This window comes from Juglans regia, chromosome 12 (assembly GCF_001411555.2).
Source record: "Juglans regia cultivar Chandler chromosome 12, Walnut 2.0, whole genome shotgun sequence".
Lineage (NCBI taxonomy): Eukaryota > Viridiplantae > Streptophyta > Magnoliopsida > Fagales > Juglandaceae > Juglans > Juglans regia.
Genome location: NC_049912.1, coordinates 20,806,688 through 20,940,642, shown reverse-complemented (window position 1 = coordinate 20,940,642; position 133,955 = coordinate 20,806,688). Strand labels below are relative to the sequence as shown.

The 133,955-nt window shown below is 35.3% G+C and overlaps 9 protein-coding genes and 1 non-coding gene across 17 annotated transcripts; 6 read left to right on the top strand and 4 right to left on the bottom strand.

Annotated features, from left to right (window-relative positions):
• Positions 1-12,300: 12,300 nt before the first annotated feature.
• LOC109005966 lies at positions 12,301-23,220 on the top strand. 3 transcript variants are annotated; one of them, XM_035683407.1, is made up of 13 exons: positions 12,301-12,787; positions 14,110-14,182; positions 14,279-14,406; positions 14,531-14,911; positions 15,016-16,376; positions 16,545-16,987; positions 17,074-18,959; positions 19,132-19,289; positions 20,287-20,447; positions 21,008-21,165; positions 21,919-22,656; positions 22,751-22,811; positions 22,931-23,220. In XM_035683407.1, exons 1-11 carry the CDS (start codon positions 12,683-12,685, stop codon positions 22,135-22,137), a joined length of 5,073 nt encoding a protein of 1,690 aa, XP_035539300.1. In that variant the 5' UTR covers positions 12,301-12,682; the 3' UTR covers positions 22,138-22,656; positions 22,751-22,811; positions 22,931-23,220. The 3 variants fall into 3 exon arrangements, with proteins under 3 accessions (XP_035539300.1, XP_018840635.1, XP_035539299.1); XM_018985090.2 differs by having other exon boundaries at positions 21,035-21,165; positions 21,919-22,811; XM_035683406.1 differs by having other exon boundaries at positions 21,919-22,811.
• A 2,910-nt stretch (positions 23,221-26,130) lies between these two features.
• Positions 26,131-28,136, bottom strand: LOC109005967 (pentatricopeptide repeat-containing protein At4g15720). Its single transcript, XM_035683416.1, has one exon. The coding sequence runs from the start codon at positions 28,101-28,103 to the stop codon at positions 26,319-26,321; it is 1,785 nt and encodes a 594-aa protein (XP_035539309.1). The 5' UTR covers positions 28,104-28,136; the 3' UTR covers positions 26,131-26,318.
• A 727-nt stretch (positions 28,137-28,863) lies between these two features.
• On the bottom strand, positions 28,864-37,334 carry LOC109005968 (cullin-1-like). The gene is made up of 20 exons (XM_018985095.2): positions 37,109-37,334; positions 36,383-36,559; positions 36,164-36,263; positions 34,217-34,402; positions 33,971-34,018; positions 33,685-33,888; positions 33,524-33,601; positions 33,230-33,319; positions 33,046-33,126; positions 32,853-32,915; positions 31,608-31,643; positions 31,447-31,533; positions 31,213-31,362; positions 31,015-31,070; positions 30,704-30,824; positions 30,403-30,564; positions 30,168-30,311; positions 29,846-30,064; positions 29,533-29,700; positions 28,864-29,439 (listed from the first exon to the last, which is right to left on the bottom strand). The coding sequence occupies exons 2-20, from the start codon at positions 36,520-36,522 to the stop codon at positions 29,338-29,340; spliced, it is 2,235 nt and encodes a 744-aa protein (XP_018840640.1). The 5' UTR covers positions 36,523-36,559; positions 37,109-37,334; the 3' UTR covers positions 28,864-29,337.
• Positions 37,335-62,656: 25,322 nt separating this feature from the next.
• On the top strand, positions 62,657-63,040 carry LOC109005805 (nuclear transcription factor Y subunit B-5-like). Its single transcript, XM_018984846.2, has one exon. The coding sequence runs from the start codon at positions 62,657-62,659 to the stop codon at positions 63,038-63,040; it is 384 nt and encodes a 127-aa protein (XP_018840391.1).
• Positions 63,041-65,944: 2,904 nt separating this feature from the next.
• On the top strand, positions 65,945-79,827 carry LOC108994694. Its single transcript, XM_035683782.1, has 3 exons — positions 65,945-66,151; positions 76,641-77,510; positions 78,058-79,827. The coding sequence occupies exons 1-3, from the start codon at positions 65,945-65,947 to the stop codon at positions 79,825-79,827; spliced, it is 2,847 nt and encodes a 948-aa protein (XP_035539675.1).
• Positions 79,828-83,068: 3,241 nt separating this feature from the next.
• LOC108994714 lies at positions 83,069-85,956 on the top strand. Its single transcript, XM_018970040.2, has 3 exons — positions 83,069-83,408; positions 84,085-84,209; positions 85,279-85,956. Exons 1-3 carry the CDS (start codon positions 83,231-83,233, stop codon positions 85,561-85,563), a joined length of 588 nt encoding a protein of 195 aa, XP_018825585.1. The 5' UTR covers positions 83,069-83,230; the 3' UTR covers positions 85,564-85,956.
• A 918-nt stretch (positions 85,957-86,874) lies between these two features.
• On the bottom strand, positions 86,875-93,833 carry LOC108994845 (mitochondrial thiamine diphosphate carrier 2-like). 6 transcript variants are annotated; one of them, XM_018970237.2, is made up of 8 exons: positions 93,673-93,833; positions 93,372-93,527; positions 92,648-92,764; positions 91,811-91,922; positions 90,208-90,335; positions 88,541-88,693; positions 87,792-87,941; positions 86,875-87,284 (listed from the first exon to the last, which is right to left on the bottom strand). In XM_018970237.2, the coding sequence occupies exons 2-8, from the start codon at positions 93,486-93,488 to the stop codon at positions 87,066-87,068; spliced, it is 996 nt and encodes a 331-aa protein (XP_018825782.1). In that variant the 5' UTR covers positions 93,489-93,527; positions 93,673-93,833; the 3' UTR covers positions 86,875-87,065. The 6 variants fall into 6 exon arrangements, with proteins under 6 accessions (XP_018825782.1, XP_018825780.1, XP_018825779.1 ...); XM_018970235.2 differs by having other exon boundaries at positions 93,372-93,520; XM_018970234.2 differs by having other exon boundaries at positions 93,714-93,832.
• Positions 93,834-108,543: 14,710 nt separating this feature from the next.
• On the top strand, positions 108,544-109,899 carry LOC108994840 (protein SRC2). Its single transcript, XM_018970228.2, has one exon. It carries the CDS (start codon positions 108,563-108,565, stop codon positions 109,541-109,543), a length of 981 nt encoding a protein of 326 aa, XP_018825773.1. The 5' UTR covers positions 108,544-108,562; the 3' UTR covers positions 109,544-109,899.
• A 12,545-nt stretch (positions 109,900-122,444) lies between these two features.
• Positions 122,445-123,320, top strand: LOC108994695 (60S ribosome subunit biogenesis protein NIP7 homolog). Its single transcript, XM_018970008.2, has one exon. It carries the CDS (start codon positions 122,556-122,558, stop codon positions 123,117-123,119), a length of 564 nt encoding a protein of 187 aa, XP_018825553.1. The 5' UTR covers positions 122,445-122,555; the 3' UTR covers positions 123,120-123,320.
• Positions 123,321-127,607: 4,287 nt separating this feature from the next.
• TRNAG-CCC lies at positions 127,608-127,678 on the bottom strand. Its single transcript has one exon. It is a non-coding gene; the product is annotated as a tRNA-Gly (tRNA).
• Between the last annotated feature and the right edge of the window lie 6,277 nt (positions 127,679-133,955).

The following is a 133,955-nucleotide window of genomic DNA, read 5'->3' as shown; positions in this document are numbered from 1 at the left end:
GTAGATCCTAGTAAAGTAGAAGCTGTTTTGTCATGGCCTCGCCCTTCAACAGTTCGTGAGATACGAAGTTTCTTGGGACTTGCCGGTTACTATCGAAGATTTGTGGAAGGTTTTTCTTGACTATCAGGACCTCTCACTGCTTTGACTAGGAAGAATACGGAGTTTGTATGGTCTGACAAATGTGAGAGAAGTTTTCAAGAGTTGAAGAGAAGATTGACAATGGCACCTATTTTGGCACTTCCAGAGCCACACAAGCCATTTGTGATTTTTAGTGATGCATCCAAATTCGGGTTGGGATGCGTTCTTATGCAAGAGGGACGGGTTGTTGCTTATGCATCTCGTCAGTTGAAAATTCATGAAAGGAATTATCCTACACATGATTTGGAGTTGGCGGCAATAGTTTTTGCTCTTAAGATTTGGCGGCATTATCTGTATGGAGAAGCCTGTGAAGTTTATACTGATCACAAGAGCTTGAAGCATCTGTTTACTCAGAAGAATCTCAATATGAGACAGAGACGGTGGTTAGAGTTGATTAGCGACTACCAGTGTGAGATCAAGTATCATCCCGGAAAGGCGAATCTAGTCGCTGATGCTTTGAGTAGAAAATCTCAACAAGTGGATGAAGCAGAGTCATCGGATTTGGACTCTCTCCTTTGTGGAATGAGGAGACTTCTTATCGAGAGTTCACAGCAAGAGGAATTGTTATCGTCAGTCTTGGATGTCCGAGTAGTGGATTTTGAAGAATTGAAGACTCTTCAAAGAATGGATCCTACATTGTTAGCTATCAGGAAAAGAGTCAGGAAGTCTAGAGGACCCTTGCATTACAGCTTGGATAAGGATGGTATTCTTCGGTTTCGGGATCGTAGAGTGATTCCCCGAGATTCTGAATTTAAAGAGCGGATTTTGGCAGAAGCCCATGCGGCTCCTTATTCAGTTCATCCAGGAAGCACGAAAATGTATCGAGATTTAAAGAGGAATTTCTGGTGGGGAGGAATGAAGTTGGACATCGCTTTGTTTATTGAGAAATGTGACACGTGTCGTCGAGTAAAGGCTGAGCATCAAAGACCTGCTGGTAGACTTCAACCTCTCCCTATTCCTGAGTGGAAGTGGGATGATATTTCTATGGATTTTGTTGTGGGTTTGCCGAGGACTCCTAGTGGAAAGAACTCAATTTGGGTGATTGTTGATCGGTTGACCAAGAGTGCCCATTTCTTGCCTGTTAATAATACTGACTCTTTGGGTAAGTTGACTCGATTATATGTCAAGGAGATAGTGCGTTTGCATGGAGTACCCAAGAGTATCGTGTCAGATCGGGACTCGCGGTTTACGTCCCATTTTTGGAAGAGCTTGCAGGCGGCTTTAGGCACTAAGTTGAAGTTTAGTAGTGCATATCACCCTCAAACAGACGGTCAATCAGAGCGTACTATTCAGACTCTGGAGGATATGTTGCGGTCTTGTGTCATGGAATTTCAAGGAAGTTGGGAGAATCATTTGCCGCTTATCGAGTTCTCTTATAATAACAGTTTTCATTCCTCCATTCAGATGGCCCCGTATGAAGCTTTGTATGGAAGGAAGTGTAGATCGCCTTTGTGTTGGGATGAAGTCGGCGAGAGTAAAGTAATTGGGCCTGAGATAATTCAAGAAATGAAGGATCAAGTTCAGTTTATAAGGACTAAAATGGCAGAAGCGCAAAGTCGCCAGAAGAGTTACGCAGATACAAGAAGAAGAGACTTATCCTTTGAAGAAGGTGATTGGGTTTATCTTAAAGTCTCTCCTATGAAAGGCGTTAAGCGCTTTGGTAAGAAAGGAAAGCTTAGTCCAAGATATGTTGGCCCTTTTCAGATCGTAGAGAAAGTTGGGCTTGTTGCTTATAGAGTTGCCTTGCCAGATTATTTTGGGGATGTTCATGATGTGTTTCATGTGTCTTCGTTGAAGAAGAGTTTTGGACAGCAAGAGCCACGTTTTGTTGACCCTGAACGCATTCAACTTCAGCCTAACCTTACTTATGAAGTTGCCCCGACGCAGATTGTAGATTGGAAAGAGCAAAGATTAAGGTCCAAGACAATACCTATGGTGAAAGTGTCATGGGGTGATCCGTTGGCTCAAGATTACTCTTGGGAAAGAGAAGCCGACATGAGGGAGCATTATCCTTACTTGTTTGTTTGATTTTGACGGTATGTTCTAAGTATGCTCTCGGTTGAATCTTGTTCCTGTCTTAGTTTAATGTTTGACCTTGCTAATTTCGAGGACGAAATTTTTTTTAAGGGGGGGGAGGATGTAACACCCCGTATTTTAATGTATTTTTATTGAATGATTATTTTTATGTTATTCAAAAAATTATTCTTTTGTTTTAAAATTACTGGATTTTAATTGGGTTATTTTTAGGATTTTTAATTTGATGAAAATTATTATTTATGTGCTTTTAATATTTATTTATTGTTATGCATTTAAATTGCTTTTAATATTTAAATTAATTACTGTGAGATTTAATTATTTCAATTTGACTTTACCATTACGTTTAAATTATTTTATTTAATTTGTGGTTTTAAAATCATTTCCGTTGGATCATTTTCGTGACCCAAGTTATGAGGATTGGACCTCATTTCTTTTCCCTCTTTTTCTTTCCTCTCCTTTTCTTTTCCTTCCTTTTTTCTTTTCTCCTTATTTTCCTTCGGTTTCTTTCTCTCCCGCGCGAGCCCGACCCTCTCTCTCTCCCCGTGCGACTTCGGCCTCCACCCCAGCCCGCCGCCGTCGAGCCGTGTGATCGACACCGCCCCCTCCTTGGTTCCCCTGCCGCCGGCGACCTACCCCACCAACCTCACTTCCATCCAAGCCGCCGTTAGCCCCCACGAGACCCACGAAGCCGCGGCACTCTTTCCGCCGTTGCGCCGCCGTCGCACCACCATTGGCCACCATCTTCCTACCACTTCATCCCCGACCTCTTGGCAACCCTTTGGACCCAACCCCGGCTCCGATCCGTCACCGGTGAAGCCCCACCAAGTCCATCTCCGATTTCGGCATTTTTGGCCTTAAACCACCATTTGCGCCGTCATCCACGGCAAACCACCACCACCATTGACTTCACCGACCTCTCTAGGCCCTACCCTATCATTTTGGGGTCTTCGTTTGTCTTCGTTGAAAAGTGGGTATTTGTGACCCACGGCCACAGTGTATTTTACACTGTGGTGTTGCTCAGACGTCGCCTTTTTCAGCTTCGTGATCCTTCGGAAATTGCTTTATTGCACTGTAAGTATTTCTCCAAAGAGTTCTCATGAATTTTATGTATTTTTGCACTAACGCATTTCACTGTATTTTTTTGGCATGCCGGACTGAGTCCGAGGAGTACGGGGGTCGGATGGATTTATGATTGGAGTTGTTTGGGTTGGTTTGATTGGATTGGTTATTGGTTATTGAGGAATGTGGATTTGTGTTGGTACATGTGCATATCATTATTTCATGCATGATCATGTTTGTAAAGGAAAACTGGGTTTTCGTGTATTGCATTCATGTTCATGTGTTTATGAAAACTGGGTTTTCATGTGAGAATGGAATTTGGGTGCGTGCGTATCACGACCCCAAGCCGAGATGGGGCATTATCTCGGTGGAGCTCCTCTGGTTACTCGGGAGCGGAATAAACTGAGTAACGTCCCCTGGATTGTCGCTGGGCGACAATGGGATCGGACGAGAGATTCGTGCCGACTCCGTGGTCCTTCTGCTGGCGGGGACTAGAGGATGTCTGGCCATGTACGCGCTGGGCGCGGAACTGGGCATCGCTACGAAGCCAGGACGTGCGGATGGTCCCTAGGGGAGGCCATGGTGCATAGGGTATTGACGGATTAAATGGACTATTTTCTGGGAAAATAGTGTGAGTTGGATTTTGTGTAAATCATTTTCTGGGAAAATGTTTTACGGATTATTTTTGGGCCAAATGGGATTTTGGCGTGTGTTGATAAATTAATCATTTTCGGGGAAAATGATATTTTGAGGAAAATGCATATTTCTTCATATGCATGCATGTTGGTTGTATTTAATGCATTTTATTCCTGAGATTATTTTTGGGTTATACTTACCTGCGGTACCATTTTGTGGTAACGCAGATTTTGATGCAGATGAGGAGGAGGAGGGCGAGCCTGAGGAGACGGCTCCGCCCGAGGAGTGATCTGGGATCACTGGTTATTGTTACCTTATTTTGCCCTTTGTATTTTTGGGACATGTGTTAACTTTATTTTGGATGACTGTATAATTTTGTAAACCCTTTTACTGATGTTTACTTGTATTTAAATTCTGGTACTTAGTTGACTAATCCGCTGCGTTGTTGTACACCGTTGCATGTACACACACTTGGCACTTACGTTGGGATGTGTGACCGTGTTGTCATTATCCCGGCGTCTCGATTCCCGTGTTTTCCTTACATGGGGGTCGGGGGCGCCACATGTAGAGTTGCAAAAACAGGGGCTGCTGAGTGATAAAAACTTAAGCAATTTGCCCTTCTGTGAAGATTGCATTTATGGGAAGGCAAAAAGGGTCAGTTTTAGGTCAGCCACTCATAACACAAAACAAACCCTGGACTATGTCCATTCTGACCTGTGGGGACCTGCAAGAGTAAGTTCTCATAATGGAGGGAGCTATTTCCTATCCATTGTAGATGATTACTCGAGAAAGGTCTGGATTTATATCTTAAAGAATAAATCTGACACCTTTGAAAGATTCAAAGAGTGGAAATCCCTGGTAGAGAACCAAGTAGGCAGAAAACTCAAGGTTTTGAGAACTGATAATGGCTTAGAATTCTTGTCAAATGAGTTTAACATGTACTGTAAGCAAGAGGGAATTCTTAGGCATAAAACAGTGAGGGAAACCCCTCAGCAGAATGGATTAGCTAAAAGAATGAATAGGACTATCTTAGAGAGGGTTAGGTGCATGTTGTCTAATGCAGGGCTGCCCAAAACCTTTTGGGCAGAAGCTGCCACTACTGTTGTATACCTTATAAATAAGTGTCCTTCTTCTGCAATAGGGTTTAAAACTCCTCAAGAATTATGGTCTGGAAAACCCCCCTCTTATGAGCACCTTAGAGTTTTTGGGTGTATTGCATATGCACATTCAAAAACTGATAAATTGGAACCTAGGGCACTTAAGTGCATTTTTATTGGTTATCCTGAAGGTGTTAAGGGATACAAACTTTGGGTATAAGGACCTGGTAGGTACAAATGCATTATAAGCAGAGATGTTATCTTTAATGAGTCTCATATGGCTCGGGTACAGGATGGTACCTCTAATCCTGATACTGACAGCTCTTTAAATGGTTTACAAGTTGAGGTGGAGCAGGTTAATGCTCAACCTGAACCTGAACCTGTTGTAGACAATGATCATGAGGATGATGTCTCTGGAATTGAGGATCAAGGTGGACCCAGCTCTTATAACCTAGTTAGAGATAGACAAAAGAGAGTTATTAAACCACCTATTAGGTACGGTCAAGCTGAACTCACCATGTTTGCTCTAACTGTTGCAAATGAGGTTATTAATGAAGAACCTAGGTCCTATAAAGAAGCTATGAAAAGCAAAGACTCATCTAAATGGATCTTAGCCATGCATGAGGAGATGGAATCTCTTAATAAGAATAAAACTTGGGTTCTTGTAACTAAACCTCAAGGAGTGAAACTAATTGGGTCTAAATGGATCTATAAGAAAAAGGAATGCATACCAGGGATAGAAGGGACAAGGTATAAAGCTAGGCTAGTAGCTAAGGGTTTTACACAAAGAGAAGGAATTGACTTTAATGAAATCTTCTCTCCTGTGGTTAAACACAGCTCTATTAGACTACTGCTTGATTACACAGCTTTTGAAAACCTGCATCTTGAACAATTGGATGTCAAAACTGTTTTTTTGCATGGAGAACTTGAGGAGAATATTTACATGCAACCCCCCTGAAGGCTTTACTCATGATATTGGTAATAATCAAGTGTGTTTTCTTAAAAAATCTTTATATGGCCTTAAACAATCACCTAGGCAGTGGTACAAAAGGTTTGATACACACATGATTAGTAACAATTTTAAAAGAAGTTGCTTTGATAGCTGTGTTTATTACAAAGAAGAAAAAGGAATCTACATTTATCTTCTTTTGTATGTTGATGACATGCTGGTTGCTTGTAAGGACACTGCTTTAATCCATCAAGTTAAATGCATGCTTAAGTCAGAGTTTGAAATGAAGGAGCTGGGCCCTGCTAAGAGAATTTTAGGAATGGAAATTGAAAGAGACAGGGATGCTAAAGTGCTACACCTGTCTCAGAAAAATTATATCTCTAAAATTCTTAAGAGATTTGGTATGGAACATGTAAAATCTGTTAACACCCCTTTAGGACAACACTTTAAATTGTCCTTAGATCAGGCCCCTACATCAGAACCTGACATTAGCTTTATGCAACAAATTCCTTATGCTAGCATGGTGGGAAGCATAATGTATGCAATGGTCTGTACTAGACCTGATTTGACTTATGCTGTGAGTGTTGTCAGTAGGTTTATGGGAAACCCTGGAAAACCTCATTGCCAGGCCATTAAATGGGTACTTAGGTACTTGGCAGGCTCCTCGGGTTTAGGTCTCAGTTTTGGGAAAAATGTTGAAAAGGGTTATGAACTAACTGGTTTTGTAGACTCTGATTTTGCAGGGAATGTAGACACAAGGAAGTCCTTAACGGGATATGTGTTTACTGCCTTTGGAGGAGCCATCAGCTGGAAGTCTCACCTTCAATCTGTGGTAGCCTTGTCTACCACAGAAGCTGAATATATAGCCTTGACTGAAGCAGTAAAAGAGGCCATATGGTTAAAAGGTATTGCTTGTGAATTAAACATTTACTGTGATGATATCACAGTACACTGTGATAATCAAAGTGCTTTACACTTAGCAAAAAATCAAGTTTTTCATGAAAGGTCTAAGCATATTGATATAAGGCTTCATTTTATTAGGGATGTCATAGATTCAAAAATGGTTTGTGTGGAGAAAGTCTCAACTGAGGACAACCCCTCAGATATGATGACAAAAGCTCTCCCTTGTTCTAAGTTCAGACACTGTCTGAACTTAGTGAGTATGGAAGTCTAGGAACTGTCCCCTGTAGAAGGGGGGGACAATGCAGGAATGACCAATGATGAGAATGTGTTTAAACCTGGCAATAAATGTTTTGCCAAGGTGGATATTTGTAAATGCTATGTCAATTCATTTATTTGTTATCTGACGGTTTATTCTCTAATCCTCTTCTCTGTGCCTCTGAATGGTTGACAAGTGGCTAAGTCTGAAAGCCTCTCGGTTTATTACTCTGAGCTGGTGTCTCACGTGGTCTGCACATGACTTGCTTTATGCTCCAGAGCCGTTTCACTCACCTGCCGCAGGATCTTGACACGTGTTGACATCTGTTTTGTATTATATATTCATAGCTATCCTTCTGGAACCCTTAAGGGGGCGTTGTCATTTTCTTCTGAGTTTGAGAGAGGCTTCGAGAGAGAGAGCAGAGAGGGTTATACTGTTTTTCATGTCTTAGGGTTTCACTGGTGAAAGAAATCTGTGCGATTTCTTGGGGTGAGATGAAGGTTGTGTGAATATGTATGGTTACTGAGACTTCTCTGTGGTGGACTGATTATTAATAAAGCTCTGAGGCCATTCCTGCCGTGGACGTAGACCATTAGGGTCGAACCACGTAAATCTCTTGTGTTGATTCTTTACTCTCTTATTTCTTGCTAATATTGTTCTTTATATTTTCTGTATTTCAATTGTTATTTTTGATTCTGTTCTGAGTTGGTTATTCTTGAATCCTGTTGGTTTATTTTTCGTTTGCTGTAATATCAAATCTTGGCCTGTTGTTGAGTTCTGTTCAAGGGAACTCTTGTTGTTAATTCATAACATATTTGTGTCACGAATACATCCACAATCATTAAACTTATTTTTGATAGTATTATGAATGGAGTGAATAGAGTGTATGTTTTTTTATTGCGGTAAGTAATCTAGTTTTTAGTTTAAATATATAATTTTAGAGGTTAAGAAATAAGCTCTATTATTAAAAAATTATTTACTGTTTGATAATTATAAGTCTAAATCACTCTCAAACATGTTATATTTGTTTGAAAACAATATAAAAAGTACTTTTTGAGTTAGAAATGACATAAAATGTTATTTAAAGTTATATTGTTGTGCCTGTGATAAGACCAGAGGGTAAAACTTTAATTATTGGAAAATTATATGTATATTTTCGTCCATTGATAGTTTTGTTTTAAATTGGAACTACGTTCTACATTATTCAAAAAAACATATTTGATGAATGATAGTTTTTTTCAAACGTACTTTTTATCTTATTTGAGATTAAAGTATTTTAATATGTAAAATCAAAATAACCTAATTTTATCATTAAAGAGTTTTTAAAATTACGAGTAATACTAAATAAAATCACAAATTATCAATAATTTTTTAATAATATCTTTTTTTAACCGTTACTTTCTTCCACTTTAATTGCCTGCATTCAAGTACCTTATATTGATGATAGTGAGGAGCTACGAGCAAGGCATGTATGCCCTTGCACATGAAATCCTGATATACAAAGAAAGAAATAAAAAAAAAAAAAGAAAAAAAAGAATAGTAAATAGTTTTGAAGATTATTAAAAGAATAGTAAATAGTAAATATCACTACCTTTTGGCTTTTAAGATTTCATCCAAAATTTACCTAATCCAAACTTTATTTCTCCTCTCTCTTTTTTTTCCTTTTTCTCCTTCGACACTGACCCTTACCATTTTCTCCAACATCCAAAATTTACCTAATCCAAACTTTATTTCTCCTCTCTCTTTTTTTTCCTTTTTCTCCTTCGACACTGACCCTTACCATTTTCTCCAACATCCCTCCCTCCCTCCCTCCCTCTATCTAGGTCTCCCTCTCCTTACCAAAAACTTGAAGACCAAAATTATTCTGAGCTCTTCCACTGTATCACTCGGTTCTTAACGAAGAACAATCGAAAGCCTGCAGAAAATCAAAGGAAACAGCCTCTGATTTCAACATAAACGATGAAAATGGCAGTCATTGCGTCTGGGTCTAAGGATGTCTTAGATCTACACATATTACCGATGGTTTTTCAATTTAATTTGTTTTGATGTACATCGGTATGTCAATGTAAATGGATATGATATATGTAGTGAGTTTATACAAATTTGAAGGAATATTTTTTGGATCTACATTGTTTCTTTGAGATCTAAACATATCTATGTCTATAGTTCTCAAAACGAATTTTTTTCTAATTTCCTTTCATCTCTCCCTCTCTCTGTGTCGGTTTCTTTGTCAAAAATTTTATTTATAAATCCTTAGAAATTTGAAGAGATTTGTTTGATACAAATCTGAGTGGTATTTTTTGTAATGATGTGAGAAAAATAGGACTGGTATTTTTTGTAATGGTTTTGTTGTACAAATCCGACTGGGTATGATGTTTACCCACCACGCACGGAAATTTGAGGAATATCTTATTTTATTGTTTAGATCTATACATATTACCGATAGTTTTTTAATTTGGTTTTTTTCGTGTACATTGGTATAATTTTTTTATTCAATTTGTATAAATTTCAACATCTCACAAATTGTGTTTGGGTTTGGTTTGTGTTTGAATTTTTTTTACTCATACCCAGCCTTTGTTGGTTGCCGTTAGATCATGTATATGTGTATGATTTTTTGTGAATCTTTAGAAATTTCAACATATTTTGTTTAGCTTTTGTTTTGTATAAATCTGTGATTTTGTGATTGGCAATGACGGCTGCGATTTTGTGATGATTTATGGTGAGGTTGTGTTATGTTTAGGTTGTTGTGACGAAGATAATTGTTGTGAGGTTGTACAGAGAATATAAGTGGAAGAAGAAGTGTCAAACAAAACTATTGGGCTTCGGTGTTGGTATTTGGTGGTTTCTCGATAGGGCGTGCCTACAAAGGCGAAATAAAGAGTGAAGGAGGACAGCAGATGAAAGAGAATAGAGACAAAAGAGAAAAGATTGAGAGGGAAAAAATGACAAAACTAGGCTCGATTCTCATCTTCTTGTAGTAACAACTGATGCTTCCACATTCTATCAAGACATTGCTTTGGGTTTGGGTATTAAGATAGCTTATTTAAGTTATAGACATTGGCATTAAAGGGTTGTTAACGTTGGCTCCTTTATTCTTTTTCTCGTTATGTCCACTACGTCTAGAGTCATTTTTTGTCTGATTTATATATATTTGTTTAGTCTTTCGGTACGGGGGTGACATATACTTGAAAAAAAGTAAGATAAGAAAAATAAGTTTAGTGAGTATATATTTTTTAGAGTATTTCCAGATAAAAGAAATGTGTTCTTTTAGTGAAATTTTGAACTCAACCATTTGTGTAAAGTTGGTTTTGGCTATACGAAAATCAGATGGACTGTTATATCCTTGAGGAGTCAAGTCAAGAGGAGTTATGCTGTACCAGTTAATTTGAGACTTTATACACCGCACAAGGCTTGAATCTCCTTAAAGAGAGCGATATTTTCGTACCTCAGTCCAAATTGATTTCGTTTGAATGTTAATTTTATTGTAATTTTTATTCTATTATTGTGTATTTCACTAACATGAGCTGTGCAAAATGTTATGCATTTATTTTGAAAAAGAGTAAGATCGACTATTAAAAAATTAATTTTTTCTTGTGAATCTCATATTTACTCATTTTTTTCAAAAAAAATGTGTGGCGTTTGTGCATTCTACGACTGCAAATATCATTTCTATAAAATTATTTAAGTACTTTTTAAGATCCCTAATGCAGTCCAAATAATTCCTGATATTTTAATCATTTTCATGTTATATTTACGAGGGAAAAATAAAAATAACTTATATATTGTATTTAATATATACTATCTATTTTACATTAAATAACTCATATTCTACGTTAAATTGATCCTATTACGAGAGAATACTACCCTTATGAAGGCAATTTAGGCAACAGTGCCGTTTTGTTAACTTTGGAAGCACACAAATACTCACCTTCTACCGACGGAAGTATGTAAGAAGAAGGAACAAACTTGGAAACAAATACATACGTGTTTATACATACCTAATTATAATAAACAAATTTTTAACAAAATTGTAATAATAAATAAGACTAATATTACTCATCATCTCAATTCTCACATTTTTATCATCATTTTATGATATGACATTAGATGATTAAAGATTATTTATTATATTTCACTTGTAAATCTATCATATAATGTCATATCATAAGATGATGAGAAAATAGACGATGAATAGATTTTTTTAATAAATATATATATAAACATTTTTTACGATCTCTCGCTCCTGGGGAGTTTCTACTTTCCTTCCTCATTGATAGCTTTTACCATCTCCATGCCCTAAGCCCAATACCCATCTAAAAAAAAAAAAATCAGCCCCAAACTTCACCTCTCTTAGTACAAGCAGAACTTAATAAGACCAAAGTAGTTATGCATTATTGTGGAGTTACCTTTTGTTACTGAGCAAATGGGCGGCGAAACAGAGTTAGGAGTCACGGGTGCTGGGCAGCGATGGGTAGAGGGAGGCCAATGAGTCTTAGGTGCTGGGTGAAGAGTTGAGAGGGTACGTCACGGGATGACGCTAGTGGAGGGAGGGCGACGTAGGTGCTGGGCAACAAGGGGTTTCTGTGAATGCAAACCTCTTGTTCAAAATGGTATGTGGGGAAAACAAGCTGGGTGGCGATGAGTAGAGGCAGGCAGATGAGTCGCGAGTGCTGGGCGACAAGAGGGACAATGACGCTCGAGGGTGCCACCGTGCTGGACGACAAGAGGGAGGGGGACGATGGATGGGAACACGATATGGGTTCAAATCGAAATGGGGTTGATGGGTATTTGAAATGTTGTTTTGCTGGCCATATTCGAATTGAGGAAGAAAACACTACCGACCAACAAAACGCACGTTTTGCATTAAAAAAACAAAGTCAGCCACGTAGACTGTATAATATGTGAACCGCTACAATGGCTCTCCTACAAGAACTCGTGATATTATTCTGAAGAGTAATGCTACATACAGTCGTGGAATGCGCAAACGCCGTGCAGTCGCTTTGAAAAAGAGTGGGGTTTACTATTAAAAAATTAATTTCTTTTCAGGTGGGTCCCTTATTTATTCACTTTTTTCAAAACGACTGCACGGCGACTGCACGCTCACAATTGCAAGTATCATTTCTCTATTCTGAAAGCACCAAAATTAAAAGAAATTAAATACAAAGGAATAATAATAATAATAATAATAATAATAATAAACGACCAAAGACCGACGACGACGTCCCCAGTTTTTTTTTTCTGCTCTTGGGACATCAAACGAAAACCAGGACAACAAAGTGGGAGAATTCTGAATCCGGTTTCCAACGACCGGCTCGATCGCATACCCGCCGTCCGGTATCGTTTCTTGATCGTGGATTTCAATGGAGAGTTAACTGTTATTCAATTCGGTAATTGTTGATTTATTTGTCGAAATCTCAATGAGGGTCTGTGTTTCCGAGGAGGGATCAGGTTCGGCTTTGGGAGCTTTTATTTTATTTTTTTATTTTTACAATCTTGTTTTGGTGTGCGCTGGGTTTGGGATTCTGTGATGTTAGACTTTAGGGAAGGAGAGTGTGCTAGGGGGTGTTAGGGTTTTGGGGTTTGGGCAAGGATTAGGGTTTGGGTGGGATGGTGGATATGGAAGGGATTACCGAGCTCGAGGAAGGCGAGGCTCTCTATTTCAAGGATGACGACGATAAGAAAATTGATCCTGACATCGCTCTCTCTTACATTGTAAGGGCTTCTTCTGTGTTCCGTTGGATAATTGCTTAATTATTTTCCTTTGCAGTTAATCTTGGTTTGGAAGAAATTCGATTTCTTTTATCTATCTGTTGGTTCGAGGTTCAAGTTCTGCTGTGGCGTTTGTGTGTTGAATGGTATAATGGAAAGTAACAGTTTTTTTGGTCCACGGAAATTGTATGATCAGGAGGTTGAATATTTGACTCTTTAGCTTTTGCTCGATGTGGTACAAAAAAAGAGGAATTGTCACTTGGTACATTTTGTCATTGACCTTGTGGAGCAAAATGGAACTGGAAACTGCCTATAAACGTTTAAATTTTATTCTTCAAGCTGTAGAAACTTTGTAGGTTCTTTTTTCACAGATATAAAGATTGCATATTTATGCCCAATACGTATTTGAGTATGCAGTAAATTGTTAAGCAACTGTGGAGAAGCTCTTGATTTTAGGTTTTATTCTAAGAATTTTGTTTGAACAGGGCAAATCCTTCTGCAGATTGTTAACCCGTTCTTATTTGGAGAAACATCTGAGGGAACTTGGACCTTTTTTTTTTATAAAAAACTTAAATCCCACAGTAAGGTTTCAAGACTTATTTTAGTTGATTAGATGATCTCTCGTGCTGAAAGGATGAGTAATAGAAAGTTTTATAATATTATTTTTGTTTGAAGATTTGAAAAAGTTAGAATTGTTTTTTATTTTTTATTTGAAAGTTTGAAAAAGTTGTTGTAATGATTAGTTTGAAAATTTGGTATTTGAATTAAGTTTGGGAATAAGATGGGATGAGATGGAATGAGATCAGAAGAGAATTTTGTGTCTCATCTAAGGCCCCAAACCTGCCCAGTTAAAGTTTGGCCAGAGAATTCAAAATATATTAGATATCAAATTAGTTAAATAAACAGTAATTTTATGGTTGGGTATTTGAACTGATAAAATATGACTAGTAAATACAGCTGTCAATTATTTTTTACTATTATTTTATTATTGATGTTTTTGATGTGATAGCCTTTTTCTTGCACTCTCCCTCTTTTTTCTAGCTTTGAATTTTGGCGTCCCTTCCTTTAAATGTGTGAAAGCATTTTGGAAACTCTTTATTGCATGCAATGAAAATGTTTGTTAAAGTTTGCGCAACTATAGGACATAACTACTTTGTTTAATTAATATATGGGAACTGTATGCTGAAATCGTGACATTGAAAAAGGTTACCTTAAATGCCAACAACTTGGTCTTTTTGATCATTCTGGACATGTTATAGATAAACTTATATATCTTAGTTTCTATATAAATGTCATTTGTAAGAGTTTAGTTCTCTTTCATAAAGGATGAGAAGATTCAACATGTTCTCGGCCATTTTCTAAAAGATTTTGAAGGCGGGGTTTCTGCTGAGAATTTGGGTAAGTGACCTGTTATGAGATTTGTATCTCATAGAGAGAAGTGCATTCTTTGTGCATTTGAAAATAATAATATGGGAATTTTGATAAATTTGGCAGGGGCAAAATTTGGTGACTATGGCTCATTCTTACCAACCTATGAACGCTCTCCTTCTAAGTGGTCTCGTCTAAAAAGTCCACAAAGAAACTACAATGCACCTAGATCTTCAAACGATCTACCCATCAAGGTATATCAATTTTTTACTTTTAACTTTTGGATCATTTGGTAGGAAAGAGATGTATATGGCTGACATCTAGCCAGCTGGGGGAATTCTATTTTACTTGAGCACTGTGGGTTATGTTACCTTACAGGGTGTCTCTCAGAATTTGAAAGCTCCCTCGAATATAGCCCCATATTTGAGGCTTGGGACTGCTTCCCGTAGTGCCCATCAATTGCATAATTCAAGGGTTCCTTCTGCAGATGTTTCCATCAAACAAAGTCAAGTTGCCGAGAAGAGTCCCTCAAAAGATGAAACATTCAATGGACCAGGCAACCCAACCGATCAAAGAATACTTAAAGTTCGAATAAAAGTGGGTTCTGATAACTCTGGACAGAAGAATGCAGCAATTTATAGTGGTCTTGGACTTGATTACTCTCCATCTTCATCAATGGGGAACAGCCTGGAGGATAGTGGAGGAACGTCACCCATATCTCAAGAGACTGTTGATAAGTCTCCGACTAGCATCATCTGGGTAATGGTTTGTTTATTATTTTATGGATATTATGTAACTTTGCCACTAGATAGAACTCAAATGATCTGCTTATGTTTGATGCTATTTATTTATTTGCTAAACAGGAAATGACGTCCCTCCCCATTCTTGGGGGTGTACTCATATCACCTCTTCATGACAGTCTGCTTTGCTTGATGAGAAATGAAAAAGTGTGTTGTGTAAGTAAACCCATGCCACCCCTCAAAGGTCATCAAGAACACTCTGCTTTGTTATTAGATGGGTCGGTTTCAATGAGAGGAAATAACAAAGTGTTAAAGGAAAAAGGAACAAAATCAGTGGGGAAAAGTGAAAGACTGGTAGAATTGAAGCGTCGTAATGATACAGATTTTGAGGATGACACGACATTAGAAATGAAGAAAATATCAGTAGATGAAACCATGGAAGCAAAGGAGCTTTTCTCCGGTAACTTGAAATGCACACAGGTTTCCAAGTCAGCATTTGATGTTTGTGAGTCTATCAAACCAGCTGGTGGGGCTTCTGAAGTTTCATGGGAGAGTAACGAGGATGGTGGGAAAAATAAAATACTTTACTCTGAATTAGTGAAAGAGGAATCTTTAGAGTCGATATCTGGCCAGGAACGTGGCAAGAGTGAGAAGCGAAATCCTAGGAGTGGTTTAGTGGAGAAATTTCAAGGAAATAATGTGGTAAGTTCTCACAGGGATGTTTTAATTGACTGTAAGGATGATGGCAATGGTCTGATAATTTCTGCCTCCGTAAAAGGTTACTCCGATGAGGCCAAATGTATGGAAGATCTAAATCCTCGAAAGGAGAAGGTTGGCTTCAAAGCTAAATTGCATGAAGATGATGACGTTAATGTTCCTTTTAAGACTGAAAGGTTGTCATTTGAAGGCAACAATAAGTCAAAAGGGGCGCAAAGTAACGGCAAGCCAGCGGCTGTTTCAACAAAGGAAAGCTTGAGTCTTCTTACAAGCGTAGAACCACATGATAAAAAAAGTACTAGTTATGGTGTTATTGACTGTAATAGTAAAGTTCGAAGGAAAAAGTCACAGAAGGATAATAAGGGCAAAGATGGTCATGGAGATTCAATATCGCCTATGAATTTGAAAGAGATAGATAATCAAATGGATCCAGTGGGGAGGCCGTGGGGTGATAGACCTAAAGATGCTAAACTTGGTGATTTTGAAATGCAACAAAATGTGTTCTTGGATAAAAGAAAGGGAAGATCAAGTAGTAAGAAAGTTGATAAGCAGTCAGTATCTGGGGCATCTAACAAAAATGCTTCAACAGTATGTCCTATTGCAAAAAATGGTCTCACTTCTGAGATGGCACCAACAATGGCGGTTCCTGTTGTTATAGAAGAACATTGGGTACAGTGTGACAGTTGTCAGAAGTGGAGGCTTCTTCCTTATGGTACAAAGCCAGAGCAACTACCTGATAAATGGTTGTGTGGCATGCTAAATTGGCTGTAAGTTTCTTCCTCCTTTTAGAGTTAACATAGCTGGGTAAACCAACATGTTGACTGTAACCAATGTTCCAAGTGCAATGCTCTTTCTCTTTGTGAATGTGTTGTGTGTGTGCGTAACAAGTATGCATGTTGGTAACTTCTCATCGTGCTCTTGAATTGTTTTAACAGGCATGGTATGAACCGATGTGACATTAGTGAGGAGGAGACAACAAAAGCCCTCAATGCATTGTATCATCTACCAGTTTCTGAGATTCAGAACAACTTGCCAAATCATGTCACTGGAACTGCACTGGGACCATCCTTTGGTGATGTTCAACATCTTGAGAGTCACCAGAATTTGAGTTCCCATGCCATCTCTAATCAAGTAAAGAAAAAACATGGTTTCAAGGAAAGAGCAAATGCAGTAACCATTGGTGGCCACTACAGGATCTCGAACTCAGCAAAGAATAAGGTACAAGATACAGTGAAAAGCAGAAGCTTAAATGGCACAAACCAGCATCATGTAGAACCAAATCCAATGAAGAGATCTAGTTCTCAAGCTTTGAGCACATTGCCCGACTTGGTTGTGGAAAAAGACATACTGAATCAGAGAGAAAAGCCAATTAATGGAGGTAAGTGTTTCAGTTTAATAATTATATGCGGTTGTCTGACTATTTGGGAAAAGTAGGTAACTCTGTGTGTTTGGGGCCCCAAACAGCTGCAGGTGATGTGAGAAAAATAAAAATGAAAAGCAAGAGGGAGACTGATGAATATGGATGTGGAACCTCTAAGAAGTCCAGGACAGATGATATGCATGCCGATAAACATCTGACATCCAAAATGGACCTTGGGAGGGTGCACATCAATTCAAGTACTGCAATGCCAACTATGAGAAGTGGAAAGGATATCCATAAATATGATGAATTGTTATCTGAAGACATAAAATGTGATGTCAATGACAAGGTGCTAGAGTCTCTTAAGAAACTGGGATACAAAGCACAGGTCTCATCTGATGGTGGGTCCTTGGGAATGCAAGTGTCTAGCAAAAAAGATGCGTCTGTGAAGAAAAGGAAAATGAAGAATCAGGAGTATAATGAAAATGAGATAGATACATTTCAAAATTCTATACCTGATGGCAGGGTATATGAGAAAGAAGTAAGTAGTGAAAGTGGATTCAGGAAGGACAAGAAGTTCAGATTCTCGAAGACTCAGGTGAAGGAGTCTAGCACCAGTGATGCAGATGATAAGTCAAACAAAAAAGGTAAGATGCCAGAAGTTATCTTGTCAGACATTAGCGATCATCCGGTTGGTTTGCAAGAATCTAGGAGAAATGATAAGGACCAGCAGCTCCGGAAACATAAAAAGAAGATTGCATTGGAACAGACTCAGAAAGTTGTGGATTCGTTGAGGAGGGATTTGGGATCTGGACAGGTTTCAGCCGCAGCCAATTCAAGCTCTTCAAAGGTTTCAGGATCCTATAGGACTAGAGCCAATGTTGAAGACATGAAAGGCTCTCCTGCGGAGTCGGTTTCATCTTCTCCTTTGAGGTCCTCTAATTTAGCAAGAGGGGACTTTACAGACAATACTGGGAAAAACGATGCAATGAAAACTGGTCTCCCTGGCATGGGTGATTTCAGAAGATGCTCAGATGGGGACAGTAATGCTGTGATCAATCTTTCTGGGACTGTGATTCATTCTGAATCCCATAAATTTTCTGCACTAGAGTATAGGAATACAGATGCTAGTCACCAATTCAGTGGTAAAGCCAAGCCTTTTTCTGACATTGGGAATAGCCATTTGCTTAATGGCACTGTTGATATTGTCGAGCAAAATGTCCAGTTCCTCAATGATGTGCATGCTGCAGAACATAGCTATGATGTGGTTCAAGTGAAGAAGAACCACCGTGACAATGCAGTTCTTCAGAAATCTGGAAAGGATACCCCCTCACGATCTAGGGGCAAGAGCAGCAGTTCCATTTCTGAGTTTGATAGAGATAAGATAAATGTTTTTGAGACAACAGCTGATGTTAAAGACAGTTCTCCTAAAGACCCTAGCATTAAGTTTCCCAAGGACGAGAAGAATCATGTTAGTCGGAGGAATTCCTTAGGACAATGGTCAGGTGAGAGTCGAATTGACACCAAGTTAAAAGAAAAAGAGCATGATGGTTCAGATATGAAAATGGATGCTCCATGTAGGAAAAATGGGAAGCTTGGCCCTGAACCGAGCCTGATTCAGGATTTTGAGGGTGAAAGTAAAGCTGACTTGACAAAAAGAGCACTAAAAAATGGGAAATCTAAGTTTTTGCTTTCTTACGGTGAGGGTAAACTAGAAAAAATATCCCTGGGTTGTGGACCTGTACCAGGACCCCCGAAATTGGATGTATGTCCTGTTCGTGCACCTGGTGATGTGTCAAAGGCATTAAAAGATTCTGGGAATGTTGATAACAATGGAGTTGAACACAGTTTGGGACATCATCTGCCTGATAGCCAAGGGGTTAGAGATATCAATGCCTCAAGTCCTGTGAGAATGATATCCTCCAGCCAGGCTGCTACAAACACCCTGACAGAAGCCAAAGTTCTTAGAGACACTGCAGATCGTCTTAAGGTTCCTGTCGTACCCATATTATCTTCTTTTTGTTAAGTAGCTTAATCTTATTGTCTGTTTACCTTTTGTTTTCCTATGTTTGATATTTTGTGTTACCTTTTGTTTTCCTATGTTTGATATTTTGTGTTTCCTATTATTCTTACTCTTGAAATGGATTCAATATCTTTCACAGAGCTCTTGCTTTGGTTTTGAAAGTAATGAGGCTTACTTCCAAGCTGCCTTAAAGTTTCTTCAAGGAGCTTCACTTCTAGAAACTTGCAATGGTGAGAGTGGCAGAAAAGGGGAGATGAACCCAATCCAAGCGTATGGCACTGCAGCTAAACTTTGCGAGTAAGTGGCACTTGAAAGTTTTGACAAAACACACTTTCCTCCTGAGTTTGCTTTTATTGTTTTATAGTAAATTACTTTTTCTACCTATGAACTGCCACCCATTTTGCAATGTACATCCCAAATTGCGAAATGTTGCAATATGCTCCCTAAACTACCAACGGTATTGTCGCGCACTATCTATTAAGATCTGACCTTTAAGATGAACGTGACGTAATCTTAATGGGCAGATCTTAATGAGTATGCGCATTGAAACCTATTGGTAGTTTATGGTGCACATTGCAAAAGGGGTAGCAATTCAGGGATGCAAAGGGCAATTAATCTCTTTTTTTTTTCCCATGTATTAAGGAGGAAATTGTGTTTAGAACGTATTAGAATATTGGGATTAAACAAATCTTTCTCATATGAACTAGCCTGTGGACTTAAAGCATGACTTTTAGAATATTAAATTTTTCAATACAAGCTGTATCATGTTTTAATAGTTTGTTTGTAGTGTACACACTGGAAGACGAACTGAACGACTTAGACTGGCTTAAGCTTATTAATTGTTCAAACCAAGCCTGAGGAGATGGCATTTAACAGGCTTATTTGTAGTCTAAACATCGGAAGAGGAACCCAGCTGCTTAAGCTTGGCTTCATTTGTGGGATACTCAAGTTAAGCTCAATACTCTTTCTGAGCTGGGACCCAGCAGCTGGATATTTGGCTTGTCTTATCTTAGCCACATATTAGACCATGTCTGTTATGGTTCCAATTTTTTACTCTTGGTGATTAGTTTTTGGTTATTCTGATTAGTGATCTTAGCGATAGCTCAATTATGTCATTAACTTTAGAGCTGGACGTTGTTAGTATTTTTTTCCCAGAGTGAGAAAGTTATTGCAAATCAATACAGTTGCAGCACAATAACAAGTGTGATTCTCACAGCACTATACCATTTTAAAGACCTAATTTCTGTTCCACCTGCCTGTCTGGGGTTATATGCTGAACCTTGTGTTTCTTCAGACTCTGTGCTCTTCAATATGAAACACGCCAAGAGATGGCTGCTGCTGCTTTGGCCTACAAATGCTTGGGGGTGGCATACATGAGGGTGGTTTATTGTAAACATTCTAGTATAAGCAGAGATCGGCATGAGTTGCAAGCAACTTTACAAGTGGTTCCGCAAGGTAATAAATTAAGGGCATGTAACAGCTATATTTTCAGGCTTGTTTGGGCTCTTATATCATACAATAAATTGCCAACTTTGGGTGTAGTGTACACTTCTTTGTTTAAGATGCCGTTTGGATAGTGAGTTGAGATGAAAGTTGAATAAAATATTGTTGCAATATTATTTTTTAATATTATTATTGTTTTGAGAATTGAAAAAGTTGAATTATTTATTATATTTTGTGTGGGAATTTGGGAAAGTTGTGATGATGAGATGAGATGAGATGAAACACTTTCACCATCCAAATGGGGCCTAAATGATGTCTACGCATTCTTTTGCCAAACTGCTGTTGATATCTATTTTCCCAAAGAATGTCGATTATCTTTGTGTAAATATTGAAAAATATTATAGTGTAATAAAACATAGTATGAGGCTAATTTATCTGACTATAACCACTTATAAAAAATACTAATAAAAAAATTTATTTTCGTGTAACCAAGTAAAAGGAAGGATGCACACATGCTTCTAAAAGTGACGTAAATAAATTATGTAACTGTCTTTGTTTACCCATTCATTTAGGTGAATCTCCATCATCTTCTGCTTCAGATGTTGATAACTTAAACAATCAGACGACTGTGGATAAGGGTAGTTTATCTAAAGGTACTGCTTCTCATGTTGCTGGAAACCAAATCATTGCTGCTCGAAACCGCCCAAATTTTGTTCGGCTGCTTGACTTTGTAAGTTGATTAATCTTTTGTAAAATAACTGCTTTATTTCATATAAATTGTCCATTGTTTTGTCAGGAGCTTTCAATGGATATATTCGTCATTTATACTTGGGCTCTTGCCTATTGTCCCTTGGCTATGCCTATTCTCATCAATAAAGTTTATTTTTAACTGATCAAAAAAAACTTGGGCTCTTGCCTATTCTCGATCAATAAAATTCTGTTTACCGATAAAAAATGGATATGTTCACCATTTGTTCTGGAGTCTTGATTTTTAGTACCATATTATGATGCTGGGTTGAAGTGTTGGAAATACAAATGAGAATGGTCCAGCGCTTGCATTGTAGTACATATTCTCCTTGGAACAAAGGATTGCGTTGATGGAGATATAGAGTTAAAATAACCATTTTTTTTTGCCTGAAAGGTTTTGATGTAGGCTGTTTATGTTTTTAAAAATTCATGAATTTTTTACTTATAAAAAAAAAATAAAAATTAATGAATGATTTTTTTATATCATCCAAATTCTCTAAATTTGGTTTCCCATAATTCTTGATAGTCCAATGTAATGCAGTCTAATATTCCATCCTTTGTAGATTTATATTAAGATTAAATTAGTTTTCATTAAAGATTATGGATGGGTAGATTATACGGTGGTTGGATGTATCATACGGAACAATGGATGCCATCTCTTCTGGGCTTTTTGTTCATATCTTGTGAAGACTATGTTTGGCACGTGAGATAAATTTACCGTTTGATTGTTCTGCAGACACAGGATGCAGAGTCTGCTATGGAGGCCTTTAGAAAATCCCATAATGCAATTGCAGCCACTAATGTAAGCTTGGAAGAGGAACAAATAAGGGATTGTGTTACTTCCGTTAAGAGGGTCCTTGATTTCAGCTTCCAAGATGTAGAGGAACTAGTACGTTTGGTTCGGATTGCAATGGAGGCCATAAGTCGTTCAAGTTTTGGTGGCACAAGAGAATAAGTGAACCCTATATATATTTTTTTCCAGTTTGTTTCCAATAGTGAGTGGGCATCAGGAGAAATAAGGGGAAAAAGATGCATACATAGACCTGCCATTGGAAACCTGTAAAGAGACAGGTCGTAGAATGTTCACTACCCCTCTGTACATGTGTACAAAGTGAGATTAGCAAATTTTGTAATGTATTTTTGAATGTTCACCTAGTTCTTGACATGGACAAGGGCACCTCAAGGCTCAAGTTTCATGGGCTGGGAAAAGAGGCATGGAATTCTTACTTGTTCGTTAACACAAATTGGAGGTTATGTATTAGCCGGTTCTATATATTCTTTTGGCCCATTGATTGCAGCTCGAGGGGAAAAAAATATTTACAGAGATATGAAATTGTATAGGCAACCATTTTGAGGAGGTTGAATCCTCTGATATAGTGATGGTCAGTCAATTTTCTGTGAAGTACTTCATTTTTTATATCATTTGTCGAAATTTAAGGGAATGGAAATCCAAAGAGATAATAAGAATCTGCGGGTATGTAATCTTTCATTTCATCAAAATGGCATTTTCTGAGGAGCTTCTGTTTCTATTCTTTTCTTTTTGGTGAATAATGTATACTTATATACAGGTGTTACTTAACTTCCCGTTGTTTCTAGTGGTTCAGATGTCAATTAATTTCCGCTGCTAAGGTTAAGAAAGTTCTAATATTTTATTGCAAGGTTAATTTGATTTCTTATTGAGAAAAAAATTGATTTCCTATTGCAATTTTTTTCACTTTACGTATATTTATGTGCTTTATACATCACAGGATGGTATTGGTTTCTTTTGACAACAATTGAGTAAATAGATGCTTGGATGAGGACACAAATATTCCAGTTCTTGCTAGCAGTAGTCCTGCATAGATATGTAAGAGCTCAAGCCATATTGTCTTTCTTTCTTGCAATAAATGTGGCATTTAGGGATTGGAACGATGTAGGTTCCTCCGAGAAACAGATTGGAGGTATTTTTACCTTTATTATTTTGTCCTTTTCAGTTGAGATAGAGTTTGCGATTTGTGTTCAAATTTTTTCTCATTAATGTTATGCTTACCTTTTTTTACTGATCTTCGTACAAGGAAATATAATCTTACTTCTGTCGAGTGCTTCTCCTTCCCTAATATTCAGTTTTAATTGAACCTGATATTATGCTGTGGCAATTCCTCCCCCCTCGCCCCGCAATCAAGTTTCACCATGATTAGATAGCCCAGGCCAGTTAAGTGCCAGTGGCTTGAGAAAATAATGTCTGTCAACTTGAGTTATGTTTTTGCCACTATTATTAGCAAGTTTAGAGAATTATGTATCGGGGATGCATGCCAACTATTGATGAATGGATATTTTACCTACCTATATCTGTAGTGGCCACAATCAAGTTTACTCGATAGAAAAAAGATATATCTGTAAGGACCACAACCAAGTCTTTGGTGTTATATGCGGATAACAAAAATGTACTGATATAACTGCTACAAAGGACTATTAATTGGTGGGTATCTTTTGATTGCAAGTTCTATGATTAAGGAGATAGGTAATAGAAAACTGATCTTGGAAATTCACAGAGGTGACAGGATGAGAGTGGGTTACATATTTTATGCTTAGATTATTCTTCCATGTTAACCCTGTTTCTGCTCTTCCATCGCTAAGGACTTCTAATTCTAATTTCACACAATGATGTTCTGTGTGTGTGCGCGCGTGTGTTTTGTGAAGCACAACTGCTCCATGTAGTTGTACAGAAGTAGCAACTCCTGGGAACTTAGTGGTGGTGTTTGGTATTTGCTTGTCCTAGTTGCCTTTTTCTATTAGTGAAATGATACTTGCAGTTGTGAGTGTGCAAGTGCCGTGCAGTCACTTTGAAAAAAGTGAATAAATATGGGACCTATATAAAAAGAAATTAATTTTTTAATAGTAGACTCCACTCTTTTTCAAAGCGACTGCATGGCGTTTGCGCATTCCACGACTGTATATAGCATTGTTCTTTCTATTATTCAGACTAGCAAGTATTTGGAATATGTTGGACGTGGTTCAAAGTCTTGATTATATTGCTGTTATTAGTGTAGACAGAGTGTTGCACACTCAGAATCTTGCAAAGTGATGGAAACATTGACGAAGGTTTTGATTGTATGTTTGTCATAGAATTGAATTTCTTGAATTGTGGTGAGGGGGAACATCATTGCTTCTCTAGCAGTTGGTTGTTCAGTAGCTGGTAGTTAAGCAGAATCTATGCAACAAATATGATTGTTAAGCTGGCAGAATGTTGGTTTTAGGTTAATGAATGGGGTGCATTGACTTGATGACAAGCAGCAGCGAGTACTGATGAACAGATTTCATCTCCCTGTTTCTATCTAAATTTCCACTCCTATTTATGTATCATTCGTTTCAGTATAGAATCTGTAGATTGTAATAAAAGCACAGCTCGATGTGCATTTCTGTTCTGAGAACGCTGTGCTCAAAAACAGTTGATGTTATAGTTTACATGATAAAAGAATCAAAGTTTTTGCTTTTTCCTTCCCTTATTTTTTATGTCATGGTTTTATAGTGACCCCAGGTATTATTTGTTCAAAACAAGTGAAACTTGTGTACCTTGTATTCTGATTGTGAAATTTGTATTTAGATCGAACCCTTGGGATTGGCTATTTATGGATTACGTTCAATATAGCAAGGATTGGTTAATTTGATGGTCGTGGGTGTCTCAGAGATATAATAAACAACAAAGTGTCTTATGAACTCTAGCCTCAAACATGTTGAGAAGTTTGTTTATATACAGTGGAGCATGTCATGGATGATGGATATCAATAGTTTGATTTGTTCATGGGTTTTGCATGGGATTTGTATTTTCATCATGCATCAAAACAAAGCGTATCCAAGCTGATTTAGAATGGCTGGAATAATAATGAAATGGTTGGAACTAAGATGTTTTATTGGGTTTTGGAAAATGAGAGAACAAATTGAATAATAATATTATAAAGTTAAAAAATTATTTTAATATAATTTATATATATTTTGAAATTTGTAAAAATTGTATTCAGTTTTGTGTTTTTGTTTTCAAATTTGTAAATATTGTATTGGTTTTTGTGTTTGAATAATAATTAAATGAAAAAGTTGGAAGTTTAAAATTAAAAAATAATTTTTATTTGAGTGGTGTTTGGAAATGAAATAATGAGAAGTTTTGAAAATTTTGAGAATTCTTTGCCTGTCCAAACATGCCTTTAAGTGAAAAATTCCAAAGTTAACCAGAATTGTTGAATGATTTCCAAGGTAGTAGTGAGCTCAGATTTAGATAAAATAAAAGAAGGTTAAAATTGAGGAAAAAAGAAGAAAGAAAACAAGAAAAGATCCAGAATTTGGTCTTTGCTGCTTTGTATGATCAAATTCCCTCGACATGGCAACCTTCGTTTGATCTGTCACCTGGCATGCAGTTGATGTTCCCAGAAGAGTGAAATAAAGAAAAGAAAAAGAAACTGCGCACACATTGTTACAGATCATGAACACAAGCAAATTACCGGTCTCGCACATATAGAGAAGAAAAAAACATTGACAGACTAATTCCCAATCCCAATCTCTCAGAACTGATATTATTTGTGATAATGCATAACCACACAATTAATTGTGAAATCCATTAAAATTTATACAAAAAATGGAAGTCAAAACTCATAATTTTGTAAGTTAGCTGATGTGGCAGAATTTGACATCTATAATATATATGTTAATAAGTGAACTTGTAAATAAAAATTCTATCATTTGGACATCTTTTGCTTGGATGCAATTAAGTTTGTTTTCGCAGATGAATTGAGATTAAAGTTAAAAGTTGAATAAAATATTATTAGAATATATTTTTTAAATATTATTTTTGTTTTGGGATTTAAAAAAGTTGAATTGTTTATTTTATTTTGTGTTAAAATTTGAAAAAATTATAATGATTAGATGACATGAGTTGTCAAAACAAACGAGACCAAGATTTCACGAGCGTCGTCCAGTTGGTTCCATATCATTGCCAGTTCCATGTCTAGTACAAGTGGTTATCATCTGACCATGGATTTGGACTATTGTCATACTTTTTGGGTGGCTTTTCTCGAGATTTCGATTGTGTTAAAAGAGTAGATATTAAGAGTATACAAGCACATATAGATTCAATAGTAATCTAAACTTTGTGATATTGGTTGATCATTACCAGAAATCTCTGCAAGTGCATGACCCTTTTTCAAAATGATGAAATCTGTTCACATCTCTCACCATAAAATCCCTCTCAACGATATCGCTAATAAGCTTGAAAGCCTCGTGACAGTCTCTACACATTCTCAAGTTCTTCATCACTCTGATTGTCACTCCTTTAGGGATGTTTATCAATCCAAAAGCCAAGGCCAATCTTTCACTGTGCAGACCCACAATTTCTTCTTTGGCCTCCTCTTCCACATCGACAAAAACCAACCCTATACTCCCTCCCACATAGCCTCTTTCCTTCATTCTCTCCTCCAACTCTCTCAACAAACCCACAAGTTTATTGCCCTGTGGACATGAAACTACATCTCCAGCATAGAACACATAACTTGAATCCTTAATCTCAACCCAACTACAACCAGGTTCCTTGTAAACTCCAGTACGCTTCATTTCAGACCGTAGGCTGTGAACATTCTCCCACTGCCCAGCCAATGCATAAGCATTTGATAATGTAACATATGCACCAGACACTTGTTGATTGGATTCTATTAGCCGCTTACTGGCTTCAACTGCAATATCAACCCTTCCATGAAGCCTGCTAGCTGAAAGAAGTGTACCCCACAACAAAGCTCCTTCATCAGATTCTACCTGGATAGATTTTGCTAATTGGTAGGCTTCCTCAAGACGACCAGTTCGACCGAGCATATCAACAACACATGTATAGTGCTTGGCATCGGGCATGATCCCGTGTTTTACATGCATGGATTTCAAGTGTTCAAGGCCTTCATCAACGAGCCCTGAGTGGCTACAAGCATGTAAGATCCCAACAAAGGTGATGTCGTTGGGTTTTATTCTTCTATCAATCATTTCTTCGAAGAGATCGAGGGAGGTGTTACCAAGTCCGTACTTTGCAGCACCTACAATCATCGAAGTATATGAAATCACAGAAGGATTTGGAATCCTCCTGAATACCTTTTCTGAATAACTAACAGATCCACATTTGGCATACATGTCCACAAGTGCACTTGCAACCACGTCATTTGAATCATGGCTACGACGAATCACCGTTCCATGTGCGACTTTCCCAGAAACTAGTCTACCCAAGCTTGCGCAAGCATTGATTACACTGGCCAACATAAAGTGATTTGGACGGTCCAACATCAATCCACTGAATTCTCTAAAAATTTGGAGCGCATGATGGCCTTGTGCATTCTGGGCATATGCGGTGATCATTGAAGTCCAAGAAACAACATTCCTACAACTCATCAAGTCAAAAACCCGTCGAGCTTCATCAACGTCATTGCATTTCCCATACATATCAACAAGTGAAGAACAAACAACAAGGTTAGAGCGAAAACCAAATATTTCGACATGCGCATGGACTGTTTTACCTACTTGTAGATCAGCAAGAATCGAACAAGCATTAATCATAGTCGCAAAAGTAAAATCATTAGGCACGACCGAACTTCGGTACATTTCTCGAAAGAGAGTGAGAGCCATTTGAGGTTGACCCGCATCAACATAGCCCGCCATAAGCGACGTCCACGATACAACGTTGGGTGCGGGCATTTCATCGAACAATTTACGTGCATCGTTGATTTTTTGGAGTCTCACGTAGCAATTAATCAGATGGTTGCTGGTGAAGGTGTCGCTTAAGAAACCGGACTTGAAAACTTTGGAATGTGCCGAGGTTGCGGATATGATATCGTTGCAATTTCGAAGTTGCCGCTGAATGCAATAAAAAAAATTCCGTATGAAAATTTGACAGTTCATTTCGAAGGGTAAAAACGACATTTTGGTTCAACGCCTTCTTCATCAGTCACAGGGACGGACATACTCTTTTGATTAAACTCCTGACAATTTAACGGTGAAAAGTTTACTTTTTCAACGAAAATAAATACAAATATAATTGCACTGCTTAAAACAATGTCTTTGTGACACGTGGACACACATTGGAAAGAAACTAATTTGGATATACAAAATCATCTCATCTTATTTCATCATTATAATTTTTTCAAACTCCTATATAAAATATAATAAATAATTAAATTTTTTCAAAATTTAAAATAAAAATAATATTAAAAAATAATATTTTATTTAACTTCTAATAAAATATCTCATCTCATTTTACCACACCTAAACTGCTTAACAAACGGACTAAAATCTAAAATTGAAGGGTCTTGACTCTTTGATAAGAAAGCGTAGGAGCAGGTAAGGGAGGACAACGGGAGGACAAAGGCAAAATGACAAAACAACACAAGATCTGGTCTGCCTAAACCGAGACATCCAATTAATCTGTCCCCACTACTGCTACAACTTCATCACTCGCCTAAGAATCACATGTTACTTTCCTAGACGTGATCGCTTCACATACATTTAACAGGAATTGGATCTAAATAGAAATGACATTTAAATGAATAAATCTGAAATCATTTTTTTCATTACTCTATTAGTTAGATAAGGCTTTAGCTTTTTGAGCTCAGTTATTGTTGGAACTTGAACCACTGAATGTGGGATTGGTGTTCTATAACAAGATAACAAGACACGACGTAGGTGCCAATAATCTTTGGGAGCGAATGGCTTCAAACAAAGAATGAAAATGCAATTCGGAGTGAAACTAAAGATTTTTACTTTTCCCTTTCAGTAGGGGGGAGGCGCAGAGAAAGAAAATAAGAAACAATTAACAAACAAACATAAACTAAAGTGGAGGGGGGGGAGGTGACTGCAATAAATTACAGGATGGGATCCGATCAGTCCAGGAGCACTTCCAACCAATTTATGCAATCAAAATACAATTTTCTCCAGCATGGATGCACAATCTTACGGGTAGTTGTCCATGCCTCGTTTTGAAGGCAAAATGTACAAGCATTCTCTGCTACTGCTTCTAAGCAAATCGCCAAAAGCTGCACCTCACATACCGGCATTTACATATGCTTTTTTGTTTTCACCATGAACCGGCCCTCTTTCTTCGCTATATTTGCAGCGGTAAATAGCATCAATTCATTGTGTGACAGTCAACACGGTGACATCAGGCCAAGTACCTGAACATATTAGGGTTGTCTTTGTCTCTTTCAAGATAGTCTCGGGTGATCAAATCCTCGATACGCTTCTTTATTGCCTTGAAATCGGGCTGCAGAATCGCATTTCAAGGAACAACGGCAAGTTAAAACTGATATAACGAAACAGGATATAAATCCTATAGACAACAATGTGGCATCAGTACCTTGAACATGCGACCCAACTGCTCAACACACTCCATGACCAACTGCTGATGACATAAAACTTTACGACTCTTCATGATGCGCACAATTGAGGCATCGATAGCATACCGTCTATCCTTGTCAACATCTTCTATTACTTTCTTCTTTTCATCGACAGGAGGAAGAGGAATCTGCAGGTCAAACAAAGCAATAAAGAACTCATTCTCTTTTGGCCTTTGCAAACAGTGAGTTTGGCTGAATAGCTATATCATCCCTGGAAATCAATCAGAAAATAGGGAACCAAAACTACAAGATATTCCGTAAATATCTCAGTACCTTGATTCTCCTCATTTTATCAGTGAACTTAGAGTTGAACTCAAAGAAATCAGTAGGAGATACTGTTTTCGTGTTTGGCTCTTTGTTCAGAATCTTGTATTTGGCACATGACAATGAGTGGAGCAATCTAACAACATCATCGTCGGTCAAATTTAATTCAGTCATGATGTCTGAATAACTCAGCCTGTCGGAGGAATTGAATAGCAACAGGGCTGAAGCCTGTCCCAGAAGAAACTATATATTAGCATAAAAGATTTCCACACCAGAAACACCCACGAAAAAGCATTCACATAATCAAGACAATATTTTTTGAACATATCACCTGATAAGTGGTCACGATCAGTTCCATAGTTTTGGGTTCAAATTTCCCACTGATGTTACAAGTACCCAATGAGTATATCCACGTAAGCTTTCTGTGCTTCGTTTTTGTTTGATAGAACTCCCGGAAAACTTCAACACACTTTACCTATACAGTAGAAAAGAAAAGAGAAAGGATGTTAGTGATTTCTATGATACAATCAATATTTCATCATACCAACAAAAGATCTCTATATTACCATCTCTGGTGGAAGGTTGAGGTCGAAAGACTTGTAGCTTGGCCAGAAGCCAGTAGTGAGAACAGTTACAGTCAAGTCAATCCCCGGACTTGCATGTGGATTATTGCTCAGATACTCTTCAAAGCTAGTCTGGTTTTCCCTAGCCAATGTTAAATCCGTGACCTACAAAGAATAACAATATAAAATGAAACGCTCTATAGGATATCGGAATTCTGATGAAAAATTGGGTTCATCAATATAAAAGACGTACTTCGTTAACATTTTTAAAATTTCATTAATGCAAGATTATAAGGCAACTCACCATTCCCTCCATCTTTGAGGTGAACTGGCCACCACATTGCTGCTTAAGCTTAGTCAAAATACTCCTCTCATGGTCATCATTAGCACTCTTGTCGAAGAGAAGCCGTCGAGCAAGCTTCTTCCTGGCATCAATCATGCAACATAATTTATCATCTAGCAAAACTAATCATCTGAAAAAATAAGAGTATATATCAACAGAATCGCGTAAACAAGTTTCTGTTGCTGATATAAATAACACAATCATCAATGTCTTTTCAAATTGTAAAATGATCAATCAAAGGTGACCAGTCATCTGAAAATAGGAGTGTATACCTATAGAATTCAGCAAACAGGTCTTTGTCGCTGATATAAGCAAGCAACTTTACTACCTGCAGGCAACAAGAAAATTATAAAGTTACTTATTTTTTTTTTATAAGTAGAAAATTATAAAGTTATTTAAAAAAAAAATTATAAAGTGCAAAAATGTCTATGAGAAGTTGAATGAAATAGCTCATCAAAAGCAGGGTAGACCTTTTCAAGAGTTTCTTCAATGGCTTCATCACTCAGTTTCTCGCTCCCGCCTTTCTTAAGAATGTTATCACAAAAAGTGGCAAGTAGCTCGGCACTCGAGCTCCCAGCAACACCCTTATTGCAAAAGACTTCAAAAGCCTCCTTGAGTGCCTGCAATGAAACACAGAACATTGGATGCAAAGCAACATATGGCTGTGATCCATTACAACCTTGAAGCCATCTTCTTATACAAACCTTGTGAAAGAGAGTATGGTTTTGGAAACAGTCATTCACATATGCAAGGTATTTGTCATGCAGCTCAATCACTTTTCTAACGAAGACCTGTAGAGCAGAACCTAGATCAGTTTTAGATCATTAAAAGCCCACACAAATAAGTATAAGCTTCATACAATTACCTGTTCCTGCAAACCAACGACATCCTTTTTCTCTGCCTGTGAAAATAAATAAATGAAAATAATAGTGAGAATTATAGCAAAGAAATGTTCAAAATATGGCATGCATGACACAATCAGTAAAGAAAAGAAAAGAAAAGAAAAGAAAAGCGCTATGCAATGGTCATAGAAACAATGGTCCATAATAAGTTACAGGTCTAAATATGCAAAATTGCTAATGATCATTTTCCTAAATCAATCTACACTGAGTTAAAGTCAACTTGTGAAATATTGCCTGTTACTAATTATGAGGTGGTATGTAATGTGAGTGGCGTTTAATGTGAGGCTCAAAATGTAACGAAGTCTGATTTAAGGTAGGGAAAAAGGGATGAAGATTCAGTAATAACTAGCCCTAGCACCTTTAAATCACTTGATCAAATCAGATTGCTTATATCACTCTTCATTGTTTTTGTATGATTAAAATCATTCATTACAACTAGTAGCTGTGGAATCTGTGAATAATATAGATTGTCAAAGATTGCACCCATCAACTAATTCACCAAGTAAGCTAAGGTGAACATACACAATATGGACTGAGTATTGATAATATCTCTTAATTAAAACAAATCTCTTTGAATGTACATAAAGTCTTATTCAAACTTTTCTGTCTCGAACCTTTATTTTTTGAGTCTACGCTGTTGTAACAAGTGATCACCAGAAACCTTAATTGATACTTCTTGTACTTACATTTCCACATATTTATATCATGTCTCCAAAACTTTCAAATTTAGCCAAATAGAACTAACTCTCAAAATCAATCTTGAAATCAAGGAGCAAACTATTACGTAGCTTAAGGCCTCTCTAATGACTAACTTGCCTTCCACATACCCACTAAGTATATAAGGCATTCTAAATATTTACCAAATAACGAATGGCAAGAAAATGACTCACAATCAAGTGCCACATAAGTTATGCAAGGCCACCACAAAAATTCAAGCAAACCAAAAATATCAAGTCATAAATGTTGTAGTAAAGTACAAGCCTGTAATTGGGCTAAGCCTTTGCACTCTTCAATAAGAATTTTAATAACTAATCAATAAAAATGTTATAAAAGGAAAGCCGCATGTGGCTGAAATATTTCATATGAAGTGTTGCATGCTGTCCCCAAGATAAATCTGAAAACTTATAATCATCTATGAGAAGAAAATGAACCTTCTTCAAAATCTATTGCAAAAAAGAATAAGGAGGACAAAGATTCAATGCATGGACCTTCTTGTTGCTTGCTGCATCTTCTGCCAGTTTGACCAAGGCTGTTCCTTCAGCAGTAACATGCTGCATTACAGAACAGCAGAGAAAACCTTAAAAACTTAATGAGAGAAAGAAGGAAGGAAGGTGTTCACACATAAGTGGCCCCATTTAACTTGAAGAAAAAGGGATTAAACCCAAGTTGGAGGCTACTAACCTGCTTAAATATGCTGGAAACAGGATCTAAACCTTTAGGTATTTTAGAAAAAAGCCTGAACATTCTTGACAAATCTTCCACCTTAGACATACCCAAAAAAAGTGATGAAAACGCAGAAATAATCGCCTAATTCTCAAATACCCTGAACAAAAATATTCGAATGATAAAAATGATCACCAAGTACCTTGTCGTCTCTAAGCAATGCATGGCATCCAGAATAATCTTTTTCAAGCAGTTGGGTCGCATATACAGACAACAGTTCATGTTGAACTTTCTGCAAGGAAGAAAAAAGCACTCATAACAATAACATAGCAGCCACATTTACATATTTTGTGATAAGAACAAAAAGAGGGTGTAAGAATAAATTAATACTGTTAAGAAACTTTCTACAAATATAATAAGGCATCGCTAATAGGTAATACACCAATAAGCTGGATATACATAAACAAATAAATAAAAATAAAAAAACAGTTCAAACCTCCAATAGCTTTGGCTCACTACTAGAATGCAAGTAGTGAGCCACCCTATCTTTCTCCCGTTTCAAGCACTCCTCAGCCTAGAATTACCAATAGAGATTAGAATCATCCAGCATATAGAGAAATTACTCATTACCATATAACACAATCATATAAAATTTACTTTCAGCATATAATCTGGACAAGAATCTTCTAGAATCCAGACAGAAGCTTTCCGCGAATAATAAGCAGCAGTGTCTTTAAGCATTGCAGCTTCAAAGTCATTTTCATACTGTTCCATTTGCCCCATTCCAATCTCCACAAATATGTCTAAAACATTCTTCAATAGAGCTCGATCAATCTGCTCTCCCTCGCGTTCTTGATCAATCTGATGTCGAAGGAATTTTTTAAGTGAACTAGTTCCAGAACTATACAAGCGTAGTGTATATATAGGCAAGAAAAGAACATACCAGAGAAATTACAGCATCCCTTACTTTTCCATTTAACTCCTGGTAGACCTGAAATCAAAATGAATCCACTCTGTATCACTATATGATTTATCTCATGAAGAAAATGAAACTGATTTGGATGAAAGACAGGAAGATGTTTCATTGAAAACATGAGGTAATCCATTATCAAGAGGCAGTGAAAAGAAGACTGATCTATACAACACGAAATAAGATGTAACATCACATAAGAGTTCAGTCATGACATACCAGATCACGGAAGCAAGTAAGTCCAACTTCATTAAGGGCAGGAAGTGACCTCCGAGCGATAAAATATCGGTCAAGATAATGGAAGAAACGGGAAAGCCATCTAACCATAACTTTGTGGTTACCCCACCTTTTCACAAGCTCTCTCAACATAAATTCATCATGCTTCTCTCTTATAGATGGCAATACCTGTAAAGAAAAAGAAGCCATCACAGTCAAGAACAAGAGAAGTGCAGGAGAATTATATATACATACATTTATCTTGATGTATAAAATATAAAACAATTCTTCACCTATTAATGAGGAAATGACCAAACAAATGTCCATACATCTGCTAATTTGGCCTTTCCCCACAGTTTTCCTCATGCCTAATAAATAGCTAAAAAACACCTATTTATGTTTTCGATAAGATTTGTTTTTTTTCTGCAAACAAAACTTTATTGAAAATAAGAATAGGAAAGAGCCCAAGTACATGGGACATATTCAAGGGTGTTACCTATGCATATGATGGTCTAGTAATACAAGAAATCCATGAAAGTTCATGCCATGGATAAGTAATTGAAGACTACGTAAAGACGCGGCCCAAGTACACCATAAGTATACAAAAAACACTGGCATATAATATTACTCTCACAAGCCAACCACTTAATAATGCGGTTAATATTTTTTCAAATAACAGTAAAGCTTTCTTTTTCTGTTGAGATAACAGTAGCAATCAAGTACCTAAAAGACAGAATTGGTCCAAGAGAGCTATAACGAGCAGTGATAAGATTAAATTGCAGTGAAACGTGTTTTTATTTATAAAAAATGGTGCAAGACTTGAGGAAAAGAAAGAAAAAGAAGACCACTAACATTATCACCTACGCTTGTAATATTACCTTATCAATACTCCCTGATTCCATTTTTGCAGGAAAAAAGGAACCAAAGTATGAAGCTAAGCTTTAGTTGACATGTGACAGAGGGCACAACAAGAGTGACGAGAAAATTCAAACCAATTGAAAAATAACAAACATATCTCCTGTCTAGGAATGATCTCACTCGGAAATGAAACAGTAACTCCAAAGATGATAAGAACTGCCACGTTTTATTCATAAAAAGGTCATTCTCGATCCATTTTATGAATACATTGATACGTTGTTCAATTAAATTATTATTATTTTATTGGCACCGGCTGTCTGGGAACAGTGTCCTAACCAATCCCGGGGGTGAGCAGGCCCTCGGCAAGGAGTTTTCCGCAAGTCCACCTTGGGTAATTCAAATCTATATAGAACATGTTTATCTCAACAAAGGGTTTCTGTATTATCATACAAAAAAGCTTCCTGTATTATGATAAAAATTTCTTCAAGCACAATAAATAGCTACCAACTCTGCTGAATGCTATGTAATGAATGAACATTAATGAAGGTTGAGCTGGATGAAATTATCTGCTCTTATGAAACATGGGTCCTAATCCTTTTCAACTCCTCAATCCTCATGTTAAAGTTATTTTTTGATAAATTGGTCCTCATAGTTAAAATAATTAAAGGCACCATGCTAAACACCTCATGCCAAAGGAGGACCACCAACACCTCACTATTGCAATAACCTTCCCTCTATGCCAGCAAGATGTAAATTAGGAAAATAAGCAGAACACCAATTATCAAACGTTCCATAGAATAAGAATCAACTGAAATATATGTTGTCTCACAAAGAATAAAAAGGAAGCATGAAGTCTTCCCTCATTCTACACAAAGAATCAACTGAAATATTAGTAATCATTACATCTAATCCCATAACTGCTCATAAAAAACACTCAATCCTCTGATTCTCAGCATGATACTCTAGGTAGCAGTTATTGCCATAGAAACATTCATTTCATATTCCTTGCTAAGCCAAAAAAGCCAAGCTAATTCAAAAAAATGAGCAAGAATACATGAAACTAGATGTATGTACACACAAACTGTGCCTCACCGTTGAAGTTATGTACTCTTCAAATGATTCCCGGTACTTATCATACAACTGTTGGGAGTAATCATGAGGAGGCTTCTGAGTACACATGTTATATATGGTTCTGTACATAAAATGAAGGAAAATAACAATATTGTGACCATCTCCATCAAACTTCAGAGCATACTACAATAAATTACGAGAATAAACATATGAACAAGAAAACAGCATAGGAATGGATACGTGTAAAGCATCATGTAGTCCTCAGAGCTGAACTGAGTCTCAGGCAGTCCTTCTAGAATGTTCTTCAGCTTCGTGATCCCCTTCTGCATGAAGTCCCATCCTTGTTCTAGGTCAATGGTCTTCCGCTCGCTCATAGTCATAATGCAGCACCGTAATTCCTTCGCCCAAAACCAAAATCTGCAAAATAAAACGCCGAATTGTCAATATATTTAATCACATCATAGCAGCAATTCATGACTTCACAAACATCTACTCCAAGAAAACAATACAGCCACTCCAGCACGCAAGCCTAGTAATAACTTCAGATGCATAATCAAAACCTGCCCTAAACCCTAAGTCGAAAATCTATGAAAATTTCCCTTTCGTTAGTCCACAAACCCTAATGCTACGTTTCTCAGATGAGGAAACACGGTACTACTATGGAAACCTCCATTTACAACTTGCCAAGCTCGAAGGAGCCGTTCTATGATTCCAAATTTATAACTCGTTCACTTCCCCCCAACCAAACAAAGCTCAAAGATCACAAACGCAACCAAATCCGACTTCAATAAGATAACAGAAAACATAGAAAAACAAATAAGCCCTTCCAATCGGAAACCTAAAATCAATCTAATAATCATCCAATGAAAACATATAGTATCAGAATGCATAGATCGAGATTTGAATAATGGCAGATACTAAAATTAAAAATAAATAAATAAATCTGAGCGAGAAAGATATTTGGACCAGATTGGAAATGGCGAAGAAACCCTATCGAAGCGAGACCATAAAAAAAGCTACAAGGGTGAGGACGAAGAAGAAGAAGAAGACGACGACGACGACGACGAACTTGGACAGAGCGTTGATGAGAAAAGTGAAACCGCAGAAAAAGGAGTTGTTGAGGTGTGACCGTGTGAGGCACAGAGCGAATACAGAGAGAGAGAGAGAAGAGAGAGAGAGAGGTGGGGTTTTGTAAACGGAGTTTATATTTGTTTTTTAATTTCTTTCTCTTTTCTCTCATGTATTTTAAAAATAATAAATAATCTCTATAAACCAGAAATAGGTAGAGCTTGAGGTCTCCGTCTAAGATATTTCTGTTAGTTAAAATCGTAGTGGTAAATAATAATATTTTATGAGATTTATTAAAGTATGGTTAATTTTTTTAAGTTGAGATGTATTTAATTTTTTATATTAAAATATATAAAATAAGTTAAGATGAATTTAATTTTTTTATGAGAAATTAAAAAAATAATAACTCTTATTAATAATTAGTTTTGAGATTAATTGAATTTGATTCAACAAACAAAATTACCATGTTTTATGGGACATTTTACGACTTGTAGGATTTATATAAAAATTTTAGCAACGATTAAATAAAAAATAAAGAATAATTTTAGTTATATAATTTTAGGACTTATAGAAGAGAGTACTTTTAGTGCGTGTTTAGAGTTTTATTAGCGTCGTAAAAAATGCTTAAATAATACTTTTAGGATCTGTTTGAAAGTCAAGTGCTTTAGGTGTATGTTTACTAACAATGAACAACTTTTTATATTATAATTTTTTAACAAAATCTTATGACTAAAAGTTTTGTTATTTACAATAATTCCAAATGGACACTAAACTTGACATGTAACATAATTAAAAAATTAGTAATAAACAAAAATGAATTATAATTAGAGATACTACAAGTGATATTTTGACTGTTTGTGTTCATGTATAAAATATGCAATGAAACTTATTATAGTAGAGGCACTGGTCTTGAGAAAATCTATGAATTTTTGTATTGAGATGAGATTGTCGAAGGTGATATTAGAAGGAGATTTTCAGATAGTTGTGAAGGATACAAACAACATAGAATGATGAAAGATATTTATAAAAATTATGAAAATGTGATTGTTGACACTCGAAGCATGCTCATTGAAAACCAAGTTGGAGTGTTTGCTTTATGTATCGGGAGGCCAATAGTGTGGTGCTAAATTGACAAAGTTAGTTCTTTCATGTTTAGAAGAGAAAATGTCCACAAAGGAAGGTCCTGTTCATATTTTGAATTCAGTTTTGAGTGAAAAATTATTGGCATGTTTGGAGTTGCGGTAGAAGTCTTAAAAAATGTTTAGATAACCTTAAAAACTCTTTAATGGAAAAATTAGGTTGTTTGGATATTATTATTAAAGAACTTTTAATCTTAAATAAGCTAAAAAATACATTCGAGAAAAAATATATGATATTTTTCAAACGTGTTTTTTCGGATAATGCGGAATGTAATTCGAATTTTAAAAAGACTGTCAAGGGACGAAAATATCTATAAAACTTTAAGATAATTACAACTTTCAAACTTTCAAGGATATTGTCATATAAAAATTCAAATAATCTTCATTTCTATTTCAGAAAACACTTTTTTAATTTGTTTCCAAACAAATCTAACATGTAACGTACTTTTCTGGATAATGCGGAATGTAATTCAAATTTTAAAAAGACTGTCAATGGACAAAAATAGCCATACAACTTTAAGATAATTATAATTTTCAAAATTTCAAATATATGGCCATAATCTTTAAAATCCAAGTAATTGTCATTTCTACCTCAGAAAACACTTTTTTAATTTGTTTCAAAATAAATGTAACATATTTGAAAATTCTTTAAACATATGGTTACCAAACAGTAAATACTTTTTTAATAGTAGAATTTATTACTTAAATTATAAGCTATCCTAAAACTATAAGTTATATTTCCTATCTTCCAAACATACACTAAGAGCTTGTTTGGGATTGAGTTTAAAAGCTTAAAAAGTGCTTTTAATCGTTTAAAAGCTTTTTTAAAGAAAAAAAATTATATGTTTGGTAAATTTATAAAAAATCTTTTAATAATCTAAAAAAGCTGAAAATCTACTTTTTTTTAAAAGTACCAAATTGAAGCTTTTATCGAAAAGCTCATACAGATAACTGTATATTTTAAAAAAATTAATGTAACTAACTTTAAAAGTGCTTTAGATACATGTTTATCGAATAGTAAACAACTTTTGAAGTATAGAGCTTATTATTTAAGTTATAAGTTATAAGTCCTAAAGCTATAAGCTATATTTCCCACCACAATCCTAAATATGCACTAAGCTATATTTCCCACCGCAATCCCAAATATGCATTATGTAATGACTGGTTTAATTTGCATAATTTTTTAATTTGTTTTTAAACAAATATAATATATTTGAAAGTGTTTTAGACATATAGTTATCAAATAGTAAATAACTTTTTAATAATAATGCTTATTACGTTAAGCTCTACAACTATAAGCCTTAGGGCCTGTTTGGGGTTGCAGTAGGAATTTTAAAAAGCGTTTATAAAACCTTTAAAGCTCTTTAATGGAAAAATTAGGTTGTTTAAGTGTTACATATTAAAATACTTTTAAATTCAAATAAGGTAAAAAATATTTTTCCTCAAATGTACTTTTCTGGATAATGCGAAATGTAATTCGATTTTAAAAATGCTGTTAATGGACAAAAATACCTATATAACTTTAAGATAAATACAACAAATGAGATTGCGGTGATAAATATAACTTATAGATTTAGGGCTTATAACTTATAACTTAAGTAATAAGTTATATTATTAAAAAGTTAATTATGTTTGGTAACTATATATTTAAAACACTTTAAAATATGTTACATTTATTTCGAAACAAATTAAAAAAAAATGATTTCTGAGGTAGAAATGACGAATTATCTGAATTTTAAAATATTATGACCATATCCTTGAAAGTTTAAAAGTTGTAATTATCTTAAAGTTGTATAGATATTTTTGTCTATGAGTCTTTTTAAAATTTGAATTACGTTTCGCATTATCCGAAAAAACACGTTTGAGAAATGATGATTTCTTCAAACGTACTTTTTAGCTTATTTGAGATTAAAAATACTTTAAAATGTAACATCCAAACAACATAATTTTTCCATTAAAAAACTTTTAAAGCTATTTAAACACTTTTTAAAGTTCCTCCCACAACCCCAAACATGCACTTAAACTAAAAATTATATTACCCACCACAAACTCAAACATACACTTACCCGTTTGAAATTCTTTAATCTCCGACGATAGGTGGTGAACTCTCATTTATTTTTTCACCCTGGGGAATTATACTATGTGGATTGAAGATGGATCATAAGTGTTATTGATCGTCTCTTAAATATATATACATCATAATTCATTAATATATAAATAGTAATATAGAAAGGAACATGTTACATTACCCCTCAATTTGCCCTTCGAGTTGCCTTTATTGTATTTTGATTTTTTTTAATGTTAAAAAACACACGCACAAATTTATATGAAAAAATTATTTTTTTAATAATAGATTCTATTATTTTTTTCAAGTGATTACACGACGCTTACACACTCTACAACTGTATATAGTATTACTCTATTTAAAATTATTCCAAATTTATAATAGACTTTCACAAAATCCAATAAATATCTCGCAAGCATATTAACCAAAAGTACCTTTTTACCCGAGGGTTATAAATGTGAAGTGCTAAAAGTTTTTTTTTTTTTAGTTTGAAATGTGTAACGGTCATGAGCATTTAAAAAGGGGAAATCGCAAATTTTGATCTCCACAGACAAACATGTGCATGTATCTTTTTTTTTCCCCAAAATATATGTCATTCATTTCTCTCTAACCATTGCTTTATATTTCCTTTGCACACGCTCTTTAACTCTTCACAGCTCCAACGGTAAGAAGCTACCACGGGAAAAGCATGTTGAAACTGATTCTTTCAATCTTGAAGAACTATAAATTCAGCCATGGATTTCCTCAGGTAATGCACTCTTCGATCTGATCTCTTACGTTTCCTCCATATTATTACGCAAAATTGTTAGTACTCCTCAAATTTGTGTTTATGGAGTAATCCTACGTTGAAGTTCTTAGATTGTGATCATTGAAGAACGTCTTTAAATTCAGCCATGGATTTCCTCAGGTAATGTACTCTTCGATCTCTCATACGTTTCCTCCATATTATTACGCAAAATTGTTGTTCCTCAAATTTTTGTTCATGGAGTAGTCGTACGTTGAAGTTCTTAGATTGTGATTGAAGAACTTTAATCCCAGTCTAAGGTGTTTCCTGAGAAAAACACCGACGGATATGATCTCTAATTTTTGCCTTTTCTTGACAGTTCAGTATCTATTCCTCGAGTTTTATGTATTATTAATGGTTTTGACTAAGTAACCGGCCATGGGAATTAGGCAATGGAGTTTCATCACTTAGTTAATTTAGGACAAGCTTAAGGAGTGAGATGAGATGAAAATTTTGTGAATAGTAGTGAAATAATTTGTAGTTCATGTTTTATGAGATTTTAGGAAAGGAAAAAGAAAAGTTGAATAAAAAATATTATAAAATTAAAATATTGTTATAATATAATTTTTTTAGAATTTGAAAAAATTGAATTATTTTTTATTTTTTGTTGTAAAATTTAAGAAAGTTGTAATGATTAGTTTGAAAATATTTGTGTATGAATGATCATGTCTAGGAAGGGATGAGAATTTTGGGACATAAATTAGAAACTTCCTTAGTCCCTATATCTGTTTGGATGATAAACATAACTTTGAGCAATTATCTTACAGAAAGACAAGGCTGTACAACAAACAAAAATTAAACTGCACCTATTGCCACCGGTCATTCGCTTGCACGCCTCATGTGAATGAATATTAGGGTGTTGTCAACACGTCCTTCGACTGTTTTGTGATTGGGAATTTCTATCCGGGAATAAAATAAACTGTCATTAAATAACTTATAATAGTAATATTTTATGAATGTATATAACAAATATTATTATATATGGGAGGAACTTTTCCTTTGTATTCTCTCAGATGCCACTATGCAGCCAAGATCAGCTTAACATCCATCCAGATAGCTGAAGACATATATGTCTCCAAATTATATCAATCAGATGTGCCAAACCAACGGCTCAAGAGGGCATCCGTTGTCAAGTCTATGCTTTACAATAACCAAACAATAAAATACTTCGTCTCGTTTATCACCATGCTTCGCTCCTCCATGGTGCTTAATTGGAGATTGGATCCTCAAATCAAGCATATCAGGTACACTAAGGCTTCAATATCCCTAACTTCTCATTTCTTTTTAGTTGGTTTGTCAATAAGATTATGAATTTATAGAAAGTATAGTAAAAGCGTCCCCTAGCCTATAGAATTGCTCCTTAAACACTATCTTTAAAAGTAGGGTGTCAGAATTTCGGTCCAAATTGAAAAAACCAACCGAATCAATCGGTTCCGATCAGTCAGGACTAGACTGATTAAAGATTAAGAATCGGACGGTCTTGATCCAAGAAAGTAGAAAAATTCTCTTTTCGGTCCAGTCTCGGGGTGAGGCTTTTTCACCCCGGATCGGACCGACAGAATTTGTTATATAAAATTTTAAATTATATTTTATAAGATATTAAGTTATAATTTTTAAAGTAGTTGTATAAATTGAAAATAAGTAATATGTAATTTTCTTCTAACTAAAAGCAATTATGTAATTTTTTAACTTAATTATTTATGCTTAGATTATACAAAATATTAAAGGTTAAGAATTTTAAGATAGGTTTTAACTATTAATTAATGATAGATTAACATTATTAATTTATTTTGCTTAATTAGAACACTTATGACTTAAGTGTATACTTGTTAGACAACTTAGATTAGGCGTGGTTTGGATGTTGAAAACCTCTCATCTTATTTCAATATCCAAACACCATAAATACAGACATTTTAATTTTAAAATAAAAATTATATTAAAAAATTATATTCTAATAATATTTTAACTTTATTATATTTTTATTCAACTTTTTCTCTCACTTTTTTCAAAACTCGAAAATATTAAAACTCAAACCATTTTACTATTATTCACAAGTCATTTTATTACTATCCACAAATAATCTCATCTCATCTCACTATCCAAATCAGACCTAAATGATTCATTTAATTATTTTTTTTAATTTTATATAAATTTGTTGTCAAGAACTTGAAAAAAAAAGGATCCGGACCGAAATGCCCCAATAAAGACTGACTAGACTAAGCCAAAACGGTTTGGTTCAGTTCAAAGTCCTTATCGGTCAAACTTTTGGTGGACCAAAAAATTAAGTCCGGTCTAAAGTTCTCCTCCAAGACCGACCATACCAGACCGATTACACCCCTATTTACGAGATCCTAGTGACCAACATTAATATTATGTGTTAACGTCGTATTTCGTATGCCTTCGAGGCAGGTTCAAGCAATTTAGGTCTTCAGATAGAGGGTGGCATTGGGGCCGGGGAGTCTCTGCTGCCAAAGTTAGTACTGTATTTTGAAAGTTTGTAAATAATGAAAGAGTCTAGGGATCAGAGAGAGTTTCTTATACCTGGAAGTTGCTATTTATATCGGGAGTCTGGGGGGATAGATCATATCTGCCCCCATGGAGACCATGTCCTTTTATTGTTCCTTTTGTCAGAATCCTCTAATGCGGCGTGTCTCTGCGACGGCGTCATTGATGTGGTATGTAGCTCGGGTAGTGGTGCCATTAATGTGGCGTGGTTCCTCGATTTGCCTTATCATTCTTGTGTCCTTGGTGGTCTTTCGATGTCTCTTTGTCAAATGATCGATGATACTCCTTACTTCCCGCCTGTTACGTGGACAGGTACTCAAGGGCTGGACGCTATTTAAAGGGTCTCCAGGACGACGAGTCTCATCCCCATGCAGTACGCTCCCTCATGGAGGTTGCGTCCAGGGGGGTCTACTCGTGGGATGGGCTGAAGAGTCTACTTGTTCTGGGCTAGGCCTTCATTTTTTATTTCCTTAGTTGTCCTTCTTAGACCCGCTAATACAAAGGGGGGGAAAAATCCCTTACAGTTAGCCCGCTAATTATCTTCGAACTAGTACGGTGGAAATTCTTTTTAATCTTAAACGCGCCTTGATGTCGTGGCCAGGGTCCCTTTATTGACATGTGCACGGCTTCGAAGTCTGAGGTGGTTCATTGTCACTTGGAAACCCTGGTACTGTTTCCCTTTTCGCCTTTGTTGGCACGTCTCCTGATAACTACGCTGGTATTTGATGACGTCTTTTTAGTTGTGTCAGTACTGAGAGCATCAGTCGGCTCTTTGCCTTCACGTTGCTTCGCGATGAGTATTGTCTGGGATTCGAAGCATCTAATACCTCTTCCTTCTGCCACGTGGCGTGGGAGATTAACCGCTGCCTCCCTCCTTTGTAAATGTGATTGGATTATGGTCTTGTCTCCTTTCTTCGCACTGTAATCCTATTGCCTTCATTTTCTCCTAACTTCCCTCCTTTTTCCTTGTACTTCTCTCTCCTCTCTATGCTGCATTCTTTTTCTGCATCAATGGCCCCTGAGAAATCCACCCAACCCATGGCTTCCAGTGGGGGAGACGCACCAAAGACTGGTGACGCCGGGCCGTCTTTCTTTGGTAGCACTTGGCGCTCAAATGTCCAAACGGCGGCACTGACATCTCTGGCCCTTACCTACCAGGTCCCAGAATCAGTGATCTTTGAGGTCCTAGTCCACACGAGGGTGTCATCAATGCCGAGGGTCACTCTTCCAGAGTTGCTTTCTTTCCTTCCATGTTTACATGTGGCTTGAGGCTTTCTTTCCCTTGCCTCGTTCGTGATTTGTTGGATCGCCTCGGATTGGTCCCGTCCCAACTTCACCCGAATGCTTGGAGGCTTTTGATTTGTTGCAGCATCATCTGGTGGCGTGCCTTGCTTATGTCACCAATGTTCAAGCTTTACACTTTGTTTTTATATGTCTAAATTCCATACTCATTACGACAATCCCTCCAGATGATTAGTTTTTCTTTCAACGAGTAGAGTCTCATGAGTTGAACATTTTTCAATGTGTGCTCCGGTATGGATGCAAGGACGTAAGAACATTGGGAGTCTTTAAATGATATATTGATGACTCAATTCAAGGCTCCATATGAGAGGATATGTTGATCACGTCTGGTCTGACTCATAGTACTCATAGCTTGGTTCATGAATCCAATGATAAACAAATGATAACAGAAATGAAAGAAAAGTAAAATGAAAGGGATACTAGATGAGGCACTAAAAGTTGAGGATATAGTTTTCTAATGGATGAAAATCGGGTGATTGGTTCAAAGGAATAAGGTTTTATAAAGAAATTAGTTATAAACAAAGCCTGTAATGAATTTAAAAGATGTGTGCAGCAGCCTGATGAAGTTTTCATGATTACTCGCATGCAACTTCTCAAGGTGGGGATGACTTACGAGATCTAGAGATTTTGACCAATTTATCAACAAGGTAGTTGCAAAGATGGATTGTTGCAATTTGTTTTGAATGATTAGCTCATAATCAACCGTTTCATCTTGTTTCTACTTTTAAAATTGTAAAGATAATTACCTTTCAATTACCTCGTGAGAGAAATGATAATAATATCTTGAAATCAAAGACATCTCCACCTCGAGAAGTTACCTGCAAGGAATCATGAAACTTCATCCGCTTGCCTCACACATGTTTTGACCCACTATAGGTGTGGTTTATAGCTAATTTCCTTAGAAAATCAGATTCACTGCAAGAAATTACCTCATTTTCACCCACTAAATAAACAATATCCTTAGCTTTTTGTGCTTCATCCATTATCCCATCTCTTTTCACTATTTCTTCCATCTCACTTGCCACTTCGTTATCATTTGATTCATAAGCCAAGTTACGAGCACTAATAGACTAGATATGATCAACGCATCATTCTCGTATGAAGCCTTTAATTGACTCATCAACATCTCCTTAAAAGACTCCCAATGTTCTTGCATCCTTGAATCTATATTGGACGACACATCGAGATATTTCTTTCTCACAAAGTTTACTCGTTAAAACAAAAACAAATTCTCTGGAGTGATTGTTTTAAAGAGTAGGAATTTGGTTGAGACAAATTTAAGAAATGAGTACAAAGCTCGAACATTGATGACATAATGTGTTAAAATCGAAAAAATGCCTTGGACAAGCTCGGTGTACAAAAGTGCATGACTTTTGACATGATGGATGCTAGTATCAGAGACTATCTCAATCAATTTCCCGGGAGAAACTTTATTGTTCAACTTGTAAATGCAATAAGAATTTACCATCGTCCTATAGATACATGACAATTATGAGAATCCTTGCCAATGACACAAGAAGATACCCTCCAGGCTCCATTAGCCAATTTGTAAAGTATAGTGCTTGGAAATAGGTGTCCCAAGAGCTAGATAGTTAGGGTATATATAAAGGGAGACCTGCCAGCCATCTACTCGATTAAACTTTGACCTTTTAATTGATGTTATTGAGCATGAAGCCTAAGACTAGAATTTGCTCCTTGACTAGATCGAGTTGCTCGACATCCTTGATTACGCCCCCTCAGGATTACCTGGTGTATCCCTTTTTCGTCTACCTCTATCACTTTGATGGAATCACTAGAGGCTAGAGATGAAGAGGTAGATGAAGAGAACCTCTAAAATAATGAATCAAGAAAGGAGTCAAGGAGCGAGTTAGTAATAGAGTCAAGAAAGCTTAGCTCCGAGAGCAAATCCAAGTCTTAGGTGCCAAATAACATCAATTGTGCGGACAACATTTAGCGGAGGAGGTGGCTGGTAGGCCACCCTACCTTCATCTATGCCCTAAATATCTAGCTCTTGGAACTCATATTTCTTAGTACTATACTCTACAAATTGGCTGATTGAGCTTGAAGGGTACACACCATGATTATTGTGAAAGTCATGTATCAATGGGAATATAACAAAGTTTCTCCTAGGAAATTGATTGAGATAGCCTCTGATACTAGCATCCATCAAGTCCAAAGTCATTCACATTTCTACATCGAGCTTGTCCAAGACATTCTCCTGATTTTCATACATTGTCATCAATGTTTTAGTTGTGCACTCATTTTTTATATTTGTCTCAATCAAATCCCCACTCATTAAAAGAGACACTCCAGAGATTTTTTTTTATTTTTTATTTTTTACGAGTAAAGCTTAGCGACCAATATAGATATAGGGATGCAAGAATATTAGGAGGCTTTTCAGGAGATGTTGATGAATCAATTGTAGGCTTCATATGAGAAAGTAGTGATAATCATTTCTTGTAACTTCACTTATGAATTAAATGATAATGGAGTGGCAAGTGAAATGGAAGAAATAGTGAAAAGAGTGAGGATAATGATGGAGCACAGAAAGTTGGAGATATCATTTATCTAATTGGTAAAAATGAGGTGATTGCTTCCAAGGAATCTGATTTTTGAAGAAATTAGCTATAAACCACACATATTGTGGGTTAAAAGGATGTGTAAGGAAGGTGGATAAAGTTTTATGATTCATTCCATGTGACTTCTCGATCATGAAAGGTAATTGAAAGGTAAGATCTTTGCAATTTTGGAAGTAGAAAGTGGATGAAGTGGTCGATTATGAGCTGATCATCCAAGACAAATTACAACGATCATTCTTTTCAACTACCATATTAACGAATTGATCAAAATCCCTATATCTCGTAAGTCATCCCTACCTTGAGAAGTCACAAGCAAGGAATCATGAAAACTTCATCAACTTGCCGCACACATATTTTTAAATCCATTACATACATGGTTTATATACAGCTAATTTCTTTAAAAAAAACCAAATTCCTTAAACGCAATAATATGACTTTCATCAATTAGATAAATTATATAATCGACTTTTAGTGCCACATCGACTATCCCTTTCATTTTACTATTTCTTTAATTTCTTTTATCACCTATTTCTTATAGGATTCATAAGCCAAACAATGAATATTAAGAGTCAAACCATACATGATCAACACATCCTCTCTATGGAGCCTTTAATTGACTCATCAATATATCCTTAAAAGACTCACAATGTTCTTGCACCCAAACCGGAGAACACATAAAAAATGTTCAGCTCACAAGCTCTACTCGTCAAAAGAAAAAATGATCATCTGGAGGGATTGTCCTAATGAGTAGGAAATTGAAACAAATATAAAAACAAAGTGTAAAAGGTCAAACATTAGTGACATAATGTGTAGAAATCGGGGAACTGCCTTGAACAAGCTCATTATAGAATTATATAAAAGCTCCAGACCCTCAATACCACTGCCCAACGAGATTTCTTTTCATCGGTGTTGCAATCTCTCCCGCCGGAACGATTGGAGGAACGAGTGGCTCGACATCCTTCGTTGCGCCCCCTCAGGATTACCTGGTGTGTCCCCTTCCTCGTCTACCTCTTTCACCTCGACAAAATCACTGGAAACCTGAGATGAAGAGGCAGATGTAGAGAACCTCTAAAACAATGACTCAAGAAGGGAGTCAAAAAGTGAGTCAGTAATAGAGTTGAGGAAACTTGGCTACGAGAGTGAATCCATGTCTTAGGTGCCATGCTCAATAACATCCATTATGCGGTCAATGTTTAACAGATGAGGTGGCTGGCAGGCGTCCCTTCTACCTAGGGGCGGACCTACGTTGGTGGTTGGGGGGGCGATCAAATTTTTTCAAAAATATGGTTTAGTATATGGTTTTTTCAAAGATATTCTAATATAAAGATAATTTGCCCCCTCAAAACATTTTCAAAAATCTCATTTAGTACTTAGTTGTCTAGGTTTCTTTTAGTTTTTATTTACACTTTTCTTTTTAAGTCTTCCACTAGCTAGCTTGTTTGGATTAGTTTTGTTAATAAGTACATATATTATATATATAACTACTATCGAGTTAACAATTAGGAGTGAATGCAACAAATCTCACATAGCTATTTCTATCTATATTATAGAGACTTTACAATATTTAATCTTAGATTCAACAAAAAAGTTTATCTTTGTTTACTTAATTTTTATCATTTGTTTCAAAAAATCTTACATGACTATTTCTATCTTAATTTTTATCTTTCACTACTCAAGTGAGAGGTTTAGATGGAGGTGGCTTTAATAATTTAGTTTGTCCCTAGATAACAACCTTATATGGTTAATGTTAAATGTCGGTGACACACTTTGCTACCTTAAATATTGGTTACTGTTCACCATATATACGACACTCTTTACTAATCCTAATTCCGCCTCAGCTTCTACCTTCATCTATGCCCTAACTATCTAACTATTGGAACTCCTATTTCTTATCACTATACTCCACAAATTGGCAGATGGAGCCTCAAGGGTATCTTCCAGTTCATTCTCATGTCTGTCATGTATCTATGAGATGATTTTAAATGCTTCTTTCATTTACGAGTTGGACAACAAAGTTTCTCCCAGGAAATTGATTGAGCTAGCCCCTGATACTAGCATCCATCAAGTCCATAGTTGTGCACTTTTGTACATCGAGCTTGTCCAAAACATTTATTCGGAAAAATGAAAGCATCTATGATCGTTCGTTCTCCAGAGAGTAGGGAGGACTTGGTTCATTCGAGTTTCTTCCCTTTTTTTTTAGTGTTGTTGACATGGGGCTCGACTCTCATTGATCGTCAGAGCTTTCAATATCATGAGGGGGGAACCGGGCCATGCGACGAATGCAAGCTAGACTTTGAAGCATAAAATCTCAAAATCATCTTTTTGTATGGTGGATATATAACAGATTGTTCGACTCAATATCATTGAAAAGGAAATCCTCATCAATAAAAAATAATTTATAATCTAGCTTGGAAGATTAATTATATCCTTGACTTTCAGTGCCACATCCAATATCCATTTCATTTTACTATTTCTTTCATTTCTTTTATAACCTGTTTCTCAGTGGATTCATATATAAGCCAAGCTACGGGTACTATGAGTCAGACCAGACATGATCAGTATATACGTCCTCTCTCCTATGGAGCCTTCAACTGATCAGTACATTCTTAAAAGACTCCCATTAATGTTCTTGTGTCCTTGCATCTAATTGGAAAACACATCGAAAAATGTTCAGCTCACGAGCACTACGAGTCGGGCCAAACATGATCAGAACATTTCTCTCCAATGGAGCCGGTCAACTGATCAGTCACCAATATATCCGTAAAAGACTCAATTTTTGGCATTCTTGTATCTATGCCGAACAACAAATCGAAAAATATTCAGCTCACAAGATTCTACTCATTGAAACAAAAAGTATCAATCCTCTAGCTAGAGGGGTCGTCCGGTCCTAATGAATACGAAACTGATACAAATATAAAAAACGAAGTGTAAAGGTGGTGGCATAATGTGTGAAAATCAAGGAAATGCCTTGAACAAGCTCAATATAGAAAAGTACTGCAAGAGCTGGGACTTGATGGATACATGAAAGTTACGTGAATAATGATCTCAAATGACCCAAGAGACAAAATGGTTAGATGATGATCAAGTATATATCTTTCTTGATCCATATAATGAATATGACAAGAACAAGAAATGCATGATGTGTGATGGTAAATAGAAATGCCACTGCAATTCCTGTCGAAAGAATGCAAAAGTGAACATTATTGACTAATTCAACACAAAAGTAATTAACAATATATATGTCAACTCAATAAATAAGTCTACAAAAAATTAATTAACAATATATATATGTCACACAGAAAAGCACATGATCATCATCACATCTATGAGTTTTATTAACTACGTACGTACGTACTATTTTCCTTATTTTAGGGCAATCTCTTGCCTTAGATCGAGAGGATATTGACTAAAAATAAATCTATATCAAGTTTTAAGCATTAATCACCTCATTTCACCTAGAATGAAATTAACTTATTATAGAACTTGTAGCTTGATGAACGTGTTAGCTAGGTAAATTACTTTGAAAGCGGTATATATATTTTGACTTGTAAAAAAACTATAATATATATAATGATCTCTTTTGATCCAATTAAAGGAAGCAATTATGTATGTCTTAGGCTACAATATTACTTAATATTACGTAAGGTGGAAAAATCATACGTATATCATGGTACGTTCGCAGTATTTCTTCTTCTTCTTCTTCTTTTTTGTGTGGATCGAAAACTCAATCAAGATAATATATATATATATATCAGGATTGGCAGAAAAGATTACAGAACTTTAAGATACGTACGCTTATAGATTTCTTTCTGTTTATGTAGTAATTTAGTTACCACAACCTATAATTTTAGCAAACTAATCATATCCAGTCGAAATTCACCACCAGCTAGCTGGCTAGCTAGCACGCACACTTGGGCGCGCAACATGGTAGACATATCAGTACTTTTTCACTTTTGTGGAACTCACTTCCACGATATGTTGGATTTGTTAAAAAATATGCTTGCAAATAGGTTTTTTTTTTTTTTTTAATCTTGTCAATAACGTACCTCAACGTTATTGACAAGATATTAGAATTATATATATATACACACTAGGTCGGAACAACGTGCAAAGCACGTTTGCCTAGTTCAGTGAGACATCGATATTTATAGTACATTAGTTTAGAATATAACATAATCCAACACATATTATAACATCGATAGTTTTAGTAAAGTTGTTTCCGATAAGTTTAATACAAAAACAACAAAAATATCAGTTCTAAATATGAGTCATTTGATATTTTTACTACGATACATCATTTTTGTCATCTTGTACTGCATCAATAGAGATGACGTTGAACTTCTTGTGTTGCTGTTGGTTGAGTCGATTGGGGTCTACCAAAAGTTCAATCATCCATTCTTTCTGCGAAACTTCTGCTACAAGATTTTCTATATACGACAGATGCTCCTGCAAAGGAAATTTTTAATAGGCTTTCGTGATTAATAAAAATTTAAAAAACAGATATGCTAAAAATTGTTGTCTTATAAATTAACACAAATCTTTGAATGCAATGTTCTTAATTAAATTACTATGCATGTTATAAATAAAAATAAAATTGGCATAACATGCAAGTATATAAAAATCAATTTAAATGATTTTTGTTATAATTTGATTTTAATAATTTTTTTAATATAAAGCTCAATGTGCTCATAATAGATAATGTAGTAAACATGTCAAAAATTCTAAGATGAATTTCTTTACTCACAATGATAAAATGGAAAACAAGAAAACATACATCACCAGTATGATTCATCAGTTCAACTGCCGAACAACCGAATGCTTGCTCTACAACTTCACCAAACATAACAACAGATAGTCTTCCTATACCATCATCGAGTTCCACATATGCTTGACAACTATAAATTTGATGGAAATGTCATTTTAAGTTAGAATCAACAAAAGCTATACATTAAATCTATCACATAAATTATCAAATAAAACAAAAACTTTGAAAGATACATACCGTGGTTGAGAAATGCTTTGATGTTTGCAATGATAACAAAGGAAGGTATCATTGTAATCATACACAGTTCCTTTATTGCAGCCAATACATGAAGGAAATAACAACGGATATTGAAGTGGATCATAGCAGCCAAAATAATACTGAACTATATGACTTCCACCAGAATGACTAAAAACACAAATGTCCCGTCCTCCCAATTGATCTGTATCTTCATTTTCAACCCATATTGCTGCAACTTGTGATGATGTCGGGGCATTGAATACACGCTGATCTAGGCTAGCATCAGATCTTATATGGATTACTTGATTTTCCAAATTTGGCAAATCACCAAGAGACCGAAAAAACACAGAGTACGGATTGATGCGAAGAATATTGATGAGTCGAGCTATAATTGAGGGATTCATTCTGTCTGAATAAAAAATGCAATTTTTCAATTCATGCTCAGTGTCATAGAAATACAATTGGAGATAAGAAGGACGCCCATTTAAAGGGACTAAATAATTGATATAGTGATAGATCTGTCCCTGAGTTCGGAATGTATAAATCCCTCTATTCCGTCTACAAAGATCTCTATCGAATTTAACTCCAAAAGATGTAAACGTGAACTTGTTATTATAAGTCCGAACATAGGTTTTAAAATGTGCAGCTTCATTTGTGTCGGAGGTAAAAAGATCATAAAGCTGATCAGGGACATCATTTGAGGCCAAAAAAATTGTCCCATCAGCACAACAAAATCTGTTTGTTTCATGATAGAATCGATTTACTTTACAATGTCTGCAACAAGGCACATATGGCAAAGAATATGCTTCAGATGGCACTACTTGTAATAATTGTCTAAGTTCAGCAGAGCAGCGATGCCCTCCACCTATTGAGTTCAAAAATGAACACAAGACAATATGTGTAAACCCGTCAAATTCTTTGAATGATCTAACTAAGCACATTATTGGAAGAGTGACAAGAGTTGACCATGGAATTGGAAGAACGAATAATATAATTATACTTGTTTCTTACCCTTACGAGGTGGTGATATACTTGTTTCAAAGGTTGACTCTTCTCGAACAGCACATGGAGCCTATTTGAATATGATGTTCCCAAATTTCAATTAAAAAGAATATAAGGTTGCTTGAATAAGAAAGATAGAAAAATAATTTCAGGAAAACCTGTTGAATCAAAGGCTGATTAGAGATGGTCGTTTCATCTAGGTATGTATTTCTTGATTTACGTGTAAGAAAATCCATAGAATCACTCGGACAATCAGAACGATTCGTCACATTGTTTAATGATGGAGTTGCCTCTGAATCAATCACACAAACATTAAGACCAGGAGGAACACATACTTCGTGAGACAAAGCCAATTCATTGATGTCAACGTTACCGCGGAGAATTCGTTATCTCTTTGACACATTTTGTAGAACAGTGAAGTCCTGGATGATGTTTATATGTTGGACATCATCATTTGAAGGTTCATTACGTCATTTGATCATCCCCAAATGAAGCTAAATCTTTTAACTGGATGGAATTGCTTCTCAATGCTTTTTTTTAGCATATCTTTCTCTCTGTTTTCTACGTATTTCTTCCTTTTTCTCTTCTGGTAATTCTTTATACGGGATTCTCTTTGCTAGTTGTTTTCCATGATCTTCAAAAAATAGTTTTCAAGCTTAACTTTTATAAAATTAATATTACTATTTAAAAACAAATGTTATATAACTCATTAACACAATCTTACCACTTCTTATTATATTAATGAAGTAAGCAATTCTTCCAAACGTTGAATACTGTTCCACACAATCAAGACTAAATGAATAATTAACAAGTGCTCAATACGGAATACTGTTCCATGCCCATGGTGCATTTTAAATGCTACAAACAATTTCATTGATTAATATGTTGAAAAATAGATATTAAATCAATAAAGAAACAAAAATAATAAAATAACACATGAAATATAATTATACCATCAAAATAGAACCTATAAAAAGCATAGATCGATATCACATATCAAAATTCATAAAATCAAATATTTATCAAAATTAATTTGCTATTAATAAGAGTACCCACTAACAATTACAAGCATGTTCTAGCAAGAAAAGAAAAGAAAAATATATATATATATATATATTATATAAAAAAAGGCACTTACAGGTCTTGTAACGAATAATAGAGAGTCTTTTATATATTTAAATCTCTTGATAAGGATAATTCCTGTATAGACACAAAAGACATTGTAAGTTTTGATTGTATTGTATACACACATATACACATATAAGCACAAAAAGATTGTTCAAATATGTTTTTTGCAAACATTTTGGAACTATGCAAAAAATTTAAACCGCTTTTATATTTTAGTGTTGCAACAATTGTTATGTATTTTGTGTTAAAGTGTTTTCTTATATATTATTTCTATTTTTCGGATTGGGCTTTCTATGTCACAATAATATATTATATAAACTTCAATTTTCCAATAATATTTTATATTATTATTGGCTCTTCAATTTCATTTATTATTATTATTATATATTATTATGATCGTCTTCATTATTTTATTTTACTAATACAAAAGTTGTTGTATATTTTGTGTTAATGTGTTTTCTTATATATTATTTTCATTTTTCAGATTGGGCCTCCTGCGTCACAATAATATATTAGATAAACTTTCATTTTCTAATAATATTTTATATTATTATTGGTTCTTTAATTTCATATTATTATTATTATTATTATGATAATTTTTATTATTTTATTTTACTATTACAAAAGTTATTGTGTATTCTGTATTGAGGTATTTTCTTAATATATTAGATAAACTTAAGTTTTCTAATAATATTTTATATTATTATTGCCTCTTTAATTTCAAATTTTTTGCCTTTATTATTTTATTTTATTATTGCAAAAGCTATTGTGTATTTTGTGTTAAGGTGTTTTTTTTATCTATTATTTTCATTTTTCAGATTGTGCCTTCTGGATCACAATAATAGACGATATAAATTTCAATTTTCTAATAGTATTTTATATTATTATTTAATTTTAATTTTTTATTTTATTATTATGATAGTTTTCATTATTTTATTTTACTATTGCAAAAGTTGTTGTGCATTTTGTGTTAAGGTGTTTTCTTCAATTTTCTAATAATATTTTATATTATTATTGGCTTTTTAATTTCATTTTTTTATTATTAATGATCGCTTTCATTATATTATTTTATTATTGTAAAAGATGTTGTGTATTTTGTATTAAGGTGTTTTGTATTTTCTGTTGTGTATTAGTTTTTCGGATTGGGCTTTCTTTGTTGGGAGGTTATGTGAAGTGTTTTGATGAATTTTTATTATTATTGGGCTGGAGTGTGTGTGTGAAGGGCCCAGCCCGTGTGCAGATGGGATCCAAGGCCAATTTCAAAACACTGCCGTTTTGCCATGTTTAGATAAAAACCCTACCCTTTTCTCCATTCCCACCCCCCCGCACCGCACTTTCCCTTTTCAATCCCTTCCTCAGCTCCCTCGTCTCACTCTCTCGCCTCTGCGTCGCCTGCCGTGCTGCCTACCTCGCTTTGCTGCTGCTGCTTCAATTTCCGATTGAAATAAGGTACGAAAATTTCTCCTCATCCTTCTCCTAAACTTTTTTTGTTTTGAGTTTTGGATTTAATCGATTTTCCTTTTGTTTTCACTCCCTTCCTCAACTCCCTCGTCTCACTCTCTAGCCTCTGCGTCGCCTTGCCGCCTCTGCCTCGCTTTGACGCCGCTGCTTCAATTTTCGATTGAAATAAGGTACGAAAATTTCTCGTTATCCTTCTCCCAAACTTTTTTGTTTTGAGTTTTGGATTTAATTGATTTTCCTTTTGCCTCTCTTACAGATCCGAGTGTTTGTTCATGAAATAAATTAAAAAATTTTGGATTTTTATAGATTTCTTAGTTCCACATACCTAGGTTTGATTGCGTTAGAACTAATTCCCATGACAAAATTGGATGATTTGAACTGTTAAGATCGAGTTTTGTAAAAAAATATACAACGGATGTGTGAATGTAGAAAATATACATCGAGTTTTTGTTTGCTGTTGAGATGTTGGTTGGACCATCTAAGGTGCTTGAGTTTTTTGAATTTATGGGCTTCAAATGAAAAATGGGTAGTGAGTTTTGACCGGTAAAAGCATCAGTTTTTCTATTTTTTTTCCTTTTTAGTACTTTGGTTTTAATGTAGATTGAGAGTGGACACCATCTCTTCAAATACAGATCCACAATAGAAAAAACAAAGTAAACATGAAACAGGAAAAAATAAAAAACAATAAATCTGGTGACACAGCAAACAAAAAAAAAAAAGATGAAAAACGTGTAGTGAGTTTTGACGGGTAAAAGCATGAGTTTTTCAATTTTTTTTTTCTTTTCTAGTTTCAGATTAGTACTTTGGTTTTAATGTAGATTGAGAGTGTAATTTACCAATATTTGTTTTATCAATTGAGTAGAATGACAAATAGATGCCCAATGATATTTATTTTTGCTTTGGAAGGAAGGGAATAGCAGAATGGTTGAGGGTGTGGAACTTTCATTTTATAAAATGAAGTTGATATTTCTGGGATTGTCACCTATTTGGTTGTTAGTATATCCTCATATTTTTTTGGTTAAGATGGCAAATAGATGCCCAATGATATTTATTTTTGCCTTGGAAGGAAGGGAATAGCAGAATGCTTGAGGGTGTGGAACTTTCATTTCATAAAATGAAGTTGGTGCTTCTGGGATTGTATTTGGTTGTTAGTATATCCTCTTTTTTTTGTGAAGATATGTGTTGAGACCTATAAAGGGGAAAAAAAACAAACCGAAATTTAGCAAAAAAAAAAAAAATCAAAACTTCTACAAATTTGGTGACGCAGCAAACAAAAAAAAAAAAAAAAATGAAAAATAGGTAGTGAGTTTTGACGGTTGCATGAGTTTTTCAATTTTTTTTTTTCGTTTTCAGTTTCAGATTAGTACTTTGGTTAATGGCAAATAGATTATGTGATATATGCACACCATCTAAACATCTGTTGAGGTTTATAGGAAACAGAAAGCACATCATGTATCATTAGAAAACACCTCACTAAATAACCATGCACTCACAATGATCAAACGCCAGAAAGTTCTAGCTTGAGAAATCTCCAGCCAAGAACACCTTAGACAACTGGGAAAGCAGCTGTAAAAAAATTAATAGTAAACATTAACAACCAGCAAGAGAAAAAAAAAATAGAAGAAAAGAGAATAGATGAGAAGTCAAAAACACAAAATAGGTTGAACACTGAATACTGCTAAAGATGAATACCTATGATCGTCAATTTCGAAATATCAGGTGGTAGAAATCTCCAGCCAAGAACACCTTAGACAACTGGGAAAGCAGTTGAAAAGAAATTAATAGTAAACATTAACAATCAGTAAGAGAAAAAATAGATGAGAAGTCAAAAACACAAAATAGGTTGAACACTGAATACTGCCAAAGATGAATACCTATGATCCTCAATTTCGGAATATCAGGTGGTTTGGTTTCTCCTTTCAAAACACTCTGGTTTCTCCTCTCAAAACACTGTATTTTAAAGTGTAATGGAGGAGAGGCGACCTCTTAGATATCAAAAATAGCAAAACAAACATGACAAAAGAAAAACTCAAAAACTCCCAAACCATATATGGAAAAACACTGATTAAGAATATTTTTTTAATGGTTTCTGTGCTTTTTATATTTTTGTTTGATTTTTTTTTACAACTTTTTAAATATTTTCTGTGTTTTTTCTTATTGGTTTTTTTATGAATTATTTTTCCAAACCAGATATGGAAAAACATTGATTAAGAATATTTTTTTAATGATTTCTGTGCTGTTTTATATGTTTGTTAGAGTTTGTTTGATTTTTTTTTTACAACTTTTTTAATGTTTTCTGTGTTTTCTTATTGGTTTTTTTATGATTTATTTTTGCTTCTCCTAATTAGACTTCTCCTGATCATGACAAGCACCCTTATTTTTTATATTATTTTTTTCAAGAGCACCCAACTTGCAGAAGTGAAAAGGCATCATATAGAGGCCAGCTGCAGTGAATCAGAAATCCCAATAATATCACAAGCTGACAACCTACAGAAGCAAAAAACCGACAGAGCATAAAAATGGTGAAGAGCAATACATAAGCAGCTGAGTACGTACTCATCGAAACTGACAGAGTGTAAAAATGGTGAAGAGCAATACATAAGCAGTTGAGTACCTACTCATGTGATCGATGTGAGGATAGGCATCGAGTTAGAGCTCATTAATTTGAGTTTCGGATAAGACTATATTTTACATGATCAGAGAGCACCCAGCCTAATCAAGAAAGGATCTAGATCAAGTGATTATAAAGATATATTTTTATTTATATACATAGGTTTCAATCTAGGTTTTGAGCTAAATTTGCTTTTGTGTTTGATGTCGGTCAGCGCCCCCAGAAATCCCAAAAGTAACATAATTTGACAATCTGGGTTTTGAGCTAAATTTGCTTTTGGTGTTTGATGTTGGTCAGCGCCCCAGAAATTCCAAAATTATCATAATCTGACAAGAGAAAAAGCATTCAAAAAGCAACCTGACAATCTATGAAAAGAGAAAAAGTAGAAAGCATGCAAGTGAAAAAATATTATAATCTGAATGATAAAAGAATTTCAAGCTGCAATAACCTAACGTTCATTTAACAGAAAGTAAACGGAAAACAAGATTTTCCGTTTACTCCGTTTCATAGCCATTTATTATATATAAAGATATATATATATATATATATATATATATATTGAGTGCATTAAGTAGAATCAAGTGCTTATGTATTTCCAGGTTTGCCACAGTAACTAACTAAATCCTTTAGAATAATGTGCTTAAAATTAAGGACCCAATATTTTGTATTATTACCCAAACTGGAACTTACTGTCATACATAATTGTCTATGTCCTGCATGCTGCATTTGAATGATCATGTATTATTGGTTCAGGCTAGCCGGCCTTGGTAGCTGAATTTGATTATAAATCATGACAAACTGGATAAAATATATATGCAATAGAGGAGTACTCCTTTTAACCTTAATTAATATTCTGCTCCTAAAAAGATTCACTTTCTTAATTTCTATCATTATTTTTTTCCAAATGATAATTTTGATAAGCAGATTTTAGTTGAGTCAACCACTTCGAGAAAGATCCAAACAAAGTTGATCATAAAATATTTGGTTATAATTTTAATCGCTTCATGATGCTAGGTTGTAGTGATCTCCACCAAATTAAGGTATCAGAAACCTGGAATATCCATCTCAGATGCTTTTAGGCCTCGTTTGGCACATAGACTCATCTCAACTCATCTGAGTTGAGTTCAAATTTAAGTATAGCCCAACATCCAAACACATAACTCATAAATCATTAAACATCACTCAACTTAAGATCTCTTTACATATGAGACTCACAATATTTTTTAACTCAACATTTCTTTATACGCGAGACCCTCAATTTTTTTTAACTTCCCATAAATACATTTAAACTCATTTTAGGCGAGCCTCACAAAACTCACTCCACTATCTCAACTCACTACTATTTATAAAGAACTCAACTCATTTCAATTCATTTTTCTTTTCTATTGAATTAAATTATTACGAAAGTTAATTTTAAAGCTTTTGTGGACTAAATAATAATAATAATAATAATAAAAATAATAAAGCTTTTGTCCTAAGTAGTCACAGGGAAAGCAGGATATTACCAAGATACTACAGTACATCCTATTTATAATTGTTTGAACATTGGATTCCCAAGAGAGTTGCACACACGTACATTTTTGGGACTAAATTAATATAAGTTTTCCTTTGGTTTTTTTTTTTTTTTTTTTTTAAATTTCTTCCACTAAACTTTCATTTGTCGCATGCAGGTGCCAATTAAGCGAATTATCTAAGTTGTCTAGAGAGTATAGATTGAGTTTTGAACGTTATAATATAATTTTCAAGTGGGTTAATGGTGTAATATTAACGCATTATGTAAATCTAGATCGGCAAATCAAAGTGCGTGGCTGTTCTTGAATCTTTAATATTTTATTAATAATTTGATTAGATAAAGTTATCTAGCTTGTTTCAACCTCTGATGATCTAATATGATCTATGCAATGAGTTACGCTCGATCTACATGTACAGGCAAAATCACAGAGAAAAACGGATTCCAGTTCACTGCTAGCTCCACATGCATGACCTGATGATAACACATATAATCAACTTTGCGAGAATGAACATGATTATCAACAGACCAATTTATCCAAACAATCACAAAACTCTTTAATATATATTGCTCTTAATTTGATTCACATTTCACACACAAATATGAAACTGCTGATCTGGAAAAAAATATACCAAAATCATGGATCACGAAGTCATGGACAATGCCATTATATGCGATTTTGACTGAAATTTCTATCTTGTGAATGAAGTGGAAGGAAAGTGCCGGCAGTCTTTGAGCTGATCATTGTTTGTTAGCTATCCATGATATGGCTTTTGTAAAGCTAGCACTTCATGTACGGCCTTGAAAAATTAGTTCGATCTAATTAATTAATAATATTCAGACCCCACAACCTTTCATCATTTTATATATATTATAGAAAGAAATGCTTAAATATTGCTGTCGTATATATAGAATGGTGTAATCTTGAGCAAAGCCCTATCGCCATCCATGTAGTACTGTTTCGTGAAGTTGAATTCTGTGAGTTTTTCACTATTTTTTACTATTATTTAATATTTTATCTTTATTTTTTTACCACTTTTTCAATATTATTAACAGATCATCTGAGATCACATCAGTATTATCTTAAGGTGCATAGCCTTAGTTTGCGTTTGGATGCTGAAGTGATCTCAGAAGATCTGAATTGATTTGTAAATAGTAATGTTTTGTAGGTCCTATTGATAGCTGTCTGACTATAAATAACGTACTAGGTTGAGATATGTGTTTGAATATATGAAGTAGGTTGATATGGATTTAATTTTTTTTATGGGAAGTTGGAAAAAATAGTAATTCTCATCAATGATTGGTTTGAGATGGGTTGAGTCGATTTCAACAACCAAACATAGCTTTAGACACCGTTTGGTTTCACAGATGGTCTCAACCCATCTCAACATCTAAACGTCATTCAAGCACAAACACTTTTCAATTTCAAATTTTTAAATTTTTTATCTAATCATCATGAATAGTGAATTCAACATCAGCATTTCGATTACATTGCGTTTTATTTTAGCGGTGAAACAAAAATGGCCGCAAATAAGGACTAATTCTGGTGATTTTTTTTACGACGATCTTAAAATCGCTGGAAAATGTCTGTTTTCTTGTAGTGTTACTAATTATTACAACTTTTCCAAACTTCTAAATAAAACACAAAAAGCAATTCAAAATTTTTAAATCTCAAAATAAAAATAAATTAAAAAATTATATTATAACAATATTTAACTTTATAATATTTTTATTCAACTTTTTCTTTATCATTTTCCAAAACCTTGTAAAATATTTTCAAACCATTTAACTACTATTTACAAACTATTTAACTACTATTCATAAATTTTTCATCTCATTTCATTTCATCTATATAACGACTCGAGACCTTAGTTTACGGTATAATCTCAATAAGTGCTCTCCAATGGATTGAGCCGAGGTTGATGCTGACCTGGTCGGCATAGCCAACTTACCATATTGGAAAGACAAAAGTTACATGATGTGAATTATGATTATTAAGTTCATATAGTATATATGAGAAATTTTAAATGGAAGTCTTATGCCATACATTTCTACTTAATCAAATATGTGATTTATCATTTTTATCTTTTTATCTTAATTATTAAATATGTGTGTGTTTAAACAAAATGACAAATCACATATTAACCGTTAGGTGGATGTATGTAGTGTAAAGTTTTAGCGTAACACTTCTCAGTTTATAAATATATATATATATATTATATGTGCATTTTTTTTTATATTTTTATATAATTGTGTCTAGATATATACAAAGTGGCCTGCTTTATGATCCGTAAGGACCAGTAGTACTACTCCTAGTATATATATGTTGGTCAAGAAACAAGTAGTGGTTTGCTAGAAATGGAGGATAATATGGCTGCTGGTGCTTCAAATGCTCATGATGATGATGATGATGATAATTACATCAGGGAGCAAGAGCGATTAATGTTGCCAATAGCAAACGTTGGCAGGATCATGAAGCAAATATTGCCACCAAATACAAAAATCTCGAAGGAAGCCAAGGAGACGATGCAAGACTGTGTGTCGGAATTCATTAGCTTTGTCACCTGTGAGGCATCGGAGAAGTGCCGGAAGGAAAGGCGAAAGACTGTGAACGGCGACGATGTCTGCTGGGCACTGGAAACACTTGGTTTCGATGAATATGCCGGGCCAATGAAAAGGTATTTACACAGATATAGCGAACACGATCAAGCAGATCATAGAGCTAATCAAGAAAAGGGTTAGGAACACTGATCAAAGAGAAGCAGCATGCATGAACCATTTTCACTTGAAAATAAGAATTTAAGCTGTAGCCTCTGAGTCCTAGAGATTAAAAGGGAAGGCTTTAACGGATTAAAAGACAGTACTAGCATCATGATTTTTATTTTCAAACCTATTTTTTATTTATTATATGATCAAGAAGATTTTGGGTCTTCTGCCTTCATATGCTGCGTACTTTTATTGGTGCATGGAGATTGTTTTATTTTTCGTGCAAATTTATTTTTCTTTTTTTGCCTCTGCTTGAAGACATGATTCCTTGTCATCCCCATCTTATTTTCATCCGAAACCTCGAAACCCACGGGAATAGATTCCTTTCTGTTTGCCGAATGGGAATATTGACATAGTTATGATCTTGATTATGTTGATCTGTACGAAAGAGTTAATAGTGATAGTGAAGCATTGGTCTAGATCTTCTAGCTAGCTAGCACCCCCAACACAACAGGACGGATCGGTCGAGCACAAAAAGGTTGAGTAAATTTTCTAGATCTCCATGATCCTGTCAACATTTGATCTGAGAAACCTATATACATAGGAGTTTTGCCCAACACTTTGTCTGTCTTGCATCATGAGTAGTACTGCTCTTTTGGTATATACAGTACCATTTTTCAAGCCCTCATAACATGAGTAGTTACTAATTAGCAATGCAGTGTTTGATCTCCTTAATTTTGGGTGAAGAACCTAGCTAGCTATCTCAAGCTGGCCTTGCTACCTCCGGCACTAAACTTTTTCATCATGTAGATCAGATGTTGACCAGAGATATAATAGTAAGCTGATTTCCAAGATCTAGGGTTTTTTTCTTTCTTTCTTTCAAGTTTTTAAGCTTAATTTGTGAGTATTTTGGGGACCACATTTCAGAGGCCAAAACACGACCAGTACTGCACGACAAATGAAAACTCGATAAACAAATAATATTGGGCTTGTTTGTTTGACATTCATTGTATCAGGTCATGGTCTTCCTAAACATGAAAATTAGGGCTAGCTTCATCGAGTAGTGCTAGCTCCGGTCCATCCTCATTCCAACTCGGGAATCCTTTTGTTTGTTGTGATCATTGTTTTTAGGTTTAATTCCCTTGGAGTTTGGACAAAGTCGGGATTAGATTGAGACTGTTTCAATGACAAAGGCTCGCGCCTCATTTATATGTTGAGATGAGATGAGAAATCTATAAATAGTAATGAAATGATTTATAAATAATAGAAAAATAATTTGAGTTAAGATGTTTTATAGAGTTTTAGAAAATGAAATACAAATATTATAAAATTAAAATATTGTTAGAATATTATTTTTTAATATTATTTTTGTTTTAAGATTTAAAAAAGTTGAATTATTTTTTATGTTTTATTTAAGGCCTAATTTGGAACTTAGACTGCTGAGTCTAAAATCCAAACATTCAACTCTCAAATCACTAAACCCATCTCAACTCAAAATCTCTTTACATGTGAGACTTTCAACTTAACACATTTTTACACGTGGGACTCACAACCTTTTTAATTTTTTCATAAATATATTTAAACTCATCTTACCATCCAAACACTTCTAAACTCATCTTAAGTGGGCTCTACAAAATTCATTTCACCATCTCAACTCACTACTATCATAAAGAACTCAATTGATCTTAACTCAGTTCAACATCCAAACGGAGCGTAAAAGTTTGAGAAAATTGTAATGATTAGGAAATAATTAAATAAAAAATTTGAATATTTCAAATTAAAAAGTGTGTTTGAGTGATGTTTGGATCATTTAAACGACCCTGAAATTATAGCATATTCTTACACACTATTAACCATGTATTCTCCGATATTAATAAATTTTGGATTGGGGTCCTCTTCTTCTTTGAAAGATGAGGTGTTTTCTCTTTGCCGTGGAAAATGATTGTCTCTTGGGCATTTAGTCAGAAGAGGTTACTATGGAGGAAGAGTTGGCTAGACTATGGGAAGGTATAAGCCTCACGGATTAGAAAAGAAAAGTAGTTGTTATTGATTCATCAGTCCTAGACAAAGCTGCGAGAAGAGGGAGGTGTTGTCTTCTTGCTATGATCATTGCAGAAAAAGTTGTTAATAGAGAGGCTTTCAAAAACTCCATGTCAAGAATATGGAGGTCTGAAGGTTGGCTGCATTTCAAAGAACTTGGCGAGAATAGATTTTTGGTAGAGTAGAGTTTCAAAATGAGGCAGAGAGAGAGAGAGAGAGTGATCATGGGGAGGCTGTGGCCCTTTGATCAATGGCTTGTCTTTCTCCAGGAGTTTGAAGGTCATATCCCGGCAAATGACATCCTTTTTTTGAAGGAAGTTTTCTAGATCCAAGTCCATAACATGCCATTGGTAAATATGACTCAAGAAGTAGGACTCCAGCTAGGTGCAAGCGTTGGTTGAGTTCTGGAGATTGATGCAGATTGTAGAGGCATTAGGTGAGGGAAATTCTTGAGGATGAGAGTAGAAATTGATATTACAAAAGCTCTGGTTTGAGGCAAGTTTTTTACCACGGAAGGGAAACAAGTGTGGGTTCATTTTAAGTATGAAAGACTCCCCAATTTTTGTCTTTAGTGTGGTGTGATCAAGTATACCAAAAAGTTTTGTCCCATGTTTAGTAATGGTAAGAAATCTGATGGAGCCAAATCACAGTATGATCATTGGTTACGTGCACTTCTAGCAAAACTCAATGGTAGTGAGGCAAAGAAGTATGGTGGTGATTTGGCACAACCACCACACAACGAGAGGCAGTCATGGCACTCAGGCTAGAAGGACAGGGATGAGAATGGAAAAGGCAAGTAAGATAATCAGGCAGAAAATAAGGAAGGAAGGAAGTTACCGCTATTAAGGAAAGTCATACTTTCAAAAGAAACCAGAGGAGCCTAGGCTTAATTCAAGCCAAATGGTGGTGGAAATAAGAAAAGATATGTCCAGGCCTAGCACTGATTCCTTTGATCATGGAAGCACAGTAGATCTGGAGAGTGAGACAAATCAGGGTGATTCTGTTATGAAGAAGGGAAATTCTATAGAAGATATGATAGATGTTGTCCTTCAGCATGTGCAGAGTACAACGATCACCTCTAAACAAGAAGCATCTCTCGAGTCTCAAGTAAGCTCTTTGAATGGCGTTTTATCTGATCAAATTCAAGCTTTAGCAAAATCCAAAAAAATTGCTAGCTGGAAGAGAGGAGCTAGAGACAAGTTTTCCTTTCATCACACAACTGACAGTCCAAAATCTAAAGTACAATAGTGAGGGTACAAGGGATAAAACAACATCTATTGATACAAATCTTATTGAGAGTAGACTTAAAAAATCAAAGACTAAGCATTTATCAAATGAAGGTTTTAGTTGAGGCGAGTTGGTGGAGGTTGCTTTGCAACTCCACCAACAACCATGAATTGCTTAAGTTGGAATTGATGAAGGCTTGGGAACTCTCGGACAGTGAGAGAACTCCACCTCTGGGTGAAGAATAAGTTTCCAATGTAATTTTTCTTCCTCATAGAAACAAAGTGTAAAAGAAATAAGGTTGAAAAAATAAAATAGTTGCTGAATCATGAGAATAGTTTTGTCGTGGACAATAGAAGTCTGAGTGGGGGTCTAGCTTTTCTGTGGAGGGATAATGTTGATGCTTAGTTGGAGTCTTATAATAAAAACTATATTTCCCTAAGAGTGCATAACTTTAGTAAAGGGAAGGACTGGATCTTGACAGGATTCTATGGTAATATTGAGGCTGCTAGAAAGACTGAAAGTTGGCTCTTGCTCAAAGCTATTAAACCTGGGGTAAAGGTTGCTTGGTTGTGTGTGGGGGACTAATGAGATTTTGAACTACAGTGAGAAGGTTGGGGAAGTGGTAAGACCCTCTAAGCAGAAGGAGGAGTTCAAATTGACAGTGGAAGAGTGTGGTTTAAGTGATTTGGGATTTATGGGCAACAAGTTTATTTGGTGCAATAATAGGCATGGTAAAACATTCACCAAAGAAAGACTAGACAGAGCTCTTGGAAACTCTCAATGGCATGATACTTACTCAAACACTGATGTCTCTATCCTTCCAGCTCAAAGCTCATATCATAGCCCACTTCTCATCTCGATGAATAACAATTAGAGTGTATAAAGTAGAAGCGATAAACCTTTTAGATATGAATAATGTTGAGCACAAAGAGAAAATTGCCATCAGATAATTGAGAGTGAATGGAACAAACCTAGGCTGGCAGACAATAAAATCAGGTGCATGTTAGAAGGGTTTAAGAGATGTCAAGGAAATCTGATGTTATGGAGCAAACATATTTATGGCAGTACAAAGAAAGCAGTAAGCTCCAAACTTAGCCAAATTTCAAAAATTCAGTAGCAGAATAAAGAAGACTTAAATGACAAGATAAAAACTCTGTAGAAGGAAGTTGATAAATTACTAGATGAGGAGAACCTTAAATGGAAACAAAGGGCGAAACAAATGTGGTTAAAGGAAGGAGACAGAAATACTAAATTTTTTCACCAATGTGCTAGCTAAGGAAGGAAGGTAAACACCATCAAAAGCATTACAAATGATGATGGGAGTGAGCAGTCACGCTTGAAGTTATCAGTAACCAGTTCCAAAAAACATTTAAAGAGTTTTTCACCTCATCTGGACCAGAAGGAGTGGAAGAGTTCTTGGCTATTGTGGAACCCAAAGTCAATGCAGAGATGAATAGAGAACTTCTAAAACCTTTCACTGCACAGGAAATGGAGGAGGAAATATTTTAGATGAATGCTCTTAACTATCCTGGCCCAGATGGCTTCCCAGCAGCATTTTATCAGCAGCACTGGAGCACAGTAGGCAAAGAGGTTAGTGATGTTGTTTTATATGTTTTAAACTCAACTGGCTTGGTGAATGAAGTTAATGATACCTATATTGCTCTTGTTCCAAAGAAAAAGTCTCCTGTCCAAGTCTCTGACTTTAGATTAATCTCTCTTTGTAATATCAATTATAAACTGATTTCAAAGATTTTAGCAAATAGATTGAATAAAGTGTTGCCCAATATTATTTCCAAAACTTAGTCAGCTTTTGTACCAGGCAGCCTTATATTAGATAATATCATTGTACCCTTAAAGCTAGACATGAGCAAGGCCTATGATCGAATTGAATGGAGTTTTCTCAAATCTATGATGTGCAAGCTAGGCTTTAAGTAAAGATGGATTGATCTGGTTATGAAGTGTGTAGAATCTGTCTCTTATGCTATTTTGATAAATGGGATTCCACAATGCCCTTTCAAGCCATCTAGGGGTATTAGGCAAGGTGATCCTCTATCACCTTACTATATGTGCATAAGCTTTGAGCTCATTACTTAGGAAGGCAGAAAAAGATGGACTCATTACTGGAGTACCTATTGTTAGAGGCAAGATTCTCATTGATCACCTCTTCTTTGCTGATGACAACCTGTTGTTTTGCAAAGCTAATTCGATTAAATAGAGTAGATTGATAAGTATCTTTAGCATCTATGAAAAGGCTTATGGGTAGAGATTGAATATGGAGAAGACTTCAATTCAGTTCAGTAAGAATTCTCCTCAAGAAGTGCAAGGCCATATATGGAGCATAGTTGGAATCAAATCAACATTGCCTTACGAAACATACCTTGGTTTGCCTACTTTGGTTGGAAGATCTCGAGCAAAATCTTTTAGCAATATACTAGACAGGTCAGGCTAAGGCTTAGTAGTATCAAAGTAAAAACTCTCTCCCAAGCTGGAAAGGAAATATATCTCAAGGCTGTTATGCAAGCTCTCCCTACTTACAACATGAGTGTATTCAATCTCCCAAGTAGTCTTGTTAGAAGTATCAACAGAATTATGCAAAAATTTTGGTGGGGACAGCAAGATAATGAAAATAAGATACATTGGGTTACACGGAAAACAATAGGAAAGCCAAATCAGCAGGAGGTATGGGTTTAGAGACTTGAAGAGCTTCAACCTTGCTATGCTTGCTAAACAAGGTTGGAGATTAATTCATAACCCTTCCTCTTTAGCAGCTCAAGTCTTCAAGGCCAAGTACTTTAAGGAGGTCTCTTTCTTTCAAGCGAGATTGGGAAGTAAACCTTCATTTATTTGGAGAAGTATCGTTGTAGCTAGGCCTTTAACATAAGAAGGTACTATATGGAGGATAGGAACAGGAGACCAAGTAAGCATCTGGCAGAATAAATGGATTCCCAAGTCAACAACCTCTAAATTCTAAAGCCCTATTCAGATACTTGACAGTAGTGCCAAGGTTGAAAAGCTTATTGATTCTGACACTAGAACTTGGAAAATTGGCTTGATTGAAGATATTTTTTTTAAACGAGGAAGCTGACTTGATAATGCAAATCCCTTTAAGTCTTTCTCACAATTCTGATAAGCTTATTTGGAAAGACTCCTCAAATGGTCAATTTACAGTCAAGATTGCTTACCACCTGCAAAAGGATTTACAGATGGCTTCTAAGGGTTAGCCTTCCTTTAGTTATAGAAACCAGAAAGTATGGCAACATATTTGGAAGTCGCATGTCCCACCAGCAGATAAAGTACTTCCGTGGAGAGCTTGTCTTGAAGCTCTTCCTACTCAGGCTAACCTATTCAAGAAGAAAGTGGTGGAGCAATCCAAATGTCCTATCTGTATGGGGGAACAAGGTGGATCATGCAATATGGAATTGTGTAGCAATAAGAGATATTTAGGGATAATGCTCAAAGAAAATTTAGAAGAGTCACTTCCCTATTGGCTGGTTTGTAGAGATAATGGAGGAAATATTTTCAACATTTGGGTGTGAAGAGATTAAGGAAATGGTAGTTATGGCAAGGAAAATCTGGCAAAGGAGGAATGTGTTTATTTTTAATGCAGAAGTTTCTCATCCCAATTTTGTGGTGAAGTCATCTCAGGACTTGTTGCAGAGCTTAAACGAGTTAAAAAACAAGCCTCCTAGAGGCAATGTCTCAGTTAGTAGCACAGTGAATAATTGGGATCCTCCTTCTACGAGTGTTTATAAAAGAAATTGGGATGCTGCAGTGAATAAGGCTCAATGCAAGATTGGTATAGGCATCATTGCTCAAGACTAGGAAGGCAACGTGATTGCTACTTTGAGGATGAACAAGTAGTTTTTTCCAGACCCTCTACTAGCTGAATCTTTTGGAGTTCTTCAAGCAATAATTTTTGAAGTTGGGATTAAAAGATGTGGTGCTAGAGGATGACTCTCTTCAAATTGTAAAGGCTTTGACTACTACTGAGTAAAATCTATTTTCCAATTCCCATTAATTTGTGTTATTATTAAATGAAAGTTAAATAATAAATCATTAATTTGTGCTTATAAAATAAAAATTATATACAATCGAACTATTAAGATATCTAATTATAATTCTTAAATAAAAATAAGATATCTAATTAAGATGAATTTTACAAATGCGAATATAATATATATATATATATATATATTTATATATATAATCTCTTTATCTCTATTTTCACCCAAGTACTATTTGTGAGATTTTTTATTACTAGTATAGAAATTAATGAGAGTAAGGAGATAGAAGATCAAATTAGTATAGACCATCGTACGAGATACTTCTTAATGGTAGGTTTGGATGATAAGATGAAAATTTTTAATTTTAGATGAGAGTTTAAAATATTATTTTTAAATATTGTTATTGTTTTGGAATTTGAAAATTTTGAATTATATATTATATTTTGTGTAAGAATTTAAAAAAATTATAATGATGAGACGAAATGAAATAATAAATCTTGATCTTGCTTGTCAGCTTAATTGACACCAAGCATATATCTAGAAAAATTTTACATGAAAGTCTTATATCATATATTTTTATCTAATTAATATGCGATTTGTCATTTTTATTATTTAAAATATATGTATTTAAAATATGTGTATTTTAAATAACTTCTTATTTAAAATATGTGTATTTAAAAATAATAATAAAAATAACAAACTACGTATTGATTAAGTGAAAATGTGTAATAACTTCTTTGCAGCATTTGCTTCAAGCCTTCAACCTTAATTTTGGGTTTCTCCCTGCGACGTCCAGCTAGTTGCTTGCTAGGCCTATAATTGCATTTCCTATCCCAAAACCACTTCTAAGCGCCTCCCAACTCTCTCTCGTCTCTCCCGAACCCGCCCGCCTCCCTCAGCGCCTCGAACCCGTCTCTCTCGAGGGGGTGGGAGCTTCGGCTCCTTCCCCCTCTCCCCACCTCTCCCTCCTCCGTCCGCTCTGTGCACACAGCAGCTCCGTTTTTGTGTTTTTTTTGTTTTGTAGGCTAAATAAGGGGGAACACCGGATCTGGTCTTTCCGGCGACAATAGATCAGCACGCGCCTCCCCATGGTGTTACTCAGCCGCCGATCTTCAAGTCTACCGAAGGCGATGCCATCCGGAGTGGCGAGTTGCTCGCACGCGCGGCCAAAAAACTCGTAGGCGTTCGGCGAGTGGCCTTCTCGCGAAGCCGAGAGGCCCTCTATCGTCGCGACGCGTGGCGCCGCTGGGGTCTGTGAGCCCGGAACTTCCAAGATCGGTCGACGGTTTTCTCCCAGGGTGGCGCGTGTTCTGCACGCGCCTCCGCAGCCGTTCGGAGCTTTTTTTCTGCTGTTGGTTTTAGTTGTGTTCCATTGTATTTTCTTGTGTTCTGTTTTATAAAAAAAAAAAATCAAAAATAAAAAATTTAGTCCCCGCGGACCGTGGTCCGAACTGGTGGTATGTCCCCGTCTCCGTTTTGACGGTGTATGGGATTGGTGTACCCTACCTCGCGTAGTCGGGGTATGAGATTTGTTTACTCTGTCGGAGACAGAGATGTGTACGACGAATCTCTTAGACTTCGGTCTTTAGAGTTCTGTCGTTTGGGCTAGACCATGTCAGCCACGAAAGTATGCTGAGGTGCTATTAACGTTTGTAACTGACTTTTTAAGTCAAAGTTGTATGTCCTTTTTTATAAATGGAATGTGATCCTTTATTATCAAAAAAAAAAAAACCACTTCTAAGCGGTCGGGTCAATTTTCTTCAAATAATAGCCTTCCTATTACATGTTGCCATATCAAAAATTACATTAAATTCAAGTTACACTCGTTCACATAGAAATGATTTGTATATCATCAATTAATAATAACAAAAATTATTTATATTTTGACCTTTTATTTTTTTTAATAACTGTCCAATGAAAATCATGTAATCAAGAGATCATCAGAAGACTTTCCTTGATAGCAGTAATCCGATCAGCATACACATTCATTAATCATGAGTTAATATGATACACTTTTTTTTTTTTGTAGACATGTGAAAGTACAGTAGATCATAGATGGCCAGGTAAAAAATAGTGACTAAATACTTAACTATATATTGATTAGTACTCAAGATTCCAACAACGTTTTTGCGCTTTTTGTATTTATTTTTAATGAGCAAGTTAATCACTTTAAAAGTACTCCAAGACATGACATCGAGGTGTTAATATATCATTTTTTTACACGCTCAACAAATTGTTGACGTAGAAACGTTCCATATCAGCTATCTTAATAAATAATATTAGTGTTTTAATCTTTTTTAAGTCATAATAAATCTCACAAGTGGTATGTTACTTGTATATAGGAACAAGTTTTGTTTTATACAGTCGTTTTTGTATATTCTACTGATGTGATAGGTTAAAATAATTATTTTATATTAAAAAAAATGATGCAGCTAATCACATTAATAGAGTGCACAAGAAATACGTACAAGTGACTGTACATAAAATTTTTGTATAAAAAAATTCTAAAAAAAGATAAATTATATTTACAATCTTATAGTATGCAAGTTCTATATATTTCATTTAAAAAATTGGATAAATTTGATACTTATATAAAAAAAATTATTTTTTTAATAATAGATTATTTTTTTTTTCGAAATATAAGAATTACATACTCTAAATAGTAATGCTACATACAGTCGTGAAATATACAAACGTCGTGTAGTTGCTTTAAAAAAGAGTGGCGTCCACTCATAAAAAATTAATTTATTCTTATGTGAGTCTCATATTTATTTATTTTTTTCAAAACGACTGCACGGTACTTATACACTCACGACTGCAAGTATCATTTCTCTACTCTAAAATATCTAGCATCGCACCCCTAGAAAGAATAGATTTAAAGAGGGATATTCCGGGTGGTAGTGCATCTAATGATTTTACTGAATGCGGCCTATCCAAGTCGCTTGTTCATCATGGAATTAACAATTAGGTGGAAATAGATTGTTAAGCTTCCTTATGCTCTACGGCCTAAGCACGTTAGCTTTTATTTTAATAAAAAGTTTGATGTGAAGTTATTTTTACATATTTTTTTTATATATTTTATTAATGTGATTGAATGTATCATTTTTTTAATATAAAATAATTATTTTGACTAATTATATTAATACAGTACATAAAAATACATAAAAATGACTTAAAAACTCATTTTTAATTGTATCTGAAAATTATTTAATAAAAAATCAATTTATTTTTCAAGAATCGTCTTAACTATAAATGTAGTTGAGAAATGCTAAATCGTCCATTATTTTGATCCATCATTTTGACTATTTATTTTTTTAATGATTAAAGAAGTAATTATTAACAAATTTATATATTTTTAAAATATTTTTAAAAAATAAATATAATTATATTAATAATAAATTTAAAAAAATTAAATCATAAAATTAAATAGAATTATAATCTAGTCGGTTCGACCGTTCCAACCCAAAGGGCCAAACTTATGTATCACGTGGATGGAAGAGGAGCATTCGATATATTTAAAGAATTTTGGATCGACTGAAAGTTTTCCATTCTATCATCCAATGTTATTTTAATAACTTGTATTTATTTGTTTATTTATTATTACTATTTTATAATTATTATTATCGTTAATTAAGACAGGCACGAGTCCACAGGGGTGGTAGTTTGGTCAACAGGCGCGTGAGAAACAGTCATCTACAATAACGTATATCTTGCACGTAGCAAACGAAGGCGTGGCGCAATGCGACGCGATATATGTTTGGGCATGGACGAGACATCAAAATTTTATTTTATTTTATTATTATAAATTTTTATATAAAATATAATAAATAATTTATTTTTTTAAATTTTAAAATAATAATAATATTTTAAATTTTTATTTAAAATTAAAAAATTTTATCTCACTTCCTAAATTTAACGGAAGGTTTTTTTTATGATGAATAATGATATATATATAATACAATATATAATATATTGTAAAATAATATTATAAAATAATATTAATTTTATAAAATAATTTATAAAAATATTTTTCATTTAAAATATAGTTATATAAAATGTTATGAAAAATATCGTCTTTTTTTCTTTTATAACATTTGCAGCAGAATCTAACAGTTCCACGCTCCAATTTCGCGCGTGGATTAACACCACTTTCGCCCCATCTGCCTCTGGTATATAATTTTTCTTTTTTATTTTTTGTGAAAAATGCTTTAATATATCTATCCGAGTTCTCTCTCATTAGAGACTTCGCTTTGTCGTTCTTTTGGCTCTCGCGTCGGCGTTGGCTCTTGTCCTCTTCGGATTCAGTCGTGGTGGCCATGAAAGCTAACCTCTCTTAGCCCCTGGTGCGACCCCTCGTCTCTCTCTCTCCCTCTTTCTCTGTGTATGTATGTCTGTATGTGTGTATATATAGTATGTGTATCACGTTTTTTTTACTCTCTCTGAAAGAAAAAGAAAGGAAGAAAAAAAAAAAAAACCGTGCGTGTGTTCACGTTTCGTTTATTTTCTAATCCATGGGTTGCCAATCAGAGCATAACCATGAAGACCCATTTTTCTCAAGCTGTACGTTCACGTGGGTTTCAGCATCTTGCTCTTTATCCATTTGAGTGGAGTAAAATGTTGTACGATTTACTGTATTCGTACTTGGCTCTAAGTTTTAACGGTTGCTTGTTATGTGAATAAGTCGAATTATTTTGTATCATATCATATTGGATTCTATTTGAGAACGGTATTGGTTCTTGTTGTCTCGGTGCCTCCTTGTTCTTTTCCTTCTTTTTTTTTTTTTTGTTCTTTTTCTTGTCTGTTCTTGTTGGTTGTAAAGCTTTCAGTGTTGTCGGTTTGCTAGGATTATGCTGGGTTTAACGATTGCGATAAATGTGCTTATATATTTATGCGAAAGTTTAGTTTTCGGATGTGACGATCCCACTTTTATTTTTATTTTTCATTTTGCTTTTCAATGTGGATCCGGGGTTGATTACCTTGTTCTGGATTTGCAACAACACATGCATGTGTTCCTTGTCCATGTTACTTCATGTTATGGTTATTTGAACTTGTTCACAATATGTCGTTGGTAAATTTGGGATGTTTGTTCCTCTGGAAGTTGGTATATGCCAAGACTTTTGTTTCTTGTTGATGGGAAATTTCAATCTTCTATCTGTTATGGTGACTCATTGGAACTGGTACTTGGCGGTTGCTTTTCTGAAAACCTATTGTTTTATTTCGAATTTTATTTGTATCAGTTTTAATATTTCGCATTGTTTTCTTGCTTGGGATTTTTTAAAACAAATAGTAGTATAGGTGGTTGTAAAAGGTTATGATAACAATCTTAATAGCTCAAAACTGTGAATAATCATGTTTTCTTTCTTTTTTTCTTACTAGATTTTTGTTTCATACAGCGTAGAGAACTGTTAATCATGTCTTGGTTGTTAAATCGCCACTGATCCTAAAACTTAAGCTAATGAGAAAGAGGTTGATTAATTTAATTAGTTAATTCATATTCCAACACTGTATGTTATATGTGGGTCAGGCTCTTCCAATATGTAAAATATTTAATTAAATGAGAGTAAAGTCTGGAGTCCAAGTTCAAACTTAGGACCTCATCTATGATATCATATGAAATAACTACTTATATTAAAAACTTAATTTTATGAGAAAAGCTAAATTTAATCATTTCATTTATGTCCTAACATTAAGAACTTTAAGGCTGCGTTTGGATGTTGAACTGAGCTGAGTTGAGTTCTCTATAAATGGTAGTGAGTTGAGATGATAAAGTGAGTTCTGTGGGGCTCACCTATGATATTGAAGTTAGATGTGTTTAGATGTTAAAATGAGTTTTAGATGTATTTATGAGAAGTTGAAAATGTTGTGTGGGTCCCACGTGTAAAGATGTTTTGAGTTGAGATGAGTTTAGTGATTTGAAAGTTAGGTGTTTGAATATTAGAAAATGTCTAAATCTGAATCGAACTCAGCTAAGCTGAGTGCAATCAAAGAACCAAACGAGCCATAAGAGTAAATGTTTAATAACAAGCTTAAGCGTAAGTGTACCAGATAAGCTATGCAATGCATTCAATATCCTATGGAGATTGGGGATTGGTTTAAAGGCGCTGACATTTCCATAAAATTAGTGGATAGAAGTCTATGCAAGTATCATACATAATTGTCTGCTTCATCCTTCTTGTTATGCTACAATTAGTATAAAACATTACCAGCAAAAAAATGTGATACCTGCAGATGTGTGTACAGCCCTTCTTATGAAGGGCTATATAATTTTCAAGTTCCCTTCCTAAATTATACTTTTACATTCCTGCCTCTTTCCTCTTAAGTCTCTAAATGAATAACCATATTGGTTTATTTAATTCCTTTGGCAGATGGATTCTTTTCAATTCTTGGATTCAGTTGTTAAAGTCAATGACCATGGGGATTGCGCTGAAGATGATGCATTTGATGAGCAACCCCTTTCTCCAGGAAGTTCTGATGTATATGATGTCTTTGGAGAACCACAGATACTTCCTCGAGTGGATGAGGAATACCAGGTTGAAATTCCACCACAGTTCGGGTTTGACTCTCTCTGGCTAACAAATAACCCAGCTGTTGCAGAAAACACAGTTGGTAGCGTTCATGACTTTTTAGTGGGATTGACTGTACCAATAATGTGGATCACTGATAGAGTTGAGAAAATTCATCATAAACCACAGAAAGCTGTTGGTGATTCACCTGGAGTATCCAACAAAGATGAGTCTCTAAGATCTGAATGCATCGAAGAGACCCACATCTTTTTGGAAGGTGGAAATTTAGAGCCTAAAGCTGAGCCTAGAAATTATACACTGGACAATGGGGCGAACTTAGGAGAATTAGCAAAAGTGGATATGGAACAAGAGATGAAAATTAAAATGCATGATTTGGATAGTGGCAAAGGCTACTGTCTGGTTCCCGATTCCTTGGGAGATTCCTGGAATGATACAGAAGAGCGTAGTTTTATCCTTGGTTTGTATATTTTTGGTAAGAATTTTGTCCAGGTGAAGAAATTTGTTGGGAAAAAAGAGTTGGGGGATATACTGTCATTCTATTATGGAAGATTTTATAGGTCTGATAGGTATCATAGATGGTCAGAATGCCGGAAAATGAGAAGCAGAAAATGCATATACGGACAAAGAATTTTTACAGGATTGAGGCAACAGGAATTCTTCTCCCGTTTGCTTCCCCATGTCTCAGAGGAATGCCAGAATACTTTAATGGAGGTATTTCTAAGAATTCACACTTTCATGTTGTTGGTTCACTAGAGGGATGGTTTCCTGCTTGTTTTATGCTAGATGCGATGAGAATTTACTGAATCTGTAAACTTGCACTTTTTTGTTTGAAGTTCTGCACAGTGCTTTCTGTTTCTCCTATATATAAACATTATGCTTTTTACTCAAATCGTGTTCAATTTTATTCAGTATCTCCAGTAAAAATTACTTAGTTTCTTTGCAGATCAACATGTTTTTTACTAGCTGGGTTTTCAATCATTACCTGATTTATACTTCAAAAATTTCTAATGTTAACTCTGCTCAAACTTCAAGTTGCTAAAAAATCATCTCTTGAGAATTTTTGGGTAATGTACTTTCATTGTAGAGGGCATTTTAGATTCAGTAAACATTATTCCTTTCATTTGCTTTAAAATCATTTTTCCTCTTCTCCATCCATCCATCTTGGTAACATTTTGTCGTTTTTAATATAAACTTCAACTACATCCCCCTTCCCCGACCAAAAAGAAATGAAATAATATAAACTTTAACCGATTGGCAGGTCTCAAAGGCATTTGGGGATGGAAAAATGGTACTGGAAGAATATGTTTTCACTTTGAAGGCCTTAGTCGGGTTGAGTGTGCTTGTAGAGGCAGTTGGAATTGGTAAAGAGAAACAAGATCTCACAGGCATTATGGAGCCTCTGAAGTCCACTCAAGTTGCTCCTGTCCGCCCAAAGATACCAACTGGCAAGGCATGCTCCACACTTACACCCTTGGAAATTGTTAACTTTATAACAGGAGACTTCCGACTAAGCAAAGCCCGATCAAGTGACCTCTTCTGGGAAGCTGTTTGGCCCCGTTTACTTGCAAGAGGATGGCATTCTGAACAGCCTAATAGTAACGAGTGCACTGCTGGCTCCAAGCATTCTCTGGTGTTTCTTATTCCTGGAATTACAAAGTTTTCAAAATGGAAACTAGTGAAGGGTAACCACTACTTTGATTCTGTTAGTGATGTACTGAGTAAAGTCGCTTCAGACCCAGTGCTTCTTGAGCTTGAAATTGAAGATAGAGGCAAAGAAGAAAATGGGTGGACCGATGAAACAAAAGTGGACCAAGAAGATTTCCCTGATCAGCAACGCCACTATTATCTTAAGCCTCGTACTCCTAATCACAACACAGATTTATTGAAGTTAACTGTTGTGGATACAAGTTTGACCCATGGGAAAACAATCAAGGTGAGAGAGCTGAGAAGTTTGCCATCTGGGGTATTGAATACTTTCACCTCGGGAAGTGATTCTGAAGAAGATGATGTGGATCATTCCGAGGAGACAATGGATAAATCTCAATCTGCAGATAACTCTAGCTTTGATATGGATGAGCCCAGGGCTACTAGTAACAGTTTTGATCAGGAAATTGCTTCTAACAGTTTGGAAGGATTAGAAAATAATGTTTCCAACGAGGTATTTCGAGTCATTGGCTTTAGTTATACTAACGTACCAGTGAATATCCCCAATGACCTGACGACCAGTGTTCATAGTGACACACAGCCCCAGAAAGCTATAAAACGCCGGTTGAACAAGAGAATGGGAGCGGAGAACAAGAACTGTTTACCTTCTGTTACAAAACAGCACCAAAAATTAAATTCATGTAGTCAAACAGAGATAAACAGCAGACAACTCAACATCTTGCAAGATCCTACCTTAAAACAAGAGATACCCTGTAGCTCTGCACAAAATCCTGATTTTTGTGGGAATCCTCTTTCTCAAATAGATATATGCCAGGAGAAGAAAACATCTACCAGCTTGTCTAAAGGTAGCCTAACCATCGGTTATGAAGGAATTCTAGGTGGTACCTGTAATGCTGCTGAACATCCTCATGAAGTACCTCAATCGGGGATGCTGATTGACTTGAACTTACCTATTCCTCCAGATGTTGAAGCTGATGATCTTTTAATGACAAAAACAAAAAAAGAACATGATAAAACGAGCAAGGAACTGGATGATCCCAGTGTAGTGAAACTGTCCAATTGTGTGGCTAATTCTGAGCAGCAGCCCAACATAAAATACCGGAGACAAAGCATGAGGAGCCGGCCACCAACCATTAAAGCACTGGAAGCTCTTGCTTTTGGCTTTCTAGACCCAAAGCAGAAGCGAAAGAGCAGAGATGCCTCACCGCATGAAAACCCTATGTTAAGACCTTCTCAACGTGCTCGAGTTCAAGTGAGAGCTAATGAGAATATTGGTACAAGCGTGGTGGATTTAAAAGTTGAGGAAAGGGCAAATGGGGTGTGTCATAGTAATGGTGACTTGATGACAAAGCTGCAGGTTTGACTCTAGGGAAAAGGGGCTCAATGTCTCTGGTTCTGGATTAGTTTAGCTGATGTGATACCGAGTGACAACATGAGAATATGATAACCACCATTCTTTGTTGTTCTCACAACCTCCGAAATAACCAGTTCATTTGACTGCAATAATGACCCGTCACTACGACGAGCAGGCAGTTCTTTCACTCTTTTAACTTGTACAGCGTTTGGGGCGTCACTTACAGTAATGGCCCATCACTACTATGAGCAATCTAGATCTATTCACAAATGAAACATGATACTGGTTCTCTCCATGAGGTTGTTTTGATCAGACAAATCTCCTGTGGTTGGAGGTACTGAGAATCACGAAGCCAGGATGAGAGAAAATGTAACTGTCATCTGAACGGTGACAGAATTAAAGCTCCAGTTTCTCTAGACTTCACCTTGCAGGGGCTGTTCTTAGTTATTAGTTGCAGCACCAGTCCCCCATTCCCAACCAGAATACATGTCACTGCTGTACTGCTCAATTTCTGAGCATGTTTATGGGCAGCCATAGTGTTCCTAGGCTCCTCATGTTTTCGTTTCAATCATTGTGATACTTCGGAAAGAGTTGTAATTTATGTAATATACTTAATCGGTTGACTAGTGTTCTACAAAAGTATCCTTCACTAAAATAGATGTAAAACAGAGTTGTAGAATGGCTAAAAATACTTGTATTTTTATCATTTTACTATCTAATCTGTTGTACTTCAAGAGTTACAGAGAACACCAAAAGTTAGAGGGCGCCAACCCATGATGATGTAGGCTGAATTCAATTGGTATATTCTTTCTTTTATAGTAATGAAGAAGACGATAAAATTGGAGTTATAAATTAGATCTAGATTTCTCTCCATCTCTAATTTATAACTGTAAGGTCGATCTTCGTTATCTAATGGAATCTTTTGTATACCATTCGGAAGTGATTCATGAATCCATTTTTTTTTCCTTTTATTTTATGTAAAACAAAACCTATTTGAAGTATTAACTAATGTAGTAGGAGAGTTACATTAGAAACCTGTTTTTTTTTTTACATCGTTTGATTATATAGATGAGATGAAAAATCTGTAAATAATAGTGAGATAGTTTGTGAATAATAGTAAAATATATTGAGTTAAGGTGTTTTATTGGATTTTGAGAAATGAGAGAAAAAATTTAATAAAAATATTATAAAGTTAAAATATTGTTAGAATATAATTTTTTAATATAATTTTTTTTTTTTAGATTTGAAAAAGTTAAATTGTTTTTTATGTTTTGATTGGAAGTTTATGAAAGTTGTAATGATTAAGTAATGATTAGATAAAAAGTTAAAAAATTGAAAAAATAGACTTTATCTTGTTTTGTTTTATTTCTTTCAGTATGAACCAGCATAAGATTATAGACTTTGCCTTGTTCTATTTTATTGGCTTAAGAACATTTCTTACTCTTATTTACAAAAACTGTCACATTGCACCATCTATTTACCTTAAATGTCACATTGCAGCTTATAACATCTAAGTTATAGAACAACTTAATTATAGTATAAGACTTTGTTTACTAAACATATTGGAATTATGAGTCTAGATCTGATTTTGTACAATTATACTTGAATCAAGGATGGACACCACATTTGATAAAGATCCCTTCTTCACTACTCTATTGCAAAGTGTTGAACAAGGTACTCCAACACCTCAATGGCTAGGAGACATGATAATGTTGCACTCCAAATAATACAATTGGAAGGTGGAAAAAGGCCACCTAATAAGAAAACTGAACGAGATGTCTTTCACCGTAGAGGAGGACAATCTCCTCATGTCGGCTTGGCTTAGAGGACTGCTATAGTCACAAAGAGATTATACAAAAGCAATTCTACAAATTGATGCAGTTTCATATGATTCGTTAGATCTACTTTACAATAAAAGTAACTTTACAATCTGACGAACCATATGAAACCACGTCAGTTTGTGGAATTATTTTTGTGTGATCCATTTGTGCCTAAAGTATTTTTCTTATTACAATGAGTATAAAAAACCTAGCAATCCAAATCGTTCTATTGTGTCATTGACCAATCAATGGTTGGTGATCCAAAAATGCACAAATAAATTTTGTGCTGCTGTAGTCCAAATAGAATCATTGCATCCAAGTGGTGCAACGGAGCATGACAAAATATCAATTTCTAACTACATCAATTTTGAAATTTTTTGGTGAAATTCTCTTCTCACACTCTCAATACTTAGCATATTTAGATTGAAATGACCAAAATTATGTACAGAGAGACTGAGAAGGCCACTTACACTATGGAACATTGCTGGTATCTATTGAGACACCAACCAAAATGACAGCAACATATGTCGATGTTGTCAAGAAGAAGGAAATCGCATGGAAAACACGCAGCTATTGCAGAGTTGACTCTAGTAGGAGACAACACGATAGATGATAACGTAGGAGGTCATTTATGAGAGACCTCTAGACAATAAGGTTGAGAAAGAAAGAAAGAGGAATATGAAGGCTAGAGAAGCTTCGGAGGCTGAATTTGTTGATGCTTTAACTCGCATGAGTAATGACAGAACCATGTGCATGGTGGATAGAAGACAAGCGGCTAGCAAGGCAGACTCTGATAGGGCTGAATTACCAGCCGGAAAAAAAAAATGATATGGAGAAGAGGAAGATTGATATGAAGATTATGAAGTAAAATCTTGCTAGCATGAATGCAATGCATTAAGAGTATTTTTTGAATAGAGATTTTCTAGAATTCACAGAAGTGATTTTCATCTACATCTTCTTCTCAACCTTTTGAAGATATGTAGCCATTTGTTAGTGTAATATTTTGGGATTGTTCTTATTCACTTAATATTGTAATTAAACACTTTACAATTGGTTTTAATAGCTGGGTAGCCACATGTGGTTGAAATATAATATTTCATGAATGTAGTGAAATTCCCAATTTCTTTTTGTTATTCATTTACAAAAATTGTCAATTAGAGATGTTAATTTTATAGATTATTGGATTGTGAAAATAGATTATTGGAGAGTATGAAAATAAAAATAAATAATTATTTTAAAAAGTAAATAATAATTAAAGAAATATAAATAATAAAAAATAATAATATTTTATTATTATAAAAAGCGTGATAATTAATATAATATTGAGTTAAATTTTTGAGTGATTAGTTAAAAATAAAAAATTAGCATATTAGTCAAATTTTAATAATCAATGCTCTAAAGAAGTCACGGCACCGAGAGGAGAAGCTACTAGCTAGACGTGGTCAATTAAAGAACGAGCCACGTGGCTTTCCTCCCGACATTGTGTATGAGCCCAGCCTCTCCACAGTCTCCTTGTATGAAAGGCTACCTACGCTACGCACGGCCGAATAGCGCTTAGCTAAGAGCCATTTTCCGCGCGCGCGTGTTAAAGAATGGGTCAGGCATTGCGTCGAGCATCTGGAAGAATCCAAGCATCTTCTTCGAGTATCGATCGGACGCCGTCCACTTTGTCAAAATCGAAGAACGTCATCGATCAGAGACCGCCGGCAGTGGGTTCCACTGACGGACTGAGCATCTCGAAGACCGACGACCCAGGCTCTCTCGGTTCTGGTTAGTTTGAGCTTATGCTCGCCTTGTTTTGTGTGTGCTTATTTTAGGGAATGCTGAATTTGAGGATGAATTTGGTTGTTGGGAGTTTTCAAGTTCAACTACTATAAGCTTATTATTACTTTTTCTTTTTTGGTTCCGGTATTCAGATTGAGCTTTGAATTTCGAAAGTTGAGGTAAATTTTTTTCTAAAATGCCTTTATTGGTTGACGAATTTAAGGGAAAAAAGCTTGAAGCCATATAATTTTTTTCTAGTTCTTTTCCTTCCCTTTTATTTGATAAACTAAAGCTAGTGTCATTGGTTAAGTCCACGCTTATCTGTTATGTGATTATCATTTGTTAATATAAATACAGCCATTTTCCAATTTGACGTTAATTTTGTGCTACATTAATTTTATGGACTCTAATTCGTTGATAAACAAATGAATTAAACACACACATGTATAGGAAATTTACTGTTGTATTGCGACGTTCTATTATTAAACGGAAACTCATATGTTTCATGGAGTTTCTTGGTCACTTGGAGATTGACGTGTTAACCATATGATGTTTTTTCTTCATCTCTTATGTGTACGATTGCATGTGTGTGTATGCCTCATAGACTTCTATGCCATTAATTATTAGGATCGAGGATGCTGAATTCAGTATACACTGATTAATGGTATCACTTAATTTTTAGCTGGTACCCCAGAAATCAATCCCGAAAATGTACCTGAAGAGCGAGATCCAAAATATGATGCCATGCTAAGTCAAATGGTTGGTAGAATTTCATCAAAGCCTGGAGGGAAACTTGAGATGGGCGAGGTGAGTTACAGCCACCAGCTGCTGTTCTTTACTTAACTTTTTATGTTAAAACTATAATCCACAAATGGTTAGACTTCCCTTTCAAATATAGGCTTTACAACTTTTGATAGGAAATATAGGCTTTACAACTCTCAGATTTTAAGGGAAAATCCTCGTTCCCACCCCCCTTCCATAAAATATCTCTCATTTTTATGTAATGAATTAGATGGCTTATTTGCATGGAACTTTGATGAAAAGTTTATTGGTGCAATTTTAGGAATTTTAATATGGTAATTATAAATTCTGGTGTCGTTATTTTCATATTGTGTGTTTGTCTTAGATAAAGTCTTCCTCTATATTCAGGTCCGCATAAAATTGTTTACTTGTAATGGATAATGGTTTCATTCTCTTATTTCATTATTCATAGAAAATTTACTTATTTTATTAGACTGAATCTTGTGCTTAAAATTTGAAGTGACATATTAAAACACTTTACCTTTATTCTTGTTTTGGGAGAATGATATTTGTGCCAAGAAAATTTTATTTGCAAACCGGTGTGGAGGACACACCTTCCATACCATTTATATGGCATGATTTGATTTGTAAGAGAAATTTAAAAATATGAATCTTAGAAATCAAATATTGCCACGTAAGCAATGTAGATGGCGAGTTCTCCACACCTACTTGCAATCGAATAGAAGGACACTTGTGCCAAAGAGTTCTGCTTGTTTAAATTTTAAGTTGCAGTATGACATTCTTAACTGTCTGTGCATGTTCTGTGTTCATGTCCTGACATGATTTGATTTGTAAGAGAAATTTAAAAATATGTATCTTAGAAATCAAATATTGCCATGTGAGCAATTTAGATGGCGAGTTCTCCACACCTACTTGCAATAGAATAGAAGGACACTTGTGCCAAAGAGCTTTGCTTGTTTAAATTTTAAGTTGCAGTATGACATTCTTAACTGTCTCTGCATGTTCTGTGTTCATGTCCTCTTTGACCTAACTCATTGAAATGTGTAAGAGAGAGTTGAGTGCCTTACAGAACTGGTAAATGCTCTGGAAGGTTAATTTGTTTTCAATGTGACAGGCATTTGTGGTGGAAAAGTATAATAAACCCATGCCAAAACTGCGGAATACAAAACCGGATTCTGGTGGGCACGAGGAAAGGCCTGTCCCTCCAGGAAGCCTGAATGTGGCACAGCTGCGTCACATAATCCTCTTGCACCAAGGCAAAGCTGACGACCATGAGGGACCTATGAATGTCCAACAGATTGCTGAAAAATTCCGTGTTGATGTCAAGCAGGTTGAAGGGATTTTGCAGTTTCTAAAACTGCCCCCAGAGGACAGCAGTAAACAAAAAGACAATATATGAAGAAGTTTTTTTTCCCTCTTTTGCACAACAGGATTCTGTTTAACAAGAGATGATTTTGATAGTTACATGAAAAATTCATCTGCTAGAAGAGATCCTGATTATATAAAGCAAAATCATAGAGTTCCAGCTCAGTTTTTAATCAATCTCTGGGAAATTTTGTATGGTAGTTCCTAGCGTGAGATGGTGAAGGACATCATAAGCTGGGTTAATGAACTTTGGGACATCTGAGATGATTGAACATCGTTTACAATACTTGTAGTGGACAATTGGGGTAACAGTTCCCTAACTCTTTGCATGAGATGATTGAACATCGTTCATGATTCTTGTAGTGGAGATTCTTGATTCAAAGCTTTTATTCGGTAGCATTTCTAATCTATAAGGTTTTACGTTAAACTTGAGGACGTGTTTATCCTTACTGAGCGATGGTGCCATGTTTTACTCTTGCAAGACAGTCAGAACCCTTGGTACTTATGATGCCATTGCCTCTCTCTCTCTCTCTCTCTCTGTCCCCGTACCAACCTTCCATAGATTTTTCCAGTGTAAGAGCATCAAACCCGATAGACAAATGCACCAAATTTTTCTCTGTAAACACCTGACATTCGCAAAAAATCTACTTGTCCACATGATGATACGTATGGGCTCTTATTTATTTTATTTTTTGTGGGGGGAAGAGAGAGAGAGAGAGAACCAGGTAGAGAATTGACACATTCCTTGTGTTAACTCAATCATGCCAACGATATTGACAAGTAACAATGCGACAGAGATTTCTTAGCAAGTCCAACAGCCATAACACCAATTGCATCATCAACCTACGAAAATGATACGATCTATTCCCTTAATTGAATCGACACATGAAGATTGCGAAGCTCAATCCATTTGATGCATTACACGAGGAAAAAGAAAAGCCGAGTCCGAGACAGCAAAACTTAAAGTTTCCTTCAAGAAATGTTTGTTTTCGCAGATGAGATTGACTCAAAGAATCATTACCTAGATGTCAAGTTCGAGTCTGCTGCTACTACTTTACATTTCTCCACACACACACTGCACTATCCTTTTTATTTTTTATTTTTCTTCTCGAGCATACAAATTCATTCTACGAACATGAGAATTTGCAAGAAGAAAAATGTTTGGTATATTAACAGTGCATAAATAGTAAAACTTGTTTGCTCTTTTCCATTGATTTATACCTGATATGTTGTCCATGCGCGTAGCACGGCTCATGCAAGAATAAATTTGAGAGACTTTTGAAGGACAGCCGCATAACCAGCGCTTTTATAAAACAAATTCACCAATAAGAGTCTTAAATAAAGCTTCTAAATCTAAAGTTGTTTGCTCTAGCCTCAATTTTCTGCCATCCCTACTATTATAATTTTACAGCTTATGATGATATGGCTAAATCAAATGAGAATTATTACAATTCCCCCATCTTTGACTTCTATAAGGAGATTTCGATATTTCTATGGGAAAAAGAATGAGATAAGGGGATGAAAATCTGGTTAGTGTCAAGTCAAAGTGGACTTCAACCAGACTGAAGTGTACTCATAAGCCACAAATGTTACAGCACTGGCTGGTGCAGCTTTGACTGTTGATGGGACTATCCCCTTGTAAAGACCAGCCCAACCCTCCAACTGCAAGATTTGGCTAACTGCATGAAACATATTTCTATAAGCATGATGCTCAACTCGAGTACCATATCTCGGGTGCCTTTGTAGTCCTTCGATCTGCAATAGCTCAAATCAAACAATTTCAGTACTTTTTTGTCACTCTACTTTCCAATTGCAAAGCCTTTGCGATTGCTAGAAAGAATTATTGATCTAAATTTAACTAAACTAACTTAGAAATATAAACCAAAAGCAATAAAAGAAGCCAAAGTTAATGAACGAAAAGGCACATCCAGTGAAAAAAGGATCTCCCTAAACAATTAATGTTGACGCAGAAGATTGAAAAAAATCTTTTGGTCTGGAAGGAATAGTAAAACCTAACAGTAGTTACCCCACAAAATAAAATAAAAATTAAAAGAAGCTGACAGACCTCTCAAAAAGAGGTGTAAAGGGGCATAGGTACTGACAAGTGGAAACAGGATCTTCATTGAATATAATATCCATGTGTAATACAGGTCTCATCATTAAATTTTCTACCTTATGGTCAAACGAATTTGTCAATCCCAAAGGTTGTATAACCACTAACTATATGCTAGAACAAAGACTTCAAGAAGGGTAGAGATCTGCCTGGAATCTTTTCTTGACCACATCAAGTGGATGACAGACAAGTTTGGCACAAGTCCCAGACATCAACCCACAGAGAAAATGCTGAAAGCTTGAAAGTCCATCTTCTGTACCGAATAAGCTTGAGTTAGAAAATCTATTCGTGTTCCAGACCTACAATGGATGAAGCAGAATACATCAAGGGAAAAAAAAAGCCTAAAATGTTAACATGTAGGCGTAAAAAGAATGGTGGCTCTCTAAGCCGGCCATATTAAAGAATCATAACTCTAAACCATCGGACCTGTAGTTGAAGTTGTGCAGTTTACTTGTGGTATAATATCTAAATGCAGGGATCAGGTGCGGCACTAGGATCTTTTGTTTTGTTTTGTTTTTTTTTTTTTTTTGGGGTTGTGGGGGAATACCCTTATATTTCTTAAAAACGCAGACAAAAATTTAGCATAAGAGACATCTCTGTATGTTAAGAACATAAAATAAACTGGACATATACGGGACTTGCGACAGCTCCCATTCAGAAGTGTAATGCACAAAAACACAAGTCTTAGAAATGTGGGGATGTAACCCCCAAAATCGAGAACCATATTACTCCATCTCTGACAATATGTAAACAACGAATCATCATTTCAAATATTATAACAAGGAACACTATAGCCATTGCGTTATAAAAATTTAAATTTATTGGGGGGACCATTCCCCCCCCTCCACCTATAGTTGAGTGAAGAATTTCTCAATTGAAAAGAGGACTACAATCTTACCATAGTCCATCGCTTAAATGTATCGTAGGTGCCGAAGTGCAGACCAGCATAAGGAACAATCTCCACCAGTGTTGGCAACAATCCAGCGTATAACCCTCGGAAGCCCCGAGTTCTAACTATATCAACAAGAGCGGACTTCATGTTTGGATACACCTAAATATCAGCACATATTAATAAGCCAGTATCATACAAATCAGTTCAATGGCCTGTTCAGAAGTTACCAATTTTGCAGAAAACAAGTGTCAAAAGGTGGTGATCAATTGTCTGAGCATGTGAAGCCATGGGTATTTTCAAGAGCTAAAACGATTACATCCTTCTACATAATGAAAGGTCTGTGTTTTAAATGGAAGTTCCTCGCTTCCATAGTCAAGCACCTTGTAGGGGCTATGGGGAGGGAGGGAGGGAGAGAGAGAGAGAGCAACATGATAAAATAAGAACACCTACACTGAGTTGCCAGGCTTTGAGTGAACAAAAATACCTCAGTGAAGGCAAGAGAGGCTCTAAACAAATATCCTAGTGAACAACTTCTACACAAAGAAAACCCACCGCATCAATCTCATTTGAGCTGAGGCAAGCCTTATCTATTCAAGTCTTAGTACAAAAAACCAAATCCCAGAAAGCAAGCTATAAGAAGGAACTCAACTTCGCACTATGTACCGCTACCCCATACCTGCATGGTTTTTGACCAAAATTCATGCTATATGCTTGCACAAGAGAACCTTGACGAGCGGACTCATCAAAGCACACTGGTGCCTCAAGCTTACTTAAAGAACTAAAACAGGGTCCCAAAGTACTGTCATTCTGTCAGGTCTACCCAAGGCTTGGCTGCTTGGGCTATCTCTTAGTGGCTCCTTTCAGGCCTCCTGAAGCACTATTGAACCTCTCCTAGACTGTGTGGCCCATAGCCCCAAATTCTATACCCCTGAGAAAGACTTGGTGGCAATACTAGGCTTTTGCTGCTAATCACCAGGTGAATTCAATTCAGTTGCCAAGACGCACACAAAAGGTCATATCCACCCGACAAAAGAGCAACTCGTGAGTAAAGGAAAATATGGCACCTCTCCCTCTCTTAGACCGAGGCACAAAAGCGCTTTCCACAAACCACCTCGCCCTCTCTTTTCTCCTCTTTCTGAGATTTATAACTGTTATTTAACTTCAAGAAGATCATAGTATTAGCCCTCAGAAGAGAATAAATGTGTCTCCCAAATGTAACAATGACACAATGTACATCCAGCCATAAGTGGGGGATATTGCATGAATATACTTTCCAAAGTAGTCATGTATAGTAATATTTTCATAAATTCATCTGCCAGCACTGTTTATAGACAATAGCTTAAAAGGTAATGGCATCGCATTCATTACAAAGAGATATCATATGGGATCTCAATCAATATACAAGTTCAAAACTATTAAAAAAACAAAGGGCATTTATTTTGCTCTACTTTTCTTCCTATTATTATGCTGTATGAATCTGAGCAGCAGAGTAGTTTTGTTTATGGTAAAGCCATTTCTTTAGAAGATTGATCAGATAGAAAGTCAAATGGTATACATAACTTTACAATTCAAGAATATATATGGTAAGTTGGTAACTTTGCAATTGAAGAGCATATGGAATGCAATTTATAGAGCGACTCCTGAATTACAGAATCGTTCCTCAATATTCATACCTTTGGTTCACCCTGTGAAGCTAATATGGTTCGGAGAAGATCAAATGGATATGATCCAACAGTGGCAGCACACCCTGCTAGTGATCCACTGACATAGGATAGATAAGGACTCAATCGAATGTGATCCTCTGCATGATAACAGAAAGACAACAGGCCCAATAAGAGTGAGAAATAGAAGAAAGCTAAAGATTTGATTATCTACAAGGTGGTTAAACCTTTAATATGTTTAAATATGAATACAGACTTAATAAAGTTAGATGGTCAGTACTATATAATTAGAAACAGTTACATTTTCCCAAAGTCATATTTCGAGGGAGGAAAATAGACAATGGCGGGCCAGGGGGAGGTCATGGCACTGCCTTAAGCATATGCTATGGGATGACACGACCCATTGGCAACCATGCCCAAGAGAAAGTTACAAAACAAACAAATCGACATTGCATTGTTTAGGGCAAAAATATTGGAGCTCCAATTTAATAAAAATTTAATCAAATTAGGAGATTGAGAGATCAATCAATATTGTGTTCACCAGTTTGAGTCAAAATAGCCATATATTTTTTTTTTATAAGTAAAAAATTAAATATATCAAAAGGAGAAACCAAGTACACTAAATGTATACAAGAAAACACCTTGCCCAAAATGAACCAAAAAGCCATTGGAAAAACAACCCAAAATACACTAGATCCGACCCCAACCCCTTGTTTCCTGTAGAACTAAAACTCTATCCGAACACCTAACCCCAACCCCTTGATTCCCGTCTTCACAATCTCCCCTTAGACTTCCCTCTAGTTGAGCTACCACCCTTAGCGTCGTAGTTGATTGCCCAAGAAAGACGTTGTAACTCCCTGCTTTTCTTGAAATTTGATTTGGTTTCAAGAGTGTGACTTGCCTCAATCGCAATGATTAGTTCTTTAAATTGATCTTCACATCCTCCATGTGAGATTCCCACAAACTGCTGAATCTTGTTAACTTTAGGCAAAATCCAATCCGCTATTGGAGGGAGAGAGACCAAGGGAGCAACGTTATCCCCAGACACAGTATCCACCTGCACTCCCGACTCTAAACAAGGCACTAACGCCAAACTCATAGGTTCTCCAGCAACTCCATTGGTTCTCTCCATTAGAAATTCGGGAGTGACAACAAGTCCCTTCACCTCTGGGGTGATAGCGGATCCTACATCTCCTTCAGACCTCGGCAGTACACCATTTTCCTTCAACTCTGACGAGGGAGCTATAGTTTCCTTGGGAATCGAGGGTATAATACCAACTATCGGTCTGTCCTGTGTTATATGAGGCAAATGACATTCCACTTATGTCTCTACGCCGATACCGGATGTAGACCTCGCTTCAAATAACCCAGATTTCCTTTTGACCCACCATACTCTCCTAGATCTGGTTATAGGGACAGGGCCGAATCCGATCTTCCGTTTTCCTTTTTTTGAGTTTAAAGGATTCGGGCCGAATCAAAATAGCCATATTTTAAACCTCTTATCTTAATAACTAAAATTAACTTGTGAATAATAACATCTATTTATTTTCATATGTAACAATAATAAGATCTAGTTATAGGCTGCTAAAGAATGAAGCAAAACTTAGAGAGATACCCGTCTTGGAAGAACCAGCAGCAAATGTTTTCAATTTGTGTTGCATGGTAAATTGGATGGCTGTATAAGGCATAACCATGAGTAAAGCTGGGACATTTCCACGCCAAAAACCCTGTTGCAAGAAATTAACCGGATAAGCTGAGGAAAAAAAGTTAAATTCTTTAACCCAGACTTTAAAATAAAAGTTCAAAAAAAAAATCTTAAGAGCAGTATTAGAGTGTCTTGATCCATCCACATAGTCGGGGAAAAAAAAGCAGAATCTAGTACACTGCATTGTCTTCAAACATCTACTAGAAGGCTTTATAACTAACAGAAAAGATTTGATTTACCCTTACTGCCCAACTGCATGCATACGTATTGCAAGTCTAAACATTGTAAGCTAGGCATCCAGAAAGAGTAGTGAAGAAAGCCATCAACTCAGGAGTAAAAGAAAAAACATTTTACTTCATAAGGCTAACTGTTTCACAGAGTTATCTGCTTTAATGGTTTCTGGAAAAGAAAGGGATGCCAACACTTGAAAGTATTAAATCAACAAAACCTGTATTAAACTCCCACAACTTAACGAGAGCTTTTAACCTACAGTTCAACAAAAAATTGCCATAAACCTGGTCAGCTAGGAGCAAACCATGGAGATTGAGTAGCTTCATTGCTCAGAAGCTCACATCGGCACCCTTAGCCTATGAATTTCCTGTAGCCCTAAATAAATCTCAATTTCCAATGATAAGAGAGCCAACATACAACAGAAATCAACCTAGGAAATTAAAACTAAATGTGTTGCCAACATAAACTCATTGAAGAAAACATCCAACATGAAAAAAAGGAATCGAGCCATCATACCGCCAAGCCTTCCTCCCTCAATATATCCTTTGTTGCTTGAAACATTCCAGTGTATTTTGATGTTCCAGACCAATTGCTCGGAAGCATAGCCCAAGAAGATGTGGGCTCAAGCTGAACCTGTCAGCAGATGTCCAAAAACATTTATTACACTAAACAAACAGCCACAGATACAGGTATGCATCAGCCAACAAGCACACGCACAACCTAATGATATACATGACATGATTAGCCAGATCATTTGTATTCCAAGGCACACATTTTTTCGCATCCCACCAAGAGATACTAAAGGCCCTTCCCCTATGTTGTCCCTGAAAGTTAAGCTAACTTTTTCCCACTTGGAAGCAACTAACAATGCATACCTAATTTAGTACGTAGTAGATCGAAGAGTTTGAGCCTGCCTGCCAATCAAGTTCTTGGCCAATTCATGCAGGATAAGTACACGAATTATAAAAGTATAATATTTTTTTTAAAAAAAGTACATGACTTATAACATAACATATCTGAACTCTTATGGTCCAACGACAGTTATAAGAGAAGAAACATTTGGCATTCAAATTTTATTGACATAATACTAATGGAACTTGGGGGAGGGGGGAGATTCCCTAAAAAGCGCACAATTCAGAAGCAACCAAGACAATATGTTAAATGCAAGGCTCAAGTTCCAACATTGTATTGTATAATGCATTGGCGGCATAATCAAAAGATATGAAACTAAAATCAGGACCTGAAATCTGATCTTAATAACGTCAAGCGGCGACGTAACCATCCTTGATATGCCACCAGAAATTGCCCCCGCCGTAGTGCTTATCACTGCCTGTTTCAGCTGCACCGGCTCTTCCATTACCAAACAACCCCCCCCGTCTTCAGGTCAGTCTGTAACCTAACAAAAAAATACCTTCATAAAAAGATACGCAGACAATACATATATAATCCTGAATTTCAAACCAACAAACGTACATATACTAATATATATACATATATATATATATAGCTGAAAGAGGGAATATTGTAACGAAAAAATTGACCTGAATTCACAATGAAACAAATAAAAGAGAGAAACGGAAACCTAAGAAGTATTCAAGAGGATTGGGGTTTCCACGATGCAAATGTGACATTAGTTCAAGAAAGAGACGGGGGTAAAGGGGTAGAGGCAGAAAAAAGCCACCGCTCGGTATCTTTGAAGAGAGAGAGAGAGAGAGAGAGGGGTTTTGCCGCCTTATTGGAACAGAAAATGGGCCCACGATACATTGTATATGCTCTGACTTTTGGATATAGAGTAAGGAAAATGCTAGTTCCGATTGATATTTTTATTTTTTAAAAATATTTAAAGATATATAAAAAAATGTTTAAAGAAAAATAAAAAAAAATAAAAAAGTGTATTTGTATTTATCGGTTGAATTCTTCGGTTGAACTATCGATTCCTATAGCATTATCCATAAAGTAATGTTACTCATTATCTATTTTCTTATCATTCTCTCATTATTTTATAAGTATTATTTTATAAGTGGTATTAGATTATTAGAGATTATTTATTATATTTTACTTGTGAACATATCATTTAATGTCACATCATATGATGATAAGAGGGTGATGAATATATTTTTTTCTTTAACTTTTAAGCCTTTCAAAAACAAAGAATGTGACTGTTTTAGGTTGTGTTTGTTTGCTGAACCAAACTCAACTCATTTTAATTCATTTTAAATTAATTATTGATGGAATTCACTATTTTTTTAACTTTCTGTAAAAAAGTTAAACCCTTCTCAACATATTTCATACATTTTAACCTAAAAAGTTAAACTCATCTCAACCTAAAAAAATTAAACGCATCTTAATAGGATCCACAAAATATTATTATTCACAACTCAACTCAACTTATTTCAACATCCAAACGTATCTAATTCCCTACTTTTGTTATAATTCCACTTTCAAGAATTTTTGTTCGAATTTTAAGAATTAAGATATGAGACACACACACACACATATATACACACTCGGTAAAAGCAATGTACAAAACACGTTTGCCTAATTTAATTATACGATTATTTTTAAGAACTAATATTGTTTTTATTAAGAAAATTTTTTTGATTAATAATGTAATGCTTTTAGAAAAAAAAAATATAATTTCTAGCATAAAAAATTTGACAATTAATCATAATTAAGTAGATGATAAATAATAACCCGCTTTCATTTTTTTTTCTTAAGTAGATGATAATTAAGTAGATGAGAATCACAAGATAAATAGTTGTTTTATCTTGATTTCTCCATACCATTTACTTACTACAGATTAAAATCAGAATAGTTATAAAATTTAATCCTTAAAATTTTTCAGAGTATATGTTTCAACATGAAAAGAGTAGACGGAATTAAAATTATGTCACAGAAAATCTGATTCTCACAATAATGGCATGTGAGAAGTGGGGAAAAGAAAATATATAAAAGATCAAAGTGAAAATATAAGAAAATAGTTTGTCAACCATAAGAAGATAGATAAATCATTTGTATCAACAAAGAGACAAAAAATAGCTAAGAATGATTCTCTTACTTACCATTAAAAGATACTAATTAGAAAAAGTAAAAAAATAGAGATCTAGGATGCCTATTCTTGGTTTTGTATGTAGAATATCTTAATTCCCATGTGGTTTTCATATTGTTTTTGTCATGTGTTCAGAGGTACAACCATCTTTGTACAAAATGAAGTAGAAAAAAGGAAAAACAAAAAACGTCACAATTTAGCATAAGATATTCACATGACAAAAAATAAAGGGGAAGATATTAAAACTCTATAAACATTTGTCCCTTAACAAGACCAAAATCAAGGGGTAAAATCCAAGAAGACTTCCACAGTCCCAAACTAAAAATAGCAATAAGAAAGAAAAAAATAAATAGAAACAAAAGTTCAGAAAACAACTTCTCTATTCTAGAAGCCCAATATCCACGTGAACCAAAATACATATAAACCCATCAAAAGCTTGCATATTTGAACGCATAAACATCAAGAAAATCATGAATGACAAACAAAAAGTTAACAAAACCCATAGAAATTAAATGCAAAAACCCTAAATGCAAAACTATTTACACATACCCAAATGCACAAAACAGAGGTCCAACAAACCCGCAAAAATCCAAATTCGAAGTACGAGATGCCAAAAACATTAACACAAAATCCGGCTAGCAAATTTCCGTTGAGTAGACTTCTGTCGATTGCTATTTTCGTCAAGCCCTAGGAATCCATTTAAAAACCTCAAAAAATATTTAAAAAAAATTAATCTTAATACAAGAAAATATAACTTCGAAACCACAAAAAACCTAAAAAAAATTAAAAAAAATGAGAAATATTGGAAAATTTTAACCTTTTAAAAGCAATGTTTCATAAAGTGTAAGATGTGTTATGGTTAGCAATGGTAGTGGAGGAATGGAGGAGTGATAGGGCTTTGGAGCGATGTTGAATGAGGGATTTGAACACTCCAAAAGAGATTTTGGGGGTTGGCGTAAGCCATTGACAAAGCGCATCGGGAACTCTTATGTAGAAGACGAAACGAGAGTGATGAATACGAGGCGCTTGGTGTTGGAAGCGTTATTTTCCTTTCTTATAAATATTCTTTTACAACAACCAATGAGACAAGTGAAATTCGATGGCCTAGACGAATTTAACGGAAAGTTAACAGAAAACAATTAAAATTATTGTAGCTCCGTTAAAACAAGAAATTTTCATTTGATAGACTCTTTATATATATAAAGATATATATAAACAAAATGAGTTAAATTTAACTATGTCCATATAAAATTTGTAGACGGTAATAAATTCTTAATAAATGTATAACATTTGCCGTATGTAGTTATTTTTTTCCATTTTAAACACGAATTGCTTAAGTAATTATATATAACATTATGGCATGGCATCCAACTTCTCACTCATGCCCAACCAACGATCAAAACAAAACACTCCGACAGTATGGATTGCAACTTCATCATCACATCTAATCCGCACATCCCCATTGCCTCCTATCTATATTATTTTTTTTTATCTACACTCGATAATTATTTACTTTAGAAAAAAACACAAACTTATGTTGGGCAATTAATTACGATAATTTACACGTATTTTGATTGCTCTTTGTGTTTGAGAATTTTTCCCAATTTTTTTTCCTTTTATGGGTAATATAAATTAAATGAATATTAAGTATAAGTTTCAAATAAACAAATATCACACAAGTCTTTTATTAAAAAGTAAAAAGCAATAAAAGCGATAGATCTTTTTACACTTTTTGAAGTGGTATCTATTTTTTTTATAAAAAAAGCTCTCTCTCTCTCGAAAAAGTTCTCTCTCTTAGACCTCTCTCTCTCTCTCTCTCTCTCTCTCTCTCTCTCTCTCTCTCATCGTGCTTCCTTTGTGCGGAATTGAGAAAGAGGGGTTAGGGCAAGAATCGGTTCACTTGTTAGTAGAATTGTAAAAATAAACCGAAGAACCAAAAAGGGGGCCCGGACCAAACCAAACCAGTTGGTTCGGTTCAGTTTTGGACTTGTTCGGTCCAAGACCGGTTCCTCCATTTTAAAAACCAGTCATAATTGGTTTGATTTCAATTTTATGTTTTCTAGGATCGGACCAGACTAGTTCATATATTTAAATATTTTTAATTAATTTTTAATATTATATATAATATTATTAATATTATATATATAATTATAATTTATAACATAAAATTTTAATCTTAAATATGAACATTTATTTGATCATATGTTTTAAATATAAAATATATATTAATTATATTTTATGGCTTAATAAATTCTCAATATATTTCTTTTGATAAATATATTAGTAGTACTAATATACATTAGTATATTAATTATTATATTATCACTAACATATAGTAATAGTATTATACCAATAGTATTACTATATACTAATAGTATTAGTGTATTATTAATATTTATATATATTAATATATATATAAATATAAGAAATTAGAGATTTAATATATATTAAAAATTGAAAAACTGGATCGGAATCAACAAAATCAGAAGTACTGGTTTAAGAGAATAATCAGTGCGTTATCTTAAAAATATAAAACTAATGTATATCGATTCAATCTCAAAATTTGTCTAAAACTGAACTAGACCAGATCCATTATATTTTTATTTGTTAGTGAAACCGGTTTGTCAAATAAAATGTAAAATGTGGAATAATAAACAGTAATGGATAGATTAGGGTACGTTTAGATGTTGAATTGAGTTGAATTGAGTTGAAATGATAAAATATTATTAGAATATTATTATTTATTATTATTATTATTTAAAATTTTAAAAATTTTAAATTTTTTATCATATTTTATGTTAAAATTTAAAAAACTTATAATAATAAATTAAAATAAATCGACAGGAGTATAACTTTCAAACTAGTCTAATTCACGTGAAAATAGATGCACGCACCTAGCATTGTCCTAATTATAATAAAGACTTGACCATAAGGCCTGTAAAAGTAAACCCCCAATATTAATGAGTCTTCGTACGTGAACGGCGGGTTTACAGCCTTCTGACGTGACATGCTGACGTCGGGACATGTCCGACGGTATCAGGCATTCCCCCAACTTTTCCCCCATACCTCCGACTTGAACATGAACAGATTCCTCTATAAATTCATGCTCATTGCTCTCTATGTGAAGATATCTTACGTATAATACGTAGTACATACAAGAACATTAAGCTCGTTGGCCAGAAATAATGAAAGTCTGGGATTCAAATTATTGCCTAAAACAAAAAAATAACAAGCACCGTTAACAGAGAGAGACCTCACCTGACGTGGCGGCAGCTACGGGCGGAGCGGCAGTGGTGAGTTAGAGAGAGAGAGAGAGTGAAGAAGAGGATAGAGAAGGGGATAGGGTTTAATTTTTTGAAAAAATATATTTGCAGTCGCCATGCACTAACCATTCACGTCGGTGTAGTGAAAGAAATCGTTTATTGCTTTGACGTGGATGAAAAGGAGTAGTACATTTGGGAAGAAAAAGAAAAAAACAAAGGAAGCCGAGTATATCAAAAAAGCCTCAGTCTTTTCTTTCTTGTCTTTTTCACAGTCAACAAAATGGAAAAGGCACAACAAAGTGTTCTTTATAAGATGAACCTTCTCCCTCCCAATTTTTCATAGCAAGATTAACAGATGAAATCCCACCTGCCTCGTGTAAAGTCAAAATGGAAGCTGAAAATCCATCCGACAAGGTTGCACCAGCAGATGCACTTACTTTTCCTGACTCACCAGTTTGATCTGCTTCGCAGGATGCCTCTTTCATGCCTCCTTCTGCGCTTCTTTTTCTTTCCAGTTTATTCTCTGCTTCTTTTTTCCTCTCTAAAAACTTCTATCAGTTGGCTTAGAGTTTTGTCATTCATGAATCGTTGGATTTTAAAGCCAAAATTTTAACTTTTTAAACAAAAATCAAGTTTGTACTAAAAACCGCTCCATAAATGAATACAAATATATTTCGAGTCTGGACTCCTCATTTCAAAACAAACATCAGACTTTCGCTCGAAATCTTATTGTTTATGCTACGTACATACCCACGGAAAATAAATTATTACTGACTAAAAATCATTGCATAAAATGAATAGAAATGCATTTCAAATTCAGAATCCTTATTTCAAAACAAACATAAGAGTTTTCCACATTTTCTCGCCAACCAAACATCCGAAATCTTTAAACTCATAATTGAAAAGGTCTCACTCAGTGCAAATCTATGCCGCTTTGGTGCTCAAAGATGACGACAGTGATTCCATCTTAGAAACCGATGGGAGATTGTGATCCAAAAAGAATTTCTATGATCAAAGAGAGGGAGAGATAAAGAGGCAAAAGGTGCGCGATAGAGAGAGAGAGAGGGAGACTGATTATGCTTTCTTTTTCTTCTTTTTTTCTCCTACCTGACATTGGATGGATATCTAAAGCATTAAGACATGCAATACAAGGTTATATGTTATGTTCAATACAAAGAAAGTTGCAATATTCTTAATATGCATTTAACAATATGCTATATTCATAGTGAATAATATTTTTTTAGCAATACTATGCAGCAAAATATACAGATTCTGAAATCAATACTGTAATTAAGCAATCGTTTCTTTTGAATATTAGTTTCTACCAACTAATAATATCTCAAATGAATCTTAAACATAATACATAAAAATATTAAAGTGATAAACCTTCTTGATTACAACATGAGTCCAAAAGGTCTATAATCATAAAAGTACTGGAGACCGAGCTCCTTAAATACAAGCATAAACTAAAGTAACTACTAGGTTAATCCATTGAGTAGTTCGCGCAACTCAATCAAGGATGTCATAATACTAACGATAAATTTGAGCATAGAGACTATGAGCTCCGTGTTGTGCCGTCACCGTCAAATCAATCGTCTCCAATCGATTAACCTCTGGTGCACCTCATAATCCTGACACATAGTCTACCATTCCGGGAGAATGGTAGTTGAGACTACCACGATGAGATTTGATTACAAATCTCAACAAATTAACAGATAACTTGACATACAATATACAAATGCATGCATGGCAGTAACAGTATAACGCCCCGATCCTGGAGGTCCAGGGAGTAAACTCCTATTACCTAATAATCAACTTTAACAATGCTAATATATTCTCCAAATCCAAATATATACTTTCAAAGATTCCAAATCAAAATAAATTCCTTTAACTTGATTAACTACACATATTCATCTATCAGATCCTCAATATAATATACCAGATAAAATAGATCAACTGCTCCACATATCCCAAATAACATAATAAAATGAACCAGAGTTTACATAAATCTCCATAAACCATTTAAACAAACTGAAAATTCATCTACTGAATAAAATAAATCCCCCAACAACAATAATACCTTGAGATACTCAACTATTTTCCTCAGCTAATTTTGCCCACATACGCTATTACTGATTCTCGGCTAAACCATCAAAGTCATATGAAATATTGTGAAGATAAATGGATGAGTTATCAATGACTCAGTAAGTAGAGAACACATACTAATATGTAAATATGAGCATTTAAAGAGTTCAAAATGTAGAACAAAATGTTTACTTTCAAAATGCAGAATCAAAAACATGTTATCAAAATATCAGAGTAGAATTTTCAGAAAACATTCTTATTCAAAAATATCATTTGGCATATTATAATCTAAGACATCATTTTCATATCATATCAGAACATCATATTGAGACATAGATTATGTTTAACCTTGGTAGTAGGGTTATAAACCACCGTTATACCTGTGGCGGGGCCGTATACTACTATTATACTTGTGACAAGGCCGTATACAACTATTATATCTGTGGTAGAACCATATACCACTATTATACCCATGGTTAGGTATTAACGAAACAAATCAGAAATATAACAGAATCAGATACAAATATAGATACATAATCAAAAACTCAGGCCAAAAGCTTTCAGATGCCACATCATATCAAAATACAATACTGAATAAAATCACATCATTTCACGTATTCAAAAATAGATTCAAAACATCTTTACTTAATCAACGCAAAACTTTTCAGATTTCATATTCGATTTTTTTCATAGATCAGAAACAAAATGCTAAAATAAGCTCATATATACACCAGTCATGACAAACATACTTCCTTGTTATACAAAGTTTCATGAGTAATGCAGAACACATGACTGAGGTTGTTTTCACATTTATTTTCAAAACATATAATGTGCATTTTCATAAAATCAACCTCAGTCCATTATTTTATACAAAATCTAGTATAGGAACTCTTGCTTATCTGACTTTTGCAGCGTGTTATCTTAGTCTTGAGTTCGACCCCTGATAATTTCACCACCTAAATCAGAAAAATATTCACAAAGTTTTAATAATCGAAACACACCACGACTAACTCTATCAACTAATCCCGTACAAGAACAAGTCAAACCAAAACAATCATGTAACTCAACTCACGCAGCCACACACACGTCTAGCGAACAACCATACTTCCCAGTTAACCAACTTACTCCCAACATGTCCCAAACTCAAATACTCAATAAGATGTATATTAACCTAATCAAACAACCCCAGAGCCACTTATCAACTCCAAAAGTAACTTAAAAACCCACCATAACCAACATCCAACTCAAACTATCAATATATAAACCCCAACACAGCCCACATATACCTCAAAACAACCAACAGTAACTCCAAACAATCACATAACTCCATACTGCAACACAAGCCCAAACAATCACATAATACCAACAACTTCACCCAATCAGCAGCTAACAAACCCGAACCTTCACATATCAATCCAACAACGAACACATTAATCCCAGCAGCAACACAAAAGGCCTCAATCTCAATCTCAAACCCAACACAAACACCAATAACACTACCACAAATCAACACCATAACTTCACATAATTCAAGGCTTAATCATACAAATATACCATCACAGTAGCACATTGCAAAGAGGGGAGAAATTTACGATACCTAATTTCGTGCAGTGACCCGTGAAATTAGAGAGCGACACACGCTGCCTAGAGATGAGATTATCTCTCTGTGATTCACCAACAATGTCAAAAGTTGGGTTTATTCAGTGGACAACACGTTGCAACAAGGCTAAACTTTGAATACTCAATAGAGAGGAAAATACTTTGGTGGCAAGAGGGGTGCGCCTTTGTCTGTCACAGCACCAAAAATAAAAAGGATGGTTTTGGTGTTGGTAGTACACAGAGGTGTTTGCTCGTGGTGTAACGCTCTTGGGTAGCGACAGAGACAAATAGTAAGAGGGTAGTATACGACAATGCCTAAACTACAAACACACTCGACGAGTAGGTTGATCTGCAACGAGCTTGAGAATGAGAAATCAGAGTGGTTGTGTGTGTGGGTATGAATAGGAAACAGAAACTGAGAAAAATATCTAAAAATTAAAAGGAAATGAGAAATGGCTTACTAGTGTGAAGAAGGGTCAAATGACAATGACCCTTAATGGTGGTGATGCTTGGCGTGGTGGCGGATAGAGTGTAATGTGCGTGAATGTGAAAATTTTGTGAGTGAGAGTCTAAGTGTGTGCGTGAGTGAGAGTGAGATTAGAGAATGAGAGGAGAGACTTACCGCCATTTAGCCTTGTTCCAGTGAAGAGACTCGACGACGACCCAATCCAAAGAAAACCCACGCACCGAATCACCCACAATCACAGAAATTTGTAGGAGAGGGAGAGAAAATGTGATCTACACTTAGAGAGAGTATGATCTATTGATATAAGTTTGATGTGAAATAAGAACTACTATAGATGTTGGAGGTTTGTATCAAGGTAGAAAAACTGAAGGGGAAGAGAAGAAATCGGGGAAATAAGAAATTGAAATTGGAGGGGGAAACATACCTAAACGGCGTCGTTTGGAGCTTCAAAGTTGAGCCTCCCGTGGGCCTGGGCCTACGTCTGGGCTTGGGTTTGGGTCCGAGTATTACAAACGGCATTAATGCATAATCATAATTATAAATAAACATGTCATAACTTGACATGTAATATGGCATGAATTGACATGACTTAAAGTGAACGTGGACTAAACTTGAAATTGAACTTGACATAACGTGAACTGAAACATTAACTGAGTGTGAACTTAAAACATAATTGAACATGAATTACATGGACCTGAACTAAGCATGGTTGAACGTGAAATACATGAACTTGGAGCTGACTGAAATAACGTGACATAAAACTAATCACGAAATAACATGAATTGAAACTGAACGTGAAACTGAAATGAACTGAATGTGGAAGTAAAATGAATTCTAACAATCAAAATAATTTCACCAGTTGTTTTGTCAAAAATAGTGAACAATCAGAATGATTCTGCCCAACATATTCCGTCAAAGATAATACTCAGACAATCAAAATAATTACGCCATGAGTATTTTAAATGAAATATCCTAACAATCAAAATGATTACGTGATGAGTACCTAGTAATTAGGGTGTAATCGGTTCAGTTCAGTCTGATTTTTTCGGTATATTATATAGTATATATAGTATAGCATATATATTATATTATATTATATAATAATATGGTGATAATATATTGTAATATATTATAATATATAATATAATGATATGTTATAGTATATTATAATATATAGTAATATAGTATTAGTATAACTACTAATACAAAAGACTAAAGTGATAATATATAAGATTTTCAAATTTAATATTATATTAACTAGTAATTTATCATTTAATACAAAATTATTTTATATATAATTATATATATAAATTATATATAATATAAAAAATCATATAAAAATATTTTATACAATATAAAAAATTAAAATATATATATGAACCAGTTCGGTCCGGATTTAGAAAAAGGAAAATCGGAACCGAATTGATTTCGATCGGTTTTGAGAAAAATATAACCGATACCGGACCGGACCGAACCGAACTCGGTACCGGACCAAACCCACCGATTTAGTCAGGTCCGATCTGGTTTATCGGTTCACCGAATTGTTTTCACCCCTGCTAGTAATATTTTTACAATCATAATGATTACATCAAGAACAATTGAGTAGAGGTATTCTAATAATCAAAATGATCATACCGGTAGTACCTCACGTGAATTATAAATGGAGATGCTCAGATAATTATTGGTCACAAGTATCCCAGGCATGACTGACTGAGAAAATACTATTTAGGTTAATTACATTTTGCCCTCTCCAACTATCACCCAATTCACAATGTGCCCCCGAAACTATTGATTGCATCAAAGTAGACCTTCTTACTTTCAAAATGTCACAATCCCCCATTTCGTCTACAATGAGCATTAAATCGAACGAAAGACTCATGCATGTGCTTCTCACATCCTAATCATTCAATGTAAAGACAAAATCACCCCTCACTCCATCTACTTCCATTTCCCAAAACTGAACTTCATATTCGAAAATCCCAAACTCTATGACCAAAACTACTCGTTTTATTAATGCCCGAAAATGGTTTTGTTTCAAAGAGAAGAACGTCTGGCTTGAAGTCATTGGGCGCTATGGACAAATAAGCTGGGGCAGACTGCAGAGAAGGTGGGGCGACGACGAACCCTAGCAAAGCTGCCGACCACGACGTCGGCGTCCCCTTCAAGCTGTCGGTGACTCCATTGCAGATGAGTTTTTTGGTAGAGATCTCATTCAGATTGTTTTCTCCACCGTAGGTACCTTAGTGATTTCTCCATCGCAATAAATCCATTACTTGTATTGACAACAAATCTCCCGCCTTGATATAGCTTAAGAAGGCTATAAATGACTGTACGTTGTTAGGTGAAAACATTATTCGAGTAACTCAAAAATGCTATAAATGATTGTACATTGTAACTCAACAATGTTTCAGTTTATTTTCCATGATATTGATTCGATACCATGCTTAGATAATGTTTTAGTTTAGTTTGTTATGATTCTTTTATCCTTTTGTATAAAACTACAGTAGTCTGTAAGTAGAAACATGAAAAATGCTAATTTAGAGTAAAATTATTATTCTACCCTCTATATATGGAAAAACAACCATTTTACCCATAAGGATTTTACATCCTAACTCCAAGAATTACCAAAACTTACATTCTTCATGTAAATTTTGTCCTAAACTCAAATATAAAATTACAAAAATTTAAAAATAATCATAACTATGAAAAACACCACAAGGCCAAAACTTCCAAAGGCCATATCTCTTATTTTTTTTGCAATTTCATCTAACTCTAAAACTTATAATCAAATCGAAATATTGTAACAATGATCCTCACATCTTAAGCTTAAAAACATGCTTAAAACATCCAAAAAAAATCTACTTCACAAAACACAAAAGTTTTTAAACAAAAGATCCATACTCTTAACCAAAACACAAAACCTTGAATCTCACAGTTTTGACCTTTATCAAAACAAGTCCAAGAACTTTCAAAAATTCAAAACTTTTTTCTAATATTCTCATAACACATTCTTAGAACTATGATTTGAATCAACTTATAAAATTTACTCAAAAATTACAAAATCTCACTTGAAGTACTCAGACCCAACACATAGTTAAAAATATAATATTTTTCTCAACTTTGCTTTAATCAAACACTTGATTTGAGACATACTATTATGAAATATTCAAACCAAAAACATCTTATGGTTTAAACATGTGTCCTAAAGTAGATCCAAGCATTAAAATTAAAATCATATGGCTAACAATAAACCAAAACATGGATTTAGCCAAAATCGTCAAACTTTTGGTCCAACCGAGTATTCTCTTACATAAAAACTTATAGCTTTGAAACTAACACAAAAAAACTTCAAAATAACATCCTAAGATGTAGATCAAAGGTTTAGGATCATCAAATAAAATCATCAAATTCGTTGGAGTAAGATTCAAACACAAAAGATCCAATCTTTCTCAAAACAGAACTTGTTTTTCTCCTTCCAGCTTCTATCCTTATAGATCTAAGAAAAACTTCCGTGAAGGAAATCAAACACAAAAGATACTCATAGAAACTAGATGCAAAGAGGAATAACTTTCAAGAAGGAAGCTTAATGAGATAATACTTTCAAGAGCTTTGAAAACTGAAGGCAGGAAAGGTCATAAAACTGCCCAAGTGAGGACTCTATGTTCTTTCCAAGAATGGGAATGAAAATGGGTGAAATGAGTAAAATGATGACTCACACGCCTCATACACTTCTGAAGAGTGAAGTGTGGGCTTGAGTGACACCTTGATGGATGATGATTAGGTCACAAAAAGGTACAAATAGTGAGTGGTTTTCTGCCAAGGAAACTTCCAAGAGAATGGTGGTGGTCAGGTGGCTTATCCTCTAATATCAAGTAACTATTTGGGGCTGTCATTGGCAGAGGTTGGCCTGCCATGGGTGGGTAGAAACTTCCTCAAGAATTTTTGCCAAGGTGACCAAAATTCGTGATCCTTAAACAAGTGGATTTCATTTTGGGTTTTAAAAAGGATTTGGTTAGGGTTTGAAATGCTATCAAGTCCAAATCTAATTTTTTTTAGCCCAATCAAATTTCCAAGGTTTAAAAATGGTTGAATAATGATGTCCTGACATGAATTTGAGAGATTAATACCATGTGATAGTGATTTAATCGAGTGCTTAAACACAGTGCTAAAAATCAGGTTCAATAGGGTTTTGAAATCAAGTTTGAGGATTGGAGTAACCGTTTAGAGTTTCGGTTTCCTACAAGCTTTTGGGGTTTTAATTGGATTTCAACTATTTAGGGTTTCACTAAGGTTGAAACCCTTTTTGGTCTAGCCCAAAATGGATGATTAGATGGAATAGGATTTTGCTTAGGCGGCATGATCTCACACCTTGATTTCCTTCACATTTTATCTCATAATTTCTCTTGGTGCCAAATGTCCAATACTATTCACCAAGTATGGCTAAGATCTTGCCAAAATTCTAAATAAAATTTATCTAATATAATTTGGACATTCTATGTTGTTATTTTGTAAACATTGCACTTGGTACTACTATTGATGTTACTATTCACTCCAGAAAAAGTGAAAATAAACTTTATACTATAAATCCTAAATATACACAATAAACTAACTGTGCAATTCTTTTATTGAAATTCAACTTCGAAGTGCCTTAAAATAAACAAAATGCATTTTCGAACAAGTGTTTCATCTGAAAACTGAAAATAGGTTTATTGCTTCATAAAATCCTAACTATTACTTGAAGTCTAATGGTGCAGACCATATTGCATTTTGATAATTCTAACTATCTCAAATAAATAAAATCACGTTTCTGGCACAATAGTGAATGATAACACTGACTATATTGACAGACTAAAACCTATACGATTGCTCAATTCGTGAAAACTTACGGAGTTTTCACAAGGTTCCTAAAGCCTATAAAAATTTCACTATTGAATTTTTAGCAAACTGTTACACCTAGCCACGTCGGAGATTAGTGTGCGGCGATTGCAATAGTCGATTGTACCTAGCATAATTGATATATATATATATATATATAAGAAAAATATTTACTTATCATTTTTTACAACATACAGAAATATGTGATTTATTATTTTTATTTTTCTATTTAAATACACATATATTGATGTGTAAATATATATATTTGCAAATAAAATAATCGTTCATTTGAAATTAACATGACCTACGTCGATCCTTCCAACCCAATACGGTTACTCAGGCCGGCTCAATGGTAAAACCATTTAGGCCATTGCCTAAGGCCCCCACCCTATGTAAGGCCCCAAAAATAAAAATGAGGTGGTCTTTTTTATTATCTTTTTTTGAAAAAAAAAAAGGAAAACAAAAACCATTTCATTAAATAAAATTTTAAATAATTTTTATAGTTTTTGTGCAAGGCCCCATAATATTAAATTTAATATTTAATACAATGAATTTTTATTATAAGTAATACAGTGAATTACTTATATTTTAAATAATTTTTTTAAGATCTTGCTAAATTGAGCCACAAAATCTGCATTGAGACCTCATTTTAAGTTGTTACTATAAATATAAATTTACAAAAACTGTATTTAAAGATTTTAAATAAAATTTCATTTTATTGAAAAGTTTGAAAATATTTCAAATAATAATTTATATTTTATTGTATTATAATAATGAATAATTCACTTTAATTTCGCATTAGGCCTAAATTTGCAGTTACTTCATTGAAAGAGTAATGATAGGGTTACTACTCTATTATTATGTATTTACTACTTATATGTATTTGAAGTTTTTTTATTTTTTTATTATTTTCTTTTAAATATTTTTTTAACTTTCTTAATAAAAAAATTAAAAATATATATAATTTTATTAATAATTGTTTTTTTAACTATTAAATAAAATAAAAATTAAAAAAATAATTAAATATAAAACAATAATAAATGAATAGTAGAGGAAATAACCCAATCATTTTCCTCATTGAAAAGTCTCATCTCATGCGCTTTGACCCGCGCAGCCGCGCTAGCGTGTTTCTTCCCCAACACCTGCATACATACAATATCCGGAAGAACCTTCAGGTCTCTGTATTTTGCAACCCTCCCTCCCTCTCTCTCTCTCGCGCTCTCTCTCTCTGGTCTCAAAGCTCTAACATGGAGTACAGAACCTTAGAAATCAACGTTACCTCTGCCAAAGACCTCAAAGATCTCAGCCTCTTCTCGAAGATGGACGTATACGTCGTCGTCTCACTCTCCGGCGACAAGCAAAAGGCCAAAACCAAGGTCGACCGAGAAGGTGGCACCAGCCCCTCCTGGAACTTCCCGGTGAAATTCACCATCGATGAGTCCGCAGCCCGACAAAACCGACTGAACCTCGAGTTCAAACTCCGCTGCGACCGCAGCCTCGGCGGAGACAAAGATATCGGCGTAGTGTACGTTCCCGTCGCAGAGCTTCTCAACTCTACCGGCGACGGTAAATCCATGCAGTTTGTGAGCTACCAGGTGACCAAACCCTCCGGAAAGCCCCAAGGCATACTCAACTTTTCGTACAAGTTTACCGAGAAAGTGGCCGCAGGAGGTGTGTCCCTGGTGCCAGAGGCTAAGGCTCACGAGCCTGTTACTGCATATCCCGCTCCTGTGGTAGGGACTAGTGCGCTACCATACGATGGGCTCTATCCTCCGGCTGCCGCTCCTCATCCTCCTCCTCCACCATATGGTAGTGGTTACCCGCCGCCTCCACCGGGTTATGGGTACCCGCCGCCTCCACCACCGGGTTATGGGTACCCGCCGCCTCCGCCTGGTTACGGGTACCCGCCGCCTCCGCCTGGTTACGGGTACCAACCGGGCGTGCAGCAACCGCAGAAGAAGAACAAGTTTGGGATGGGATTGGGAGCTGGATTGCTAGGAGGAGCGCTTGGGGGGCTGTTGATCGGAGATATGGTGTCCGATGCAGGGTGTGACGCAGGATTTGGTGACTTTTGATTTTTTTTTTTCCTTGTGTTTTGTTTGACTTTTCTAATTAGATGGTTTGGTTGGTTGCGTGAAAATGGCGGCTTTTGACTTTTGATAACATTGCCATTTTCTGGGACTGTTGGGACATTGTAGGGCAAATGGATTGAGGTTTACATCTGAATTCTTCTTCTTAGTTTATTTTCAGATATTTTGAACGTGGATAAGGTTCATGCGTTGTGTTTGTAACCAAAGTGCTGGGTGTGGATAAGGATCATGCTTTGTGTTTGTAACTAAAGTGCGACAACAAGTACTATGTCATGTATTTGGAAAAAAAAAATACTTTGTCATGTATTGGCATGAAATAATATAGCGGATGCTTCCCCTTACCTAATTGAGAATTAGTGCTTCAATATGTCAATTATTTTATAAAAAAATACATTTATTTTAAAATATAATTGGGAAATGAACTATGTATCAAAACCCAATTTGTTTAACCTTTTGGATTTAAGATGTCACCATGCAATCAAGGCTCCATTTGACAACACAAAATATCTCAAATATTTTAAGATATTTTCTTCCTAACCATTACTCAAAACACAAAATACTTTTTTAATTTCAAATTTTCAATTTTTTTTTATCTAATCATTGTCTAATTATTACTATTTTTTCAAACTCTCATACAAAATATAAAAAATAATATTACTTTTTCAAATTTTAAAATAAAAATAATATTCAAATAGTTTTTTAAAATTATAATATTTTTATTCAATTTTTTTATCTCATTTTTCAAAATTCAATAAAACATCTTAACCTAAATTATTTTACTACTATTCACAAATATACTGAGATGTTATAAATATTCAAATGGGCCTAATCATTTTGTAGGATTTTTTTTACCCCTTTTTGGAATGGATATGTCTATATACAGTCCTGAATCGGGGACTCCGCACTCACTCCCGGGCAATATTGTCATTTGCCATACACGTGAATGACAATAATGCTCCTACTCCTTATTCAATCTAGTCAAGATTTTTTTATATTGCACATTTGAAATCTCACTCGAAATTTCCCTCCCTCCTCTCTTCAATCTCTAGCCGGCATCGACTTGATCTTCTCCTCCACCTTGTTAGCTCCAACCACGTGAGGATTCAAAATATTTTTATTTTTTAAAGCAAATGTCCGAAAAAATAAGGTCAGCTCTAGTTTCACACGAGATCTTCTTGCTCACAACTTTGCAATTGGATATCAAATCTGAAACAACATGAGATTTATTAAGCTTGCTTGGATCAAAACCATTACAGAACAAAACACAATGATTTCATTTGTCTCAAAGATTTGTACAGAAAGAGAAAGCAAAACAAAACTACCAGCCATTTCCTTTGTAAGTCAATCTTGTTATACTTTGTGTTGCTTGTACAAAACTTTTAATGAGAGAAACTATTGTGATAGCCCACACTTGTATGTTTATTTTATTTTTCAGAGAGAAAACAAAATAAAACAAAAACTTTTACACAAAGATGGGGTTGAAGGACCTCTATAAGCATGGGAAGGGGGGGAAGAAGGAGGTTAAAACTTAGGGATCAGGAGGTTAAGGCTCAAGAAGATGAGGATGGGGCTTAAACAATGCGTTTCATCTGGCTAAAACTTCTCTAGTTTCCATCCATTTAAATGAAATTGTGCATTTCAATAGAATATTATCTTTTCTAAGTCTCCACTTAAATGAAACTGTGTTTTATTAAAAGCCACATAGGGTGTGCGCCAGTCCCCATTTGTGAATTGCAATAAGAATTCATCTTTGGGAAAATGAGTTTTATTGATTTTTATTTTTCGCACGTTTAAATTGAGAAAGGCTGATCTTTTACTTTGCTTTTATTTTATTTTATTTTATTTTTTTGTGAGTACTATAGACGTTAGAGGGAGCTTTTAGTGTTGGTACAATTCTTTAATCTTTAACATTTATTTCGATTTAAATGATAAATCTTTTACATTGTTGATAAGTTAGAAATTGATTGATAAAAAAAAAAATTAAATATTGTTATGTTAACCCGTGAGCATTCGAGGAATAATCCCGTGGCATGGAATCGGTCATGTTTTTATTGATATTGGTTGTCGACCTTAATTACCATCTAAAGCCTCAATGTCAGTGGTGTTTCTTCAAGATCACAAATACTATGCCAAACAAGACCACGCGCATATAAATAGGATATTCAAACTTTCAACCATCCCATTATTCAATCCTCATGATCATTTTAATGACTATAATTTATATCTTTTGATTAAGAGATTTTGGTTCTAAGTTGATACAACAATGTCAAATTTCTCAAAATTAAAATTAAGGGCTTTTTATTTCCGACAAGAGAATTATTTTGTTCTCATGCTCAATAAATCTTAAAGGTAGATACTCTTTCCTTTTTTTTTTTTTTTGAAAAAGAATAAGATCTCTTAGTCATAAATAATCACATAGGATGAATACAATGGGGAATTCCCTCCAAAGTAATTCTCTCCTTAGAGAGTTTTAATGCATCCCTTGCAAGATTATGAGCCTAAGAATTACAAGTTCTAGGAATAAAATTGATAGACAAACTAGACATCTTAGAAAGTAGCTTTTTGATGTCTCTAACAATCATACTAGGCTACAAGCTGAGGTCCAAATCTCGTGAGTGCTCTTGATATCCTTGACCACCTGTTGGGCATCCCCTTCCAATATAATGTGTGTTAGGCCAAGCAGTTGAGAAAAGATTACAGCTTTGAGGGCTGCACTCTGCTAGGTGAGCATATGGGAAAGAGTCCTTCTGAGACCTTAAGCTTGCAATAATATGTCCACTCGAGTCTCTAAGCACCACTCCAATACCAATCCTGCAATGAACCTTATCCATAGCTGCATCCCAGTTTGCTTTGATGAAGTTTACAGGAGGGGCTTTCCATTGGCATTCTTGTGTTGTGGTCAGTGCTGATCCAACTTCAGGTTTCAAATTTGTTTCCTTGAAATCACTTACTAACTACTTAGCCAACTTGACTACTACTTCTGGAGACCAAAACCCTTCCTCAAATACCAGCTTATTCCTTCTTTTCCACACTTGATAAACTATTGCAGCAACCTCATCCATAGTCTCTCCATCCAATACAGTAAACATGTTGGATAAGAGATCTATAAAAGAAGAATCTGTCAGCTTAAGTTTTTGTAGTTTTTTGGAACAAACCCCCAAGACATCTTGTACTGAAATACATGACCAAAGAGCACGTGTGACAGATGCAACCTTAGTAAAACACATTGGACAGAAAGGAGAGTTCACAATTTTCCTTTTGAATAGATTATGTTTTGTGGGCAGAGGCTCATGACATGCTCTCCAAAGTAGCATCTTTGTAGCATTAGGCACTCCCAATTTCCATATTTTAGGCCAAAGCTCCTGCTTAAAGGAATCAGTTAAAGTCTGCCCCATTGCTCTGCCTTCAACCTCATTAATAAGAGAGTAAGCACTCTTAATAGAAAATTTCTCATCCTTAGTGCATCTCCAAATAAGCTTGTCCGGGGTACTAGGAATACTCAAAGAAATTCTACAAATCAGCATAGCTTCCTCAAGCTCAAAGTTTTCAAAAATCAATGCAATATTCCATGAACAACTTTGTTTGTATATAAGGCAGCTGACCAAAGCATTTTCAGCCAACCCTTTCCTAACAGACTGAACTCTAAAAGAGCTTGGTTTTGGTAACCACTTATCATGCCAAACTTTAATAGTCTCTCCATTCCCAACATTCCAAAACAAAACCTCCACTAGAGAAGGCCTTGCTGCCATAAAGCTCCTCCATAGATATGAAGGATTGCTACCCATCTTCTTATGTAAAAAGTTGGACCTGCGGTAGTATTTTGCCTTGAGTACTTAAACTGCTAAACTGTGAGGCTGCTGCACCAATCGCCACCCTTACTTAGCTAAGAGTGCTAAGTTAAAATTCTTGAAATCTCTGTAGCCTAGTCCCCCTTCCTTCTTTGTTTTCCTAAGTTGTTTCCAAGGTAACCAGTGTGTTTTGGACTTGTCATCCCTTGAGCCCCACCAAAATTGTTGCATCAACTTGTTAATGGTTTTCAAAATTGCTTTTGGTAATTTGAAAATGCTCATACAATATGTTGGGATTGCTTGCACTATGGATTTGAGGAGCATCTCCTTCCCAGCTTGTGACAAAAACTTCACAGTCTAATTTTGCATCCAATATCTGATACTTGCCAGAATAGGTCTGAATGCTGCCAATTTGTTCTTGCCTACATAAGCAGGTAGGCCCAAGTACATCGCATAGCACCTTGCTTCCTTTAAACAAACAGTATGGAGAATAGCTTCTTTGATGCCCACTCATGTGTTGCTGCTAAAAAACATGGAAGTCTTGTCTAAGTTCAGCCTTTGACCTTAAGCTGTTTCATATAGGTTAAGCAACCTGAAAAGTCTGTTGCATTCAAGAACATTAGCCTTATAAAAAAGTAAGCTATCATCTGCAAAAAATAGGTGGTTGATTAATAAGAACATGAGCCTGAGATGAGACCTTTTCCTTTTGCTTTGTCCAGTAATGTTCCCAGTACTTTCTGTACATACGAGAAAAATATAATGGGATAGAGGATCCCTTTGTCTCAATCCCCTTGAAGGATAAAAACCTTGCTGAGAATACCTATTAGGCATAATTGAATATTGGACAGTGGTCACTCATTGCATCATCAACTCAATCCCCACTTTTCCAAACCCCATCTTGGTCAAGATAGCTTCTAGAAAACTTCACTTAATTCTGTCATAAGTCTTACTCATGTCCAACTTCAAAGTCATGTAACCTTCCTTCTTACCCCTCATTCTATTTTGTATTGAGTGCATAGCTTCGTAAGCTACAATGATGTTGTTAGAAATGAGTCTGCTAGGGACAAAAGCACTATGTGATGGACTGATAATTTCTGGAAAAATCTGTTTGAGTCGATTTGTAAGAACTTTGAAGATCACCTTGTAAAGGACATTACATAGACTAAGTGGTCTATACTTAGAAACCAATGTGGGGTTCTTCTTTTTCGGGATCAAAGCTATAAAGGTTTTATTAATGGACCTGAAACCGATTCTGGAAACTAATACCTCATTCACAACAGATATCAGTTCAATTCCAACCACTTCCCAATTGTCCTAATAAAATCCAGCAGAAAAGCCATCAGGGCTTGGAGAGCTAAGAGGGTTCATATCAAACACAACCTCTTTAATTTCCTCATTTGAAAAACCTCTCCTCAGAATGCAATTCATCTCCTCTGTGACCCAAGGTTCAAGATCTTCAATTGCTTCCTCAATCCTAGTTGGATTGGATGTATTAAATAATTCTTGAAAGAAAGACTGGAACAGGCTGCTAATGTCTTCTATTCTCCTAACCACATTGCCCCTATCATCTGAAAGCTTCTTTACAGTATTGGTCTGCCTCCTTTGGAAAGCATATTTATGAAAAAATCTTGAGTTCCTATCACAATCTTTAAGCCACATTTGCTTAGCCCTCTGTCTCCATCTCATTTCTTCCCCCTCTAAAATGTCATTAACCTCTTTTTGAAGCTCTTTTATTCTGTCATTAGAGTTATTTGAGTTTTCATCCTACAATTGTTGGGTCATACCTCTTTTATACTCAAATTGCTTTTTGACATCCCCTTTCGAGGACTTGACCCAAGAGCTTAACTTGTTCTTGCATCTGTTTAAACCTTCTCTAACTCTGTCCTTCGTTCCATTTCCCCTGGTCTCCATGCCATGTCAATTAATTTCTTGAACTCAAATTTCTTGGACCAGGCTACCTCATTGATAGAGCATGAGATTAATAGAGGAGCATTGGCCCCTCATTGATAGAGCATGAGATTAATAGAGGAGCATGATCTGAAGTGACAGCTGAAAGGACATGGGTGGTGCAGCTTCCAAAATACATTGCCCAAGGACTGTTGCCAAAAGCTCTATCCAATCTCTCCTTAGTGAATTCCCTCCCTTCCCTTTTATTGCTCCAAGTAAACTTCAGGCCATTATAGCCTAAATCGGTTAATTCACAATCCTACAAAGCGGAGAAAGACTTGGCGGCAGCCCCCTCATTCTCTTCATTGCACAGAATTTCATTGAATCCCCCATACATAAACAAGGGCACAGATGTGCAAGCTTGAGTAACCTCAATAGTTCCCAACTCGCCTTCATTTTTTCCACCATTGGGTTCCCATAAAAACCAGTTAAGAGCCACTGAGGGTCAGCTTCATCCATGACTATCTTTAGAGAAATATGGCTATTAGAGTAAGAGATAAGATCAGCTACAAGTTCCTTCTTCCACAACATTGCTAGGCCTCCACTTCTCCCAACGCAATCCACCAAAAAATTGCAACCATAACCAATTCTATTTATGATTTTCTCTACTTTGCCTCTTCTACACTTTGTTTCTGACAAAAATACCACCATTGGGATCTTCTCCTTCACCAGAAGATGAAGTTCTCGAACTATTCGAGGATTCCCAAGCCCTTGACAGTTCCAAGCTAAGAGGTTCATGGTGATTGGTAGGGCTGCTCAGCAGCCACTGCCATTGAGTTTTGAGCCCCTCCCTCTTGAATGTTCTTTTGCCTCTTTTGACACACATGCTTTGAAACATACTTAGATTTCCTTTTCTTGTCATCATTAGTCATCTCTAGGTCCTAATAAAAGAAACCACTTCCATTTCTAGCAATAATCTGCCCCGCACGTGCTCTCATTTTCCATCTAGTGGAAGAGTGCTTAACCTTTCCACTAGATGTTAGTGCCACCTCAGCAACATCATCTCGAGACCTTTTGTCTTGGGTTTGGGACCATCCATTCAGTATTCCTTGATTTGAATCATGCAATAAAGATGTCGAATCTTCCATAGTCCCTGGAATCAGACCAGTGTTGTGCTAATTGTCAAGTTCCTTTGATTGTGCCTCATTGCCTGAAAATCCTACTGCCACATGTCCTTGAAACTATAAGCCCCCAATTATAGGAACTTGAGAAGGGTCGTGCACCACAAAGTGAGTTTCCATATTTGCCTCTACCTCTATTGCTTGCTCAAGATTTGTCTTACTGTCAACTTTTCTTAATAGTTTAGAGGAAGTAAACTTGCCTAAGTTATCTCTAGAATTAATGCCAATCACCCCAGGATGGGAATTTGCTTGAACTTCCTCCCCTGATGTCGCCCCTTGTAACTTCTTCCCTTTGCTAGAAAGTTCTCTAAAATTCTCTGATGAGCCTCTCTCCGATCATCCGTCGGTGAGCCTCCTTCTGCTTCACCTAATCTTATTGTGTAACCCATGTGCGAAGGCCTAAAGCTTTAAGCTCTGAGCCAGGTTCCATACTGAGGAGTAAAGCTATTTGACCTACTAGACTCCTCCTTAGTTTGCTGCAACTCCCTGCCATATGGTTGATAATACCACAAGAATAACAGAAGTTTGGCAATTTTTCATACCTAAAAGGTGTCCAGTATGTCAAGTTGCCTAATGTTAGAAATCTTCCTTTGATTGTGCCTCCTTGCCTGACAATCCTACTGCCACATGTCCTTGAAAATGTAAGCCCCCAATTATAAGAACTAGAGAAGGGTCGTGCACCACAAAGTGAGTTTCCATATTTGCCTCTACCTCTATTGCTTGCTCAAGATTTGTCTTACTGTCAACTTTTCTTAATAGTTCAGATGAAGTAAACTTGCCTAAGTTATCTCTAGAATTAATGTCAATCTCCCTAGGATGGGAATTTTCTTGAACTTCCTCCCCTGATGTCGCCCCTTGTAACCCTTTGCTGGAAAGTTCTCTAATATTCTCTAATGAGGTCTCTCTCCGATCATCCTTCGATGAGCCTCCTTCTACTTCACCTAATCTCATTGTGTAACCCATGTGCAAAGGCCTAAAGCTTTGAGCTCTGAGCCAAGTTCCATATTGAGGAGTGAAGCTATTTGACCTACTAGACTCCCCATCTAGTTTGCTGCAACTCCCTGCCATATGGTTGATAATACCACAAGAATAACAGAAGTTTGGCAATTTTTCATACCTAAAAGATGTCCAGTATCTCAAGTTGCCTAAGGTTAGAAATCTGCCTCTGGCTAAAGGCTTGGTGATGTCAATGAGTACTTTAATCCGTGCAAACTTCCACCAACTTGAACCACCTCCACCATTCTCCACCTTAAGGACTTGTCCCACTAAGTTTCCAAGCCTTTCCCCTATGCCATAATTCATACCTGTAAAGAGTAAGTCATGACATTGGATCCACAATGGTTCCTTCATAAACTGCATGTCCTTTGGGGATGCATAATCTCCACAATCAACAAGACATATTAAGAACTTGTCAAAAGTCAATGGGCGCCCATGCATAACCCCCCTTTTATCTACGTAGTCTGTAAATTCTATTAAAAACTTGTTCTTCCCCATGTCAGTAATATCTGCTTTGCCTTCAGTTTGCCAGACTTTGATCAGTGTGTTTCTAAAGGCATTCATGTTTATCTCCTTATTAGCCATGACACAAGCCATGATGCACTTCTTGCTTTTCACTACAGTCCATCTCACATCCTTTCCATCGATCTCTACCTCTTGTTGCTCTTCCTCTACCAACTTGAGTCGCTCACACAAGCTTGATATATCACTATCCATGCCTCCAAAACTCCACATGTACAACCCAAGAGGGATAAAAACCTCACTCTCACACGGTGAGAGAAGGAGTTTTCAAATTTTTCGTAATCACACTCTTTCGTGGTTGATACTCTTTTCTTACATTCATTAGTTGGATTTAAATTAAAGATGTTAAAGAGCTAGCAAGGATTCGTTAGTATGCAACCCAATGGTCAAAGGACGAATTTAAAATGCAAAAATTCCATACTAGGTAATTTTGCGAACGCCTTGCAGACGAATCACAACTTGGCATTCTAGGTCATAAATGAAACGGGGCGTTTCATTTAAGAGAGAAAGTTGCGGGAGAGCATAGCCGTGTGGGCGGGGAACAAAATTTTTTACAAAATAGTGCATTCCTTGTTTTTGTGAAATAGTGTGTTTCAAAATTTGCCTTCATCTCTTCCCTGTTCCTTTTTGTTTGCAAAGTCCTCCACCATCTTCTTGATCCCTAATTCTAACCTATCCTTATCCATTTCCCGTCGCATTCCCCCGTTCCATTCTTCTCCATCTCCTCCCCCATATCGTTTTACATAACTCGTTCTGACCTAATTTTTTTGAAGCTGACTTTCTCTTAGAGACTCGTAGCTACCGCTATTATATTTGGTATTTCACTTGTTATTGTTCTTTGGATGTATCTAGTATTTCATTTTCATCTGGTATTTCACTTGTTATTGGTCTTGGAGAAAATGAACAACCTACTAGTTAAATGTATTGAGCTTTTTGGTTTGTTTTGATGCTAAGGGGTATTACTTGGGTCTAAAATAATTATTTAAGAGATGTGAGATTGTTTCTATTTTAGACATATGAGTCTCAGGACATTGAACACCAAGAAACAAGCCGACGGAGGCAGAGGAACAAGAGAGCACCACCCAGACTGTGTTTGAACAACTGTGATTTGTTGAATCTGACATATTGAACACTAAGAAGCAAAGGCTAACAAAGTCTTCATTCTTCTTCTTCATTGTTTTTCAATTTTTTTTTGGTCAAACAGGCTTTGATGTGGCAGAACGCCACATCAGATTCGTGCACATCTTCGTATGCCAAATTTCTTGTGCATAGCAAGACAATTTAAAATGAGATGATATCTTATATTTGATCTAGCATTGTAGTTTTCTAGATTAACCAAATAAGCTACATATGCTACATTGAGTTGGAATTTTCATCTCAATTGACTTGACACGTATAAAGTGATTTTATAAATTATTTAAAATATAACCAATCAACTTATATAACATGATGATGAAACACATGAGGATGAAAGAATAATATTTCTCTTATAGAAAATAAGTTAATTGTAAATTTAGTAATTAAATATTGCCCAACTTGAAAATGGTCACCTAGGTCTTTTACCGTCGTAATGTTGATATGTGATATCTAAAAATTTGTAATTAACAACTTTTGTTTGTCTCCATCTAAGTTAAGTGTGCGCATGTGTGATTGAGGTTAATACTTGTGTCTCAATAAAGCGGCCATGCAATTTTCCAATTAAACGAGAAATGTTAGCAAGCGCCTATGTGTGAGTTATCTTAAGAAACAAGTTAAAGGCCTCGATAATTATCTAAAATGGACATATGGGGTCAAATGACTCCATGACCACTTTCGCGGGTTACAATAAACAAATTCTAACTTTAATATCAACATAACAACAACAACGTAAAACCGTCTCAAGAGAGCAAGAAATCCATTAACAATGACGAAAACAATATATTAAATATGCGCTCTTCACCAACAATAGACAACCACAAGCAATCATTAGTCATACGCTCATGATGGCTTCCAAACTATTACTCCCAAGTGTAGAAGTGAACTAGCCAATTAATTGTATGAAATTGCGAAGATTCAGATTTGAAAAGAGTTTGGATGATTTGTTAAGTGGGAGAAAGATTTTGTATGAAAATAAGGAAACAAACCAAGAAATGTTATATTCACAAAAGATGATATGTTGCTATTGACATGTATGGTTGATTTTTTAGAGTGCCTTGGTTTTGAAAATTTTGGGAAAGGAAATGGACTAAACCAAAGTAATTCAAAGCTCAAGAAAATAAACTAATCGACTTATGACAATCAACTGAAATTTAAACTTCACCTTAATGTAAACAGAGAGTTAAAAGGACAATAAAGTAATTGTAGATTTTATAGAAACAATTTGACAAATACTTGGGTTGCGATTTTAGAACTTCTTTTAACTCCACATGTCACCAAGATTTCTGGGTATTACTCTTGTTTCATTAATCCAGTCAAGGTATTAACAAAGTGCAATCTTAAGACCGTAAACTAAGAGATCATATACCAAGGCTTTAAATGAATTTATCACTAATCATCAACTAATTTTTACTTTATCACTTGGCTGTGAGATACCTCGATTGACTCAAGGTTTTGTTGTGCCTAGTGTCAACAACAGAACAAGAATAAGATCAAGAGCATCCAACAAAAACCCATCCACAGAAACTTGATTTTAGAAATAGTGAAGTATGTAAATCGAGACCTATAGAGATCCAACCAACATAAGGAGCAAAATAAAGTTTTACCGCAACCCAAGCTACAGATTTAGCTTAAGTTTACCATTATCAACATCAAATCTCAACAAATGAAAACCCTAGAAATTCTTAAAAGTTTCGGAAATGTAAGAGTAGAAAAATAAAACCGAATCTTGACACCCCTCCAATTCCAACTCTCTTTCCTATTTATCATCCCCTCCATGGTCATCTTCTCTCTCTTCGTAACTATTGCCTCCACCCTTTGCTACGGACGTCTCCTTCGTGTAATCGTAATGCCCCCTTTTGCCCTTTACCTTCTCTTTTTCTATTTTCTTTCTGTTTCTCGAATGGTCATTTCCTTCTTCTTCTATTAGCAGACGCAGGCCTCAATTCTTTAGTGCTATGTTATGAGTCATGGGAGCCTTATTGCAGGCATGGGCCTTAACCTACCATACGTACAAAGTGAATCAAGCCCTTGTAAGTCTAAGTTAAATAAAACTGGGTCCAAGTCTATTTTTACTATGTAATCAGTTTTTACATGTCAACAGCCCAACTGTTATACATTGTTTAATAAATACTCTTTTTGCAAATAAAACTTATTTAATCAAGTGTAATAAAAGTACTTAAAAAAACATTATTTCTCTTTTATCAGCTCAATTATCATGCATGCACTCATACAAACGAGCTTTCTATAAGCCCATTCTCGAAGGCCCTTCCAAGGGGTTTTACAAGTCTTCTCGAGGTCTTCACGTAAGGAATTTCGTTATATCGCACAACAACGTAAAATCGAGGGTAAGTCCTCATAACTTATTTTTATACAATTTTCGTAGAGTTTCTCTATCATGATTGACTTTTATATTGAAGATTCTCAAGACTTTCTTTTTGGACAAATCGACCTTAAAAATCACAGGGTTCTGTTTGATATAAATGGTGCCACATCAATGAGGTAAAGTGAGTGGGACAAATTAAGGAGCATGGTAACATTATTCAAAACTAAAACATGTTGACTAACATATAAAAAGTGAAAGTGACATAAAATAAGTAGGACTCAACTACTTTAAAGAATGAAGAAGACCTCTATAAAAGAAATTGATCTCTACAAACATTCTCTACACTCTCTTAGGACTCTCCCCATATCTACAAGGACATCATGTGATAATTTCTTTCACCCTCTCCTTAACCTTATTTTGTTTTGAGAAAATATACTTACAACCGTGAATTGTACAACCATCGCGTAATCGTTTTAAAAAAAATTAATAAAATATGAGACCTACATGAAAAAAATTAATTTTTTAATCGTGAACCTTATTTTTTTTCAAAACGATTACGTGATATTTACGTACTTTACGATTGTATATAAAATTACTCTTTTATTTTATTCTATTGAGAGTTACTCGAGTAATGAGAAATTGTATACTCACCAAACATAATGATTTTACAATCAAACGACAAGTAGACATATGCTTTTATGTCAAACTATGTAATCAATTGTGTCTCTCTTTATTTATATTTTATATAATTTATTTATTATTTACTTCATATATGAGCATTCATACTCCATATCAACTTAAGCATCATTGCGAGCCATTCGACCATATTGTTAGATTTGTTAGAAAAGATTTATACAATTATTTATATTTTTAAGTCAGTGTATAATATAATATATATTTATTAAATAATAAAAATTAATTTATAAAAATTCAAATTTTAAAATTTATTATTTAAATTAAATTACCATACGATAAAACATTTTACTAGCGTTCTTTACGGTCGGCCTTGGAAATAATTATTCACGTGTAGGGTTAACTTGAAAGAGAAAAGAAAAATGAAAGGAGACGAAAAAGAAAAACCCTAGGAGGGTTTACGCTGCTTATTAGCAGCTTCCGGAAGCAGCAATGTTTCTTTCTTCGAAAGCCCAAAGTTCCTTAACGAGATGAGACCTCTGGACGAGAAGGAGACGACCTCAGTCTTCGAGAAGCTCTTCAAGTTCACCGGCAACAACCTCAAGAACATCGTCGAGAACCCCTCTCACGAGGGCCCCGACTCCGACCCCGGCGGCTACTGCTTCCGCCTCCACAAGAACAAGGTCTACTACGTCAGCGATTCTCTCGTCAAGCGCGCCACCAACGTCGCTCGCCCCCAACTCGTTTCCCTCGGCACCTGCATCGGAAAGTTCACCCACGGCGGAAGCTTCCACCTTACTGTCCAGTCTTTGAGTATCCTCGCGCCCAACGCCAAGCATAAGGTCTGGCTCAAGCCCACCTCCGAGATGTCGTTTCTGTACGGCAACCACGTTTTGAAAGGTGGGTTGGGGAGGATTACCGAAAATATCGCTCTCGGTGACGGGGTAGTGGTGTTCTCCATGTCGGATGTGCCCCTGGGTTTTGGAATTGCGGCCAAGAGTACCCAGGATTGTAGGAAGTTGGACCCCAATGGGATTGTGGTACTGCACCAGGCGGATATTGGGGAATATTTGAGGATGGAGGATGAGCTTTGAGTTTTTCGGCCAGGATTTGGAGGTTATTTGGTGATTTGGGTGGTTTTGGAGAATGTTGTTTGGGGGATATCTGAGGAATCATGTAAGTCTGTATTATCATATTTTGGTTAATATGGGATTGTGTTATATAAGATTTTGATTATTATGTTGGATGCCTTCAAAATTATCCATCAAAAGAAATTTTGTTGCATTCTATTCAAATTGCCTTTTGGTTTCTGTTATATGCGTGCAATATTGATCATCATTCGGTTTTTTTTCTTGTTATTAGAAGAGCGCATGGTGTGTTGATTGCGTTAAAAATATGTTGTTAACTTGTAGTTGATATTGTGGGAGACTGGATGTCTCTGTTTGTGCTTCGGTAGGTTTGGATAGTAAGATGAAAATTTTTTGTACGAAAGTTTAAAATATTATTTTTTAATATTATTATTGTTTTGGGATTTGAAAAAGTTGAATTGTTTATTATATTTTGTATGAGAATTTGAAAAAGTTGTAATGGTGAGATTAAATGAGTGGAGAAATCTTGTTCTTGTCTTTGCCCCCAAAAGGTGTGTAAACATGACGAAATGTTAACTGTTATGCACATCTTCTTTTCTTTATGCATTCTAAACCAAAGTTTTGTTTCAAACTGTGGATGGATGGGATTAAGGTTTATTAAATTGTTACAAGATCATCTATGATGTACGAGTCCATACAAAGCCTCTAGACTGGAATCATTCCATTCTAATCCAAGGAGATTTGACGTCGTTGAGCGGCTTGAGTACTAAGTGAGAAAAAATAAAACAGCATGAAAGGCTTTCCAATTCAGGAACTGTAACTCATGGCCGGCTCAATGCCAAAGTAGGCCTTGGGCGAAAATTTCAAAAGGACTTTTTTATATTTTTATTATAATAATTAAATATTTTATTTTGTAAGTAATTATTCATACCATGTTAGATGAAAGAATTATATATCAACTTTTTGTATTTGATTCATTTTTCTAATTTTCCGTTAAAAAAACTATCTCAAAATAAATAATTTTCAGAATACTTTATTTTCACGTGTCTTTTATTTGCTTTTAAACTTTGGGCCTTCTTTCTTTATTTCCTTAAAAGAAAATAACAAAATATTTTTTAAGGGGTCTTACTAGGGGTACGTAGGCCTTGGGCTGCCTACCCCATTGAGCCGCCCTTGCTGTAACTGCTTATCAATGGCCACCTGCCTTAGGAAATTTGTGCCTCTTTTTCGCATGTGCACTGTATATATTAGTGGCAACTACTTGATAAGTCATCCAGACATAGTCAAGTTTCTATCATGGTCATTTTGGTAGGGACTGTTGCATGCCTGGAAAAGAAAAGGTGGAGAAAAAAATCTGATGGATGGGTTTCCCATTCACCTGATAAATTATCTCTTGAAGGTGTCCATCGTTGCCCGGTTTTATGCTCTAATTATTATCCGAGCTACATCTGGACTCCACATGCCAATTGATGTAATCTAGACGAACCAGGAAAAGTAAAACAGTACTTTTTCTCAGTCTAATTGTTCAATTTACGTTTTGTTAATCAATTTTTGTATGAAGCATGATATAACTATACATAGACTCTGAATCAGGGCAAAAAGGAACTTAGACCCTGATTCAGACAGAAAAAGGATCTAACTAGACCGATAGAGGTTTAAACTGCCATGTCACTATGGTCAGTGGCCTATCACAAGCTAGGCTCTACTGTTTACCTAGGCTACATGATCCAGCAGGGCCCTACCTTATTCTTTTGATTGACTTAAAATTTTCATGAGGTCTTGTGGGACCAAGGTCTGCATCTTAGTTAAACATGGTCTCATGTGATCTCCACTACAACACTTATTTTGATTAAACAAGTTCAATGATTTCCTGTTTACTACTGCTCATTTTTCTCAGATATGATCCATGTTAAAATGGCATTCACATTCTATGTTAATCTTGTGCTCTCTTGTGGATCATTTACCCTATGCGTCCAAACTAAGCCATCTAGACATGAACGATTCTGGACTTCATTCAAAGTGGTGCCTTTGGACCCTGAGAGAGTAATCCCAATACAGGAACTGCAACTAGTTATCGATGGCCATTCCTATGCCTCTCTCTCTCTCTCTCTTTCTCTCTCAGTATTTTTATAGATGCTTATTACTTGTCATCCAGACATATTCAAGTTTCTATCTTGGCCGTTACGGTTGGGACTTTTACATGTTCATTGTTGCCTTGCTATATGCTCTAATTCTGGGCTACATCTGGACTCCAACATCCCAACCGGTGTAACATATGCCACTTACAAAAGAAAGAAAGGAGGCCCCCGCCCGGGGTGGGGTTTCTCTCCATTACACTGCTGTGAGCCGTGGATGCATGTTCTTAGGACCCTATCTTCTTTAGATTGACTTGAGAAATAATAGAGTGGTTGCCACCAAATAATGTTGCCTTGCTGGACAAATTTTAGCATCTTTTTCAAACAGGTTGCATGTGATATCGACTACAATACTTATTTTGCCTGGACATGAGTTATGATTTCTCCAGTTTCTGCTTCTCATCTATTCGGTTACTGCTGGTGTTTGATTCAATCTCATTGCTCCTAATCTGTGTACAATTATTAGGTGATACTCACTTGTTACCTATAAAAAAAATTAGGTAATACTCACTTGTTCTATTAAACCTTTTATACATCGGAAGTGTTCGTTGTTAATTTTGCATTCTTGTACCTTAATTTTAAAAGCTTTTGCAGTGATTTTATTTTTGTTTACTTCATGTTCTGTATACAAGTTAGTTCTCCTTTTTTTCACGATAATTAAATTTTAATGGGTTGAGTTTTCATGATTTTCTTGTCTTTTTTTTTCTTTTTTTCTTTTTCTTGTTGGGGGTTCCTCTTGTATTCATTCTTCTTGTGTGCTTGGGTTACGCCTTCTATGTTTCTTTTTAATAAATCTTCGATTTCGTATTGAAAAAAAAAAAGATCATTAGGCAAAGAGCCTTCTCATTTTCTGTTAGTAACATGATGACACAAATGAAAGGAAGTATTAAATGTTTCCGACTCCTGACATTTGGCATTCTATTTGGTTGCTGATGCAAACCATTGGAGTGGATCACTGGATTGTGCTTTAGAAGACAACGGAGTTGGAACATGATGTAACACGCTCAGGACAACAGACTGAATGAATGTAGGTGATGATATAATGTGTAAACTGTCATACCCCATATCTTCAAGTCTGCAGTAGGGAGCATGTATAGGGTCTTGTGTGGCAATATATAGTAAGTAAGACAACAGGAGTTATTTCTGCTTCTAATGGGATCCTGGTGTTTATGTTTGAGATAGAGTGTGAATCCTGTTCGCTATAGGATTTCATGCTTCATCACTCTGAAAACAAGAGATATATGGTGCAGGAACACCATAGAAGGGAGTTGGATAGCGGGATGGTCTCTCTCTCTCTTCTTTTTTCTTGTTCTTGTTCTTGTTCTGTTCTTTTTCTTCACAGGATTGAATACACATAGGTGAGTGTTATCCAGTGCTATGAAAACCTATATCAGACTGACTGAAAATGATTCTGATGAATGCTATTGGTATTCAGAGCATTAGTCTTCTTGACATGCATTCACCTGAATTTTGAATTTATGCTGGTGATGGTTTTTAGTCAGAGCACTCTTATCTGTCAGGATTTTTCCCCCAGCCGAGCTGTGGTACTTACCTAATCAACAAATATAGACATAAGAACCATTGATAGGGTATAGAAAACCTATAAAATCCAGAAAATTGACTTGATTGGAATATAGATAATTTTGTTAAGGCTTCTGCTTGGTTAGGCGGGGCTTTATATCTAATCTTAGTTGGCTTGGTGGATAGAAAATTTAGGCTTTATATCTAATCTTAGTTGGCTTGGTGGATAGAAAATTTATTGTTTTAAACTTGAAATGGACGACTAAAACCGTGCGTATTCTTAATAGATTGTAACTATTTTCATTCTAGCAAAGGAACGTACGAATTGGGCCCTTTTCCAGAGTTTTCAATTTTATTGGCCTGGTTTTTATATCTTGCAGCCGAGCTTAAATGTGCTTGATATTGCTTAATAGCTAGGGTTGACATTTTTTATAATGCTATTGGACCCAGATTTTCCATCGGGACGCTAGGTACAAACGGTTTGGCACATCAAATTGTATATCAACACTTACATAATTTTTTTATTTAAAAAAAAAATGAGTACAATAAGATTTTCTAACTCACAAAAATTATTTTTGTCTTCAATTCGTATTGTTTCATTAAACAAATGTCTTAAATTTAACATCCGTGTACAGTTTGGTGCACAAAATCACTTTCATCATAATTTTCTTCTACATCGTACGCAAGTTTTGAGCTGTTGAGTTTCACAGGCATGCATGCGGCGTTAGTCATTCATTTCTCCTCTTAAAAGAAAAATAGAGTTCAAATTCCCATTTCAAAATTATACGAGCGGGAGCAGCAAACACAAGCAGCAACACAAATTTAAATGACTGAAAAATGCGCATCCGAGGAATCGAACCCCGGTCAGTACCGTGGGAGGGTACTATGATACCACTACACTAGATGCGCTAATTTGTTTCCCTCACTTGCTATATATTTGTTAAAAAAAATAAGCTCGAGAATGTGGGAGCCCAATCCTGCAAGCCCAATAATCTTAATTAGGAGCTTCATTCATTTGAGCCTCTTTACAAGCCCAGGCCCATCCATATATATTTTCCACCATCCCACACTTTGACAAAATAACAAATCAATATACACTCTAAATAATAATAATAATAATAATAATAAAGGGTTGTGATGTGTAACCATTCATAAAAATATGAGAGTTAAGATTGATGAAAAATACTAATTCACACGAGTAGTCTTTGGTAATTTAATTAGGTGCATATATAAATATATATATATATATATAAATAAATTATTTAGAGAACTGATACACCAGCCACTACTTAGATGATGATGACAGCTGATTTGTTTTTATCATTTAAGACAAAACGTCGCACTCTAGATATGATGCATATGTACGTAGTAATATCATGTCAAACGACGAGTACTTGGCCTAGACAGCTTGCATGAAAAGTATTTAATTCGTATTCCTAAAAAACTTGTGGTTTCGATCCAGATTCCAGATCAGTACATGAATGATCCTCATGTCATTTTCAATAAATTATATATGGAATACGATGATAATTAATCTGTAAATCCTCTTCTAGATTGATTTTTTATTTTAATTTTTTTTTTCCAATTAGAGGGAATTTATCCTACAATATTCCAAATTTTAGTACTTTATTCCATCATATATCCCTTTTTTTTTTAAATCAAAGTAATTAATTAATATTTATTTAAGCATAAACTTAACATGAATTGATCATATAATATATATATATAAGCAAAATATTATATAATATTGTTCTGTATTATTCCCTTTAATATATATATATATATATATAGCAAAGTTCCCTCATTCACTTAGGAAGAAAAGTTGGCAATGATCTCTACACAGATACCATTAACAAACATCAACACTTTGTTAAGTCCAATGATTGTGATTGCATTATTCTATTACTGTAATGGAGAATATATATATATATATATATATATATATATAAGTTCATTAATATAAACAGAACAGCAGGCCATCCATATGTTATTTATATTACAGATACTAAAACCTAATTAATTTACAAAGAGAGATGCAGATTATGGTTTGGGATTTATTAACTATTGTTATTGCATATTCATTCCATGATTTGCCAGCTCTTGGCCTTCAGAATCAGAAGGAAGGAGATCATGATCAAGCTGGCATCATGTCCTCGAGTCCCACCTGCTTGCTAGCTAGCTAGAAGCTTTGAAGAGAGCGGTTAAGACTTAATTGGGATCTTAATTTACTGCCATTAATTGAATAGTATTGGAGATGGGTAATTAATATAAGAACCATCATGACCAGAAGCCAGCTAACTAGCTACTTAATATTAACTACAATTAAGGAAAATACAAGAATATATCATCTGTTTCGATAAAAAATAACCATTTTGATAGAAAATAACTAACAATAAATAAACAGTTTTTTTATAATGATATTATTTTATATATATATATATATATATTTGTAGGAGTTGAAGAGAAAAGTTTGAGAGAATTGGAATTCAGAAGCCATAAACATATGCATATAACATACAAACATGAGTATATATATACGACAACTAAAAAAAAAAAGAAGTAAAAGGAAGAAGAAATGGCACCATGCATGACTAAAGTGGTTAATAAATGTTAAATCTACGTACGTATGTGTGTTGTAGGGTATTCATAGGCAACATGATATTGCATGAATGAGTAGATAAACCTGATCAATTTAGGAATTAATTGCTTGGTTGGAGTTGGGGATCAGACGATCGATCGAGTACTGCATGGCCATGGCCTCCTAGCTAGCTGCATGGTTAGATATTGTAAGTACGGACCTAATTAAAGACATTATTTTTGTTAGCTGTAATATTATTGTTAGTAGTTGTCACCTATCAATGCAAATTAATTATCCACCACGCACGCTAGCTGCTTTATTGTAGTTGTACGTACTACTTAATTAATTTATTAATTTTAACTAATATATATCCTACATGCAAAAACTAAATTCCCAAGTGCCATATATACTTATACGAGAAATGATACTCGACTGCAAATATCGTATAGTCGTTTTAAAAAAAAAATAATAATAAATATGAGATTCATATGGAAAAAAATTAATTTTTTAATAATAGACTTCACTCTTTTTCAAAACGACTGCATGACGTTTGTGCATTCTACGACTGTATATAGTATTACTCTATTTATATATATATAATATATGTCAACAATTTATTTATTTTACCTATATTTTTGTTTCACATTAATTTTCTTATAATTTTTTATCTCATACTTTCAAAGTAATTTAGTTTTGGGTTATATAGTAATTATATATATTCCCCCAAAAATCACATCATTTTCATTTGTACTGCTTCTTAACTTTAGTGTAAGGTAAGTCTTAATTTCAAAATTTAGTCTCCATTAATACTCAATCTCCAGCTCCGTACAAAATACGCGTTAATTATAAAGGAAATAAGTATATATAAAAGAAAGAAATTACATTAGTACTATTAAAACTAACTTATTTCAATTAAATAAATGGTATTTTGTCTTTTATAAATGATATTTAATTGAAGTTATATATAATCTGTGATCTTTTTTGGAGATGGGCGGGGGTACATAATTAATCTACCATAAAATTTTAAATCAAGATCTGTATTGTATATATTGAGTCAAAGTTTAAAAACTTAATGAGTTATATTACAGAATAACAAAGATGCTACACATCGTTTGGATAAAGGATAAGTTAATTGTTTTTATTTCCATTATTTACATTTCATGTATTTGTTCATTCTTGGTAAATATTTCTGCTTGTAATATTTTAGGCAACTGATTATGTTAGTTTGTTAGAATACAATGCCTATATTAGTGGGATTATTCTGTACTATGCAACACGTGAAATACACAAGAAATATTCTTTCAACTCTGTTTTCATCTCCTTCCTCTGCTACTATCCGCAACCTTCTTCTACTACTTTCTGCAATTTTACATGGTATCAAGAGCCTAAGCGCTAACTCCATGGAAGACCAACTCGAAAGCTTTGCTAATTCCTCTTCTATTCAATCCTCTAGCCATTCTAATCATAACACAAACACCTCTCGTGCCGTCAATATGGCTCAATATCTAAACCTAACCGATCTCGATAACCTTTTCTGGCTAGATAACGGCGATAATCCTGCCGTTATTCTAGTCACCGACCTACTCACAAGTGATAATTACATCACTTGGTCGCGTGCTATACGATGGGCCCTCCGTGCCAAAAATAAATTAGGGTTTATTTCTGGAGATATCCCCAAACCGATCGACACCATGGATCCTCTTCTTGAGCTCTAGGAGCGCTACAACAACATGGTAGTGTCGTGGATCTAGAATTTTATCAATTCTTCAATCAAGTCGAGCGTTGTGTTCGTGGATGATGCGCGCGACATATGGCTTGATCTTTAAGCCCGATTTTCCCATTAGAATGGTCCTCGGATTTTTTAGTTAAAGAAAACCCTAGCCAGCCTTAATCAAGAAACAGATTCTGTAAGTATCTACTATGGTAAGCTCAAAACTCTTTGGGATGAGCTTTCAATTTATGATCCGATTCCTGTGTGTACTTGTGGAACTGCGAAAACTCTCTTAGATAGAAATCAACGTGACTGCGTGTTTCAATTTCTTATGGGTCTACATGATACCTATTCCAACGTACGTGACCAGATTATGTTGTTAGATCCCATCCCACCCGTGAGCAAAATTTTCTCCCTTATTCAACAACAGGAGAGACAACACCAACTAGTTTCTAATCACCCGACCCCTGACTCCATGGCCTTAGCTGTCAACAAGCCTTTTTCTCAACCTACTAGAACCACCAATCAGACCAGAAATACCCCCAAGAAAGATCGTGCCTATTGCACACACTACAAAATTTCTGGTCACACATTGGAAAATGTTTTAAAGCTGGAAATGCAGAGCCTCCTGTTTGTTCTCACTGCAATTTGTCTGGTCATACTATTGAGAGGTGCTACAAATTGCATGGCTATCCACCGGGCCATAAGTTATTCAACAAGAACACCAATTCCACTATTCTTGCTACACAAACTATTTTGTCTCCTGCTTCTGACCTTGATACAGTTAGTGATGAAAGAGTGGGTTTAACTCAAGCTCAGTACCAGCAACTACTAGCCTTGCTTCAGCCAAGGGAACCTTCTGCTACTGCTCAACCATCTTCCCATGCTATTCAGTCCAACCTAACAACTGTCACTATACCTAACCCGCAACCAAATCTTTCTAGTATTTCTCTTTGCTTCTCTACATGCACACACATTCCACTTCACTCCACAAATATCTCTTAGATCATTGCCACAGGTGCCACAAACCACATGGTCTACTGCACCTCACTACTTACAACCATCACTGCCCATGTTAATTATTCTGTTAAAATGCCAAATGGAACTGAGGCCCCTGTCACTCACGTTGGCTCCATCCAACTTACTCCATTAATTTGTCTACATGAAGTTTTGTGCATACCATCTTTCCAATTCAATTTAATTTCTGCAAAAAAACTGGTCGTTGCTCTCACTTGTTGTCTAGTTTTCTTGTCTGATTGTTGCTTTATTCAGGACCTTTTATCTTGGACAACGATTGGGAAGGGTGAAGTACGAAGTGGCCTCTATCACTTCTTAAGAATCGAGGTCTCTCCTTCCACTTTAGTCAATAAACTTTCAACCTTCTCCACTGCTGTTTTTACTGGTTCAGCGTCTATTTTACACAATACAAATGTTACTGACCTATGGCATTATCGCCTAGGTCATCCTTCTTTTCCACGTATAAATTTGATTTCAGATCCCATTGTAAAGAAAGATGTTTCATCTATTAATACAAAACCTTGTTGCATTTGCCCGTTGGCTAAGCTTTATCGATTACCCTTCCCTCACAGCCAACATAAGACCTCTAGACCATTTGAAATAATACACTGTGACCTATGGGGGCCTTGCTCAACTGTTGCATATGATGGTTCCAAATCTTTTTCTAATAATAATTGATGACTACACAAGAAGTACTTGACTGTACCTTCTTCACAATAAATCAGAAACCAGAAAATGTATCACTTCCTTCTCTAACTTGGTTGAAAATCAATTTAATCTCCAAATCAAAATTTTACGAAGAGACAATGGAAGTGAATTTCAAATGACAGATTTTTTTAACAATAAATGTATCATACATCAACGAAGTTGTGTTGCCACTCCACAACAAAATGGTATTGTGGAAAGAAAACACCAACACTTGCTTAATGTAGCTCGAGCACTCAAAATACAAGCTGGTATTCCTCTTGAATACTGGAATGATTGTGTTCTAACAGCCGCTTACTTAATTACCACCCACTCCCCTCCTTCAAAACAAAACCCCCTATGAACTTTTGTTTAATTCAAAACCAGGGTATGCACACATAAAAAATTTTTGTTCCCTTTATTATGCAACCACACTTCCTCATGGAAGAAAAAAGTTTGAACCCCGAGGTCGCATGTGTATTTTTCTTGGCTATCCCTTTGGCATCAAGGGATATAAACTTCTTGACCTTAACACCAAATCAACTTTCACTTCTCGGGATGTTGTCTTTCATGAGACAATATTTTCATTTCACTCACTTCATTCCAACATTTTCTCCATTATTTGCTGCTTTTTCCACTTCAGTTTCCTCAGTTTCTGACCCACAAACATACAAGCAAGCCCTTAAGGACACTGGCTAGTGTGAGGCTATGCATTCTGAACTGCAAGCTTTAGAGCAGAACCGTACTTGGCTCATCATTGACCTTCCCCCTAGAAAAGAAGCAATTGACTGTAAATACGTGTACAAGACTAAAATTCAATTCCGATGGGACTATTGAGAGGTTGAAAGCGAGATTTGTCGCCAGAGGCTTCACCCAACAAGAGGGTATTGACTACACGAAGACTTTTTCTCCCGTGGTTAAATTAGTAACTGTTCGGGTTTTGCTTTCCATAGCAGCTATTAAAGGCTGGTTCATCCATCAATTTGATGTCAACAACGCATTTCTTCACTGTGATTTTGAAGAGGAGATCTATATGCGTAAACCTCCTGGATACACCAAAGGAGGACCTCACCAAGTGTGCAAATTGCTTAAGAGTCTATATGGTCTCAAGCAAGCTTCAAGACAATGGTATTCAAAATTTTATTCCTCTCTTATTGCATTCAGGTTTCACCAATCTAAGGCTGATTATAGTCTTT

Excerpts from the sequence above, each read along its gene's own strand:
- LOC109005966 (XM_035683407.1), top strand. The coding sequence starts at position 12,683 with ATGGTGGATATGGAAGGGATTACCGAGCTCGAGGAAGGCGAGGCTCTC. Across the intron at positions 14,912-15,015 it reads CTCCGACTAGCATCATCTGG|GAAATGACGTCCCTCCCCAT; the intron begins GTAATGGTTTGT and ends TTTGCTAAACAG. Across the intron at positions 16,988-17,073 it reads AGAAAAGCCAATTAATGGAG|CTGCAGGTGATGTGAGAAAA; the intron begins GTAAGTGTTTCA and ends GGCCCCAAACAG.
- LOC109005967 (XM_035683416.1), bottom strand. The coding sequence starts at position 28,103 with ATGTCGTTTTTACCCTTCGAAATGAACTGTCAAATTTTCATACGGAAT.
- LOC109005968 (XM_018985095.2), bottom strand. The coding sequence starts at position 36,522 with ATGACTATGAGCGAGCGGAAGACCATTGACCTAGAACAAGGATGGGAC. Across the intron at positions 30,565-30,703 it reads CCTCAAAGATGGAGGGAATG|GTCACGGATTTAACATTGGC; the intron begins GTGAGTTGCCTT and ends TATTCTTTGTAG. Across the intron at positions 30,312-30,402 it reads TCAACCTTCCACCAGAGATG|GTAAAGTGTGTTGAAGTTTT; the intron begins GTAATATAGAGA and ends TCTACTGTATAG.
- LOC109005805 (XM_018984846.2), top strand. The coding sequence starts at position 62,657 with ATGGAGGATAATATGGCTGCTGGTGCTTCAAATGCTCATGATGATGAT.
- LOC108994694 (XM_035683782.1), top strand. The coding sequence starts at position 65,945 with ATGGTGGTGGAAATAAGAAAAGATATGTCCAGGCCTAGCACTGATTCC. Across the intron at positions 66,152-76,640 it reads AAGCATCTCTCGAGTCTCAA|ATGGATTCTTTTCAATTCTT; the intron begins GTAAGCTCTTTG and ends TTCCTTTGGCAG. Across the intron at positions 77,511-78,057 it reads GCCAGAATACTTTAATGGAG|GTCTCAAAGGCATTTGGGGA; the intron begins GTATTTCTAAGA and ends ACCGATTGGCAG.
- LOC108994714 (XM_018970040.2), top strand. The coding sequence starts at position 83,231 with ATGGGTCAGGCATTGCGTCGAGCATCTGGAAGAATCCAAGCATCTTCT. Across the intron at positions 83,409-84,084 it reads CCCAGGCTCTCTCGGTTCTG|CTGGTACCCCAGAAATCAAT; the intron begins GTTAGTTTGAGC and ends CTTAATTTTTAG. Across the intron at positions 84,210-85,278 it reads GGAAACTTGAGATGGGCGAG|GCATTTGTGGTGGAAAAGTA; the intron begins GTGAGTTACAGC and ends TCAATGTGACAG.
- LOC108994845 (XM_018970237.2), bottom strand. The coding sequence starts at position 93,488 with ATGGAAGAGCCGGTGCAGCTGAAACAGGCAGTGATAAGCACTACGGCG. Across the intron at positions 91,923-92,647 it reads TGAGGGAGGAAGGCTTGGCG|GGTTTTTGGCGTGGAAATGT; the intron begins GTATGATGGCTC and ends TTCTTGCAACAG. Across the intron at positions 87,942-88,540 it reads CATTTAAGCGATGGACTATG|GTCTGGAACACGAATAGATT; the intron begins GTAAGATTGTAG and ends CATCCATTGTAG.
- LOC108994840 (XM_018970228.2), top strand. The coding sequence starts at position 108,563 with ATGCGCTTTGACCCGCGCAGCCGCGCTAGCGTGTTTCTTCCCCAACAC.
- LOC108994695 (XM_018970008.2), top strand. The coding sequence starts at position 122,556 with ATGAGACCTCTGGACGAGAAGGAGACGACCTCAGTCTTCGAGAAGCTC.